This window comes from Centroberyx gerrardi, chromosome 18 (genome assembly GCF_048128805.1).
Source record: "Centroberyx gerrardi isolate f3 chromosome 18, fCenGer3.hap1.cur.20231027, whole genome shotgun sequence".
Taxonomy (NCBI): Eukaryota; Metazoa; Chordata; class Actinopteri; order Beryciformes; family Berycidae; genus Centroberyx; species Centroberyx gerrardi.
In genome coordinates, this window is record NC_136014.1 from 15,175,854 (window position 1) to 15,298,218 (window position 122,365).

General features: G+C 41.2%; 4 protein-coding genes across 8 annotated transcripts in view; 3 read left to right on the top strand and 1 right to left on the bottom strand.

Moving 5' to 3' along the window:
* Positions 1–9,646, bottom strand: part of nkain2 (sodium/potassium transporting ATPase interacting 2) — a 66,846-nt gene extending 57,200 nt beyond the window's left edge. For both annotated transcript variants that reach the window (XM_071905889.1, XM_071905810.1), the window contains exon 1: positions 9,593–9,646. In XM_071905889.1, coding sequence (XP_071761990.1) covers positions 9,593–9,646 — 54 coding nt within the window. The remainder of the gene's footprint in view (positions 1–9,592) is intronic.
* Positions 9,647–27,537: 17,891 nt separating this feature from the next.
* On the top strand, positions 27,538–40,608 carry trdn (triadin). Of its 3 annotated transcripts, none has more exons than XM_078290034.1 (5): positions 27,538–27,671; positions 32,293–32,494; positions 34,049–34,090; positions 38,971–39,132; positions 40,405–40,608. In XM_078290034.1, exons 2-5 carry the CDS (start codon positions 32,305–32,307, stop codon positions 40,425–40,427), a joined length of 417 nt encoding a protein of 138 aa, XP_078146160.1. In that variant the 5' UTR covers positions 27,538–27,671; positions 32,293–32,304; the 3' UTR covers positions 40,428–40,608. The 3 variants fall into 3 exon arrangements, with proteins under 3 accessions (XP_078146160.1, XP_078146159.1, XP_078146161.1); XM_078290033.1 differs by having other exon boundaries at positions 27,539–27,907; XM_078290035.1 differs by having other exon boundaries at positions 27,539–27,907; positions 38,971–39,102.
* Positions 40,609–59,309: 18,701 nt separating this feature from the next.
* On the top strand, positions 59,310–72,808 carry LOC139913750 (uncharacterized). The gene is made up of 12 exons (XM_078289850.1): positions 59,310–59,373; positions 59,914–60,035; positions 60,379–60,439; positions 60,665–60,814; positions 67,701–67,793; positions 67,972–68,028; positions 68,679–68,771; positions 68,949–69,005; positions 69,168–69,251; positions 69,874–69,927; positions 70,190–70,414; positions 71,098–72,808. Exons 1-12 carry the CDS (start codon positions 59,313–59,315, stop codon positions 71,754–71,756), a joined length of 1,716 nt encoding a protein of 571 aa, XP_078145976.1. The 5' UTR covers positions 59,310–59,312; the 3' UTR covers positions 71,757–72,808.
* Positions 72,809–74,653: 1,845 nt separating this feature from the next.
* akap7 (A kinase (PRKA) anchor protein 7) lies at positions 74,654–121,542 on the top strand. Of its 2 annotated transcripts, XM_071907300.2 has the most exons (11): positions 74,654–75,249; positions 75,377–75,620; positions 77,273–77,431; positions 78,314–78,468; positions 79,214–79,350; positions 80,409–80,569; positions 83,516–83,628; positions 84,841–84,887; positions 85,705–85,805; positions 112,455–112,490; positions 117,580–121,542. In XM_071907300.2, the coding sequence occupies exons 1-11, from the start codon at positions 75,076–75,078 to the stop codon at positions 117,831–117,833; spliced, it is 1,581 nt and encodes a 526-aa protein (XP_071763401.2). In that variant the 5' UTR covers positions 74,654–75,075; the 3' UTR covers positions 117,834–121,542. The 2 variants fall into 2 exon arrangements, with proteins under 2 accessions (XP_071763401.2, XP_071763477.2); XM_071907376.2 differs by lacking the exon at positions 112,455–112,490.
* Positions 121,543–122,365: the final 823 nt, after the last annotated feature.

The window sequence follows — 122,365 nt, forward strand, 5'->3', positions numbered from 1 at the left end:
TAAATAAATCCCTTAGCCTAAACAGAACCGATCCATTAGTCTAACCTGCGATAACATGCTTCACAGAACCACAAACACACTGCCCCTAAATAAACTGAAAGTCTCCTGGTGAGGCAGACAGTCAATAGCGCTGTAATTGTTTTGGGGGATTTCGAACACTGCAGACATAATTCACACAGCAGAAATATAACTTCTGCGCTGTGGTGAAAGACGCCGGCAAGTTAAAAGCTGTTTCCTGTTATTGGACGATTAGCCTGTTGGTTTCCAACCTTTTGCCTTAAGGCCCTGACACACCAGGCCGACGGTCGGCCGTCAGCCAATGTCGGGCCGTCGGTAAGCGTCTGTGTCCCTAGTTTTTGCGGTGTGTCCCGCACCGTTGGCACTAGTCGGACCCTGTCGGCGTCTTTTCGGCCGATTGAGCATGTTGAATCGGCGGCGGAGCCCGTCGGTGAGAGAGATCACTCTGATTGATAGTTCGTTGTTTTGCCTCTGGATGATTGGACTGATAAATTCCTTCAACATGTGGAACTGAACAGGAAAGAGCCGAGCAAAATATTTAAAATCGGAGGTTTCATTTATCTCCAGCTCTCGACACAGGTTCGGGAAAGCCCCTTGAGCCTGTCGCTGGAGTATCCATGATTTCACCCATTTAGTGCGGTTTCTCCTTATTTTTCGCCTCCGCCTCTTCCTTTCTTCTTCCACAACCAAAAGACCAAGGGCTGACAACGCCAGTGCCATTTGCAACTTCTTATCAGACATATGGTATGGAGAGTTATTTCCCCTCACGCAGGCGCAGAACGTACGTGCTAGTTGGCCGTCGGCTGTAGTCTTTGCGGTGTGTTCAAGTGCAACTTTCTGGACCAGACGCAGGCGACGTGAGGCGACGCAACAGTCGGCCTTCATCGCCGCTGGTTCTTTGATGTCAGTTTGGTGTGTCAGGGCCTTTACAAGCATCTACAGATAATGTGAACTAGCAAAGCTTGTCAAGGCTATTATGATTCTATTGTTGGTCTATTGGTTTCAACTGCATTGCTTCACTGTATGAAGACAAACAGACACGCGCAGAAACACACACTATTGTGTAATTTTAACGTAATTTTCAACTCATTCCTTTTTCAGGCTGTAGCCTAGATAGTGTCTGCTGGGACGAGAGCTCCAATCCAATCCAATTCAATACAACAAGCCTAAGGTAAACATAGTGTCCCCCATAAATGTTGCAGTGCCCCCTTTGGGCCAGCCAATGACAAGAATTAAAAATTCTGTTGTGTGAGTCACAAGGCGCACTGGGAGATGTACACAATTCAATAATGCAGCTTGAACACGGCAGGATATATAAAGTTTTCAGTGCCCAGTTCTACCAATCACTGTACATTTGTTTAAGCCACATCTCAACTGCCAGACCGCACAGTTCGCCCACGTTTCTTCAAGATCGGCCAGCGGTCTCCAAGGCATTGTGCTTGACTGACAACTGAATGCAAGGACGGAGCTAGATCCGCAGTCCCCCCCCGGTTAGATAAGAACACCAACACTACTTATTCAAAATGACCTCTGAACAATTTGATGTCAGACTGGAAAAACCAAAAGGTTCCAAGTCTAATCTAGGATTGATCTGGCACAATGAAACAGCTCAATAGGAGAGGTAGGTGAAAGCTTGTGTCAACCTTGTTTTGTACACAGACTCTATTGAGCTCACTGAATGAATTGCCAGTTAAGTCAATGGCCAAGGTGTGCCGGCTGCATTCCTTCAAGCAAAATGAAAGAAAGAAAGAGAGAGACAGAGGGGAGGGGAGGACAAAGAGACAAAGAGACAGATGGAGAAAAAGAAGAGAAAAATGAAATAAGCCAGAAAGAGAGAGAGAGAGAGAGAGAGAGAGAGTAGGCATATATAAAAAGACAGAGAACTGGAGAAAGAGAGACTGACAAATTGGAGACTACGAAAAAGAAAAGAGAGACAGAAAATCTATATAGTCAGAGTTGAGACTGTGTGGCCCTTGTAGAAAGTGATGTTGTACATAAAAGATAGCAAAGCCTTTTTATCTCACTGAGTTGTGACGATGAGGAGGTCTGAAGATTGTGTTTGTTGCCAGGAAGCAGGAACTCCATTCACTCTCAACTCAAACCGCTCAGCAAGTGGATTTTCTTCAAAACGCCAAGATTAAAAAATCTATGGCATGAGATAGATGTCACATTAAGAAATAGCTGAGAATGAACAAATAACAAATGATTTGAGACTTGAGACTGGAATGGATTTCCTTTCTGCAAAACTGCCTGATATGAATTTAAATGGACAATTTATTCCAATTTGCAGACTAATTCAATAGCAGCATGATACCATTACCAATAAATATGATTCTCCTTCATTTCAAATTGTGTAAAATTATGTTTTGTCACTAATATGAATGTCAAAATACCTTTTAATCAGGTTTCTGAGAAATCCAACAAGTAAACACGTATTTAAGATGCCAGTAAGATGAGTAGGCCTACCGACTTTACTGAGTTTCAGTGACTGCACAGTTTCCATTTTTGCAATCAGATCACTCTAATCCTGTTGCATGTAATCTGCTCCTCCCTCAATCCTGGTACAAACACACACACACATCACACGCGGCACAGATACCATATCTGTATTCGTGTCGTAGCTTCCAGCTACTAAATTATTCATTATGTCCCTCACTAGGGGAAATGTCACAGAAACGTACTGTCACAGACAGACACAAACACTGTCACAGATAGCCTATGGCCGCTGTACAAGTCCCACTTTTTATGCACTTTATGATCTTCATGGGCACTTGTACACATGAAACTCACTAAAGTATCCTTAGAGCGATGCAGATTAAGAGTGAAGATGTTTCCTCGGGAATTAGCATTTTACTAACGAAAATGACCAAAATGGCTTTGCCCTGCCAGCTAAGAGTTTGAACTGTCTGCTTGCTGCAAACTAATCTACCAGTTTCCAGCCACATCAAAATTCAAATTTATCATACACTAGTCCATAACATTCCATTCTTTGCTTCTTTCCTTTATATTCTTAAACAAACCATTCCATTCTAATCTATTTTTGGACAATCAATTCTATATTATTGACGGTGTATTAGGTGTAGGTGATGGTTTCAGAATTTCTGAGCTTAAAGTCAGAAATTTGTGAGAAAAAAACATTCTCAATCAAAACCTACCAACTTCATTAATTTCACTGTCTAGATAATGAACATGGCATTCATGTTGAGTGGTGTGGAGATGACTGAAGTGTTCCACTTGGCTGATCCTACCTTGCAAAATGAAGCAACGTGGTTCCTTGCCAAACATATGATTTTTCCAAGTCTTTTTTCTCGCAAATTTCTGACTTTAATCTCATAAATTCTGAGTTTTTTCTCGGAATATTACCCCCCTCTCCCCGGCTGCAGTAAAACAAAAATCACCTACAATGGCCCTAATAAGCAGTCATATATTCTACTCTATTATATCATGAATTATGATTTTACTCAACTGTAATTCTACAGCCAACCTTGCCTTGCAGGCCAGACAGTATCCACTCACAAGATAGTCTGGCTCACAAGGCTATAATCAAATATTCTATTCTATACACCTATTATTTTATTCTGCTCTACTCTGTTCAATTAAGTTTCAAACCAACAGCATAATTAACTTACCAACAACATAAACACCCACCACTACCATCTGCACCCAGCCCAATGATCCAGCCAATGAAGCGAGGCCATTGGTTGCCGTCCTGCTACCTATCATGCCATTGGTTGATTAGTCATCATCACTGCGACAGCAGCTGGTGGGTGTTTGGACTGATATAGCAACAAGAACCACAACCATTACCACAGAAAGTGAGTCACCAAAGGTATGTGCGTGTGTGTGTGTGTGTGTGTGTGTGTGTAGAAGTGTCGGTAAATACACACCGTCTGCTCTGCTATGATGTGTTTGCTGTGTTCTGTTTTGTTCCCTTCAACTCTGTTATCTTCTGCTCTGTTCTGTTCACAGTGCTGTGGTACAGCTCTCTACAGTTTCCTATGTCTTTTAAGTTTCTTCTGCCCTAATATCGCTGTTGTCATGTGAAAACCTCATAACTCTCTAATTTTGGTGATTCTCATGTTTTAGCGTCAGTTGAAGGATTACATGTTCCTCTATGGGTTGGGAGGCTCAAAGGGCTCTGTGACAAACACAAGAAAGAGAAGAGAGCGTCCTTTTTACTGAAGTGTCAGCACTTACGAAACCACAAAGGTTTTTCAGCGTGGCACATCTTCAAAATAAGCAAAATACTAAAGGCACAAAAGATGATATTGAATGCTCAAGGCACAAGAGTTAAGCGATGTGTTTCAACCGCTAAGGGTCTTCTTCAGGCTGTGCCAACAAATTGCTTAGGTGCGGCATATTCACTTGAGTTTTCAATGTTATCTATTGCACCTTTAGTATTTTGCTTTTGGGTGTGTTGATACTTCAGTAAAAAAAGACTCTCTTTGGATTATATGAGGACACTCTTCTCTTTTTTGTGTTTGTCGCACACCTCAGGGTGAGAATAGGTTGAGAAAATTCTACGATACTCGACCTTAGGAAACCGTCTCATAACTCAAAAAATTAAGTTAAAAGTTACGTTAAGTTAAATCAAGTTCAATTTTTATATTTTGGAGATGCAAGGTTTTCACCTGACAGCAGCGATACACTTTAATTATCTAGTGATTCTACGATAAATACAATGTGACAAGGTCAGTAATTAAAAGCTAAGTATAGTTTCATTACAGAAATTTAAAGAGACAGTGTTTCAGCTGAAGTACATAAGTCTCTTGTCTAATTATAACTTGCCCTCTTTAACCTGTTCTTGCCCTCTTTAACCTGTCATTCCATGAGTAAAACACAGTACAATAATATAGAACCTCTATTGAATGACTGGAAACTGAAAATCCAACATGAAAATGACAGCTTTATTAAGGTGCAGACTGGATTCATTTGATGTAGTCTGCGTTTTAGTGTTTCTTAAACCATGGATTGAGACCCAAAACGGGTCACGGGCCTGTCTCTGGTGGGTCCCCATAAGAGTAGTACTATGCTTTAAAGAGCCTGTTTCCCAAGTTTACACAAAATGTACACAAATTTGGATCACAAGCTGGAAAATTTGACCTGGTGTGACTGAACACTCTTGTTACACCATGACATCAGCTGTGTGGCAATGTGTAGTTGACCTATACCGCAGCCTGGATCATCTATCTCTCTGCTCAGCCAGCAGTGCTATCAGCTAGCTTCGCTATTAGCCTAGCTAATGGAGCAGGAAAAATATGTTAAGAGGAACATCAGACATCAGTTCCACTACATAAGACGCCCTGACCGTGATTGTTTTCTAGTCTGTGAGGTCAACTACAAAGTGGAAGCTGACATAGTAATAATGTTACCTCTGGCATGGGTCTTGTTGCCTAGCAGTGGCTGTTTCAACAAAGAGGAGGGTAGGTAGTGGGATTTCCACTGTAAATATTCAGCAGTGGTGGGTAACTACAGCAACAACACTACCACAACTGACGAAGACAGTGGGAAATATCTTTAAGTAAAAAAATATCATTGGCCCTTCCTCCCTCCAATGTTTAGAAGTGGCTCTTTTTATTAGGCCTGCACGATATGAGGAAAATCTGCGATGTGCGATAACATTGTTCAATATTGCGATGACGATATGACTGGCGATAAATAAACAAATATTGAAGTGTGCATATTAGCTATACAGTTCCTATGTCTTTCTGCTTTAATAGGTGCACTGCTAACATAGACCCCAAACATTGAATAGCCCTTGCCCACTGAATAAAGAAATGAAATAAATTATTTCAAACATGCTTTTATTGAACAAATGGCACTTGACCCAACCAAAAAAAAGAACATTCATTTAAATAAGACATTATAATTACAAGAAATTAAAGTTTAATTTCCCCTGCTCCCTTTAAAATATTTTCTTCTAAACTCAACAAAAACATTTCTTGAAATAAAAAAATTCATTAATTTAATTAAAATCTAATTAGGAAGATAATTTTGGGGTTAGCCTACATGATGGATCGTAGACCCTTGTGAGGAATTTTCTCCTTTAGCTTTGAGTGGGCTTAGTAAGTATTTTACATGGAAAATAGGAAAAGTGATAAAGTTTTTAGAAAGAAAAAAAAAAAACGTGTAAATAAGGATCATTAAATGTTAGTCTAGTGTCAAGTTTTTTGTTTTTTTTTGTTTATGGGGGGAGGAAATGTCACGGCACACCATCTCCCTATTGGCTGTCCTGCATGGCTGTCAGGCTAAGGGGGGGGAGGCGGGGGGGGGGGCTTACCTAATCACTTAGCCGGCGGAAGTTTGAAAGGGGGAGACACCGAACAGGTGTGGGGTTCGGGTTTTTTCTAAAGGCAATTTTGAGTGTCGTGACGGAGACGGAGGGTCCGTCAAGTTTTCCCCTCTCCTAACGGGGTTTTGTTTTCAAGTATTGTCCGCGTGTTACATGTCTACAAATGAACTGTCAAGTGAGCACCGAAGCTAAACGGTGTTGAACCACGGAGAGCGAGCTGGCGAGTGACGAGCACCGGATCAGTGCCGGGGCTGCGAGGCAACAGGTAAGCCCACATACCTTACCTTTAGCCTGGCAGCCGAACGCTCATCTCCGGGAATCACATGCACAGGCGACCGAGCCCTGGAAGCCCCAGACACGAGTGTTAATATCCTGAACAATAACAGTATGTTCCCGGGGTCCCAGGCTCCATCAAATGTTCGCATGCTGAGTGTGAATGCATGGCGCTTGTAAATAAAATGATTTTTCTTATTCATTGCGTTTCAGGCAGTCTTTTGCGATGTGTTTATCGCGCACGTTCATATTGCGATGACGATGAAAATACGATTTATCGGTCAGCACTACTTTTTATGAGGACATGGTTTCCACCATCAGGAGACACTCTGCCTAAATGGCTGCACCTATAACAAAGCTAACTGTGCATAGCCTCACTGTAGCATACAGTGGTGTCAGACTCTCAGCTCAGCCAGTGGTGCTTTCAGCTGGCTTAGCTATTACAACAGTTAACAGAGCACAACATGTTGTTGACTATGGCATAGCATTAGTTCCACTGCATTAGACACAATGACTATCACTGTGACAGCATCTCATTCAAAAGCACACACACACACACACACACACACACACACACACTCTCTCTCTTGTGCACTCTCTCTCACATACACAAATACGTAGTGGCATCCCCTTTCACAGCACAATAGTGTGTTTCTTATACAACTCAAGTGTCAAGCTCATTACGATTCTATTGTAGACGTGTTTACTTACATGGCTATCATTCTCCTTTTGAACGAACACACTCATAGCACTGTCCCATTTCACGGTACAATAGGCATTTTTACACACACACACACACACACACACACACACACACGCACACACACGCACACACACACACACACTCAAGGGTCAAAACCATTAATATCCTATAGTAAATGTGTTGATTTTCACATATCATTCTCTTTTGAAATGAATACACACACACACACACACACACACACACACACACACCATCATGGTGTTTGCAACAGTGTCCTATTCAACATGACAATAGGTCTTCAGTTTACACACATGCTTACCGTAAATGACTCCATAGGTTAAGACTGCTACAACACAAACACTTGCATTCCTGTTCATGCATACACACATGTATGTACACACACACACACACACATACAGTACACACAGTACAGCAGTGTTTGAAACAATGACCCACTCTACATCACAGTGGGACAGTTTATACTTCACACTTACTGTAAATGACTCATAGGTTAAGACAGATGAAGCACAAACACGTGTTAATACTCATGTACACACATGCATGGGCGCACACACACACACACACAAAGTGCACACACACTTAGTACACCCACGATTCACAGTGAGACCGGTAAAACCATTTGTGTTCACACTCACACACACACACACACACACACACACACGCCCCTTTCAATATCACAGTAGGTCTTCAGTTTACACACACACAGATATCCGCCCTCGGATATCTGTGATGTCCAAAGCATTCCAGGAGTTATTATGTGATGAAGTGTTGTAATTTGCCTTTTTGTTGTAGCCACTTTCCCTAAACCTGCCTGGTCTGCCTCTAGTGATTTCATACATTTCCCAGAATGACTTTCAACAACCCCCAGAGAACGGGCATGAACTTGTTCCATTCAGCTGTGGGTTATACATGTAGGTGGATGGAGAGAGCAATAATGACAGTGATAGCTTTAGTGATCCAATGGCAAGACGGCAACTTTTTCCAGTCAAGAACAAGAGAGAGTCGGGAGAGACTAGCCTACATCCTGAGAGCCGCGTCCCTTACTCAAAGTACAACATGTCTTGTGGCTGCATTGCATTCTGGTCTATTGAGGCTAATGTCAGTGGAGAAATTGGTATCTCTGCCTTTTCTACGATTTCTCCCTGTATGATTGTTGATTGTTGATGCAAAATTATGAATCTAGAAAGAGCATGAAGCCCTTGCTCTTCGATTCTGAGGGACTGACACCAAAACCTGACGTTTACGGTTGATGTTTTAGATCGTTGAGAAATTTCTCCTATTAAACTCCATTGTAGCTGCACTGGAAATATCTCTATTTGATGTCACGCCACCTATGTTTGGCTACTTATTCCCTGGAATAAGAAAAAAGCCAAATACCACCGAACAACAAAAATGCACCCAGGAACGCAAGGTACATCTCTAATAGCTGCTTTTTAACAGTGTTAGAGTGTTTTAAGGTGGATTTTTCCTTTGATGTAAATAACTTACGAGGCTGAAACTGATGAAAACATGTTCACTCACACGTCCTCATATGCACACACACACACACACACACACACACCCATCCCTCTCTGTTGTCTTGCCTGGCACCAGTTTCCATTGACACAGCTGGTGAGGAGAGAAAGCGAGAGAGACAGAGAGAGCGAGAGAGAGAGAGAGCGAGAGAGAGAGAGAGACAGAGAGAGGGATGGCAGCAGTTGTGGGTGTGTCTCTGTGATGTTAGCGATTCCATGACTAGATCAAATCCATCTCTCCTTCCCTCCATCCATCCATTTCCCATTACCACAGAATCAGTTTTACTTGCTCCACCCATCCCTCCCTTTCTCCCACTCTCTCCATCCATCTGTCCCTCCATCCATCCATCCACCCAAACTCAGTGTGGAGTCATAGTTCAACATCCACTCACTCATTCCTCCATCCAGCCTCCCATCCATCAATCTGTCCCCTAAACCAGATCCTACGTTGCATCATGACCTTTCTCACTCCTATTAATTCCTGAAGTGTGACCTTTCAGTCATCCATCCATCTTTTTTCTTCCTTCCTACCATCCATCCATTGCTTGCTCCACATTAACCTAGCAGTATAGAATAAAAACCTTTTAGTCATCCAAGTAAAGGCGACGTCTGCTCTGATTCCTTTTTTCGACTTTTGTTGAACTCTTTTTACAAGATTTTGACTTTGTGTAAAACCTTTCCTTTCTCTCCATCCGACTCTCCGTATCTCCATTCATCCATACTCCCATCCGTTCAGCCATCCACTTACAGGATCAATAATGTGAATCTTACCAGCTGCATGCCGCAGATGAAGGCCAAGGTGCACCTGCCGCTACAGCACCCCATGGTCTCCTGCTCCTCTCCAGCGGTCCACGTGGAGAAAACTCTCGGAAAACTCCCAATTCTCCACCTGGATCTCCAAATCCAAAACCCCCCGAGGGCTGGCTGGCTGGCTGGCAGCCCAGGCAGAGGCGCTCGCCGCTCGGCCTCAGAGAACAGAGCACAGCCCCTGTACTCTCCGGCGCTCAGGGGAATAATAGGCTACTACTTCATTCAAATGGGGGGTTGCTGACAAATAAACAGCCTGAAATGAAGCCACCTGGATCTGCAAAGCCCAGGGGTCAGGGCGCAGAGATGGAAGCAGGGCCGTGGGGACGATTCAATCTGCTCCGCAAATTATTCTTTTTGTTATCTGTATCCAAAGCGTGTGGCTATGTTGGCAAAAACCTTTCCAAGACCCTGCAATTCACGGTAGGGCTAAATTAAACACTGGAGGCTGGCAGTTTGGTAGCCTGATAAATTAGGCGTTGGTGCATTTTGCTTGATTAGTCAAACCTAAAGCCCACACACAATTAATTTAGGGGTTGCAGGGATACAATATATTTTTTTGATAATGTGGTTTTCCAGAGGAAAAAGTTTGAAAACAACCCTCGACTTGCCTTGACTAATTAAAACAAAAATATTCCTGCATTAAACTGCAAAAAAAAAAAGACTACACCCAGGTTTGCTTGTCCAGCCGTCACTAACTCGACTACAAAGTCCGGTCGACCATCACGTCGATTAGTCGTATCATTATCAACGCAAATATGTTAATAATAAGGCCCTATAACCACTGACACAAACACAGACAGGGCTTGAAAAGCAGAAAGAGCGGGTGAGATTAGCTGGATGTATTCCCCCAGATTAGACCCTCCCGTTTAATAATCTGATTAAACCCTACTTGGATTTGACGATAGAAATAGCCTAATTTGTCTCTGGGTGGAGAAACCAAGTGAAAGTGGCGGGGCCCCTCGCCTCCTTTCATAGACGAGCTGCTCTCCTCTCCTCCCCTCTCTTCTCAGGGGAAGTAACGGGCGTGTAGCAACATCCTTTCGGGTTCATTCACACCGTAAAAAAAAAAACACAAGGTTTATTATCCAGAATACAGCGTGTAGCCTATAATCCGGTGTCTTAAATGTCAGGATATCGCCGTTGGGTTCTCCAAATGTCTCCACTCAGAAAAGCGTGAGAGTGAAATTGTTGGCTATGATATTATGATCTGTCAATAGCCACTGGAAGCTGCTTTCGGTGCCTCGGTAATAAGTCCTCCTCCTCCCGTATACATCCTCCCATCACAGCCCCAGTTTCATAACACAACCGCCGTTTTGTCCGCCCGGTAGCCCGTTATCGGTTAATTCACTGCCGCTTTGGTTTCAACGGTTAAACCTCTATAACGGAAAAAAGAGAGAGAAAGGCATGTCCACAATTCGGATGGAGAGAAACAGAGTGAAATTTCAGGTCGGTTAAAAGAAAACGCCAAACGTGTAGGCTACGTTAAATGCGACTGACCCAATGTAACGTGCAAGTTAGTTTATCGTCTTGTCGGGGCTGTCTTCAAGACACGGAGTGAAAAGGGGAGACAAAAGGAACCGGGATGGACCGACGGACCGAGAGACAGCCGAGAGGAGCGTCTCTCGCCTGCCATCTGTCAAGTCAACCACCGTACAACAACAGTGCACTTCCGGTTGTAATTTTCAAAATAAAAGCGTCTATGATTAACAACGTTTTTTGTTTTTTTGTTTTTATACAAAGTAGGCTACCTCAAGTTGTCTGCAGGGGTGCAGTGGAAAGTAAACACACCTCAACTCAGTTTACACACTTTTTGATTTGCACAATAGCTCTTGACCATCCTTTTAATAGGCTGACATAAATCTTTATGGCATAAATTCATGGTAGGCTATACGTCATAATAAGTCAAGCAGATGTAGACTATGAGAACAGGGTCTTTACAGCAAAAAAACAAAAAAAAAACAACTTAATGTTTTGTTTTCTGAGCATGTTGTTGATATTTGTTTATATGAGTGGCTGTCTGTCTAATGATGATCACCAACGCCAACTGGAGGTCATAATTTACCCAGCTATTTTATTTGCCACTGCATCAGTGGTTGTCTGGTAGAGTTGTGTTTAAGTCAAATATTATTATCATTATTATTATTGTTATGGTAGTGGTGGTGGTGGTGTTAAAACTACCTGTCCATAAGGCATCGGGAAATATCAGGCACCATAACAGGCCCACAATTGTATGTAGATTTTAGTAGGCCAATCTACTTTAAAGCTTTTGTTTCACTTTGTATTTAATCTAATGATTCCACTGAACACTTTATCCTGTACACTCAGTACTTACATATTCTCTCTATTTTTTTTTTTAAGTGAACTGTTTAACACTTTTATTTTGAAGGCAAAAGCGCCGTACTTCCGGTCTTGTTCTTGCTTCCTCTGGCTGGCTTGATGCAGCTGATGTTCCGCTCGGCAGGGGAGCGGCGGGGCTCTATTCACTTGCTGAGGAGAGAGAGAGAGAGAGAAAAAGAGAGAAAGAGAGAGAGAGAGAGAAAGAGAGAGAGAGAGAGAAACGTAGCTTAGTTGGTCGGTGTGCAGCTGCTCAAGACCTTGGCCTTCAACCATTATTATAAATGAGATTAGCTCTCTCCCGCTCTCTCCCCCTCTCTCCCTCTCGGTGGGGAGTCGGGGCTGAATTGTGGCAGATAATTTTTTTGCTCATTTTTCATCCACTTAATTGAAGGATGAAGGGTCTCATAGTAACCTGGTATTAAGCGTAAATATTTAAAAAGATAACGATTATTTAAATTTCTACTCTAGTGTATTAAAAATAGCATATAGCTACTCATATAATCAATCATTAAGAGAGAGCCTGGGGTTAACACTTCAGATGGTGATTAGCTCGTTTTGGAATGACACTTCATTTAGTTCAATAGCTCTTTGTTGCCCCCACAGACTCTATAGAGCTCAGTGAAGGAACAGCATCAGCACTGTGCAGATTATAGCCAAACAGTACAACGCAATGCCATCTAAACTGTAAACATTTCAAAGAGTTTCTCCTAAATTAGAGGAGGGGAATCAGAGAGTGGGAGGGGGTGCAAATGTCACCACTGCCACGCCTATAAAATGGCCAGCAGTTGAAACAGACACAGAGGTGTAGAGGCTATCACTGGTCAGCTACAACATAATGGCCTGCTTTCTCCTCACCATCAATCTCTGTCACCGTCTACCCCTCCCACACACACACACACACACACACACACACACACACACAGGAAAACACACACTTTCTCTCTCACACACACACATACAAAGAAACACAGGCAGACTCGCATCCGCAAATACACACACACACACACAGCGGCAGGAGTGTAATTATGTTGCTAATCTTGAGTGACAATGGCATGTATAATGCCTGATTCCCTGGGGCCATGTGTCATGGCATCTGTTCATCCGTTCATCCGTTCATCCACCCATCCTTGCATTTATCCATCTCACCTACTTATTCATCCATCCATAGCCCCATCCACCCGTGTTGTTGCCTCTCAACTTCTCCTTTTTCCATTTGTCTTTCCCTCCACCTCTACTCTCTCTTTCCTCCCTTCTCTGTCATTTTTTTCCCCCTTTCTAATAGTCGCTGTAATATTCTGCCCTTCTTATTTTCCTTTAGTCCCACATCGTCTCCCCTTTCATGCTCTCATCGATCCATCCATCCATCCGTCCGTCCATCCATCTTTCAGTTGACTGTCACCTCACCAAAACAGCCAGAAATAGGTACGACTCAATACATGGCAATGAAGCTAATTTTGAATTCAATTGGGAAAAATGAGAGACAGACACAAATGGAAAAAAAAGGAGGCAGAGAGAGAGAGAGAGACGGAGAGAGCTTGATGTGAGGGGGAGAGAGACATTGGGAAGAAAAGGGAGAGAATGAGAGAGAGAGAGAGAGAGAGAGAGAGAGAGAGGTCAAACAGAGACAGACAGAAAAAAAGGGAGAGACTGACAAAAAGAGAGAGAGAGAGAGAGAGAGTGACAGAAAGAGAGACAGAGATACAGTTCCGTCCAGATAGTGAGATGGATAGTGAGTGTTTATTACTTTATCTGTCTGGACCAGATGTCACCAGATGTCTCCTGCTGCCTGCCTACCTCAACCACACACACACACACACACACGCACACGCACACGCACAAAGAAAACATACAGACTTTCTGCCACCCTGACATGCAATACCTTCTACACCTTGTCCTATCTGTGAATAATCTAACTGCAGAGCCAGGTAGTGGAAAATAGCCAATATGAGTGTGGAATCTCAGTTACAGCGGCTGAACCACTGAAGGCTCATATCCGCTGTTTACACCTCGTAAATTTACGATAGACACAATTTGGAGATAGACACAATTTGAGATGGAGAGAGAGAGAGAGAGAGAGAGAACGAGAGAGAAGCTGAGAGTGAGACAGAGGCAGAAATAGAAACAGAAATGGGGAGAGACAAAGAATTGAATGCTACCCTTTTTTTTTATTGCAAATTGAGGTGTTACCATTTCAATGCTCTGGCAATGGAAGAAATCTCTTATCGTGCCAATAAAGCTTATTTGAATTTGACAAAGAGACAGTGAGAGGAGGGAGAGAGGGGCTGGGGATGGACAGACTGAGGGTGAGGAAGGAAGAGAGAAGAAGAAGAAGAGAGAGAGAGAGAGAGAGAGAGAGAGAGAGAGATACAGTTAAAGCCATTAGCAAGAGTTGAACCGACCACATTGTGAGTCTCTCTCTCTCTCTCTCTCCCTCTCTCTCTTTCTCTCTCTAGATACACACATTATGCCACAGACCCCCATTTGAAATGACTTTGTCCCGGTTAACATTTTTGTTGATTTAGCACTGAATCATGTAAGTGTCTACAGTGTATGTGGGGATATAATAGTGGTGAAAGTGAAAGCTTTGATTAGACCAGTCACTCTAATTCATGCTCTGTTGCTAGTGAATTTAATTAGAGTCGAATTAAATGATTCCTCATTTTGCTGCAGTTAGGACCTCCTGGAGCCCCCTCAAGGACCCCTTTGGGTCCCTGGACCTCACTATGTGAACCACTGGTCTTCGCCCTTCAAAAACTAGTCTATGGAATTGTTAACTGTGTATAAGTTCAAAACAATGCACAGTGCATCAGAAGAGGAAAAGAACCCGCACACTGTTGTAAAAAGGGATAGACAGATAGACAGATAGATAGATAGATAGATAGATAGATTGATTTATGTTTGAGAATTAAACCCATTTCATATAATAAGGAAATGAGCTTATCCAGGTTAATTCAGATTCATAATCAGAATTGCTTTATTTCACAACGTGCAATGGCTGCACAAGGAATTTGACCGGGTTAATTGGTGCTGACACATCAATAAGCAGTTACATAATACAAGATACAGCAGTGGATAATAAGACGCTATTGTGTTTGTGGCCACCTGTTGCAGCAGCTCTCACATTTTTGCAGTAGTTTGATGGCTCTTCAATTGTGGGATGCATTCGTGAGGGTGAGGAGGCTCCGTACAGGAGCCTGGTGGAGAGCTTCACTGTGTGAGGACCATTTGCAGCTCAGCGTCAGTAAGATGAAGGAGCTGGGAATGGATTTCAAAAGCCAAATGTTGTCAGACAAGAAATATAATTCCGCTCAGTAAGTGGTGTTACGGCTAATATTGAAGTGCAATCGGAACCAGTGGAGATGTGAAATGGATTCCACATTCAACACAACTCACCACGTAAGAATACACCAGAAACAGTTATTCCTCGTCCTTATGCGCCGTTTGGGGTTGAATACGATTCTGTGCTGCCTAAAGATTCTATTCACTTTTTCTATTCAGAGCTATATTCACACTAAGTGAGATGTCTATTTCACAGAGGCCTTTTCCGTCTCGTCCATGGAACATTTTTACAGCACCAAGGCCACATGAAACCCTTGTAACATCAAAAACAAAACTTGTCAGGGGAACATTCTTGTTTTTCAGTACGACACCCATGCATTTTTGAAATTACACAATGGGACTTTAAACATCAGCTCTAGTGTGTGAAACATGCTTAACCCGTAAAGGGCCACATCAGCCTTCAATTGAAGGACAAAACATGACATCCACATTCACTGGAGTTACAAGGTTTTCATACAACAGCAGGGAAAACAGTAAGGGTGACAATATAATGAATGTCCTGTTTGAAATAGACTATTGTACTCTTGGGAACATGTAGTTCTGATCGCTACAATACCTAAAGGACTGAATACTCCTTTTGTGTGCAGCACAGAAAATACAGTCCCAACAGATAGTGTACACCAGCAGGGATGGATCTGCGCTATCGCTTCACCCAATATTATCCTGCTCAAAACCTGGCCTTTATGACTAATTGGTTGTTAAATAATTTGAGAACAACTGATTGTAGTGACACAGTTGATCGATCCCTGTGATTGGTTGATTCAACGAGTGGGCGTTCCAAACAGAAAAACATCATTCCTCACTCATTCCTGACTCTAAGTAGCCGTTTACAACAGAACAGCCTGCCAGACTGATTGGTAATATACTCTAGTTAGGAACAGGATAATTTCTTACAGGATTTCACGACGGTAATTCACTGTTATCGTAAATCGCTTTAAATACAAATAACCCATGAGAAAAAGCACACCTGTATGTATTCAGGGCTGGGGAAAAAAAACACCTATAAAATGTGGCTCATCATACATTCCCATGCTTAAAACTGTAATCAGTAAGAATCTATTGAATTACTCCATTTTAATGTTGTAATCTGATTATCTGTCAATTTAAAGACTGTTATTTGGACATCATTTTTAATCTACCACCATAGCTAACCTGTTTCAAGCTGCATAAAATGACATTATTCTCACAGTAAAATTTGCTTTCCGGAATACAACAGTCACCCTTTTTTTCAAAGTATCTATAGTGTAACTTTTATCCCCTATAATTGTTACAACTGTTCAATTGTAACCACATTACTGTAATCCCACTATGTTATCTGTCACCACCAACCCTGGTTACACTAGACCAGTGGTTCTCAGTGGGGTCCGGGGACCACCAGGGGTCCCTGAGGGGGTTCTAGGGGGTCCCCAGCAAATTGATGAATTGTTAAACTTCCCCATTATTTCATTTACATGAAGTTAACACAATTAGAGAATGTAGAAGAATGACTATTTTGATCATAGTTTCACTGTTATCTCTCTACCTACAATACAGATAGTCATGGAATTCTGGACAAAATCATATCGAACAATAAAAATGTTCTCAGACTTGGGTGCGAGAGAAAAAATCTCATCAAATAGGGGTCTGTGGCTCTAATGTGAACTAAATTAGGGTAAAAACACTGCACTAGACTACCTAACAGTGACCGGCTAACAGTAATTTTCCATTTTTCCAGGAATCCATGTTTTGTTTTGTTTTTTATTTGACTTTGTAAAATGCAGATTAACAGAATTTAGTCCACTAACCTACTAGCCTTCAGCATTTTATTCAATTTACCTTGCATTGCAAGGACATGAAAGTACCATTGCAAGACAACACAGCCAGCAGCATCAAACAAAATTAGAAGTGTCCTTTATGGACCCGTTTTAATCTTATCACAACCAAAATTTGGGTCCAGAGCAAGTATTCGATAAAGCATGGGTACATGCTTCTAGTGGGCTACCATGCAGAAAACAAAGACAGCCTGGGAGGGTTTTTACATTTTTTTCTCCATCTCCGTTGTGTGGAAATAGACATTTGTGCCATGAATCACACACTAATTTGGGTTTTATTTGTGCTCCCTGTCTGAGGAAGCGTTTCTCCTTCTCAATAGGCTGGCCTCAAGTGTGTACTGTGTGTGTGCAAACCTGTGTGTGTATTCACTTGAGTGTGTGTTCTTCTACAGTTATGAATCTATGTGTGTGTGTGTGTGTGTGTGTGTGTGTGTGTGTGTGTGTGTGTGTGTATGTGTGCATGTGTGTGTGTGAGGTGTGTGTGTATGAGAGTGCATGCATGGATTCATGTGTGTCTGCCTGGAGGCAGAACTATGAGTGCTATTAGCTCTGGATATTGCAACCAACAGTAGCTCACAGGAGCTCAATACAATTCAATGCTTTATAAAGATGAATGCATTTGCCTCTCTATACAGAGCCTAGTCTAAATGTAAAATGTATATCACAATAAGCCTTAAGTCCTAGTATTGAATCTAGGCCTTGGGTCAATTTCTTTTCAATACAGTCAGTTCTGCAGCAACAAAACTGTATTATTCTGATGATGAAACATTCATTCTTAATAATTTCTTAATAGGGTAGGATGGCCTTTTCGCTCTAACCCTTTCATGACTGCTATCTATCTCCACAAGGCAGAAATAACACAAGAAAATCTTTTGAAACTAGAAGGGCACTCGGAGAGCGCAGGCCTCCGCCAAGGTTCGTGCTATTATTGCTTGTTCGTGAGTCGGATCCGGATCCGCTCCAAAATTTAATGGGTTCTTCCTTGGCCCATGCTACACCCTTCCACGAAGTTTCATGAAAATCGGGCCAGTAGTTTTTCCGTAATCCTGCTAACAGACAAACAAACAGACAAACAAACGGCACCGAAAACATAACCTCCTTGGCGGAGGTAATAAAGAAACCTTCACCTGTGAGTTCCTGTGTAACTGCTATGTAACTACTAAATCACCCCAAAATGGATTTACTATTTAATTCCATGAATCACAGGCTAATTTATCCTTTATTAGAGTTCAATGTGTGTGTGCGCTCGCATGCGTACGTGTGTGTACTAGTGCATGTGTGTGTGCGCTTGTGTCTTTGTCCTGCCTTATATCTGCATACGTTTGTGTGTTTTTGCTTGTACATGCACACTTGTGTATGTGCTGTGTTTATACAAGCGTACGTGCATGTGTTTTAATTTTGTATGTTGTAAGAGCAGGTTTCAGTTTTTTTTAAATAGTGGATGTGTCATCATGGAACTAGACATTACATGTGTGTGTGTGTGTGTGTATGCGGCAACTCTGGGGTCTGTGCTGCAAAGTGCTGCGAGGCTCAGACGGGCTATGTGCTTATTCTAATTAAGACGGAGTAAACTGGGACAGAGTATTTCCAAACTTAGTCAAATGGGACAGAGCATTTACAACCCCAGCCTTTAATGATGTAATGAAGGAGATCAGACAGGGAGCGTGAAGAGAGAGACACACAGAGAGAAAAGGCGACAGAGAGTAAGGGAGAGAAGTGATCGGAGCAAGGAAGAGAGAGATGCAGAAAGAGAGCAGAACAGAGAGAGAGAGGAATACAGAATGAGATGAGAAAGATAGAGTGGGGAGAGATTGGACTGAGGGAAAATAACAGATAGAGCGGGATGAGAGAAAGAAGAAGAATGAATAAAGTGTGCAGCAGCGCAAGAGGGAAAAGGGACAGAGATAGAGAGGAAGAAGAGATAAATAGAGGGAGGAACAGTACAACAGGGTGACCAAGCATAGAGCAAAGAGAATGAAAGGCAGAGAGAGAGATGAACAGAGAGAAAAGGAGAGAAGAGATGAAAAGAGAAGGACATTGATCGGTTAAAAATGCATGAGTGTCTGGTGCACAGCTCTACATTTCTAATGCCGTCTGACCAGCCAGTCTTAACCAGAAACACCCTCTGTCTGTCTGGCTGCTTTTACATCATTTACTGTACTGAGGCAGTCAGTAAATAAGTCAGCAAATAAGTCAGTTAGTCTATCAGTCAGTCAGTCAGTCAGTCAGTTAGTCAGTCAGTCAGACAAACAGTAACTCAGTCTGTCAGTCAGTTAGTCAGTCAGTCGGTCAGACAAACAGTAAGTCAGTCAGTCAGCCAGCCAGTCAGTCAGCCAGTCAGTCAGTCAGTCAGTCAGTCAGTCAGTCAGTCAGTCAGTCAGACAAACAGTAACTCGGTCTGTCAGCCAGCCAGTCAGTCAGTCAGCCAGTCAGTCAGTCAGTCAGTCAGTTAGTCAGTCAGTCAGACAAACAGTAACTCAGTCTGTCAGTCAGTTAGTCAGTCAGTCGGTCAGACAAACAGTAAGTCAGTCAGTCAGTCAGCCAGCCAGTCAGTCAGTCAGTCAGTCAGTCAGTCAGCCAGTCAGTCAGCCAGTTAGTCAGTCAGTCAGTCAATCAGTCAGTCAGTCAGTCAGACAAACAGTAACTCAGTCAGTCAGTCAATCAGTCAGTCAGTCAGTCAGTCAGTCAGTCAGTCAGCCAGTTAGGCAGTCAGTCAGACAAACAGTAACTCAGTCTGTCAGTCATTCAGTCAGTCAGCCAGCCAGTCAGTCAGTCAGTCAGTCAGTCAGTCAGCCAGTTAGTTAGTCAGTCAGTCAATCAGTCAGTCAGTCAGTTAGTCAGTCAGACAAACAGTAACTCAGTCTGTCAGTCAGCCAGTCAGTCAGCCAGTTAGTTAGTCAGTCAGTCATTCAGTCAGACAAACAGTAACTCAGTCAGTCAGTCAATCAGTCAATCAGTCAGTCAGTCAGTTAGTCAGTCAGACAAACAGTAACTCAGTCTGTCAGTCAGCCAGTCAGTCAGCCAGTTAGTTAGTCAGTCAGTCATTCAGTCAGACAAACAGTAACTCAGTCAGTCAGTCAATCAGTCACTCAGTCAGCCAGTTAGTCAGTCAGTCAGTCAGTCAGTCAGTCAGTTAGTCAGTCAGTCAGTCAGTCAGCCAGTTAGTTAGTCAGTCAGTCAATCAGTCAGTCAGTCAGTCAGTTAGTCAGTCAGTCAGTCAGTCAGTCAGTCAGTCAGTCATTCAGTCAGACAAACAGTAACTCAGTCAGTCAGTCAATCAGTCACTCAGTCAGCCAGTTAGTCAGTCAGTCAGTCAGTCAGACAAACAGTAACTCAGTCAGTCAGTCAATCAGTCACTCAGTCAGCCAGTTAGTCAGTCAGTCAGTCAGTCAGACAAACAGTAACTCAGTCAGTCAGTCAATCAGTCAGTCAGTCAGTCAGTCAGTCAGACAAACAGTAACTCAGTCAGTCAGTCAATCAGTCAGTCAGTCAGTCAGTCAGTCAGTCAGCCAGTTAGTCAGTCAGTCAGTCAGTCAGTCAGTCAGTCAGACAAACAGTAACTCAGTCAGTCAGTCAATCAGTCAGTCAGTCAGTCAGTCAGTCAGTCAGCCAGTTAGGCAGTCAGTCAGACAAACAGTAACTCAGTCTGTCAGTCATTCAGTCAGTCAGTCAGTCATTCAGTCAGTCAGTCAGTCAGTCAGTCAGTCAGTCAGTCAGTTTAGAATAGAATAGAATAGAATAGAATAGAATAGAATAGAATAGAAGACCTAAATCTTCTTTTATAGAAAAACCTTTTTTACAATTGTTTTACTTCATTTTACTTCAATATCCTGTTGTGGTTTTTATTGCTCTTATTTTGGCTCTGCTTTCATTCAGCATTGTTCTATTGTTTTGATTTTTACTGACATTTATCGGCTTTGGTTGAATTGTTTTTCTGTCTTTTTTTATTTCTCTTTCCTGTGCTCTTGCCTGATTTTATTACCTCTGTTTTACTTCCTTGTCTCTGTAAAGCACTTTGGAACTTTGTTTTGAAAAGTGCTATATAAATAAAGTTATCATTATTACCTCCGCCAAGGAGGTTATGTTTTCGGTGCCGTTTGTTTGTCTGTTTGTTTGTCTGTTAGCAGGATTACGGAAAAACTACTGGCCCGATTTTCATGAAACTTCGTGGAATGGTGTAGCATGGGCCAAGCAATAACAGCACGAACCTTGGCGGAGGTCTGTGCTCTCCGAGTGCCCTTCTAGTTATTACTGCATTAGACTAGACTAGAATAGAATAGAATAGAATAGAATAGAATAATCAAATTCAGCAAAACGTGACATATATAATTTCAAGGATAACTCAAGCTGGCTTCACAGTTGATGTTGCAGTTATTTCCCCTGGTTAATATTCAGTCAGTCTATGTAACTGTCTAAGTGTTACTCCCTGAGCTCTAATTGTTATTCCTGACGGTGTGACTTTAATTTTCACTACCTCCCTCCTCTCTGCCTCGCCTCCATCTGTCTGGCCTGCCTCTGCCAATACTGCGTTTGTGTGAGTGTGTGTGTGAGTGTGAGTGTGTGTGTGTGTGTCCTGTATAATTACCATCAGGTTTCCAGGTCTGTGAGCTTGTATCAACATGCAGGGTGGTTTGGCTACTCTGATAGAGTGCCAGTATGACAGAAAGAACCACACACACGGTAGATTAGAGTCAAGATGAGAGGCTTTTCACTTCCTGGCCCAGCCACAAAGTCAAAAATTACTCCAGACACACGCGGGCCATCCAGGTACTTGTCAGGTACACCTGAACTGACCAGCACTCCTGTCGTCTCCTTTTAAGCCTGTTGTTGATTCTTACACAGCCAAATGTGTCTGTAAAAGCCAATGTGGATAACATCATGAAAGGCCAACACAAATTTAAAGTAGATGTTTAGATTTGGGTAACCGACAACCTGAAAATATGTTTCTTGGATGGGAATCTATGAGTGTGGTTGTTGTATTCCATGAACTTTGTTTCACATTGTAGAGCTAACAACATTTTTGTATATCTTATATACAATTATATATGTTAATTTGCAGTATCTAGGACAGTGAGTGTGTACCCTTGTGTTTCCTAGCTGGGTTGCATGTCACCCTTCCCTCTCTTTCTCACCTTTCCTGTCTCTATACACTGTTTACTGTCTGCTTCTTCTTACTGTAAAAAAATCAATGATCATTTTCCATCTCTGCTTTTTAAAAATCACTTGGATGTGACAAGCATGTGACAGACACAGATATAGTCATCAAATTTTGCGGCACAGTAGGGGAGAACATGGCAAAGAATGGAAGAACTAGTTTGCGTGTTGTTTTTACTGTGAAACAGTATAATTACTTTTAATAGTCTCTTGACATTACACTAATATTCATATTCTATTCTATTCCATTCTGGCTAATTATCACTTCAAGACAAGCAATAGGCTCATTGGCTTTAGTGGATTCCATGCTAATACACACATCAGCTCCACTGGAAGTGGCTGACATAATTATATGAAACAGCAAGTCATTTTTCCTGGCCAGCATGCTTGGTGTATGTACTGTATGTGCGTGTGTGTGTGTGTGTGTATCTGAATGCTTCTGCATGGATGCTTCTGTTTGTGTGTGTGTGTGTGTGTGTGTGTGTGTGTGTGTGTGTGTGTGTTATCCCATCAGTAGTATAGCTGTGGGCTGGTTTACATTTGCATAATGAAGTCAATAACACTGGCCTGGGAGGGAGCATGGTGACATTATTACTAATTTAATAAGAAGAGTTTGTGTGTATGTGTGTGTGTGCGTATGTGTGCGTGTGTGTGTGTGTGTGTGTGTGTGTGTGCGTGTGTGTGTGTGTGTGTGTGTGTGTTTGGGGAGGGAGATAAATGAAGACGGCGAGGGAGAGAGAGATCGAGAGAAGCTAGAAAGGGAAGGAAGGAGGGGGGGCAACAAGAGAGATGAAGATTGACAGAGGGGGATTGAGAGATACATGGAGACAGGAGGTGGAGAGACAGAAAGAGAGGGAGGGGGAGAGAGGGGAGGCGAGTAGTGGAACAAGAATGGGTGAGAGAGAGAAAAGGGAAGAAAAAATGGGAGACAAAGGAGGAGAAGGAGGGGGAAAGACAAGACAAGAGAAAGGGAGGAGCGGTGAGGGTGGGAGGGAGAGAGAGGGAGAGAAACAGATGAGATAGAGAGAGAAAGTAAGGATGAGAGAGAGGGGTTCAGTGAAGAGGGAGACAGGGAGGAGTGCAGAAGAGAGAAAGATAGAGAAAGAGAGAGAGGACAAGGAAAAGAGAGTGTGTGGGTGTGAGATATATATATATATATATATATATATATATAGAGAGAGAGAGAGAGAGAGAGAGAGAGAGATAGAGAGAGACTGAGAGAGAAACACAGAGTGCTAGGGAGAGAGAGAGAGACGAGTGTTGTGTTCTTCAGTTCTGTTTTAATCACACACCCTCTGTCCTCACTGTCCTCTGCTGGTAAAAGGCCTACAGTCATCAACACTCCAAGAGGAGGCTGCAGCCGCATGGCAGGATTACTAACAGGACATGCGGCCCACGGGCCCCGTGGCCCCTGACCCCCAAGGGCCCAAAATGAATTTGTAATTGAAAGCTACTACAGGGAACTTTTTGCCTTGAGGCAGCCAAGTGTACTGAAAGTCCTGACCTCGTCCGCCTCAGTTGGGCAAGTTCACGCCCCAAACACTTGTCACTCATCTTGATGAGCGGTCTGACAAACTCTGTGGGACAGTCTGGCACCGCTAGCTTGCTATGTAGAAAGCAAACCGGCTAACATCCTACCTGTCTAGCGGTATAGAAGCCAGCGCTGCGCCGCTTCTTTTCATCTCCTTCACATGCTGACAGCGTGGAAAAGCAACGCTGATGTTCACCCGTGTTTTTTAACAGGCCTCGTCTGCAGCATGTTTAGTTTTGCTGTACTTTCTTGCTTTACTGCTTTCCACCATTGCTGTTGTTGCTATGAATCCCCTGCACTGTGGCCGCTAGCCTCAACTGGATAGCTACAATCCAGATCACTGCATATTTCCTCAGCTATCTCCAGTAGACGTACAGTGATAATTCACAATAATCCAGATGTGTGTGGCTCCCCAGCAGGTACAGGTGGGTACTTGAGGTCTGGGTTAAGAAACACTGCAGTAGAAACACCAAAATATAGTTGGTTTTAAGGTTTTAAGTTTTAGTGCCGGCGGGGTAAAACCCACACAAGGACACAAAAACCCTCGCAGAGGTGCTTTATTGGTGAATAAGGAACACAGAAGAGCTTAATCAGGCTGGCTGAGCGTGGAGAAGTGAGTAGGAAGCCAGGGGATCCAGGGAGCGGGGGCAGGTAAGGCGGCCAAACCACAGTGAAGGTGCGTAGATGACGACAGGTAGGCGGCACAGTCATCCTGGCGGTCTTGGGCATCATAGTGTGGGAAGACAGAACAAGCAGGCGATATAAAGCGGTGCTAGCTGTGCAGCAGCTCACCTTGGACTGCCTTCCCCGTTCCTTTTGTAGGCCACCCGGGTGATTGCTGACGAGCTGCAGCTGTGTCCCCGGGCCCACAGGTGTGTGCAATTGTAAGGCCCTGCCCTGTTTTCCTGGGGAGCCGTGTGTGGCTGCTGTCGCTGTCCGGGGTGCTGAACCTCTGCAGCTGCTTGTGGAGCGGAGCCGGTCCTGCGTCCTGGCGGCACACAGGAAGACTAAATATAAGCTCTTTGTCTAACCTTGCATGATTCGGAGTAAAAAAAGAGCAAGAATTGTTCTCTCTGAAACTACACTAGTCAAAGGTTTGACACACCTGATTGAATGTACTATGTTTTTCATTATCTTAAAGCCATTTTGATCTAAAGGCTTAAAATATAAGATATTTTTGATTTGTTTAACACTTTTTTTGGCCACTGCATAATTCCATTTGTGTTATTTCATAGTTTTGATGTCTTTACTGTTATTCTAAAATGTGGAAAATAGTTAAAATAAAGACAAATGCGTGTGTCCAAACTTTTGACTGGGAGTGTACTTTCAGTTAAGATACACACTTGTGGAGGCAATGAAGACAAATAATCAAAAGGTCTGTTCTTCTCCCTCACAATCATTTTTCAATGTAAAATCCATATTACAATGTAGATGAGTAACACAAAAACACTGGCTTTAGTGCATTGTCCCAATTCCTGCACTTTTGAATGTATATTTTAGTGTAGTGTTGTGTAATATAGTGTGTAGTACTGTGTATTGCTCAGCACGGTCAAGTCTTATAAAACTTATAATAATAATAATGGATGTTTCTGCCTCTGATCTCTTCAATATTTTGAGTTACAGATGGGAGGAGGAATTATTTAGGATCTATCCATGTATATCTCTGTCAAACACACACACACACACACACACACACACACTGTAGTGTAGTGCAGGCACGAGGGGTTGTTCCTGCTGATTGCTGTTAGTTTCATCAGAACTACTTTGGTTGGTCGGTTTCATCAGAACCTCTCCCTTGCGTGTGTGCGTGTGTGTGTGTGTGTGCGTGTGTGCATGTGCGTGTGTGTTGTGTGTGTGCAAGTGTCTGTGTGTGTGTGTCTTATATGAAACCACTATCTGAAAAATCTAAATGAAAGGACGGATAAATAAATAAAAAATACCGTCAACTAAAACCGCTGTTTGATTGACTAACACAAGAGGCGTTTTTTTCATTTTGTCTGTCAAACAGTCAATCAGTCTGTCGGCCGGCAAGTTATTCAGCAAGTCAGACTGTTAGACAACCTGTCAGTGAGTGAAGAAATCTGCCTGTCTATCCATCTTTGTCTGTTAGTTTGTCTCTCTCTGCATGCCTGTCCATCTAAAGGGGCGATACTGGTTTTCAGCAGTGTCTAATTTAAATACTAACATCCAAATAGCAGCTCAGTGCCTTGTGGTGTTTATCAGGGAGCAGATTCATGACAGCAGTGTAGTTTTAATGCTTTCTTTGCATCATGGGATATATAGACAGAGAGCTGGGATGAGTACTGTTTCTTGTGCACATGGCCTCACAGAAGATAGGAACTGTGTGTGTGTGTGTGTGTGTGTCTATGTGTCTGTTTGCGTGTCTGTGTGTGTTTTTCAGTATGTTTATGTGCTTCCAAGTTTTTGAGTGTGTGTGTGTACTATGTGTCCATGCTTGTGAGTACCCTTTTGTTTGTAAGGGCACATATACGTATATGTGTGTGTGTGTATGTGTGTGTGCATGTGTGCGTGTGTTGTGTCCCCCACCCCTCACCCCCCGCTCTGTGCGCCCTACATATAAAGCAGTCCAGCCCAGCACTAACACACCAGCTGCTGTCTGTATCGCTAATTATAGCCTCTGCTGCGCAGGCTCCCAGGGCAAAGCTGGGGGTCAGGTTACTCCGTCCCACAGCTCACTCGCATAGATACACACCCCGTTTAAACTGGGCCTCAAAAACAGGCTCTGACAGGGCTTTAAAAGTCACATCGGGTCTTAGAACGTATAACTTGTAACTTATTTACTGTTTACTTTGACCTCTGTTTGGCAAGGCAGGAAGAAGAAATACTTTTCCACTGAAAGAATGGCTGGCAGATATAGATGATGTTTTTTTTTGTTTTGTTTTTGTTTTTCAATTTGTTTCAGTCTGGGATACAAACTGAATAAATTCTGCCTCTCATCTTTTGAGCAAGTCTTGTTAAAACATACTGGCCTCAACCCTTAGTTTAAGTTAATTCTATTACAGTATTACGTAAAATGCTGTTCAACAAAACAGTGACAAGGTGGAATTGTTGGATACAGCTTCAATATATGAAAAGTTTTTCAAGGAATTTTTCTTAAATATGAGGAATTTTACCCACCTTCCCCGCTATAACTGCTGAACAATTTGTATTATCGACCTATTTTAGCAGCAGAAGTGGCAGCGTGAACCGCCTGACTCTCCTCAACAAGGGTGCAGCGCTCTGAAACTGTTGGACACGATTTCAACAAAAAGGGTAATTTCCTCTCGAAAATTCATAATAATTCACGTCTCTAAAAACCAATTTCAGGACAGTTCCAACAGGACAGCGTAGGCGAGGCCACAGATGGAGCAGCAGGCTTATCAGCAAGGGGAAGTGCTGATGTACTGGCTGTCTCCATCATTATAGCATGATTGATAACTCTAACACCCGACAAGTTCTGTTAGTCTAAGGTCTGCGCTGCCCGACATACAGGGAGAGAGACTTTTACACCTTTACTTCCTTGTTCTCTCCATCCCTCATTCTTTCTCCCCCCCTCTCCACTCCTTCTTCATCCCCTCCCTCCTCCTCTAATGTCCCTCCCTCTCCCTTCCTCTCTTTTCCTCTCTATTTTGGACGCCCAGAGGGGGCAGGGTGACTCTGAATGGGTTCTCTCTCTCTCTCTCTCTCTCTCTCTCTCTCTCTCTCTCTCTCTCTCTCGCATTCAACTTCCTGGGAACTATGAAGCCTCTGAAACTTTGACTGGAGATTTTTCTTGGAAACAAACTGAAACTTATAAGAAGAACTTCAAAATCTACAAAAAGAATAGAAACCACAGAATTGTTCACTGGAGTTCCTTTCATTTTCTTCTGTGGGGAAAGGTTTCATTTTATTTTTAGACCCGGTGTGATCCAGCTTAACACAACTGACGTGTCTTTTGGCTGCTGGATTTGAGTATTGCCTCCATCCTGTTTTCTCACAATCAGCCAGGGCCAAAAGGGATTTAACACGGGAGTTACATGCTTGTTTCTATGGTAACATTGCATTTCCAGAGCCTTTGAGGGACTAAAGGTTATAACTGAAAATTCAGCAAACTCAAAGTCCAAGGTATTGTAAAAATCCATTTCACTCTATAGAACTTTATTGATCTGTTATGGGGACAATGAAATGTTTCTGAATGTTCCTGACTGCTGTGCTACACACCTACTATTTTATTATTATCATTTAACTAAGATATTTACCAAGATTGAACTGCAAATAACGATATACAACACAAATTTATAAGGTGTGGAAAAGAAAGTCTTACAGTATGTTATAGGTTGTTTGTGTCACAAATTAATACAGTGATCTTAAAACTTTGGCTGGGACAACTGTGGTGGTTAAGTGGTGGTGGATTTTTATTATTAACTATGATAATGAGCATTTGTGCTATAATCTATAGTACATGTGAGCTCCTATATGAGCTATGAGCTCCTAATAATATTCCATTATTTCCCCTCTTGGCTTCTGATGATGTGTAACTCAAACCCAAAGCACATAATTACCGTGTTATAAAACTTGGATTAGCCTTTATATGAACCTTTTGTTTATAGATGACATCCATGTTTTGGCTGGTTAATTGGTCCCGTTGTAGACACGCCCACTCACAGATGCTGGCTGTGCAGCAGTTGTAAATCTATGTAGGACACATGAATCTTGGCCACAGATACAAAACTCGTTTTGAGAAAGGTGGCTAGACTGAAGCATCTGTATTTTTGTGCATGTGGGAGGATTTGATTAAACTTCCCTGCCAATTAAACAAATAAATACATAAAAAACACAATATTATACAGGCAAAACATTTCATTATGATCACAAATATCTAGGATGCACTTGATTTATCTTTTACAGCCTCGAACTGGACACAGGAGCATAAAATTTAAGCAGGTCTTAAACTTTGTAATTTTTAAAACATTTTTTTATGCTCGTAAGTTAAAATGCCATCAGGTAATTTGCTGAAATCTAACCAGGGGAAATGATTGGCAGGTAAATCATTGTTTTCCCCATTTATATATACACCTAATAGTTAATAGAATACAGGAAAAGTAGTATTTTCACCCCTGTGTGCTTTTAAATTGATGCCGCCTGATCTCGTACCATCCATCAAATATACAACAGTATGCTTAAGCATTAGCATGCATATTTGGCAGAAAGTTGGTGTACCCCTGACAAGGGGAGATGCGTTTAATGTTGTCAAGAGAGTCACTGTCCTCTTCCGTTCCCCCTCAAATGACTATTAGTAGTCTGCACCCACATCATTCTAATTCTGTGTGCTCCTTTGCTGTGGAGGAAGTAGCGGCAGCAGTTGGTGTCCTTGTGTCGGCACCCATAGCGCTTGATGGTGACAACAGGTGGGTTAGGTCATCTGTTTCTGAATGTAGGACAGACACACACACATATAAAGGAAAAATGGCTTCAGGCAGAGGTTGTGATTCACACTGTGACAGAAGCGATAAGACATGGGCTATATATGAGAACTAAAATTACATGGTTTGGATGGGAATATTGGAGTGAAGGGCAACTGTGAATCCCGTTGTTGTTCCTGCTTAGCCAAGCTGGCAGTCACTGCTTGTTTTTCTATTTTAATGGCTGTAGAGCATTTACTCTCTGTTCCAACCTTCTGTCATTGTAACATTGTGACCGTTTTACCTGCTGTGGATCAATGTGTTGGCCTGACCAGCTGTTGTCAGGGCTTCGCTGGATCAATGGTCAGCTTTTTATATCAAATACACACACACACACACACACACACACACACACACACACACACATACACACAGACACATAAACACACATGCACACACATAAGCACACAGGCACTCACAGCTCCACTGCTGAAATGACACACAGGCCACTTGTTGTCATGGCTCTGCTAGATCAATGGCCAGCTTTCTTAAATCACACACACACACACACATGCACGCATAAGGACATGTGAGCAGAGTCATGTTGGATCGATTGTGAAGTTTGTTATATTGCAACACAGAAAGGTCAGCCTGAGACCAGCTACGGAATCAAAACATAGATAGATAGATAGATAGATAGATAGATAGATAGATAGATAGATAAAATCATTGAAATCAATTCTAAAACTGACAGGCAAGCAATGCAAACAGGTGTAATGTGGCTCTTTCTTTTTGTTCTGGTCAAAAACCTTGCTGGAGCATTTTCCTTAGTCAGAGACCGAACTGGCTTTTTGGACAATTGCTCAAGGTTTAAACTTGGACCAAAAGCGATGCCTCAATGCTTAGATACAGCCTGGACATTATCTGTTGAAGGACCAACAGACTGCTGAGTTTGAAATGCATTCAGGGCCAATAACAAGAACCTGAGTTTTGTCCAAGTTTAACTGCAGAAAGTTCAAAGATATCCAGTCCTCACCGTCAGCTAAACAGGGTTGTAATTACTTAATCGATTTTACTCACAGATACAGTTCAGTATCATCAGCGTAGCAGTAGAAGACAATGCCATGTCAGCGGATATGGTTGCCAAGTGGTAGCATATATATTGAAAATAACATTTGGCCTAGAATTGAGCCTTGAGGTACACTCAAGCGGCCAAAACCACGGGTGAATTTTGAAGCCAATACAGAAGTGGTGGCAGGTGGCAATTCCTCTACCATCCACTAGGGGCTGGCTCCAAAAAGACTCCAAACCCGGCCCAACTACATGCAAGTCAATGGGACCACAACCAAACTTCTCGCTAAAAATATGAAGTCAATAGAATGTCATGATCAGCGGTGTCAAATGCTGCACTAAGACCAAGCAGCACCAGCATAGAGCAGTTATCTACATCTGCATACATTAGGGCATCATTAATAACTTTGAGAAGGGTGTACTCCTTACAAAACAGTTAGTCCTATTTTAAATCAAATCTCTGCGACAGCATAACTATCACTTTTAATTTAGAGCAAAATTGTGGGAACAACAGGCAGAGAAATAGAAGAAAAAACAAATAATTTCAATCATCCGTGACAGCATGCCACATAATGCACAAAAACAACCTAACACAGGCACATAATCATGTTAGATATTGAGAGAAGTAATTTATCTTGTAGAATTGACTTTTTAAAGTGAGCCGGAATTTAATCTCCTCTCATCTCCTTGTGTAATCTCTCTCTCCTTCTCTCTCTCACTTGCTTTCATCTCCTCTCCTCTCCTCTCTCTCTCTCTCTCTGGACCCCCCTCTCCCCCATTCCTCTCTTCTCCTCTCTTCTCTTTCCAACTCGACAACTGTGCAGCCCCGTTCTTGGACACCCCTGCCAGTTTCGGGGTCCTCACATATTCAGTGACATAATCACATTATGATGCACAACACACAAAAACACTAATAGACACAAGTATGCAGCAGGATTCCCCAACACACTGAAGTGCATGTGTTTACGCTCACTCATCGCTTTGACTAAACGTGATCCATTGATGGTGTAATGGTGGGAGTGCAGTTGTCAGTATCGTGCTCCACACACACTTACAGCACCGTGCAATGTAACACTGTATCGTACTTATATGTGGTGCCAAAGGCCTTAAGGCAAAGTGAAGCTCAAGCAAGCAGACTTCTCGCCCCCACCACAGTCCCAGGAGGGGTTTCTTGTTTGTTTGTTTGTTTGTTGTAGTTTGGATTTTTGGCATAGAGATTTTTTTTTTTAAAGGCTGGTTCCAAGTGTTTCCACATGTCCCACATGGTACTGAAGTCTACCACTAGACCTGGGAAACCTGTTGCTGCAAAACATTGCACTGAAACTCAACAGAAAAATTGCACCCCAGATTTTCTTGTTGATCATACTTTTCTAAAGCAGGAACAAATTGCATGGCCAACTAATTTCTCTGGTAGATTTTTGTACAGATTGAATGGTGACGTCAGCAACTTTCTGTTCCAGCAAAAAAACACATATTATTCGATGTTTGAACATTAGGTCCTAGAAAATGTTGAAGTCAAAATTATAAGGGCATGTTGCCAAAAAACAAAGCTGATACCATGTACATCTTATCACACATATTCCAAAAACTGCAAGCACGCTGCTAAAAAAATGCTTACCAAGTGATTTTATCAACACTTACTAAAACTTGCTTGCTTAACTTGCTTCAAGTTATTTTGTGATAATTTTACTGGTTTCAAGAAATTCTGTTTTTAAAATTTTCATGATGAAACCTTTATCTAGCCTTGCAATTTTGTTTTCCGTACAGTCTTGTATAATTTCATTTTATTTTGAAAGTATAAAATTGTCCTCAGAGTGATGTCAACCAAATATTGAGTCTTCTACACTCTTCCTCCAAATGTCTTTCTCTCTCTCTCTTTCTTGCTTTCCTTCCCATCTTCCCCTCTTTTCACATTATGTTTCTCTCTATTCTCCTCTCCTCCTCCTCCTTCTCTCTCCACCTTCCTCCTCCTACCTGTTCTTTCTTCTCCCTCCTCCCTCTCTTTCTCCCCATCTTCTCTCCCCCTCTGCTTCATAGCTCTCTCTACCAATGAGCAGTCAGACCAGCGGCGGGGAGGCGGTCCCTCCATCTCCACGGCCCAATCAGAGGACTCTATTGGATGACATCATACTGACCTTTAGTTCGCCGATGGCCTGGCTGCTGGTTGTGGCTCTGGTCATCACATGGTCGGGGGTGGCCATCGTTCTCTTTGATCTGCTCGACTATAAGACTCTAGCAGGTAACAAACAATCGTAGAATCAATGTTTTTATTGTCATTTTGTTATAGATTATTTTTTGAAATGTAAGTCATGTTATTAAATAAAGCAGGTTCATTATTTTACTCATTCTACAATGATTATAATTCTCTCATAATGTGATTATAATGTGTTTGTGATGCCTCATAATACCTTATGAACAACACTTCAAATCAAGTGTTACCCATTTTTCACATTTCATTCAGACATCCGTCATCTAAGCATTTTTCGACACCCTGCCAGACATTTTTGAAGCAGACTTCAAAAGTGGGCGTGCTCTTACAAAGGCCGTCGTTTTCAACACATCCATGTGTCAAGTTAAGGAACACACCCCGTCTCATGTCGCTTTTCAACACATGTTAATAGCAGCATATGTTGTGTCAACATTTTTCTTGCTTTAACATTTGTTGTGTTTAAAGTAACACTGGGTGTGTTGTCCCTTACTAGACAGACAGATGTACTGAAAATGAAACTCCCTTTTTAAGAGTGGAGACCATGCATTTCCTCAAACAGTTACATTTTCACCTAGCCTCTAACATTAGTCCTCCAGCTGAAGGCTTATGTACCAGTGTAGTACTGCAGCTGTGTACATATGCACTGAGGTCGATCCACTCCTGTTCACTTTAACTTCAATCCCACATCCATAGACACAAATGTACTTTCCACTCATAGAATGAGAATGGATAGAAAGGGCACTTCCTGGTGTGTAATGGTAAACTTATAGTGCATTTAATAGAATATGCATAGAATATTAAGTATGTTATTATTAAGTATGTTGCTGTGGAAATTAGCATTGTTTCACGTGTGTGCAGTGAGACTCAGAAGGTTTGGATGTTCAACACAGCTGCCACTGGATTGCTCAGTGAAATTTACATCTGATCTGGAAACATCAGCTTTCTCAATCTCATGTACCAAACCAATGTTAATTTCAATGGCAACATTATCAAACATTGAATGGCTTACTGTTGTGTGACAAGATGGTAGGTTGTAGTTTAACGTCACGATTTGAAGCATTTAGTGTGCTACGGTGCATAATGCTAATTCTTTTGATATGATGCTAATCTAGCTTTGATTATCCAATAAACATGCATACATAAACATTCATAAACATGATCCTAAAGCATTAGCATGCACCATAGTGAACTAAATAAATACCTGATGCACAAAGGTGAAACTGCAATCTTCTGGCCACACAACTGGAAATCGATCAAAGAGATTATTTGCCACAAAGCTGCTGTATTCCAGTATTTCATGTTGATTTGAATGGTAACGACCTTTCTATCAATTCTAGTTCCTTTTATCTACTCCTGTTCACACCCACCACCACCACCACCACCATAAATCACCTTAAATTTGGTCTATCCTACAGTGAGAGGATAGGCGAACTTCACACATCCACACACTCATCTCTAACTCCTTTCCTCCCTCCTTCTCTCACTCCCATCCCTCCACCACCCATCCTCTTCTCCTTCACCCCACTCCTTCACCCTCACGCTGCCCATCACCTCGTTTTCATCCCGACGCCATCCCATCCAAAGAGTACACGTCATACTGTGACGACCCCGTGTGTTTATCTCCTGGTAAAAACAACAACAACAACAACAAAAACACCTAACAGTTTTCTGCACTGACTGCACTGCCTGCTTGCGCTGCTGCTTTGCCTGTGCCAGATCTGGGAAAATCAAGATAATCCCTATCCAATATATGTATCCAGTATTTAAAAACATGAGGCAAGTATTTGACCTATAAGCCATCTTTCCTTCTGTAAGGCACCTTGATTGTTAAATCAATCATTCCTCAAGTGATGCTGATATTTGAAACCATGTTCATACACTAGGCCTAGAGTGTAATCTTGGACAGGTCTGGCCCATGCCTGTGTACTAACATCAGTCCCAAACAGAGCCTATATTTATCAAGCCTCTCAGCTACAATCTCAACCCCAACACTTATGTACTTGACAACACAATATGAGTGTTGGCATTACCAAATGTGGAACTTCCAGTGTGTCTCTCCGGTTAGTTGCCCAGTGGCTTTGATTTTCTCTGGACCCTGTATTAGACCTCTATATATAAGTGACTGCATGATCCATAAAAATAGCCATCCAGGTACTTGTGGGGTAAAGATATCTCACTAGTAATGATACCAGTCTCTCTTTATGGCTATTGGCATTACAAAGTTAATAATTTGATGGCCAATTTTACTTACTGTTGACAGCAGAGACAGACAAATATGTTAAAGTTGATGTGACTAAGAAAACTGAAATATAGAAAATAGGATACAGAATCTCTGAATGAGGTTGATATCTTCTATGGCCCCTGTTTCACACTGCACGGTTATCAATATAATCGCAGATCTTTGCCTATATAGGGCTAAGGATATTCCTGGGCTAAGGAAATGCGCATCGAAAAGCAACTGTCTTCTGTAAAATGTAGTTATCCTCTGTTTTCTGAGGCGAATATTTGCAAGCTGACAATGACGAAATGCTGTGCTGCATTTTTAATCACAAGGCTTTTCTCCCACCATGACATTTCAATAAAGGCCAGTGTGTGTAAATGAAACAGCAAGGAGACATTTTGGGACAATAAAGATGAAATGCAATTCTCCCTGATGCAAAAAGTCCAGAGAGACAGGGAGAGAGAGAGAGAGAGAGAGAGAGAGAGAGAGGTGGGGGGAGGGAGAGACAGACAGACAGACAGATAGAAAGAGAGGGAAGGGACAGAGATACAGGGACAGAGAGAGAAAGCGAGAGAGAGCTAGACAGAGAGAGAGAGTGGAGGAGAGAGACAGAGGCAGTCGAGAGGAAGACAGGAAAATAAGAGAGAAATAAGAAAATCATAGGTACTGTCTGCAGTGAGAGCTTAATCAGTCACCTTATCACCCCTCGTTCTTTCTTTCCCCGAGAGGGACAGAGGCAGAAGCACAAATAGGGATATTCTTATTGTATTTCGACACTCTTTAAAGGGAAAACTGCTCAATTTAGATTTAGAGAAGTGGAAAATGTGACCGGCAGAGCATCCAGGGTGTTTTGGGAGGATAAGAGTTCATTTTCTGGTTCAGAAGTGATGAGTCTAGTCAGAGTTTTCTGGTCTCTGGTTATTGGAGAGTTGTTCATATTAACAAATATTATTATTATCATTATGGAACAAATTCTTATTTTAAGTGGTATATTAGGCTTGGAATGTGTCCGTTTGGGACACTAAAAAAGAAAGAAAGAAAGAAAGAAAGAAAGAAAAAGAAAAAGAAAGCTTTGTTGTTTGTTGAGGTTTGGTATCATTTAGTATGTCTTATCCAACTCTTTGCCAGCTATTTTTTTTTTCTTTTGAGATGTTTTGTGGAGCCCCTTGGGGTTTCGTTATCCCAGCTGCACAATTTGTATTTTTTCATCTCTCTTCTTTGTGTTTTATCGTTCTGATGTGCCACCAAAACTACACTAAACCCAAGAAACAGACAAAGACAAAGAGGTAGAGAAAAGGAGAGAAAAAAACAGACAGGGGATGAAAACATGAAAGTTGGACTGAGACAGAGAGAATAGATTGAAAGAAAGAGAGAAGAAGATTGACATGGAATGAATAGCTAAGAGAGAGAGAGAGAGAGAGAGAGAGAGAGAGAGAGAGAGAGAAAATGCTACCATTCTATTCCTGGTGTCGGTGACACTGTCTGGAGTGCCAATCAAATAAATGTCAGTGCATTAATCAGTTGTTTATGAGGATCTATTATAAAACTCCTTCACACTGGGCCACAAACAGGCAGACACACAAAGAGGAAAATTCAAATAAAGAGAAAATAGAGTAATTTCCATCCAGAAAGCATAAACAAACAATGCTTTTAGGAATTTAGAGGCCTCAATTATCATAATACACACACAGTGTAACTAAGAATTTGTTAATTATGTCTCTCTGAGACGCACATACATCTGCACATCATCATCATAATTATATTATCCTGAATTTTGTTTAGCTATTTCATGAAAACTAAACCATGTATTCCAGTTTCACCTGATTCTTACTGTGCTTTAACACTGCAAGCAATCTGAGAAAACAGTCGCTGGGAGCATTTTCTGTGACCTGAGAAACATGCATTGATGTTGACCATGGTTACCTTATTATCTTATGTGTTGATGCAGCAGAGTTGGCTGCAGTGTGGGCAGCACTGCCCATCAGCAGCCAGTCACACACTGCTGCTGCTGTATTTACTGCCTATATAATGCATCAAGGAAGGCCGAGAGGTTGTGATAAACAGGCAGATTTTGAAGCAAATGAAAAAAAAATTGTTTGAGATTCACTGAGATTAACAGCTGGGACAAAACCACTGTGAATAGCATGGTGGGGTCAATGTAGAAAAGTACTATACTCAAGTAGAAGTGTTGTTACTGATATTTTACTGAAGTATAAGTAAAAGTACTGGTCTAAAAATCTACTTAAGTAAAAGTAAAAATGTTAGATGTGATCTTTCCCATGCAATTCTAAAAGGACGAGAGGACAGAGCTTGGAAAATTTGGAAATTGCAAAATAAGGTGCACAAAGAAAGTAAAGCCAGGTTACTTTTCTTTTCTTTGCTGACTGGCTGTTCACTGAAAATGGCTCCACAATTTGTCAGTTTACTATCGCCCAGTTCCTGTTGCTTATGGAGAGCCACAAAATCTGTACTCTGTAATTAATGTGATTTAAAATGTAGTGTAATAAAAAGCAGGAGCACCATCCTTGCTTTGCGGCATATTTGCCTCTAGCTGCAGCGCTCAAAATGCCTCCTGTGTATCATTCGGCACAAAATTGACATTTTCCAGCATGTTTACCTGCTATGACTTCGTTAACCATTGAACCCTGACATCACCTGTCCCCTGCAGTGTGTATTCACCACCTACATTCAGGCTTAAATGTAAACAGCCGAGTACCATTTTCACACTACTGGAAGGAAACCAAAAAGTTAGTGACATCTCTAATGATTACTGGGACAGGCAATGTCAGTGGCTGACATTTTAGATACTTCTATGAGGATTTAAATGCTGTTTTCATACCCGAAACGGTGAAATGCTGCTTGAAAGCGGGTGCTGCTGTGTTATCGCTACATCCAGCTGTTTGTTGCTCTGTCCTCTTCATCCAGCATGTCTGCTGCATCATGTCGAGTAGAGATAAGTCCTAACATGTGCTGTGTGATGAAAAGTGTCTGCTGTGTGTGTGTGTGTGTGTGATGATTTTTCAACTTGTTAATCGCATTATAGTCATGCAAAGTGGTTCCACATTGTAATAAATGCTGTATGTGACTGTGAATGATTGAAAAGGTGCAACTACTTATCATTGGTCTATGGCTTTGTCTCTCTCTGCCTTTTTTCTCCCTTTATGTGTCTCTTTTTTCCCTTTGGTTGCCTCTCTCTTCTTTTCTGTTTGTCCTTGTCTCTCTCTCTCTCCTCTTGTTGCTTCTCTCTCACCCTCTCTCTCTCTCCATCCTGTATAATGCGGTGTCTGTTAATGCGATGTTCATGTGTCTCTCTCCTCCCGTCAGGTCTCCCCCCTCCTCCTGCCATCGCTAAGAGGGCTATGAGGGCTAGAGGCAAGCAGAACCTTCTAAATACTCAAACATATCCTATGTATCCCCTATAATCAAACCAATAGGTTTGCTGTCTCTGGCTCCATGCTAAGAACCCTGTGACCGAGCTGAGACTTAAACATGTGACGAGCCACAGCATTGTGTCAGAATGCTAACAGTGTTTGTTTTCACTTGTGCCTATTTGCATTCCCTTATTAGTGGGATTCAAAATAGTACATAATAATCTGGCCTTGCAAATATTATAAGCCCTAAATACTCCACTATAACCTTCTCTACTTTGCTTTGCTCTACTTTATTCTGTTCTGTTCTGTTCCACTCCAGTGTATTGCGCTGTACTCTGTTGTTGTCTATTCTATTCTATTCTATTCTATTCTATTCTGGTTGACTGTGCTCTACCCTATTGTTCTTGATTCTATTCTCTTCTATTTTGTTCTATTCTATTCTATTCTACTTTATTCCATTCTATTCTATTGTATTCTTCCACTTGACTGTATTATGCTCTACACTATAGGTTCTTGATTCTATTCTATTCTATTCTATTCTATTCTATTCTGCTCAACTGTATTGTGCTATACACTATTGTTCTTGATTCTGTTCTATTCTATTCTATTCTGTTCTATTCTATTCTATGCTATTATATTCTATGCTATTCTATTCTATTCTATTCCACTTGACTGTATCGTACTCAACACTATTGTTCTTGATTCTATTCTATTCTATTCAACTCCACTCTAATATAAAATAGATACTGCATATACAGTATATGCTGTACTGATCATTACACACAAGGATCTGCAATCAAACCACAAGAAAACACAGAGTTTCAGTGACTGACAGACAGAGACAGGAACACAAAGAGAGCGACTTCACCTCCCCCTCCCTGCTTCTCATCCAGCCTATCCCATAACTTCCTCAGGTGGTGTTCGCCCAATAAAGTCAAGCCCTGCTGCAGCCCCCGGTGAGGTCACAGCCCAGGAGAGCACCGATTGGTTGGAGCTGTTGTGGACGTTTGCGGCCGGTTTGGTAGCTCCTGATGAGGAGGAGGAAGGTATTCACCAGCTAACTGAAACCTTCACATGTAAGAAAACATCACCTCATACTAATTAACATAATAATGAGGGTGGCGATGATGAAGGTGAAGTCATTTTCAAAAGATCTCTTGTTCTAGTTTGGGGACAACATTTGCATTACTGTAACGATGCTAAAAGTAAATCAATATGTGTGTTGTCCCAAACTCTACTCATGTATGTGCTGAAAATTAGACATCGTTTTTCACTGCCAATGATCATCATGATAATGCGGACAATGAGGATAATAATAACGATAATGATGAAGACTTCACATGCAAGAACGAAATCATATTCACTGACTAACAGAGTTATGATGAAGATGGTGTGGATGATGATGGTGCTGGCTGTGAGTTTGATGATGATGATTATGATGATGATGATGATGATGATGATGATGATGATGATGTTGACAACGACGATAAAGAGGATGATTGTGAGGATTAAACTCTCCTTCACCATCTTCTTCTTCTATCCCAATTTTGACTATGTTGTGCTAACACACTGAACCTTCATACCATGGCAAACCCTTATTTCACCATTAACATTCACTGTGTGATGATGATGATGAAGATGGTGGTGGTGATGATGATGTTGATGATGATGATGGTCAAGTCAAGTAATCAAAATTCAAGCAAAAAGATCAAAATAAGCAGTCAAGTTGGTTGACACCCCTCTTGTTAGCACAAATTCTGAAATGCAGTCCTTGCCTGTTGAATTGAAGGAATATATTAGTAAAAAGAAACGGAAAAAAAACACCCCCTTTTCTCAGTCAGAACCAATCATCCATTGAAAATGTTGTCAATTAACTATGACCAAAACTTGAACTTTACCATACTTCCAAGGCACTTAGCAGATGCTGCTGTGTAACTTAGAATACAGTGAGTGTAGCAGTAAGATATATAAGTCAAAGTTCATGTATCATGAATATAACAAGCAGCCAGTATACAACATACAGAGTGAAAGGCCAAAATAACAGCACCAAGACAGAAGAATGAGCAAAAAGCATTCCTGTAACCTTGGAATATTCAACTAAGCATCAACAAAGCAGATAGTCTAATAATTAAGAAGTGCTAGGAATGGAAATGCGGGCCAAGCAGTTCCTTTTTTCCTACAAATAAAGAGCCATGTCATTGTGGGAAATTAGAACAATAAGGGTTTTTTGGAGGAACTCAAAATTGCTGCCACAAAATGGCACAAGATGGGAGCTGTGAAAGCAAAGGATTGATGAACTACAGTGTTTCTCTGGTATGAAAAGCATCATTTTCTCTTCTGTCTTTCAGCCTTCCACTCTGAGGAGCTCTGAAAAGGAGGAGAGAAGAGAGAAAATAAGAAAGTACATGGAGGAAGAGTTGGAGAGAGGTGTAGAGAAGAGGAGGAGGAGGAAGGTGTCTGTCTGACAAAAGTGGAAGAGAAGCTGTGGAGAGAGAAAGAAGGGGGAGGATGTAAATCTCAGCGCTGTTTCTTTCTGTCTGTCTGTCACTGGATTTTGACAAATAAAAACTGCCAATATGAATCCTTAGCCTCTGTTTCTGTTCTGTGTGTAACTGGGCCATTATTACAATCTGAGTGAAAACATTGAAAAGGGTTTAATGGCAGGATATTATTGTGTTTTCTGGATTTGATTGAGTAGATTCTGGAAAAAATACTAACAATAGATGCAGCATACTAAAATAATAATAGAGTAAAAAATGGCCCCAATAGTGTCAATCTTGTAAAGCAACAATGTGACAGCACATGTCAGCACGTTTGGGCTTCAACATGGTCAGAATGCAGCATGTCGAAACTGTCTGAATTGTAGCATCTTTATATTTCTCACAAGCTGCATACTACAATACACAGAACTTAGGGAAAGTACTATTCAAAATGTGTATGCAGTTTTCAGACAAAGCTATGTATAATTTTTCGCATACTGCATGCTACAATATAACAGTTTGCATAGATTGTACTAACTGAAGGGCTGTGCATGTATTAAACAGAATTTCCACACCCCACTTGACCCACCAATCATACAAACACACAAACACTCTCTCTCTCTCTCTCTCTCACACACACACACACACACACACACACATGCATGATTTGACCCACATAATATTCAAGTACCCCCATCCACTCATGAGGGCCTTTCGTGGCATAGAGAGCTTACACACAGTGGTAGCCAATGTGGACCTCATTACTCAATAAAATAACACATTACTCACTTGAAGGGGAACAAGTCACCTTCCACTTCTCTTCCCCCTCTCTCCATCTCTTTCTTTCTCTATCTATCTATTAATCTCCACTGCAGGTGGTGTGAGTTGGAGATGACCAATGACTAAGGAGCCCCCACAGTCAGCATCAACTGAGTTACGAGACGACAGTAACAATCCACCGGGCTGGGAGAACACCTGTGTGAGGAGGGGGCAGACATGGAGGAGATAAGGAGTGACTCGCCTGCAGCGTGTCCCTGGAGTCTTAGACTGGACGACGCCAACGGAGAGCCTGGGCATTTGAAGTATAGATGATGGCGGCAGGCAGAGAGAGGCACCAAACTGCAAGTTCATAATTCTTCTGGAGATAAGGAGGACAGTATAACCCACAGTTGAAAGAAAACAGGACTAAGCAAAGGAGGTGTGAAGATAAGAAGAATGGACTGTAAGCCTGAGCATGAGAGCAGCAGCTACGAGATACAGGGACACCTCATATAACCTTATAGCACTTCAGCATGCAACCAGAGCACTGCATAATGAGTATTAGAGGTATTATGGACGGGAGGGGATTGCATGCTGAGACATTAACTATGCCTGTTGGAATATTAGCCATCTCTGACCTGTTGTTTCACCTCCAAATGTGGCGGTTGCATCCTCTTTTACCTTCAAAATTTGGGATTACTCAACTACCTCTCCTGTGCGATTCTGTGTGAATTAGTGCAGACAAAAGCAAGAATTTATGTATCAAAATTTCCAATGAGTTTTACACACATCCACATACTTTTGCACACTGTTTTTATTCTATGTAGCCCATAATTGTTGGCTTCTTTCTGCTTGTCCTTTTAAATCCAACATGAAGGTTTTTGGTGTTGTGATGCTAGCAGGTGCTTCAGGAGACATTGTGCTATTTGTAGTATAAAGCTTTTGGAACTGCACACAGCTTACAACTGACAACAATGTTCTTGTCAACCTTTCGTTTGATAAAATCAAAGTAGAGGGCATACTTCCACCTGCGGAAAGTAAACTTTTCTGCCGTTTTGCAAGCTACTGCAGTGTCTGCCTGTGTCAACTGGGACGGCTATTTATGACAAAAATGAATCAGGGGATGGGATTTAGTTTTTGGATAATTCATCTTCATCTTATATTTTGAAGGGGTGTTAACAAAAGTAACTTGTTTTTTTATTACTGAAATTGAAATAGTACTACTAGGAAAAGTAATAAATTACTGTAATGCATTGTTTAGTAACCTATGTAAAAATTCTGGATAAGCTACTTTTTAAAATATACTTCTTCAATAATTCATCACCTGGATTCTGCTCAGCTCCCAAACAAACCAGAGTGTAAGTGGTGTTTATTTGCTGTTAGTTTACTTTAGGTGTGTGTGGAGAGCATGACGTGATCACTTTGATAATCAAAGGAACATCCTTTGAACATCATGAACATCTTCAAAAAATAAACTGCTGTCAGTAAGCAATTTTATCTTTGAATCAGAGTTACCCAAGCTTATTTTGAAATATTTCTCACGTTATCTGACTGATCTGGCAAATGATTTTGATGGTATCAAGTAATTTTGCTTTTAAGGATCATGTATTTCTTGAAATCAGTTCTTGAAATCAGCAAAATTATCTGCCAGTGCAGTAAGATAATTTCAAATAAAATGTATTAAAATGACCTTGGTAAGTCTGAGGGAACACTTTGCTTGCTTGTTTGCAGTATCAACTCTGCAAGGTCATTCAGGTTTGCTGCTTCACTGAAATATTGACTAGAATATGGTGATTAAATTCATTAGAGCTACAATGAAGTTATGATTTCATTATAATTTCATTATAATTTCATGATGATTTCATTATCATTTCATGATAATTTCATTACGCCACAAATGCATTCCCACGACACTGATTGCAAGCTGACTCATTTTAATTAAATATTAATGTGACTATTTACTGTTTGTTTTTTTCCAATTATACAAATGTTGCCATTTGAGGCTGCGGACAGGAATGAAGATTGTCACGAACGAAGGGGAGAAAGCGGATGTATCTGTCCAGACAGTGACAGAAAGGCAGGAAAGACAGAAAGTGGGGATGATGTTCATAATTCAGTTAATTAAACTGTGTTTTGTGTTTTGTGTTTTGATCGTACAAACACAAAGCTGAATCAAAGCGAACCAATGTAGGAAAAGGTAGTGCATTTCTATAATGGATATTATTCTATTATTTAATAATGCAGCTGGGGAAAACTATAAATATGAATATTTATGAACTATTAACTGTAGCAGTAATAGTAGTATGGAGGCCTGGTGGCTCAGTGCTTACAGTTTGCATGTTCTCTCTGTGTTTGTGTGGGTTTCCTCTGGGCGGAACAATCCAAAGACAGGTGAATTGAAGACTCTAAATTGCTCATAGGTGTGAATGTGAGTGTGAGTGTGTTTGTCTATGTGTGTTAGCCCTGTGATGGACTGGCCTTCTGCCCAATGCATGCTGGGATAGGCTTCAGCCCCCCGTGACCCTGAAGAGGAATAAACAGGTGTGGATTATGGATAAATGAATTATAGTGGTAGTATAGCAGTATTAGTAGTATTAGTAGTAACAGAAGTAGTAGCAGTAGTATTGTGGTTGTGTTAACTGAGTTAAAATCTGATTTATTTGTCTCTTGAGCACTTATTTTAAAACTAAATAAATATTGTTATTATTCCAATATTTGAACCACCAGAGTAGACTCAGAGTAGAATCACTGTTCCTCAGATTGAGAACAGCTAGCTGAGGTGGAGTGGTCATGTGTCAGGAGGCTCCCATTAGAGCTGTACTGACGGCACACTGGGCCGACCGGGACATGCTGGCAGGATTATGACTCAGCTGGTCTGGGAAGTACTGGGACTCCCCCATGTGGTGCTGGACTCTGTAGCAGCAGAACGCACAAGAGGGGCACAGAGGAGGCAAAAGGGGGCATTAACCCTTCATGCATGCTGACTCCTCCCCATATGCCGAATGGGGGCAGACGAGTTAGCAGCTGTTACCACAGTGACCAGTCTGGCACGGGCAACCAGAAGAAGTTGCTCTTCTCTAATTACACATCTTAAAAACATGATTTTAGCTCAGAATTCCAACAACACTTTTAATATGTGGAGAATTTTCCCCAAATTTGATATTTTTAACAGAAAATATCTGCATCAGTAGGTCATATCCCATGTCACAATGAAATTTAGATAAATCAAAGGCACTTACCATTTTCTCAAGCTTTCATAAATGTATTCAGCTAGAAATAACATATTTGAATTCTGAAATTTAGCATTATTTCCCATGTCCTGCTTACTGAAAGGTTGATTGTTGATTTCAGCATTCATGTGTGTTACTTCTTGCATGTGATTGCAATTTAATTCCAAAGGGCAATGACACTGAAGTTCAGCATTCAAATCCTCCGCTGTAGAACAGTTCGGTCTGTGTAATTCTGGCTTTTATTACAGGTATCAAAATGTTTAGCATATGTAAATGGTATTCTAATTGATCAACAAGACAATTTGATGGGAGAAGGGTGGCTAATCTGTACATAATTGATATACAAATACCTGCACAAAAACTCATTCACACACACACACACACACACACACACACACACTTGTCTCTAAATTCCCGGCAGTAAAAGCCATGAATAATGAATTGTAGTTTTCCCTGGCCTGAGGGAGAAGCTTTTAAACATAATTTGTTGCTTTAATTTATTTACACAACCTGGCACCTTTGGCCCTCAGGCTAGGTGCATTAAACCTTACAATGCTGGGAGGGGGACATGAGAACACACACACACACACACACACACACACACACACATGCATACACACAAACATGGGTGTGCACATACACATACCTGCACATATGCAAGCACATACACAGGTATGACATGTGGCCTATATGCAAACACACTCTCACAGACACACACTGTCTCTGTCTCACACACTCACACACACATTCACAAAGAAACATGTTTGTATTAAATATTCCATAATGCTGTCATGATAACAGATGTCACCATCACTCTGTCAGTGTCCTATAGAAACCGTGCATCTCCAACAAGTCAATTTTCAGAGGTTTGATTTTCACAGCTGATGCCATGCATTTTTGATATTTTCATTTTCATTTTTTTTTTTTTAATGGATCAAGTTGGCTATGGACACGTTCTTATTTGCAGCAACAGCCAGGGGAAGTAGGTACATGGAGCGGGAGGGTTACACACTCACATACACACATTCTCACCTTGCTCAAAGGCACCTCAACATTGGTTATGAAAGGAGAAGAGAGCATGCCTCATTCACTTCCCCTCAGGATCAGAACCAGCAACCCTCTGATCACCAGATCACACTAACTAGGATACAGTTAGAGGCCATTTTCCACTAGGCAATGGTCATGAGGCAGGCGCTGCACATTGGGGAAAATGCAAGTTGTCAACTGAAGAAAAACAAGGAAAAATTGTAAAAATGTGGCTTTTGCAGGATAGCTACTGCCATTTTTAAGCCTAATAATGTTAGTCACTTAAAGAGCCCCACCTCGCACTGCAACCTCGCTCTCTGCTGATTTATGGAGAAGAATCTATGAGAGAAAAGCTTGTCTCACTGTCTGATATACATACATAATTCATCTCTCCTTCATCAATGTTTCACTTTGTCTCTGTTCATTTGGCTCCTCACTGCGCCTCTCCTCCAATTCTCTCTCCTCTCTCCTCCTCTGCTCTTCTTCTGTGTGTGTGTGTGTGTGTGTGTGTGTGTGTGTGTGTGTGTGTGTGTGTGTGTGTGTGTGTGTGTGTGTGTGTGTGAGTTGATGTTTTCATGTCAGTCTCTTCAGTTTTTCATTGTATTTAATGGCTGCACAAAAATGTATCCACTTGTATGAAAATTACAACACATACGATGTTGACTTCAGCTCTCTATTGTCCTTCGAGGATAATAGAGATATTCTGAACATGAAAACATATGTGAATGCCAGGTTGGAGGCAAGAGGGCCCTAAGGCAAGATTCATGCTTCCTAGATAAGTCTGTCATCAAAGGGAAAAACACTTTTCATGAGGTGAGCTCGAAAGCAGTTTACAAAATGTGTGTATAAGGCAATCACACATTAGTCCAATCAGTGGGAATGAACAAGCTCACTTAGATGTGAATGAGAGTAATTATGGAAGCAATGAGCGTTACATTTGGCAGTTGGAGGGCGAACAAGTTATAAAAAAAGTTTATTCGCAGCACACCACAAAAACAGAGAAGAAGACAGACATTCTTTACTCGCACTTCTTTTGGGTTGCCAGGTTAAGGTCTTAACCCCCACCCCCCCCCACCACCATGCTGAGAAGATCAGACAACAGCAGCTGTTGAGGGTTTGGCTGGGTTGCCTGGTAGTGTAGCATGTGGTACAGGTTGCCAAGTTGGGAGGGGTGGTCAGAATCACTTTAATGTATGAAAAAATGAATACATTTGTGTGTGTGTGCGTGTGTGTGTGTGTGTGTGTGTGTGTGTGGCAGCGTCATCTCTGATGTGTGAACTCTCCACTCCAAATACCACAGCTGTCAAGTAAAGGACATTCAGCCCTGGCCCTGATAATATATATTTAATACGATATATTCTATAATTCTTCTTGTCTATTTATCTAAAATACACTCAAATATAGATTTTACATAGATGCAGTGTACATTCTGACTGTCTCTACAAAGCCCAGGCTCTGGTTACATGTGGTGAGTTGTGACAGAACTTTAAATTCAGACATCTTCTATCCCAAGCATCTTAATATAAAATCAAAAAAGATTTCAGAATCCACAGTATAAAAAAAACGTATAATCACACTCACCCCATGATCTGTTTCATATTGCCAAAAGCCGTGACCAAATACAGCCGAGGCAAGCACAGAGTGTGTTTACATGCACACAGTGTTCTGGATGCGAGCCCATGTCCCATTGAGTTCTTACTCAGGATAAGCCGTTTACATGCATCTTACATATCCCTATCACAAATGTCCCGGTATACAAAATAGACAGAATATTACAAAAACTACCATGGAAATCAAGCACTAATCGCAAAAACCATCATTTGACAAGATGAGGCGTTTACATGCATCTGTATTCTGGACAATATTAGCACAGGCTATACCAGCAACCATATTTGGGTTTCACATAATCAAGATATGGGCTTAACCAGGTTATTGTTGATGAAATATGCCGTTTTTATTTTCCAACCTGTACAATTTTAATGTTAATGTGCATGTAAACACATTCGGTTTAGCAATGGATAAGCAGTTTAATAGCATGTAGGGTGAATGAAGTTTAGATGTTTCAATTACAGCACCTTGATTACCCTAATTGCAATGTAACCAGACAGGGTATGTAGTAAGTTATGAGTGGTTGTCATAATGTTTGTACTCCATTAGCAATATTTTATCTTTCTCAAGGTGTGACCACATCCAACATCTGACCAATCTGTTGAGGTCAGATGGCTGACTGGTGGCAACAAAACCAGTTTTGTCAAATGTTGTTACATGTTGTTACTCACTAATTACTTTAATTATTGTAAAAGGTATCTGCAATATAAATCGCTACTGAATTTTCCAATCTATTAAAGGGGCATTTCATACATATAGGCAGTTGTGGAAGAGTCTTGATTTGTTCCATTGTTAAATAGATAGATGATAATAGATGGCGAACTCATACCTCTAAATCTTACTCAAATAAGCACTCAGAGATTTGTAGTTTTCTTAAATTGTGTGTGGGAACACTGTATTTAGAATCAGAAGTATCCAAACATGAACACAATGCAAGAGAGTTTCTGAATCCTCCAAGCATGATTTCCCACACAGCCATAGGGGCTACATCACATGACCATCTCACGCCTGTAAAATCTGAAGTCTTTTGGCATGTGGAAGGGAAAGTTGACCACCACTATTTGTCATCCTCTTTCACTTTATCAGCTGTTTCCACAAGTTCATAAAAAGAGTAAAGTTTGTAAATGATGACTGCAGTAATGTCCTGTTTACAGTTTTTTTTAAATATCACATTACTTTAAGGACTTCCTGGTTCTATAATTTCAATGGAAATTTCAGGATTCATAAAAACAATTGATATTGTAATAATCCTTGTTCAGTATGGCAGGGATGTGACAAGGTCCCCAACTGTGATTACAGGAAGCACTTTTATCAGTTATGTTCAAGCAAGTCCTTGTGTGTAAAAAGCCAGCGCAGAAGCAGGGGAGCCAGCTGATTCGCTTTCACACCAATGAAAGCTGTTGGCATGCATTGCATGCAATATCAAACATGACACTCGTTGTCATAGTAACTGCCATTTCAGGTGAGGTTATCCAATTAAAGAGCTTCCACACACCAGATTATACTGTACTGGATCCTGTGGCATTGATCATGGACCTGTGGCTTTTCTCTGTTCCCTCCATCTCCTTATGTTTACTTTTGTCTAAACATGATTTATGTGTATTACAATTACACCTAACAATAAAAACCATCTACTGTATACACACTGAAATTTGATTTCTCTTTCCCACACCAAAACTGCAGTTTGCCGCACATGTCACTTCGTCTCATAGTATTTACTTGCTGTAAAATTGACAGTAAAGACCTTGTCTCCATCGTTACCTATTCACTAGTATAAAGCCAATCTATTTTTGACAAGTATGTCACTATCTGAGCTGGTTAGATTGGTTTGTGGAATGGAGACACTTTCTGGGGGCCCCAAGCTGGAGGGGCGAGAGAGAGAGAGAGAGAGAGAGAGAGAGAGAGAGAGAGAGAGAGAGAGAGAGAGAGAGAGAGAGAGAGAGAAAGTTAAAGGGGGATATGGTCCCAGCAGCATATTTTCAAAGTCAGCACATCACACACCTTTCTAATATAGTAAAGCATAGTGAAGCACATCACAGCACAGCTTCAGACAGCACATAACTGAATACAAGCACAGGAGAGCACAGGGCAGCACAGCACACACTGTACATGCACAGAAGAAAAGCAAAATAAAGCAGTACGTATCAAACATTTTCTCCAGATCCACATTTTCAAAAGGATTTCAGGGTCAAAACTACTTTTGTGAGCTATTGTGAAACCTATGAAGAAGTGTGCTATTTTTTCTGTTAACCTTGTGGTGTACCATTTTGCTCAGCCTGTTACACTGCAGGCATCGGCAGCGCTATGGCAGCACAGTATAACCAGTATTTTAATGCTAAATTATGATTTTACAGCCAGAAATCCATCAGCTGTATCAATAATTTGGGAATCCATTTTAATCTTCTCACAACTGAATTTGAGGTTTGCTGCAACCTGTTTAAAAGCATAGCCGAGCAGCACAGCAGTGAATTTAATCTTTTCAAGAAATGAGATAACGAGACGTATATTGTCCCATTATGAGAATTGCTTTTACAAACAAATGCAATTCCACTCGCCGCATAACTTGGTGTGCCCCAGTGTTTGTTGGTGAAATGAGAAGGATATTAAATTTGCCGGTGAGGTTTGTCAACCTGAAAATGCCTTTCTGTCACCGCGGCACTGAAAGGTAATCTGTTTCTCCATGCTGCTGTTGAGATCAAAGGGATCACACTGCCTTGACTATCACACACAACAACCCACGCAGACACATGCAAAGACACAGTGAGGCGCACATATGAACTGACATATGCACCCAGACACATATACAAATATGTACTTTATATGTACACAAAGAGACACACATGCACTCCCATAGACTTTTACAGGAGCACAAACACTGTGACTTACATGCACACACACAAAGCAAATCTCAGTGCTGCTTGATGTTGTGTGTTTTCCTTAAGAAGCTTGGCTCCTGCTGTGAAGCTGACTGTGGGGGAATGGACATACACACACATACACACACACACACACACACACCCCCACACACACACACACATACAGACACGCACCAGTTTTCAAAGCAGTGGCACAGCAGAATCCAATAGTGTAATAAATGATCAGTAGAAGCTCCAAGAACTCTGAGACTGGAGAGAAAAAAACTACATTTCTGTTATTTTCTGACATTTCAGTTACCTTTTTAATCATTCCACACTGACTGATAAAACATTTCACCGCAGTCACATGAAAACCTGTAGCTCTAACATGGTGCTTTTCATTTGTTTTACTTCATGTGCCGAGTGAGTGTTGTGGCTCCCATATTGTTTCAAAACGTGCGCGGTTGCCGGTCTGAAATATTCTGAATTCCTAGAAAAACGCTGGCTTTTTAGAGATATAAGGATTCAACAGTAGCAATATGCCACAGCAAGGCATTTGAATGTTTTGAAGGTCGTAGCTAAGCCAAAAATGTAGGTACAAAATACATGAAAATAGGAGAAGAATACAAGAGGAATTGAAGTCCTATTTTTTCTTTCTATCTGTTCCAAGACTGATTTTTGTTCTTCCTTGTTGAAGATATAGGCTACCATGTTTATTGTTGATTTGTGGCTGCAGGATTGCAGTCTACACACCACTCACTCACTCACTCACTGTATCAGATCCTTCCTCACCAGGGACTCAACCCTCCTCTCCTTTCATGCTTTAGTCGTCCCGTCTGGACAGCTGCAACTCCCTCCTGGCCGGACTCCCTAAGCACTCTCTTTAGCCTCTACAACTCATCCAGGATGCCGCAGCTTGCCTTGTCTTCCACCTTCCCCAAATTCTTTCATGTCCCCACCAGCTACCCGAGGCTGCTTGTGTCGAATACAAAGCCCAGGTGCCGGCGTACAAGGCTGCGAACGAAACTGCACCCCCGGTCCTCCAGGCCATGATCCGGCCCCGGCACGCCAGCCTGTGATCTGCATTCTGCCGTTACCTGCCACTTAGCTCTCCCTTCCCCGCGGCGAGCCTGTTATCGCTCAATCCATCCTTGACTCTTCTCCCTCCTGGCTCCCCATTGGTGGAATGACTTTCCCACTCCACTCAGGACAGCCGAGTCACTCCCCATTTTCCATCATAACCTGAAAACTCATCTCTTCAATAAATACATCACGTCCTGCCTGACTCACATCTCCCTCTTCTGTATATATGCCTCCTCCTCTGATCCTTTCTGCCTCTCTCCTTAAATAACTTTTGCAGTGGAATAGTGGAAGTGATGTGTATATTAAAAAATGCGGTAACTTTACAATAAGGGTACATTAATTAAGGTTTAGTTAATGCTTAATAAGCATTAACTAACCCTTAATTAACAGTTAACTAATGTGTCTGGTAATCATTTACTAATGGTGTTCATGTTAATTAAGGTATTAATTTATACATTATTTAATAGTCATCTTTATAAACTATTAAATAATGTATAAATTAATACCTTAGTTAACATGAACACATTAGTAAATTACACATTAGTTAACTGTAATTAAGGGTTAGTTATAATGCTTATTAAGCATTAACTAACCCTTAACTTAGTGTACCCTTATTGTAAAGTGTTACCAAAAATGCATATTGGATTTTGGTGATATTTTACAGATTGTGTGCGACTTGTGTGTCATTTGGTTTTTGGGCCCGAGCTAAAGAGAGAAAACTGCAGTGGCAGGAAAGACTGAATCCATTCAAGTCTTCATCTTGAAATTCTACCTCTCTTTCCTGGTGACTAATCAGGAGAAAATGAGAGTGTTTCTCTCAACTTATCAAAGGTGAGAGAAAGAGAGAGAATGCAAAAGGGTGACAGAGAAGCAGAGAGAATGAGAGAAAGCATTACAGAGAGAAAGAGAGAATGTGAGAGTGCAAGAGAGATAATGAGAGAGAGATAAAAACAGAGAATGAGAGAGCAGTGGAAAAACAGAGTGCTGGAGAGTTTGAGAGAGAGAGAGTGAGATGAAAAGGTAGAACTAGAGACTGAGCAGTTTTACACTTTCTGATTTACTGACCAAGCAGAGGCGCATATTATAACCAACATAAAAGTTGTGAAAAACACAAGACAAACTTTTTAGTTACACCTATTTTCTGTCAGGAGGACCTTTATTTTGAAATTTCCACTTAATAAATTGCCAGTGTTCGACACTTTATGAAAGCTGACATAAGTATTGAATCAGTATTCACAAATGTTCCATCTAGCTGTTATGAAACTCTTGTTGAGACATTAAGGGTGTGTAATAAATTTGAGTTACAGTGGTGTACCAGAAAATCAATTAATCATGTTCAGATTTTACTTAGAAAAGGAAATAGCATGTGCAAATGTGATTTGAAAAACAATTTACTCTATTAGTCCACTTTATTCAGAATGAAATGTGCATTGATTCTTTTGAGAAATGTAGGGATAAAAAAAATATTGTATTACATGCTGTTGACTGGAATCCATAAGAATCAAAACAGAGAAAGAGGGAGTTCAAATCAAATCAGTTGTAGCCTGTATTTTTTTTTCCCTCTGTTGTTCCCTTATTCACCTCCCCCTTACTCCTCACCCTACCAAAGGGAGAAGGAAGGGGGGGGGGGGGGGGGGGGGGGTCCTATTTAATCAAAAAAGTGTCACATTAATTCAGACAAATTCAAGCAATCTAGTTTTCTAATAAAGCTGTCATATTTGCATCCGGTGACTTACACTCACCATCGTTTTAGATTAATTCCCGTCACAACCTTTTGATTTATGAATGCATAATAACTGAGGGCAATGTCTGTGACTGTGTGCAATGTGTATGTGTGTGTGTTAGTTTGTGTGTGTATATGTGTGCGTGTGTGTGTGTGTGTGTGTCTACGAAGCTTTGACTTTTAATTTAAGATGTTGCCTATGCACAGATGAGAGAAAATCACATTTTGTGTGATAATTGAGTGTGCTAAGAGGAAAAGATCATACTCCTGGTGTGAAGGAGCATGAAGTGCATCACTGATTTCCTGTTTTACAGGAGCTTCTCTTTCCTTGTCTTCATGCTAATCACATCAAAGCACCAAATGCATAAAAATCTCTTCCCCCACACTTGGACATTGTTAGTTTTCCCAAAACCATTCCCAGTGTAAAGCATCCAAAGGTCAACATCTGCTCTGGGCAGTTTACAGGGGAAGCAGATTTTGTTTTTCTGTTATTGTGGCAAAATGCTTGACTTTTTGGCAGCTTTACTTGGAAATTACAAGGCAATAAGGACACAATTTTGATGGTCTTTGCTTTGATTAGACTGTTACAGTAAAATTGCAATGTTTTTCCATTTTTTCCCATTATTAAAGGAGATGGGTTCTATGCAGTAAAAATGCTCACAACTTTTTTTTATGATTACAAAATCATAAATTCCTAGAACGACTGAAATGTTGTGAGCTAGAAGCTTTGTGCATCTTGTCCATTTTATCTTCTACTATGCCCTGCTTGTTTTAACTTAGTGCAACTTAGCTCCACCTCCCAGAAGGAATATCACTTTCATCAATGGTTGTTTGATGGGTTTTGGGCCCTCTTGTATTTTCCTCATTCTGCATTTTATTCCGTATCTATATTAATCAAAGCCTGCAGACCGATTGAAGTCTTAAACCCAATCCATACCACACAACATCTGCTTAGATATAAATGGACAGAACACAAACACTGACTAAATTTACGCTTCATAAATGGTCAAACTTATTAGTGACTGATTCTAATCTGTATTTTGATATATGAGGCTTATATCCAGATATTTTTATGATCGTCCAAACACAGATGGAACCTTGCCAGCAACTAGATACTGCAGGCTGAGTGACGTCGGAGTTTTATTAGGTCCTTGTTGAACTGCACATCTGAAATGCCTGTGGTAGTAAACTTTATAGGACAGCTCATGTCCCTAATGTAAGATGGCTTTTAAGTATTTATGACAAATACCATTACTAATACCAAAAAGACATAACACACCAATGGACAGTTCCTAATAATCATTCAAAATGATCACTCAATACATTAAAGAAACCAGCTTTATTGTTATTATCTTTTATTGTTTTTATTGTTTATTATCTTTATCATGAAAGCCTTAAAGATTTAGAAACAAAAATGCAATATCCTGTGTAATGCTGCACTATTATCACAAACTAATCAAACTTGTGACAACCTCATTAAATCTTCTCACCTAATATGCCCAATTAGTCATTAAAATACTTTATTTATAATGAAGATTGTCCTACACAACTCAAGCACACATTTTATTAAACATATTTACAGTAATCATTTCAATTCAATTACAAGATAATAAATGAGATTATCATTATGTGGTGCTGTTCTCTATGCCCAATTAATCTCATCGCTGTAGTTATGATGTTATCCAAAACTGTGAATAAATAAATGACTTAAAACACCTTTCTGCTCCAAATCATTTGTCATTTCAATAAGTGATGTTGCTAAACAATTAGAGGTGTTGTCTGTATCCATAACTATAGAAAAACACTTAGACTTGTTACATTATTTGCCAAGACACTCACAGCTGATGAGCATGTAGCACTAAGCCAGTTTTCACTTGTTCTCTTTTATAAACAGCTCAAATGCACAGAGACAGGAGGCCTCAAAATACACACAATCCTGTTATCAAGGCCCACTCAAAACTCAACAAGAATCTGGATAGCCAAGAATCATTGGGCTGAATAGTTGCAATAATCCTGAGATATCTCTGATCAAAATCTCATCACCAGACACTTCTGCCAAAGCCAACTTGCTTCATTAAAACCATTGTGTCTGAGCATCCAAATTAAAAAGACTGAGTAAAAAGACGATGAAGCAGGCTGTGGAGGCTGGTGGATATAAATTAAATTGAACAGTAGCCAGTGGTCTCAAAGGAAGGCGGTTTCATCAGTACAGCTCTCATCAGCTCTTCCAGATCTGGACTCTCAGATGTATGTCGCTGCTCATCTCACCCTCCAGGAGTCTTGGAGGCAGATTTGACCATATGTGAGGCTTGAAAATCAAACATGTTTGAGATCATCTCGATGGCCTTGAATGAGTTCAGCTGACAAGACTGTCTGTGCTGATTGTTGGCTCCAACCTCCTTACATCTGCTGAGTCAGTGCAGACTCAGCATGATCTAAAAAAAATTAGCTGGGACGGCCAAATCAGCCCTTAAAGTTGTGTATTGTGATCCCTGCATTATCTAACTTTGCTGAATCAAACAGTTGGACTTCTGATACCTGATTACCATCTTCTGGCCAAAGTTTGCCATTGCATTTAAAAATACTGAAGACCATTGAACCAGCTTGGTAGTGAATTGGTTTACTATATTTTTTTGTAGTTTATTTGGGTGGGTAAGCAGAAAAGAATGAAGGTATCAAAACATTTCAGCTGTACACGCTGTAACTGGAGCTTTAGTTCTTTTGTATTAATATATATATATTTTATGTTTGTGTTCTATTGCCTTATCTTTCTCAAAGATGCTTCAAAAAGAGGCTTCTAAGACTGAGCCTGAGTCTAATATCAAAAAGCGGCTCAGCTGCCCAGGCACACCGGTAAGCTGGTAAAGGAGCAGACACGCATTTTCACTGTCTGAGACAGACTTTGCATATCATTACACAGAGATCACTATGTTGCACAGTGAGATCCACACAAAACTGTCTATTTTTCCAAACATCGTACACGAAGCAGACTAGGCAGAGCTACCAGGAGCTATCTCGCCCCCAGCAGCAAGGCAAACAGCAGTCTGACACAGGGGAGAAAAACAATTCACCTATTGTCACTGTCTGTCACTCTGAAAGGGCAAACAAGGCTCCGAGAAGGAGCTCAGCTGCCAAAACCTGTAGAGAAACAGGTGAATGATATTGGACGTTACAGCAGACAAACACACAGACATCGGTGTTTCGTTGCAGGCTTATTATAGGCAGCTGGAAAATGAAAGATAGACTTCGAAACACAACAGCAGCAGTGTGTTGAGCCACAAAGGGAGAAAGTACAGCCTGTCTGAGGGGAGAACATCATCCCCGGCCAGACTGAGCTGCCTGTTGACGGGGTCACTCCTTCTGAGCGGACCAAGGCTTCTGGCAGGACCTCAGCTGCCCAAACCTGCAGACAAGCAAGTGAGAGAGAGATAGAGATAGTCTAAACACACACACACACACACACACACACACACACACACACACACCATAACGTGTCAGTCTGTGGATGAAGGCTATGCATGTAATTTCTTTCCACAGCTCCATACCAAAAGCCAAACCAACACTGAAACACCTTCAAACAGAATTTCCTATGGTTGTGTATTCATTCAACTTAAACAGGTAAACAATGACTGTGAAAAATAATGAATTTGGTCTTCTAAATCTTGACTTACGTTCTCAGAAGATAAGATGAAGACAGGACAGAATATTATAAATTTCATGTAATGACAGCAGATGTGCCACTGATTCACAATCAAATTCGAGCAGATTAAGATGTTGCAATCTAGTAATAAAACCTGCACAGTGCTGCTCCCTAGTGGTTTTGTTGCAGACACAAACTACAGCAATTTACTGTAATATGCTTTATCAACTGCCAGAGAGGCTGTGATGACTGGAGCCCCTTGTGTTTTGCTTCCCCATGTCGTGTTCTCATTACACTCACTGTGTCATTGAAACCTGCTGCCTTTTTCCCGGCGACGATGCACAGCTGTTTGAAAGAGTAGAGTGACAGAGGACTGCTGTAATTAGCAGTAGCCTAGAGGTTAGAGGAATGGGCTTGTGGCCAAAATGCCACCGGATCTGATCTACGGACTAATTGGGAAAATCTGGGTCAATCTGGCAGGGAAAGTGAATGAGAAATACTTTCCCAACAACTACTGTCAAGGTGCTCCTGTGCAAGGCATTTAACCCTCAAAGACATTAAGCAACAAGTAGTTTACTATACATCATGGCATTGTATCTTCATATTACATGGAATTTGAAATGTAGTGAGAATCTCATAGTAGGACAAACTACTATGGTACAGATGCCTACTGAGGTCAGATAAATGACTGAATCTTTTCCCACAAACGCTGCAGCTGTACAGATTTTCTCCCATGTGGATTCTCATGTGTGACTTCAAATGTCCCTTCTCACTAATTGTCTCACTCTGAACTCGGTAACTAAAAGGTTTTCTCACCAGTATGACCTCCCAGAGTGTCTATTCACATGTCCCTTCTGACTAAATTCTTCACCACAAACTGTGAAACTAAAAGATTTTCTCACATTGAGGATTTCTCTCCTTTCTAGATTTTTTCTTATATACAGATTTTCCACAGTCAGTCCAACTAAAGCGTTCCTCCACAGTCTAACATGTCTTTCAAGATTAGTTACAGAGGAGTTACAGGTCTTTCATCACAAACATTACATCTTATGAGCTTGAATGTGAAGTTTAAAGCTCTTTATAGGTTCTAAATGGTTCCCACACAAGCCATAATCGTTTAAAGGGATCCACGGGCCATTAAAGAAGTATTTATAAAAAAGGATTTGCCACACACATTACAAACAAAGCAGTTGTTGTAGATGGAATTTGGTTTGCAGTTTGTTTCAGAAATTAAAAAATTGATTCTACCTGTCAATTTTGACATTGACGTTTTGCTTCTTTAAACTTTTATGAAATAAACAAAACATGTATTGACAAAGTCTACAAAAAATGATTAAATACTAATAATTAGATACACTGTCAGTATATATGAAGCAAGAAATCTGCAGTAGCTACTTTTTAAAATGACATGCCAATAAGCAAGGCTAAATTAAACTGCCAGAATCATAATGGTGTTTGATGTGACGTTTTCTCCCACAGAAAGTGAAAATGGCCCATTCTATTAGAGATAACAATGAGGCAGAAACAAATTAGCTCTGCAAGTAGTAACAGTATGAAACACTCTGGCATGATGTACTGTAAAACTACAATTGAGCCAAATTGCAAGCCTCATTATCAACTCACTCCTCGTCATTTAATATCTGTAAAGTCAGTCAAAACGGTTAATAATGCGAGCTGCGCTTGCCAGGTAGCTGATGAAAGCAAACTTAATGTGAAAATGTGCGGGCAGGTTTAGCTGCCAGCTGACTGACATATGGAGACAAACGATTGCTTTCCTCCAAAAATAGGTGGGCTGTAACTGGATAATTGTACCAAAACAATTAGGATGTAATCTCCACAGCATACAGTGAGGATTGACTTTGACCAGATGGCTGTGAAAATGGTTCATGGTATTTGACTGGCTGTATTGCGCCCACCATGGATCTGTGTAGATAAATAAGTAATAGTTATCAGCAGTAGTTGTCATGATGGTAACAGTCGTGCTAGTAGTAGTAGCCTGGTAGTAGCAGGGGTACTGTAGTAGTAGTATAGCAACAGTGGTACTAGGCCTAGTAATGGAAGTACTAGTAGTAGTAGCAGTAGTAGGCTAGTAGTATTAGTAGTAGTAGCAGTAGTAGTAGTATTCATGATGAATCAACTATCAGTTTATTATGTTTAGTCTCCACTGAAGGCTTTTACTTTCCACCACTGAAAAGACGTTAGGTTTCGATACTAATGGGGCGGGACAACACTCAGTTGATAGGGCGGCAGGCCTGTCAATCACCCTGCCGGCGACCAATGGACGTTTGTAGAGTGACTTTCCATCACGACGTCCCATTCCTTAACTTTCACTTTCCTTTCCTTGCCAAGCGGTGAGTATGCAGTTACATTTCCCAACGTAAAGAGAAAATATAATTTCAGATGGGCCTATTCTAATTATATGGCTGGTATTCATGTTTTTTCGATGTAGAAGTAAATTGAGAACTTTACCAGCTACAAAACTTGACAGCAAACTGATTGGATTAGTTTTCATTTGGAACATAACATTGCAGTCGACTTCCCTTTAACTGCATAGGCCTACGTGTGTTTTTTCTGGGACAGTGCAATGATTTGTCTATGCATGACGATATATTGGTCTTGAGCTGTCTGTCTGTGATGTGATACGACCACTCTGCAATATGTTCTCTCTCTCTCTCTCTCTCTCTCTCTCTCTCTCTCTCTCTCTCTCTCTCTCTCTCTCTCTCTCTCAGGACAAAAATCCAACAACAGAGAACAAACAAATCACACTTTTAACATAGGAGGCCACAGTGTGTGTGTGAGAGAGAAGTGATCTAATCTCATTTTTTTCAATCTCCTCTCTCCCAGGTGAAACCATGTCGCTTTTGCTGAAGGAAATAAAGACCTTCAACTCAGCAGCAGCCCGTGAGCTTGAAAGTAAGTGGCATTTGGTAGAGAGGGTGAGGACACCTACCAAAGTACATACAAGATGAATAGGCTATATTATAGGTGGATAACACGTGCATTCATCACTATTGTGGCTTAACCAAAGGATTCAGGGAGAAAATAATCTGACCAAAAAGAAGCCACAAAAACAGTACCTACTGGTACCTTCCCCAAAAGAAAATAAGGAACAAAAGATACAAAAACTCAATAATAACAGAACACAAAAGAGCTGCTGCCAGGTTGGGGAGTCACTTTGCTTCAGGACACCTGGTAAGAGAGTCAGGGAAGAAGAGAAAACAGGAGAAAGGGGGAAGCGGATAAGACATAAACAATGTTGTAGTTATAATTTTAAGTTTTGGTGGTTCACTGGGGTTTGACATTATAGAAACATTTGAAATATGGTCGTCCTGGTGGCTCAGTTGGCTAAGGCACATTCCATGGACTGGCCACACCCTGATTGCTAGGAAATGAATTGTGGTTATGAAGTGAAATGTTCACAGTGCTTACCTTCTACCACACCTGTTTTCACAGGGGCAGATCTTCGCACTGACTCGGACCTCCAGTCGCTGACCAGAGAAGATCTTAATGAGCTGTTTCGTGGCAGTGAGAAATTCAAACTGAGAAAGAACATCAGTGACATCATACACAGACAGGTTAGCTAACATGCTCCAATGTGTCGGCCTGATTAGATCACACCTGAGAATAAATAAGACAAAAAAAGAGGGACTGAATGCATGCGCTCAGCTTTGTGTGTGTGTGTGTGTGTGTGTGTGTGTGTGCACATGTGTCCATAAACCATCAGTGATGTTGGCTAAACATGGCCACCCTGTGATGAAAGTGAAAATTGCATCTGGATTTACTGGCTGAGATAAAAAAAACAAAAAAACATGGGAAACAAGAGTTATGAGGAACTATATGATGCACAAATATAATGCCTTCTTAAATATCTGAGTGTTCTGTGTGTGTTCTTTGTGTTCCTCATGTTTTCTGTTTCAGAAGCCGATCAATGCGCTCTTAAAGGACCTGAAGCATTTCATCCCAGATGAATCTTTGAAGGGTATGTTGTTTTCACTTTCACATTTATCCACCATTTCTGTCTCCTTATATGAAGGTGGAGGCAGCATTTTCATTGAAATACTTTATGCAATAGTTGCATTTTAAACAGTTCCTCTCTCTCTCATTTTTTGGTGGTTTCAGTATAAAACCGCTGAACTGTGGTTCGTATTGTTATTCAGATTCTAAATCTCTCTCTCTCTCTCTCTCTCTCTCTCTCTCCCTCCAGCTGCTCTAACTGAGAATGGGGTGCTGAATGACTACCTGCTCATCCTGAGGGACTTGAAGACCCAGATGACTAATGTCCAGACATTCCTTGACGCTCATATTGATCTATTGGAGGAATACACCAAAAATCCAAATCAGAAATCGGACAAAGGTTATATGAGTCTCCTGACATAACTTTTAAGTCCTCCGCTAATGGCCTTTATCAAGAACGTGAAAACTTACACCCAAGCCTTGCAAGAAAATCCTTTGGTGTAGCTGTAAGAAATAAAATTAATATTGTGCTTTTTTATATGGATAATACACTCTGTTCTTGCTTTCCTTTGTCCTGGAAAGTGGAGTGTCTTTTGTCCTGCTTACTATAATGATGTAATCAGTGCTTGAATGCATGCATGATCACTATATATGGTTATGTGTGGTTTTGAGTGATTCTATAGGTGGACATGCAGTTAAAAGTCTGAACTAGTGGGTTGGTTTTGGGCCAAGTAGGTTTGGCTATGGGCCAAGATTTATAGTTTTGTTTACTTTAACCTATATAAGTGGATCCTGAACTCCGTTCTTGGTCACTTCTTTGTTGCTTGTTTGGAACACTGAACTGAACCATGCATGTCTGAATAAAGAATCCACAGAAGACTTTTGAACCTTGCTTAGTCATTTTGACCCACAACGGGTGAAGTAAAATTTTGCATTTACAGTTTGGCGACGAGGATGGGATGGACACAGCACTGAGCGACGCCTGGGGCTAGACTGAGGGTCAACTGCCGGCAGGAGACTCTAGGAGACTCAGGGATAGTTCCGCTCCAGCAAAGGAGGTCTGGATCCCGCCCAAAGTCAGGCACGGGTGGCGTTCAGTGGGTCGTCCATCTATTTTAAAGAGCAAGTGGTGAGTTTCTGTGAATTTTTTTTCTCTTCCTCAGGGAGGGAGTAAAACATTTTTCCTCAGGGAGGTATTCTCATAGTTGCAACAAGTAAGAGAAAAGAAAAAACCTAGGTAGTTAATGGGGGCGTAAAATGTTAGCTCAGGGAGCATAGTTAGGCCTCAGGGAGGTTGCCGTTATTAGATAAGGAAGATTGTCAGGGACAAAGCCCAGGGGGTAGAAAGAGAAATAGCCCAGGGGGTAGAAAGGGATCCTAAGTGAAAAAAGAAAAGAAAAAAAAGGAGGAAAAAAAAAGTTTTTAAGGGGAGATATTGTTTGTGATATACTGTGAGTGGATGGGAATGAAGCAGTGATATCAGTGTCCTGTGGGTATTTATCCACACAAAGGGTACGTTGCTCTGAACGAAAGTGTCGTACAAACTACCTGGCTGATATCATGGTTCATTTCATTGGCATTGTGTGAATGAAGTTGTGAAATGAGTGATGGGTGTGTAATAGAGTAGGGTGAAGTGGTTGTCAAGGTACCGAAATTAATAGTGTATGTTGGAATAATAATAATAATAATAATAATAATAATAATAGTAATAATAATAATGATATATGTTTATCATAGCGGGTATAGAGGAGGCATCGCCTATAAAATTTAGAAAATAGATACTTATTGTGATATTTAGTGTAAAAGACTTTTGACATAGTAATTTGTCCAGGGGGATTTTATTGTGTGGTCCGAGTGGAAAAAACAAAAAAACAAAAAAAAAAAAAAGGAAGTGAGTAAAGTTGCAGAGCAGAGAGAGCAAAGAGGGGAGAGGTAGCTTGTCGGTGCTGGACACCAGCATCATAAATTGTGTCTAGGGAAGAGGCCACACTGGCCTTCTAAAAACAAAAGAAAGCAACCACAACTGAGAGCGAGATGGAAAGCACACTAGGAAAAGTAGAACTACTTTCAGACCCACTTGCAGGTCCTGTAAAAGTGATAGAAGAAAAATGGGGAAAAAGCGTGGTTGAGGATGTTCCGTTTTGGCACTACGTTACTGAAGGTGTTTTTCCCATAAGAGGCACTCTGAGCGTAAACTGTTTAACTAGATGTAGGGTTATGCTAGAAGAAAAAGAAGAGCAGGAAAAGATGAAATTGAGTGAGGAGAGTAAAAAGAAGGTAAATTGGAATGCGTTCCAAAAGTGGGAGCGAGAAGCAGAAGCTAAAGCAGTAAAGTTCATAGCTAATGTGATGCTTTCAAAAGGGACAGAAGAGATGACTAAGAGAGAAGAAGAAAGGGTTAGCAGAAGGAAAAAGAAGAAGAAAAGTAGGGACAGAGAGAGGGACCTGCTTCCCCCCTATGCTCTTTCTCGCACAACTCCACCATCAGGAATGTGTGACGACGAGAGTGATGATGAGGAAGATGACAACAAGGGGGCGGTTCCAAAGATGGCAGTTTCAGCCCCTCCTACATCTCAGGCTCCACCTCAACCATCCAATGTTTATCCATCACTACAAACTGTGGGAGGGTCTGAGCTCAAGGAGAAGGAGGCTTCATTGGGGTTTTTAGCTCCTCCTTCAAATGTAGGTTTCGCCTCTGGTACTCCTGTTTCACACCGCCCACAGACTCGTAGCATGGCAGCGAACCTACAGACAGAGACAGTGAACCAGATGCCTATGATGATGTATCCAAATCCACAATTAGATAACAGTCAAGGCCTCTGGCAATCGCATGTCCTGGTCCACAGGCCATGGCAACCTGATGAGCTGAAGGAAGTTTCCAAAGATCTGCCGGATCCCCACAAAACCGGAGGTGAGAAAAGGGAGGTTGCAATGAAACAGTTGTTGATAATGTATAATCCTACGTTGGCAGAGGTGGAAGCAGTATGTCGCAGGTGTTTTCTGTTAAAATGGCCGAACATCAAGCCAGCCAGCTGGGACACAATCTATGATCCAGGCTACCAGGAATACAGAGACCAGGTGGATGAGCTCTACTTTGCTGTGAAAACCGCGCTTTCCCTGCGTACCAGTTGGCCTAAAATCTACAGGACCAAGCAGAATGATGGTGAGTCTGCTACTGATTATCGTGCTAGAATGGAATCTGTGTTTGCTGCCCATTCTGGTGTTGACCAGGATAATGATGCCTACAACAACCTGCTGAAGACTGCGTTGATACAAGGCCTCCATCCAACTCTGAAGAATCAGACCATGACTACGTGCATCGCCTGGGAAACCAAACCCCTCAGCGAAGTCTGGGCTCATGTCCTCCATGCGGAAAGGAACCAGACTGACATCAAGCAAAGACACAGTAAGAAGATCCAATCTGCACAGTTAATGTTTTATCAACAGACTGGAACTTGGGGCAATGAAATGCGCAGAGGACGAGGAAGAGGACGAGGACGTGGAGGAAGAGACTATGGAAGAGGGCCACCCACACAGTTTTACAGCCAGCAACGTCTAAGGTGTTTCAACTGTGGGGGGTATGGTCATATGGCTCGTGATTGTTCATCAGATCACAGGTCTGGCATACAAAGACGTGAGAATGCACCTGATGGATCCTGGCCACATGCAACCCTCAAGCCTGTCTGTGAATGCTCCAGGATTCCAGCCAGCTAACCCATAGGAGATAGCGGGGACAGGTCAGATAGGTGAACAGGATAGTTCAGATGGATAGGCAGACACTGACCCTATTATAACTCAAGGTCAGTACTCTAAATTAGACCCAAGGAAACAGAAAGCAGCTAAAGTAAGTTTGAAAGTAGGAAATGTAGTGGTGCCCTTTTTTTTTTTGGGTTGATTCTGGTGCTGATGTTTCCGTTGTGCAGTCCAAATTACTCCCAAATGCGCCCAAAATCAACAAAATTTCTTAAAACAGTTGGCTCATTAGGAGTCCCAGTGTTAGAACCGATTTCTGAACCATTTTCTGTCACTTATGGTGATTACTTAGGAGATCATCCTTTCTTGTTGACAGATTTTTGTCCAGTAAATTTGTTAGGGCGTGATCTCATGTGTGCTTTGGGAATAAATATGTACTGCAGTCCGGAAGGTATCATTCTCTCTTCTAAGATGCTAGGTATTTTTACTATGACAACATATGAGGGTTATTTTTAGGATCTCAAGAGCATGTAGATGAGGATGTTCTTCTTCACCAAGAACCAGACACCACCTCTTTTGTTCACATGCCTTTAACAACTGAAGAAGAAAATATGATTTCCATGATTCCGCCTATACTATGGGCTACTAGCGGTTTTGATTTTGGTTGTATGAAACTGCAACACCTGTAGTGGTAAAACCTAAATCCTCTTTCAGACCATGTAAGAGGCAATATCCCCTCAGCCTAGAGGCTGTGGAGGGAATTGCTCCTGATATTGAGTCACTGAAAAAACAAGGTGCCATCGTGGAGCGTCCTCATTCTCTTTGCAATACTCATCTTCTGCCCATTAGGAAGCCTAATGGTGGTTGGAGACCTGTTCAGAATTTGAGAGCTGTAAATGACGCTGTGCAACATCTAGCGCCCACAGTACCAAATGTGGTAACTTTAATGTCTCAGGTCCCATCTGATTCTTGTTGGTTTACTGCGATTGATTTGGCTAATGCTTTTTTCAGCATTCCTGTGCATCTTAACTTCCAGTTCTGGTTTGCTTTCACTTTCAATGGTAAGTGCTACACATGGACTCGTATGCCTCAGGGTTTCTCAAGCAGCCCCACTTTGTTTGCTTTGGCTGTAGCTGAGAACCTCTCAGGTTGGGAGGTTCCTTGTGGTAGTACATTGATACAGCATGTGGATGATTTGTTGTTGTGTTCCATTTCTGAGCAGGCCTGCAAAACAGACACTGTCTCCATTCTCTGTTACTTAGCAGAGAACGGACACAAGGTCTCAAAACCAAAATCCAGCTGGTTTTACAGTCCGTACGTTATCTAGGACATATAGTCACACCTGAAGGTCGTAAACTCGGTCCCGAATGCGTTACAGCAATTTTGGAGGTATCAAAACCTCAAATAAAACAGCAAATTATGTTGTTTTTGGGTCTTGTAGGCTACTGCCGCCCATGGATACGTGACTATGCAGAGATATCTCAACCACTGTATGACATTGTGCACAGTGGTAAACATTTGGCCATGACTGACTTCCTGACTTGGACTACTGAAGCTGACAAAGCATTTACTAACTTGAAATTAGCTCTTTCTAATTTTCCCTGTTTAGGACTCCCTGACCATAGTAAACCCTTTAATCTGTTTGTCTCTGAACGAGATGGGTTTATGTCAGCTGTTTTAACTTAGTCCCATGGTGACAAGCAACGCCTTGTTGGTTATTTTTCTAAACATCTGTCTACAACTGAGAGAGCAATGGTCTCGTGCCTAAGGTCTGTTGCTGCAGCTACTGAAGCTGTCCTTGCAACTGCTGACCTTGTTGCTATGTGTCCCTTAACTGTACATGTTCCATATGCTGTTCATTCTCTCATCCTTTAGGCTAAGACTGTTTACCTGACTCCTGCGAAGATGCTGCATTGGGAGAATGTTCTACTTATTATGTCTTATGTTACTTTGAAGTGTTGTACTGTCCTTAACCCTTCCATACTTCTTCCTACAGCAGAGGAAAGTGAACCCCACTGCTGTTTGCAAGTGATTGACATTGCTACCAAACTTTGTGATGCCTTGTTTGAAACACCACTGACTAACCCTGACTTTGTTTTCTTTGTAGAGGGTTCAACAGGACATCTTTCTGCGCAAGCAGCAGAACTCTTTGCCGTAACTCGTGCTTTTATTCTAGGTGCTGGAGAAGATATCATGGTCTATGCAGACTCTCACTATGCTTTCAATGTGTCATAATTTTCATGCTGTTTGTAATCGTCAGGCTCATACAAGTGGTGTTGATCCAGTTTTGTAGGGAAATGCTGTTGCTGATGCTGCAGCTAAAGCTGCTGTTCTTTTTCCCTGTCTTTCCCATTTTGCAAAATGCATCTGTCTTCTAGGATGATAGTGACAACGACGAAGCAGCTCTTAGATGAACGAGGGGAAACCACTCTGCATCGAATGTGCTAGTAAACCTCTCCAGAGTGGTAGCCCTCTACTGAGTGTAAAGCTCATGGGTTGAAGACGAGGGGTTTTTTTATTCCTTTTTTGTTTTCCTTTATTTCTGGTTTTTATTCGTGTTGATTGAAGCTTGTTTGTAACTCTTAGAAGTGATGTTTTCCTCACTGTTTAAGTGAAGTATACATAGAGTAGGATGTATCTGGTGTTATTTTATTTTAATCTTAGTTGTCACCTTGTGACAAAAGGGAGGAATGTAAGAAATAAAATTAATATTGTGCTTTTTTATATGGATAATACACTCTGTTCTTGCTTTCCTTTGTCCTGGAAAGTGGAGTGTCTTTTGTCCTGCTTACTATAATGATGTAATCAGTGCTTGAATGCATGCATGATCACTATATATGGTTATGTGTGGTTTTGAGTGATTCTATAGGTGGACATGCAGTTAAAAGTCTGAACTAGTGGGTTGGTTTTGGGCCAAGTAGGTTTGGCTATGGGCCAAGATTTATAGTTTTGTTTACTTTAACCTATATAAGTGGATCCTGAACTCCGTTCTTGGTCACTTCTTTGTTGCTTGTTTGGAACACTGAACTGAACCATGCATGTCTGAATAAAGAATCCACAGAAGACTTTTGAACCTTGCTTAGTCATTTTGACCCACAACGGGTGAAGTAAAATTTTGCATTTACATAGCCCAGCCCAGTCAGCCAATTTTAGAGTCAAACGCGTTAAAGTGGATAAATCAAAGCATAACCAAAGCCGGTAATGGAGCGACAGTGCCTCAACAGGGGGTAGCATACTCCAATTTACAGTGTAGGGATTTAGCTGATGCTGTTATCTAGAGCAAATTACAGTACAAAGAGTGTGCAGCGGGGTTGGGGTTCAGTATTTTTCTCAAGGACTCTTCGTTAGGACACTGCTGCTGATGGACACATGCTGTATAGATGATAGTCCAGACTGAAGCTGTGATGTTTTGGTTGCAGGACAATTTTTCTAACCACCTGTCCACTCTGCCACTATTCTGTCCCTTATTTGCTCAGGCATTTCCTTCACGTAGGCTGTAACCTTTATCAACTGCGTTTGAAAAATAGTACATTTTAATACGATTTTGTTTCATTTGAGTTACAGTAAGAGCATTGTGTTATTTTCTGTTGCAGGCTTTTTCTCAGACAAGACAAATACCTCAAGCACAAGTTCTGCTGTGGGACTCCACACCACCCAAACTAATGCCCATCTCTCAGGAACACAAGGTAAATCTTACTTACTTCCACTTCAAACTCTCATGGTATAAAAGAAAACTCCTACATATAGCATTTTACTTTTACTTTCTTTTTATTTTAAGGCACTTAGTAAATATAAATGCATCTGGTTCTGATTGAAAGATGGTTAAAAGATGCCGTGGATGGTGAATGCTGTCTTTCTCATTAGGAGAGGAGGGGAGAGTTTACTCCAGATACAACACATCTCCAGAGTCGTATCAGGGAGGTGAGTGTCAGTTTCAGGTGATCTGAAAAATGTTATTTTACAGGAGCATTGTAAGCATTCTTCATTCAAAGTAATGGGATTCGCTACAGCCAAAAGCTAAGTTTTTAGCTTGCAGCAATTGGTACCGATGGTTCAAAGAGAAATGTAAAAAATTCTAATAAGCGCTTTTCCTTTAACTTATGTGCCAGTCATCAGCAGAGAGGATGTAGGTACAGGGGTTTTCAACCGTGTGCCATAGAGGGCCGAGTGTACGCAGGTTTTTGTTCCAACCAAAGCCTACAGCAGGTGATTTCCCTGATTAGTTCCTCCTTTCTGGGTGAAGGTGTGCTCATCAGTGAAATCACCTGGTGCAGTCTTTGGTTGGAATGAAAACCTGCAGACACTCGGCCCTCCATGGCACACGGTGACACTCGGCTGATGATGGACACATGCTATATAGACGGTAATCAAGACTGAACCTGTGATGTTTTGGTTGCAGGACAATTTTTCTAACCACCTGTCCACCCTTCCACCTTATAGTCTGCCCCTTATTTGCTCAGGCGGTAACCTATATATCAACTGCGTTTTGAAAAATAGTAGATTTTAATATGATTTTGTTTTATTTGAGGAACTATGTTACAGTAAGAGCATTGTGCTATTTTCTGTTGCAGGTGTTTTGTCAGGCAAGACAAATACCTCAAGCACAAGTCCTGCTGTGGGACTCCACACCACCCAAACTAATGCCCATCTCTCAAGAACACAAGGTAAATCTTACTTACTTCCACTTCAAACTCTCATGATATAAGAGAAAATCGTACACATAGCATTTTACTTTTACTTTCTTTTTATTTTAAGGCACTTAGTAAATATAAACAAATCTGGTTCTGATTGAAAGATGGTTAAAAGATGCCATGGATGGTGAATGCTGTCTTTCTCATTAGGAGAGGAGGGGAGAGTTTACTCCAGATACAACACATCTCCAGAGTCGTATCAGAGAGGTGAGTGTCAGTTTCAGGTGATCTGAAAAATGTTATTTTACAGGAGCATTGTTAGCATTCTTCATTCAATGCAATGGGATTCGCTACAGCCAAAAGCTAAGTTTTTAGCTTGCAGCAAAGGAAGGAGGAACTGTAAGAGCATTGTGCTATTTTCTGTTGCAGGCGTTTTGTCAGGCAAGACAAACACCTCAAGCACAAATTCTGCTTCTGGGAACTACACCCGACCTCTTGCCCATCTTTCGCAAGGTAAATCTTACTTACTTCCACTTCAAACTCTTATGATATAAAAATTGCAGTGAAATTAAACTGCTATGTGTAGGATTTTCTATCAAGTACCAATAGTGAACAGTTAATGTTGGATTTATTGTATTTACCTTTTTCAAAATACTTGTTATACTTGTGTTGTAACCCCAATCTGGGTTTTTTAGTGTACAAATTATTTACTCACAGATTTGAAAAAAGTAGCATGTATACTGATGGACAATAATCTATTTGCCACTTTGAGGTTCCATCACAACTCAAAATAAAGGTCTGTTTTGCTCTAAGGTTTGAAAATGACACAAACATCCTCAAGCCAGAATGTTGAGCCACCATGTTTTGCCATTCCTTGTATCAACAAATTTAAAACACATCCTCATCTGTTGCTTAATGCATATTTCATATTGAAATATATTGAATCCAATAAATCAGAACATAAACAAAGCCACTAGTGAGTGTGTGTGTTGGGGAATGAAATTTGACACTGGGCCTTTGTACACCAATTATAGTTAATTTCTTTTACTTTTAAGGCACTTAGTAAATATCAATGAATCTGATTGAAAGATGGTTAAAAGATGCCATGGATGGTGAATGCTGTCTTTCTCATTAGGAGAGGAGATGTCAGGTTCCTTCACCACATCATCTCCAGAGGCGTATCAGGGAGGTGAGTGTCAGTTTCAGGTGATCTTATTTTTTTCTCGGTAGTTCACCATATTATTTTTAGGAACTGCCTACAAAGAATCATTTACTGCTATTGTCTGTCATTTTATCCTCTCAGCCCCTTTCATTAACTTCTTAGAAGCATGTAGGTTTAGAAATTGCCATTTTTCTTTGTATCCCCCGGAAGTCTCAACTTGTGTCAACAGGTTCAGTGAACTCTTGTAAATGTATAAATCTGTTTCAGTCTGAACATTGTTTCCCTACAGTACATGCTCCGGGTCTAGCCACAGTGACGGTCCAGGCAGTTGTATGTGGTCAAACCTTTGGCTCCCATAAAACCCTACTAGACCGCATCAAGGATCAGAGCGGCCTTAATCTGGTGGAGAGCAGTCACAGCGAGTATAGCCAGGATTGCCAGATTGTCATTGTCTTCTGTCCAATCAGTTCACGCCCTGTGCCAGATGTGGAGGCTGCCATGAGTGATATTCGAGGTAACGGCAAAGTTTGTTTTCATATTGAAGTACAAATTGCATTGAATTTGTTTGTGATTGCCATTTCATTTTCATTTGCCATTTTACGAGCTTGGAAGTATGAGGTTCTACCTGACATTCGGCAATTGACCACCATGAAAATATAAACTACAGAATGTAAACTACTCACCAAGATCAGTTGCAGCTGGACGAGTTTGTCGCGTTTGGATTTTTACTTCCCATTCATTTGAATGAGGCCACAAAAATAGGCTGAAAACATTAACACGTTTGTGAACAGATTCAACAACATATCAGGCTTTTAAGACAAACAAAGCATCCTGGGTCCGTCCTCCACATATTCTGGTTTTCATGGTGGTCAATTGCCGAATAACCCCCATGTTTTAAAACTAAGTGGAATATTGCTTTAAATCTTTAAAAAGACATAAAGTGCATAAAAGCTTTGCCAGATGGTCTGGGGTTGTTGCTCAATATCTCAGATCTGCACTCCACCCAGATAGAACCTTGTAATTCCAAGCTCACGCTTTTTCATCCTTTTGTGCTAAAACAAAAAAAGGACATTTACACCCCTATAATTGTTTTTGCCAATGACGATAATCTGCCACATCCTCCACCTAGCCCTATTCCAGGAACTCTACTACTAAATTCTATCTCATATTTCCTCTCCTCTCTTTTGGTGTCAACAGATGATAAACCTGTCATTCTGGTGATGATGAACCACACACACAATGCCAACTACGTAACTGCCCCCCGGACAACATGGTCTACTATCAAACAAGAGATCGTGTTGGATGTTAACGTTCTCTACCATGACATGCACGGATTACTGAGCTGTACAAAAAACGAGCGGGCAGTCTCTCAAATACGCTCAACATTACTGAACTACAGCAGTCAGAGTAGTAGTGGTGATGGTGGAAATGGCCAGGGCGCCGGTGCTGGTAGTGTTAGTAGTGGTAGTATTGGTCGTGGTGGTGGAAATGGTCTGGACAGCAGTGCTGGTAGTGTTAGTGGTAGTATTGGAAATAATTGGGGCAGTGGTGCTGGTAGTGTTAGTGGCAGTATTGGTCATGGTGGTGGAAATGGTCTGGACAGCGGTGCTGGTAGTGTTAGTGGTAGTATTGGAAATGGTTGGCGCAGTGGTGCTGGTAGTGGTGCTAGTAGTGGTGGTGGTGGTAGTATTGGTCATGGTGGTGGAAATGGTCGGGGCAACGTTGCTGGTAGTGGTGGCATTGGTCATAGTAGTGGTGGTAATGACACAGGTAGTGACAGTGGTAGTCGTGGCAGTGGCAGTACTGGCGGTGGTTTTGGTCTCGGTTATATCAAGGGCATATTTAGCAATAAGTAAAATGATCTGTGATGCTCTGTATCAATAGCAGTGATATAAGTAATGGTTAGGGTGCAGTTTGAGGAGAAATTAAAGCAGCAAAATTATTAAACTATAGAATCCAGGGAAAAATATGAGTGAAAACATTTATTTATTTGCCCCCCCCCCTCCTCCTTGGTAGAATTAAACAGATCACCCACACTGGGCGGAAAGCAAAATTTTTGGGCCTGTGAATGCCTGCGCAATTTAGCAGATTATCAGCAATTAACAGGAATTTGCAGTCTGCAAAGTCTCCATTTGAAGTTCTACAGAAGAGTTCTACTGAAAACAAGAAATAAAAGAAGCCAGCGCTGTAACGTTTGGTGCCCGGTTCACACACAGGCGTCACTGTTCTGCTGCTGTTTGATCTCTGTGACTTGATGATGAAGAATACTAAATAAACCAATGCACCAATATGATGTATTAAGTTGCTTTTAGAGACACTCCTGCCTAAAAAACACTCCTGGTGAGGCTTACAGTTAACTACGTTTTAACCCTTTTTTACTTGATGCAGTTTATATTCTAACTTGAATGTTAGTGAGTAAGGAGTGCAAGGGCCAGAGCCCGCAATGACAGTCAATGGATGAACAAAATATTTATTGTGTATTTAACTAGAGTAGTTACTAAAGAACACATTCTTGTTCAACTAGGCAAGTTGACCATGAATACAGTGGAAGTAGACAATACAATATTTTCGCTTGATATTCTAAATTTTAGCGTGGTAAGTTTCTTCCCATCACTCTTCATAATGCAAGGGAAGATTTTCTGTTTTGGCACTTCAGTTAACAGAACATTATCTTGTCAGCATCCCTCATTTAGCTCATTAGCATGTGAATAGCTGCACTCCTTGGTTTCAATAAAAGAAGAAAAATAACTAAACGTCAAAAAAAAAAGAACGCAAGTAAACGCTTCTTTGAGAGATGTTAAGATGAGATGTGAACTTCATGAACAACTTTTTTTTTGCCATAGCTGCTTATCAGATTTTACTGCTGTATCTTATAAAGCCATAGAATTCCAAGTGTGTTCTAATTAATTCCTAATTCCAATTCCTTCCAAGCTAAAGTATCTTATAAAGGATGTGATGGATTATAGGCATGATATTTTCAGTGTACTTCCAAGTATAAGCCTAATCATAGTGTCTGTGTTTCTTTAGATAATCATGTTCTTTGAATATCCTCATTTTTACTGAATGGTATCATATATGACCAAACACCATGAATCTGGGTCATTTAATGTTTTCAGTTTACAGAATTGGTTTGATCAAAATGCACTTTTTTGATTCTGTAAATACCAACAAAAAATTATCTGTGTCATGTAATACTGAATTTTAAATTAATGAATGCAAAGATCAAAACCCTGAAAATAAAAAAATAAAAAACATTCAACTGAGTCCCACAATGTGCACGTTCTTCCATGTTGGCTCACATGTTATTGTCATTGATGTCATTAGATGAACTTAAGCTTGTTTACCACTATAGCAACAATTATGGGTAAAGAGTTAAAGAGAAGGACTTCTTAGCTTGTATCAGATACTGTAGGTCTCAGGTACACTTAATTATGGAGTGTTTTTTACTTCACTTCCTGTGTGGTTACCATGACATATACTAAAGTTGAAGGTACTTTTGCACTGAGTTAGTCCCTATGAATCAGAACTACACTGAATATAGCGGAAATTATTTTTTCTTCCCTACTGTACCTCACCTCAGGAACTCAACCCAGGTCTTGTCAAGGCTTTATCCTCAGTTTGTCCCAGATTAGCTGCTGATTTTTACACAAATACAATTATTAGTCCTTCTTTTACTAGAGATCAGAACACTTGGTGAGGAAATTACTTGTGTATGAGTAAAATAGTTTTTTGTACATAAATTGTACATAAATGACAAATACTGGCTGCTGAAAACCTGAGTGCTATCACCTCACATAATATGCAAGAATAATTATGATTCTCATCATTTAATCATTAATTCTGCATACCCACTTACTCCTATTCACACCTATTTAGAGTCTCCAATTCACCTGACTCGCATGCCTTTGGAATGTGGATGGAAACCGGAGCACCCAGAGGACACCCACATAGAAAGGACCAGGGCTGAGATTTGAACCCAGGACCTTCTAATGATAAGAATAATCCTAATAATAATAATTTGCAAGTTTACAAGGAGTACCTGAATGTACCATGACCTGGGTGTACATGCCTCAGACGGAACGATTTAACCAGTATTTACGAGTTTGTTAGGAGTACTTGAATGCACCATGACCTAGGCGTAAGCAGAGCTGCAGATAGACACAGTTTGGCTGGTGCAGGTTTCAGCAAAGACACATCTACAATCCTTCTCCTTGACCTTTGCTAATGGTAATGGTTTTAATACCAGTTGTGTGGCGTTTAGCACACAACTGGACAAAGCAGATGCAAATGTTTTGTTGCGATATTATGGAGGGCATTGTTGCACATGTACTGAGTGACCATAGACCTTAAAAATAATATATATATATGTATATATATTACATAATAAATATTGATACCTAACGCCTCATAGAGAGCAGTTACTCTCTAGATGAAAGAATATCGTCACCTGGATGTATTTTCCCATATATTGTTTGTTGTTACTTAAATTGTTAATATTATTTATTTTAATGGAATATGTAGTTAACGTTTAAGGTTTAATCTTTATTTATACCGAATTTGTATGTTTTAATGTTATTAAATTTTCCGATTTACCCCTTGTTACCTTGGTAACAAGAAAATATCAGCGTACCCAACTCTAGTTATCCACGGCTCTGGGTTCGTGGTTGTTTACAAACGGAGGCTGTTTCCGGTACTCGAGGCAACAGCACATGCCGCTTGATGTAGCGTTACTTTCCGTTATTTGTTTTGTCTGTTCACTGTGGCAGCCGATAAGCTTTCTCCACCAACAACACATTGATACTAAATATGATATCCCATTTAGCCTCGCTAGCTAGCACCATAGCTACGTTAGAGCCGGTTAGCTAACAGCTAGTCAGCGGTGAGCTCCACATCTGACACATCTTTTCCAGCATGGCTGTTTGATTCATCTCAACAGGTGGCACTTATTGCAAGGCTTGGAAGTTGTAGCAACTACTAGCCCCGAGTTCACATTTCTCTGGCCACCAGTGACTGTGCTGAAGATACCTGTAAGCTAATGTTTTCTTTTTCTCAGGTAGGCTAGCTAACTGCAGCAGGTTTTTTTTTTTTTTTTAGCGAGCTAACTGTTTTAGGCTAAACATACAGTTATTTATAGTGTCGTTAACTTAATACATTTGTCACACTTATTGGTGTGTCATGCTCCTCGGCCGCGTCCTGTTCAGTCTCACATCGACTTGTATGAGAAGTGCTTGTGTACAGAGGGTTTTTGCTGTCAATCAACGGCCGATCCTGAGGCTGCATCATATTTGTATCAGTTACAGTTACAACGTCAGTCCAGTTAAGCTATCTACATACCGGACCGAAGTCAAGGTAATGAAATGAAAGAAGCCTTGAAATGAAAGAACACTCGCAGTCCTCAATCAGTGTACCAAAACGTTATATTAATACCTGTATTGATGATGGTGGTGATGTGTGTTATGAATCCTCTCTATTCCAGCCTGCAACACACTCCTTCCTTGACCAGCTGACAGAGTGTGGCATGCAGCTTGCCAGTGTCTCCTGTAACATGGAGACCGCGGCTGTTGCCTCTGACGACGATGGTGATGAAGGTGCAGTTGGACAGGAGAGTGGGATGGAAGACGAGGAGGTGAGGAGGACCATGATGAAAGCAGGCCAGATGGATCCAGTTAGCAGCGAGACCCAGCTCGGTGTGACTGAGACCGAACCCTCCGCAGTGCCTGGTGAGTAGAAATGACTGACTACCTGTTTTGGTTGTGTAGAAGAAGAGTTAAGTGTTTTTATTATTTAGACAGTGGGGAAGTAGAGAGGGAGACAGTATAGGGAAAGCTGGGGCAGTTTACAATCAATCAATTAAATTCAAAGAGCCTCATTTGCATGGTTTAACATCAGTAAACTTTGCCAAAGTATGAAACAAAACAAACGGCAATAAACATCAACAGCCAACGATGATAACAAGTAATAGTTGTAAAACAGAATAACATGTCAGTGGTTAGTCCTCTGCAGTTTCACTGGCTGTCCTCAGGTTGTGGCACAAGGTCATACATTTTGCTGCTTTTATGGCACATTTAGGCTGTGAAAGCACATTTACCAAGGAAATATGGTAATTTATCTGTATTTGATTTTGATTCAAATTCCTCATACACACTGGTTATTTTGGGAAAGTATGTATTTCTGATATACTCATATATTTGGGGCATGAGGTGAGGAAATGTGTTTGACTCTCTCTACCTCATTTAGTGAACAATGTTTACATATTCGTTCCTCTCTGGGGAGCTGGGTTGTGTTCAGAGTGTGTACATCTCTGCAATCTCTGCCCCCTTCATGCCTATTAAATTCATATGTGGCCCTCGCAGGTGTTTTTGTTCTGATCTTTTTAAAAGAAAATTTGAACCTCAAGGTGTCATACAAAATATTTTACGTTATCTTTTGTGTTATTTGAGGCTTAGTTAAATTATGTAGATTAAAGGAAAGCATGACCCAATATTCAGCAAGGAATAGCTTGGAAAAACATAATCTCCAAGTTGATAAGTTGTTTTGATACATTAAGTGCAGTAAATGGGACTTTGTTGGGAATCAAAGCAAAGTATTATCGAACCAACAAACTGAAAACCATAGGAAAAAATAGATATAGGGGGGATCAGTTACATTCAAGGCAGGAACAAAGAAGAGTTCAGATATAATATGGATGAAATAATCCTTTCAAAATCTATGCTTAACACGAGAGATGCCACCACTTTATGAAGTTAGATCTCCCGTAAATCTGTATAACCTAACTTCATGCGTCATGGGGAATTTAAGCCTGTAAAAGAAGTGTTTTGTTCGGTGGGGAAAAGAACATCTAATGTAATAGTTCTCTTTCAGCAGTTTGACATGCCCTTTTAATTGGTGTGCTGCACAGAGACCTTTTTAGTTGTTTAACATTTTGGTGAACACACCAACCATTGTTTTAATGGACTGGTCATGGGCCTGGCCATTCAGCTATGTGGAAGAAGGCGTACTTTGTTCTTGAATCATACCCATTTCCTAGTGATATATGAATGCACCCCTCTGTGGGATTTTGTGTTCATGTTCATATGTGTGTGCTTGTTTTGTTAATTGTGTGCATTTATTACCTCCGCCAAGGAGGTTATGTTTTCGGTGCCGTTTGTTTGTTTGTTTGTCTGTTAGCAGGATTACGGAAAAACTACTGGCCCGATTTTCATGAAACTTCGTGGAAGGGTGTAGCATGGGCCAAGGAAGAACCCATTAAATTTTCGAGTGGATCCGGATCCGACTCACGAGCAAGCAATAATAGCACAAACCTTGGCGGAGGTCTGCGCTCTCCAAGTGCCCTTCTAGTGTTTATATATGTTATGTTTGTTTTTGTATGCAGCTCCAGATAGATTGAAGGAGAGGCAGATGAAGAGGAGGATGAGGAGGGAGAGGAGGAAGATGATGAAGAAAACACTACCGTCAGCTGATAACTCAGACAGTTTAATGTCAGAGCTTCCATTTGCTTTGGCCAGCCCTGCTGCTTGGAAGGAGCTAGGATGTATGTACATTGGAAATATTCTTTTTTTTTTTCAATAGTCTTTGAATTACAATTCAGATTTTTTGATAGTTTACAGTAGAGGATTAAAGGAAAGCGGCAAGAGAAACTGGTTGACTGAGTGACCAATTAACACTGATTGGCTAGTAGGTCTTCTGTCTGAGGCTATGACTTAAACTAGTGGCTGACAGACTGGCTAACTGCCTTCCTGACTGACTACTGCTGATACCTAACAGACAGTTTAGAGTCAGAGCTGTTACTGCCTTGCCTAGTACCAATATGCAGAATGCATCATGATGTAAGTGGCAATACTGTAACACATATACATTTCACTTAACTAACTGGCTACCTATCAGACTGGCATACTGACTGACTATATAATTAGACTCATACACTATCTGAAACTGTGAAGTAGGTACTAGTAGAACTGAATTTATTGGACTGACTGACTGACTTTGTACTACTAAGACTGCTCAGATAGTGTTACATTAGAGCGTCTATTTTCCCCGACTAGCTCTAGTGCCTGTAAGGAAGTGGAATGTAAGTGTTCATACAACTGACTGACAGGCTATCTGTCTGGCTGTTTTGGTTCTCTTGCTTCTAGCTTTGGGAGGCTTGTTCAGGGTCACACATTTTAATTGAATTCTCCAAGATCTGGAAAATAACATTTGAATTATATTCAGAGAATCTGAGAAAATGGCAGACAAACATTTCAACTTTTTTCCACACAATGTGACAGGTGCCAGGTGAACACAACTAAACAACTAAAAACTAGACTAGACAACTAAAACTTCACTAATTCAAAATATCAAGGTAAATTCAATTGAGTTCTGTTATGCAGTGGGTTTGTCCTAAATGTGAAGTATCTTTGCCCTTTCTCTCCAGTCCCCAGCCCAGAGTCAACACAGAAGAAGAGAAAGAGGAAGAGAGGAGACTGCGGAGGGCGAGTGGACAGCGAGGAGGATGCAGAGAAGAAAAAAAAAAAGAAAGAGAGCCAGCGACCCAACTATTTTGTTTCCATCCCCATCACTAACACACAGGTCAGGAACTACTATTCAATAGTTGTGCCCATTAGCAAAAAAAGACAATTAGTGGCTAATTCCTGTTTTTTTTAACCTGATGGTCAGATTGATCATTGTTCTGAGAATAGTAGGTATTGCTAGCCTCACCTCACCTGACCTGAAAATCAATCTTTCTTTCTATTCTTTTCTTTGTGACCCAGAAACTGATGGCTATGATCCCTATTGCCTCTTCCTGCCTCCACAATAGTGGAGGAGATGAGAGAGGCTGCTTTTGGTGGAGAACACTTAACTCTATCCTCTCCAGTAAATTAATGAATTGGCTGTTTGGGACTTGGTCAGTGTAGCTCAATCAATACTTAGATGTCAGCTGATTGAAACAGTTGATTAGGAGGAAATCTATAGAGAAAAAATAACTTTCAAGATTCAATTACGTGAAGGTTGATGGCAACTTAAATCTTAATGCTTATTGACTAAAAAGCTCCTCTCAGAGTGGACATTGATTAACCTGAGGTCATCATCTATTGATGCCTCATCAGTGAAGTTATATTGCAGAAACTGGCCCAGTTTTCCCCTCCTCTCCTTTTTTTCCCCCTTTTCCCCCTCTTCTTCCACTTATCTACACCAAGCCACTTCTTGGAAGGAGACGGTTGGTAGTGAGGGACGAGAGGACATGAGCAGTTGTGGAAAGTTTTCTGACACTGTCTGTCTCCCCTACAGTAATTCAGCAGTGTTGGTGATTGAAAGTAAATTTGTCCAATGACAGATCAGTTCAGCTGTGATTGAGGTCCAGGAGGCGGTGCTTCAGCAGGAGCCCCGATTGGCCAAAGCCATGATCCCTGCCCCCACTCTCCACATCACGCTATTAGTTGCTCACCTCGCCAATCAGGAGCAAGTAGACCTGTGAGTGGATGCACACACACGCACGCACTCACACACACACACACACACACACACACACACACACACACACACACACACACACACACAGACCTGTACAGTTTACAGTGACTGATTATTTTGTCTGGAGTCTATGAGGAGACTTAGGATGTTGCATAGAACAAATCTCTCCTTCCTCCTGGTTTCCATCTCTTCCTTTTTGCTCTTCCTGGATTTTACACAAACACTACAATAGCTAAAATATTGAGCTTCAATTAAACAGAGTACCTCTCAAAATACATTTTTTACCATGCTGCCGTACAACATCACAGATTAGAAGGCCAAACAAACTCTAATCTCTTATTTGTGGTTTAGGGAGACAGTAGTGAATGTGAAGCTGGAATACAGACTGAACTGACCTTGAAGACAGGGATGCAGCTTTCTGCAGTGACTAATTATTAGGATGTTGCATTAGATACGACTTTTATCTTATCTCTTCCTCTCAGTACTTCCAGGAAAGCTGCTAGATAGGTCTATAAATTATTTCAGGTCTAGACCCCAACAATAATGCTTAACATCAATGCTTGAAGGAAGTGTGGAGAGGACGATCACAGAGACTGTAATTCTTTGTGGATCAAGCATTCCTCATTGAAACCCAAGCAGCATGACTGGCTGCCAGGTCACCTTGCTGTGACCCTTTGGTTTAATGAGGAAGGCGAGCCATCCTAACAAGCTGTTATAACTATTTTAGGTAAACTGAAGTGGCTAATTTGTGGTGAAAAATAAATGTAAAAGAAGTTATTACTCCAACATTTTATTGGGAAACATTGGGAACAAACAATGCTTTTGGGTTTCGGTGACACAGCTCATTGAGATATAGAGCTCTGGAATCTACAAGCCATGTTATGTGATGATAGTGATGCTTAATCTACATCAAGCAGAAGATTGTGTCATTAGTAATCACTAGATTCTCGCTTATGTAATATGAGAGGGAGGGAGAGAGGGGATTAAATAGTGCATTGGTGTGTGTCTGTCTCTGTGTGTGTTGTCGTGCTTATCGATGTGTGTATTTCCTTTTTTAGGGCGGCCACTGTGCTGGCCCAGGTCAAGCCGTCATTGGCTGAGCTGCTGGGTGGGCAGGACTTGGTGCTGCCCTTCTCGGGGATCGGTCAGTTCAGGAAGGAGGTGGTGTTTATCGGGCTGGCCCCAGGACAACACAAACACACTCTGGAGAGCCTGGCAGGTCAGTGGCATCATTTATCGCTTCACTCTCTCCTCTCCCGTCTTCTCCTCCTCCTCTCCTTCAACTCTTCTCCTCTCACTGTAAAGTGATATTGGATTATATTGTTACATGTATGGTGTGAATATTGAATTATATTGTTGGTATATTGTTTGTAGTTTTCAGTTACGATGCTGTTAAGGGCTTTTCACACTGTACTTAGCCAAGGATGAATTGCATTGTAAAACCTTTTGGTGATGCTGTACTGATCCCCGAAGGAGAAGTCCGTTGTTTCGCTTCCCTCCCTCCACAGGGAGGTCAGAGCTTGGGGTCAGCTACAGCAGCCCAGGTGCTGGTAGGGATTCAGTGTCTTGCTCAAGGACACTTCGGCAGGGCGGATGCTTGCTGTCATAGTGGCTTGTACTTGGGCCTTCCAGTTCAAGGACAGTCTGCTTAAATGCTATGCGACACCACAGATTACAAGGCTAAACAAACTCTTGTGGCTTTGGGAGACCGTAGTTTATCACACACAGGCATATTCAGAGGGGGTCTAACCCATACTTTAGTCCAGGACTAGCAGGGGGGTAAATGTGGGTAAACAAGGCCTGGGCCAAGTTTTAGTTTTGGGTTAAAGATAACCTGGGGTAAGAACATAGTTTGACAGCTCATGTGAGCCACTGGCTATTTTTTGTCTAAATTCTACTTCTTGATCCAGTTTAATGGATTGAGTCAAATTTTATATGTTTTTCCAGACGTAATTGATTCTCTCCTCTCATCCCTCTTGTGTTTGTTTCACTGATGTGAGAATAGTCATTCTCCTCCTGCCCCCCTTCTTGCACACATGTGTGTATGTGCGTCATGTGTACATTTGTGTTCTTGCATATATACTTTTATATGCATGCGTGAGGGTATATGCACAGTCATTTGCGTGTACTGTATGTGTGTTTTGTGTCTTTGGCACAACATTAAACTAACATTTCTAAGAGGATTCTCGCTCCATTGCTCTCGCGACACACACACACGCACACACACACAAAGTAAATGAGCTCCCATTTCCTTAATACTACCCATTTCCACTCATTATGCAACAAACATTATGCAATGATTTCTAATAGTAGACACACATCAGGAAATTACTCCTTTTAATTTATTAAGGTGTATTTGATGGCAAAATCCACCCCAGTTCACACACATGAGTGTTGGCTCTCTTGTTTCTAGGTTTGGGAGAGTTGCTCATGTTCACAAATCTAGATGAAATGGCCCAAAATCATAGGAATATCATCTTTGGTTTCTGTTTTAGTGTGGATTTCCTAGCTCATAATCCACAGCCAGTATATTACCATTAATCGCACAAACCCCCACAAATGATACATTTGGAATGTTAGTGTCGTCCAAGCTGAGACAGATCCTGAAAGACATTTCATCTATGGGCTTGGTATAAATGGGGAATGCAATAAATAATCTTTTTAGATACAGATCCACAAGGATCTACATGACTTATAATGATACTGTATAGATCATTTTTGAATCTTTTAGAAACATGTATTTTTCTAAGCATTGTAGTCTGTGAAAATCATATCAGACACAATGTTGACTCAAGCTCCTTGTCAATATCATGAGGCCTTGCCCCTTCCAGAACGTGGCCCATTCATTTAACTTTTCATTTCAACAAAGTCATTTCATAATGGCTGCTGCCAAGTGATTCCACACTTTCACTCGGTCTAAAAATGTGAAGGATTTCATGAACCAGTAAACATAAATGAATGGTGATAAGATGGCACTTTATTGATGCCCTTGGGGAAATTCAGGTGCCACAGCAGCAAATGGCGGACAATGCCAAGGAAGTCAAGTACAAGGTAATAAAAGAATATAGGAACTAAAATAAAAATAAAGGTAATTCACATAATATACAACAATAGAGACAACAGAGACAGTGCAAATAAATGCAAAAGACAGTGCAAATAATGCAAATAAATGCAAATGATGACTATGGGTCTGTATGGTTCATGCCACCAGTAATGCTGTATACGTCTCCCTACTGTTGAAAGAGAAACTTAAGAATAAGACGGGAAGTCAGACTCTCCTGTCCTCTCCTCTGCTTCCACTGACCTCTGCCCTCCATCCATCCTGCCCCCCCCTCCACTCCTGTCTGTCTCTGTCTCTCTCCCTCTTTTTTTTTTTTTTTTACCCCTCTCAGTATTGATTATATACTAACCTTTCTCTCCTTCTAGAGTTCCTCTTCCAAAAATACCTCTGTGGTTTCCCTCTAAATCCTCTTATCAGGTGGTGTGTGTGTTTATGTGTCTGTGTATCTCTTTGTTTGTCCTTGCAGGCTGTCTGTGTGTGTGTGTGTATGTCCTTGTTCATGCATCTGTCTGTCACTGTGTGTGTGTGTGTGTGTGTGTGTGTGTGAGTGTGTGTAAATGATATGTGTGCAAAAAGCTTTTTTTTCCCATCCATTGACACATTACCTTCAAGCTGCTCAGCCATCTGCACTATTTGTATCCTCCTGTATGCCTTTACAAAGGTCCATATAGGGGAGTCCAGGCATACCATGTGCTGCATAATATGTCATGGGTTTGAATCACACTAATGAACTCACATCACATGTCATCTCTTCTCTCACCAGTCTTTATTTATTTTTGCACTATGTCGACCTAGAGTCTCCCTGTTTGGTCTAATCAATGGATGATTGTTTGTATTGTATGCTTTGTGGCAATTTGTTTGTATTTTCATTGTGTTTTGATGTTATGTGCTTTACTTGGGTTTACAGTAGTTTTTTCATCATGTGTTTTTATTGTACGTTTCTACTATACACCCTGTCTGCAAATCTAAGTTTTGAATTTAATGTTACCTGTCACATTCTACTGTATACTGTTTAATAAAGCAGAAAATCCATAAAAATAAGGATTAAATATAATTACTGGATGGGTATATAAAGAATCTAAATTGTATGTGTGTGTGTTGCAGAGTTGTTGCGGAGCCGTTTTGAGGAGCAGGGTCTTCTGCAAGGAGACAGTCGTGGCTTTGAACCCCACCTCACTATTATGAAGCTGTCCAGAGCACCAAAACTACGCTCCCAGGTATGCACGCATGCGTGAATACACACACACATATTTTGGGTAGGGTTTGGGTGATTAAAAAAAAAAATGGATATCGTAATATTGTCTCCATATTTTACTGGGATATCAAATTTTCATCATAGTATTGGTATAATAATGTTCCTGGGTGATGGAAATGGGCTGGGCAAGTCTAAACATGCCCAAATATAAAAAAAATCAAATATAGTCTACTATGTAGTTTCTGGCCAAAGAGAAAATCTTGATGACTGTTTCCGGATTAAGCTGTGTGACAATTGGATCAGTACATTCCCAGCCGTATTGAATATCTACTCGATGTCAGCGCCTGTTGCCCAATTGTTTGTTTTTGTGACTGTGGACATCAATGAATCTGCTCTGCATTTTTTGTATTTCTACACTTTTCTTAAACATGTTTTATGCAAAGCTTGTATACATGTTCCAAATAAACTTGCTTTCTGCTGTCATCTGAGTTGAACCCAAAGAACTGCCAAACACCTGCAGCAGCGTTCCTCTTTGGTACCAGCCATCTTTTTCATTCTCCTCACCTTCCCCTCAGTGGGGGAGGCATCCCATAGTCGGTTGCCCAAGCTGATAATTGTGGGATTATTGCTCCAGCCAGAACCACTAGTGGCGCTGTTACACACAAGAGTTAAGGAATAGCAAGCATAATGTGGTATTTTAATAAAAAGCACTATGTAAATGATGTCATGGTATTGAATATACTGGGAGTAGGGAGAGGGATGAGGGATGGGAGGAAGGGGGGAGGGATTTACAGTAGAGACAAAGGAAGGGGTAGAGGGAATGAGGGGATGGGTGTGATATGGGACAGAGAAAGAAATAAGAAAGGGACGGGAAGGAGAGATAAGCAGTGATTAGGGAGAGAGGCGGGTTGGAGTGGAGAGACAGAGGAAGGACAGTGTCTTCAATCTTTTTCCTCTGACACCTGATGACATCTTATCCTGCCCGGCGCCTGCCAGACGGTGTACCACTGCTCTTCCAATCTGTGTGTGTGTGTGTGTGCATTTGTGTTTATATAAGTGTGTGTGTCTGTGTCAAGAATGAATGTGCATGCCCTAAACTGTGTGATGAGTGTTACATAAACAGTATTTTTAAAGCATCTAAATACAATACAGAAATACAATAAATCTTGCTCTCTCTCTCTCTCTCTCTCTCTCTCTGTCTCTGTCTCTGTCTCTGTCTCTGTCTCTGTCTCAGGGTATAAAACGTGTGGACCCAGCCCTTTACTCCAACTATACAAACAGGTAGGCGCTTTTCATATAGTGAGCCAAGTATTTGGACCACAGCATATTGACTTTATGTTTTTGTAGGCTCTGTACTCTGGTCTGTCTGTCTGCCTTTCTGTCTGCCTGTTCACAATGAGTTCAGTGGCAGGCTGTATAAGGTTTTGGCTCCACACTCCATGCTTGCTATTGATGTGAGAGGAGACGGTGCCAATGAGACAGTTTTCTGACTGTGCAGACTGTCACCTTTTAATTTGAGGGGATTTTCAGCCATATCTGATGAACAGTAAAGAACTATGGCTCCGTTTGTACTTGGTTTCCCTGCGGTAACAAATCCGATTCTAGTTATTAAGCAGAGATTTTACCATTACTGCTTAGCAACAAAATTAACATCTGACTCACTAGTGGCTTAAAATAGTTTCAGAGCCCATAATTCCCTAGCTTGCTTTTTATACATGCATTACTTTGCATACGGTATATAGTGTGTTCTGCTTGGACAGCGGCATATTGTTTGACGTTTTGGTTCCATTTTTGTAGTTCTTTGGATGAAAAATTACTCACAGGCCAAGTACACAGTGCAGTTAAATTTGGTTGTCACTTTTAATTTGAGTGCTTAATGCTGTCAAGTTGGTTATGGAGAGTGACAACTGCATTCACTACCTGCTGGAGGCATCAGCACCTCCCTTTATTTCTCTCCCTTTCTGTCTCTCTCACTGTTACTGTAACTGTCACTCTCTTTCTCAATCACGCTCTCTCTCTCTCTCTCTCTCTCTCTCGCTCACACTCTCCCTCTGTTACTGTCACTGTCACTCTCTGTCTCTCTCACTTTAACACTCAGGTTTTTTGGAGACCAGAGGGTTGAGCGGGTGGATCTTTGTTCCATGTTGAAGAAGAAGCAAGAAGACGGATATTACCACACTGAGAGTTCACTACAGCTAGGTTAGTGTACACACACACACACACACACAACCACATCACTACAGCCTAGTACACACACTCCTGTCTGAACAGCCTCATTTTCTTCTAAACCTTATTTTGTGTGCACGTATCAGGTTAGGTACCATGCCATTGCCATTAACCCCCCAAAATTAAAGTAGCTATAATTTGGTCACAGCACCCAATTGGCCCTCCAAAAATCCTGGTGATATAAACTTTAACACTCTAGTATAGCCAGAGTAAATATTCTATTCTCTCTCTCTCTGATTGGCATTATATTTTCTCTGGACTGAAGGCGGCACAGTAGCTCAAAACACCTGCTAAGTGGAAGCTGGGAGTGTCTGTGTGGAGACAGGAGAGCTTGTTCGCTGCTGGCCAGGCGATTCGGGAGTGAGATTTCTGGCTACAGATCCAAAGGATGGGTGCCACTGCTCAATGGTTGAGTTTTTTAGTGTACCAGCAGCACAGCAAACTGAAAAGGAAAATGCTCAAATGGTAACAAAGAAGGCGATGGCCAAATTGTGACAAGAGGGGAAACGCTACAGGGGAAACGACGGACCAAGCTAGTAAGAAAGTCAAGCACAATTTTCAAATGGATTGGCTGCTGAAGCATCCTACGTGGCTAACATATGGTCAAGAGTGAGACTTTAAACTCACGTACTGCAGAGTGTGTGTGTGAACAAGGGAAAACGGAACCCATTTACAACTGGATGCAACAATTTTCGAGCATCCACTCACATTAAATCAAAAGGCACTCATCAAAGCAATACAGACAATGTGGTACATGGTCATTGGGACACTTGAGGGGGTTGATGGGTAAAAACGCATGGTGTAGATCTCACACTAAATATGAGGAGATGCGAGACACACTTGCTCATGTGATGGAGGAAGACATCGCTCACAAAATCAAGGAATCGCAGTTTGTTTCCGTCCTTGTTGGTGAGAGTACGGATATCTCCACTACTTGGAAATTGTGCGTCTACATGAGAATAGTCTCAGAAGCCACAGCACAGCACAGCACTATCAAACAAATCCTGCAAGAGAAGGAAGTGGACCCTCAGAAGATGGTGGGATTTGGATCTGACAAAGCCTCGGTGAGTTGCTAATTTTTTCAATATTAAAGATAATTTTTTACCCTTACCATACTATATGGATTAACCTGACCAACTTGTTTGTTTTGGGGATTATTTATAATGTAGAATTTGGCTGGTTGAATGCTGAAGTGGCTATTAGTGTTTTTATTTATTAATTTATTCTATTTTAACAACCACGGTGTGCAATGCAGTGCAATACAGGAATAATTTAGTAATTGGCAACTAAATGTATTTTCTTGTTTCCATCTATAGGTTTTGACTGGCCAGAGATTTGGAGTGGCAGCAAGGATGAAGGAGGATTTTCCTTTTCATCCATTGCATCACCCATCGGTTGGCACTTGCTAATAATATCCCATGCATGAGAAAGTTTCAGGAGAGTATATATGGGCTGTACTACAAGCATACAACAGTTTGTGTGGCCAGCCTACAGGAAATGGAAAGAGTCCTGGATTCTCCTCAGATTAAGATGAAAGAGGTGCAAAGTGTGCAGTGGTTTTCCTTCTACTCTGCTACAGAGTCTGTGTGCAGGTTTTGGGAACCTCTGGCTGTGATGTTGGAGCAGCAAGATGAAGCTACAGGCAAGAGAATCTCAAAGAAAATTGCCACATGTGACTTTCAGGGAGTTTGGGCTATGCTCATGAATGTCATTCCCAGTTTGACTCGGCTAAACTTCATCTTTCAAAAGAGAGACTTGGATCATTCTATTATCAACCCGGCCCTGGAGACGGCAAAGCATCAGCTGAGAGCCTTGCTTAGTAAAGATGGTGCTTATTCAGAGAAGTTTAAGCAGGATTCTGGAGAGTTTATGACAACAAGGGACAGTACAAGGGAGTCTGTGTGACAGACTCGAATGCACAGAGAAGGAAAATCTCTGTGAGAAAAGCTCTGTGAAAACTGCCTTGATAGAATATATGCTGGAGCAGCTTGAGAGAAGATTTCTCCAACAGACTACTGATCTAATTTCAGCGTTCTCTGTGTTGACCCTTGCTAATGTTCACCACATATCAGAAGAAGAACGTGAGACCTATGGTAATGACCAGGTGGATTGCCTGATTGAAAGATAAGGGACTTCTGCAGCGCCTGGACCAGGTGGAGCGGTCATCAGGAAGCCAAAACTGAGTAGCTCTGTCTAAAAAGAATTGTGAAAGCAGAGAAGTACCTACAAGCCCACTTGCAAAGCTTTATACTATCAAATTCCAGCACCACAAAGAGGCTTCTACAAATTTCCTGAAGTTGGCCCCATTGCACTAGTGCTGCCAGTACACACAGCAGATATGGAGAGGGTTCAGTGCACAGAACGGTGTGAAAATATGCCTCTGAAGCTGCCTGAAGCCCGAGCAGCTTAACACACTTCTTGTGCTAAAACTTTCGGGGCTACACTGGAGTGCCTTCAACTAGGGCGGGACCTTAGATATATTCAGAAGACACTGGAAGAGGAGAATTTTCTCAGCATGAACTCACCCAAATTCACACATCTTCAACATATCATTTGGCCTTTTCATAAGCTATTTGAAGTGAATGTTTGAAGAATTTATGATTTTAAAGTTAGTTTTTCATTTTAGTGATTTAGCAGATGTCCTTATTAAGGGACCTAAATATTTGGATACTTAAGATAAATGATACATGCATACCACAGAGCTGCACTGTTGCTGTGCAATAAAATATTAGTGTTCAGTATCATGTTCATTGACCCCCTCAGATAGGGCAGTGTCCCCATAGAAAAGTAGAAAAGGGCCAGTTTGACCTCTTCCTAGACAATCCTGTCTCAAACAGGGATGTATGTATTTGGCCATGCTTCTGTGTTTGTATAAATTGGTGTATTTGTTTTGTAATAGTGGCGTTCTGAAAGAGGGGTGGTACTGTTCACTCTGTACTAGCCCACTGCTGACTGAATAGACAAAATACATGTATATGTGTGTGTCTGGCTTTCAGTAGCACTATTTTGCCACCAGAGGGGGCTGTATGCTCACATACTGGACAGTGGAATTCCCTCTAGCTAATTGGTGCCCATAGTTGGGCCACTGGGACAAATTTGGCTCTCCACAGCTTGGTGATACATTTTCCCTTTTTAAGCTGCTGTATTTATTTTAATTACATTTTTTATTACATTTTCTCTATCATTTTTTCAGTATTAGCCCACAACTGTTGAATAAATATGAAGAAAACACTCAGTACATCAGTATTTTGCAGAAATGGATAAACAGTTTTCTGTGCTGTTTCCATTGCAGCACAGATCAGTATGTTGCAGAAAGGGATAGACAGGTTTCTATCCTGTGTCTTCTGTGTCTCCAGCAGTGATTGGCATGTTGTTGAACTGGTTAGACAGGTTGCTTTGCCGTTTCTTGAGGCAGGTATGATGTGACATCAAATCAAACTGTTCCCTTCTCAAATATGACAATGAACTTTGGTGGAGCCGTGTGCCGTTCAGTCCATTCACATGTACAGAGTTCCTGCTTATATCACAGTTGAAGTCACAATCCGCAAACTCTTCATATGAATAAAAGTCTGTTTTGCTACTCTCTATCGTCGATCGATATCATACAGTAATGATCCAACCTATACCCAGTTCATGAAAGCTTTTACATTTGCTGGTTTAGATTCTCTCCTGCACAAATTCTCTTCTGCACAGCAAGTGATGCGTTTTACGTTTCTGGAAGCAGCAACAGTGGTTTGTTCGGAATAAACTGAAGAAGAACTCTGCAATTAGCATGAGCAGCAACAACCACCATGGCTGAAAAATACATGCAGAAAGTACCTTTCATCAACAGAATATCGAAGGAAAAAGAAACCGATTAATCGCTCAGAGGGAGATGCCTCCGAAGTGTCCGCCTCCGAAACAAAGTAGTGTGAATATCGTCATTGCCTTCCAAAGATGAAAAGCACTCGGGGGAGAAGGGATGATGAGGAGCGACATTGAGTGTCTTTATTATTATGTTGGGTTAGTGCCTACATATGAGTGCAAAACCTCAAAGCAATGACCGCTTGTCACCAAAGGTGTCTCCAAAATCAAGAAAAACAAGAATCGTGCGGATTACCCATTTAAGGTCTTTTTTTAGGATAACCAGTCTATATGCTCTTATGCGTCGTGATCACCATTATCCTTGTGCACATGAATAAATTGAATAATCCCATCATTACCATGGTAACAGAATTTACATGGACCGCAAAAAACAGCAGTAAACAGGATTAGTGTATATGCTTCAGTATCCGGGCTAATATTGCTCTGACATATACAGTACAGTAACTAAAAAATGGGATACTGGAGTAACCCAAATAATATTGCATTATTCATTTGCATATAACAATGTTTCCCATATAATTTTTTAGAACGGTGGAGGTTGGGGGAAGTAATTGTTTAAAATTGTTTCACGAAACGACCAAAAAATAGTTCGGGCATATCATTAAGCACATGCACACACCCACATATACATACTCCCTAACCACCACTGTCAAGTACACTAATTACTCCCTGTGTGTGTGTGTGTGTGTGTGTGTGTGTGTGTGTGTGTGTGTGTTGAGAGCTGTCAGCATGAGTGGAACTAGGCTGTCACAATGTTTTCTGGATCACTGGTTTGTCTGTGAGAGACAAAGAGTGACAGTGTGTGTGTGTGTGGGAGTGAGAGACAAGGGGGGGGGGGGGATGTTTAGCTCACACTTATCATCAAAAAGCTTGTGTTTTAGTCAAGTGTTTTTCACAGCGGTTCATATTCACAAGGTGTGAAAGCTACAGCTGAACAATATATCCAGTTCATCCTGATATTACAGTGCAATATCTACCTCAGAATGCCGCAGTGTGGAATTGTTAAATGCATTTTTACAATGCACAGTCAGTGAGAGAAGTAATGAGAAGTGTCTGGCACGCATGCCTCCCTCAAGCCCATAAATACTATATGAGATTTATTATCCCTAAGAAGTCCAGTGGGAGCTTTTCCAGCGTCTAGAAGTAGGATGCAACTTTTTCGCTGTCAATACCCATTCCATTTACTAAAGTGTAAGTATTCCTCAGTACTGATTACCAATCTGATCCATTACAAGAGAGTATACACCTAGACCATTAGTCAATAGAGAAAAATACTGACCCCACACCTAGACCATTAGTCAATAGAGAAAAATACTGACCCCACACCTAGACCATTAGTCAATAGAGAAAAATACTGAGCCCTTTTTGTATATACATCATTTTATGTATGGAAAATGGCAGAAATCATGTCACCTTTGGTGGTTTTGGCATGTTATAGTGGATATGACAGATTAGCCTTATAGCAATAGGTATCCCTATCTGGAAGTGTTACAGACCGCATCAAAAAGTAATGTAGACTTAATATGTCAAGCTAGACTTTAGAAAATTCTATTATGATCTATATTGCAGCTGCAATATCTGTCAAATAAATGCAGTAAAACATTTTGTCCATATTTTACAGCTTACCACAGTAAGAATTAATGAATTGATCTCAGCTGTTTTAGTTTCATCCATTCATTCATCCATTATTCATCCATCAACTGTCAGAATGTGTCTGGTAAAATTCCATGTGCACGCTAATACCCTCTTTGCTCATAGCGACGATTGCCCAAGTGACTCATACCCATTGTTCAATGCCAGCAAAATGGTAAATAATGAAATGTGGCGCCATTATCATCAAACTGTCACTGCTTTTAATTCTCTACAATCTTATTAAATCACTGTAATTTTGTACTTATTTTTCATCACACACACACACACACACACACACACACACACACACACACACACACAGAGTATGCCTTGATTCCAGATTGATGCAGGCTAAACTGGGGGGTTACAGGGGATGAGACGATGTATACAAACACACACACACACACACTCCTATAATGGAGAGCTTTGAGAGGTTTATAAGGGTGCATATCACAATCATGTTATATTGATGTGCAGTGGACACATTACCAGAGCATGACTTCATTGTCAAGAGATACACATCCATATGGAGAGGCAGGGCTAGGTGGAGAAAAACACACCGGCAGGATAGATGCTTCCACATCTCCCTCTCATAGATTCCCATCCAGACCGCATATTTTCAGATTATCTTTAACTGAACTAAAACATCTATTTTGTGTTTTTGGTGGGAAGGATGGTAGTCAGAGCTAACAGTCTGTGTCTGCAGACTATAAAATGCAAAGTGTTGACAACAATGTAATGCTAAGAACACTGGCCAAAGGGCTTAAAGAGAGACTGGTAGCAACACAAGATATAAATACTGAGCAAAGTACGCATATGAACTATGTGGATCTGTAAAACCTAATTGGACTGACTCTTGGGCAGTCACGTTGCGATTACAGCTGATAATTATTGATTACTTGCATGAACTTGTCATCAGTAACATAGTCCACTGCAATACACTGCAATTAGTGAAGCTTATTGAAAATTAACAATGTAATCACATTGTTAATTTTCAATAAGCTTCACTAATTGATTGAACAGCTAATTGTTGAATAAATACAACATTATATATTCATTGTATTCATTAATTTAGACTGTGTGTGTGTGTGTGTGTGTGTGTGAGAGAAGTCCTAATCTAAACCACAGAGTTTGATACTGCTTAATATAATGCATACTGCTTTACATCCTATAGATTTATATCCTCTTACCAAGGTAATTGTGTGTGTATATGTTAATCCCGTAATCCACAACACAACATAATCCACAACAGTCCCTCTGGTACACATCCTGAGAGGGTGTGTGTGTGTGTGTGTGTGTGTGTGTGTGGGGGTGGGGGGGTGTACAGACAGAGACAGAAGGGAGGGTGAAAGGAGAAGAAGGGGGTCAGTTGTTACACGTGTAGTCTTTGTAATCTCCAAGTCCCTGGTGACTCAGTGGGCTAAGGTGCAGTAGGTGTGACGCCATGGGTTTGGATCAGGATCACAACCTTTGTCGCATGTTATCCTCCCTCTCTGCCTCCCATCTTTCTTTTCTCTCTCTCCTGTTTACTCTCCTACTAAAGTAGAAATGGATTAAAAATAATCGTAAAGAAATGTTGCAGTTTTATGTTGCCTGTCCACTTCTGTCAAGACAAACAAGAGTGCAGAAGAACAGAACTCAGAACTAGGTCGCTGAAAAACACACAAGCAGTTGGTCTCCGTTTTTCACTTTCTCTCTCGCTCTCTCTTGCCGATTCACGGGGTGCTGCCACTGCTCTGTGTGTGTGTGTGTGTTGGAATGTGATGTTAATGTAAGCAAACGAATGGAGATGGCTGACGAATTTTGAGTGTGTATGCATGCAGTGTGTTTGTGTGTTTATGTGTGTGAGTCTCACATGACTCTTTTTCTGCTGGTCTCATGTTTAAACCAGGACAATAATGCCTTTTTTATACACACACACACACACACACACACTCACTCTCTCTCTCTCTCTCTCTCTCTCTCTCTCTCTCTCTCTCTCTCTCTCTCTCTCTCTCTCTCTCTCTCTCTCTCTCTCTCTCTCTCTCTCTCTCTCTCTCTCTCTCTCTCTCTCTCTCTCGACATTGACACTTTGAAATTTAGAATTTAGTGTTGTGTTGCTCTTCCTGTGGTTCTTGTGGGGAATGTTAAAAATATCTGTTTTTCCTTCAGATAACCTAAAAACCTCTTGTTCTATAAAGAGCTTGGAGCAAGTGGGTAGCTGAAAAGCAAAGGCTGAGACTTGCCCCCTTACTGTAACAAGTGGCTGAAGTAAAATCCCAAAATGTCACTGTATGTATGGCTTTAAACACACATACATGCATGCATACATACATACACAAACAGATGGTCAATGATGGCTAGGTTGTCTGTTTGACATTTAGTGTTGTTCTGCAAAGTGGAGATAACTATCTCTCGGGAGACAGGTAGGTAGCTTCTGTCCTGGCCTATTGGCATTTATAATATCCTCACGCACACACCCACACACTAATGCATGCAGACTTACACACATACAGGCACTCATGCATACAAAAGCCCACAGACACTAACACATGCCAACACACACACACACGCGCACACACACACACACGCACACACACACACACACAGAGGCAGGTAGTGGTAGTTTTGTGCTCTGTGACCTCTTGGTATTTTATTGAGATAAAGTCACTTCTTCTCCAGAGACTGTGTTGCTGGTTTTTCCTGGTTTAAAACGGGACTTTGGCCATGCCCCAGTGAAGAGGGCCAGATGACATCATATACTAATTTGCATAGAAGTGGGCTGATTTCTCTCCAGAAAAACAGTGAACCAAGAAACGGCAATATATGTAACACCTCTAAATCCTCCATTGAAGACTTAAAGGTTCTATTTAACAGTGCTCAAGGACTTTCGAGACTTCTTGAATGTAGGTAAAAAAAATTCAAGATATTTTTCGACTTTTTCATGACCTACAAATAAATAATGAATAAATAAGAGGGCTTCTAACAAGCAGCAGGTAGCTTACATTAGTTGACCAATAGTGAATGAAAGTTAGGCCTACAGCTGCATATCAAGTGTGCTGAAATTCTTTCCCGACAGTGATTAATGCAACAGACTGAACTCATATTCTATCACAGCCTTAGGCAACATGAGGCCGACTTTGTGCATATTAAATCTTTTCACAGCCTCAATGTGATGACACAATATTGTGTCAATGAGAAGAATGAAAACCGTGTCTTAATGAAAGGCAGTGTTAAGAATTTATGCATTTACACTATCTGCAATTTCCCTCCAGCAGTCCTCCCTAGCCTTGTCAGCAGCAACACTGTTCCTTACTTATACTCATATTTAGTCATTATAACAGTTTGTTTTTATTGAGAGATGTCTTTCCCATACCCACTTTTACAATCTACTTAATGTGTTGAAATTGTTGACAGTATGTTTATATAATCCCACAATTATTTATAGTCTATTGTTTTTGTTGTTTGATTATTTAATGATTGATTATTTCATTGCTTCTTTTTATTTCCTTTTCCCTGCTGAATCATATGACTTTTTCAACTTCAATGACCTGATTTTCCCCACGGGGATCAATAGTTTAATCTGTCCATGTTGCATATGATTGGCTATTTGTTCCCCGCCTCTTTCATGTGAAGGCGCTCACAGCTGGATTGGTAAATCCTGGGTTGATAGAGCCAGTTGATAACCAGCTGTGTGAGACCGGTTATCTGGGATTGTCTGGCAGTGTTTGGTTTTGTGAAGTCAGCTAATGCAAAGATAGCCTGACTATGTTGAACTGTTGTTGCTGTATAGCCTCACCCTCTGCAAGATTGGTGCCGCAGAACTGACTTTGTTTCTAGTGATTAATTGTATTGGATGGTCTCTAAATTTCATGAATTTCTCTCTTTGTTTGGTGATACCAGCATAGCATTTAAACATGCTTGAACCTCAAGTCAAAGTCAAATCTACAGTGATTGTAATGAACAATATGCATCTGAGAACTTTGTGCTCACAGTTGTGAATATTAAGAGGATAACACAGGGGAAGGAGTGAGATAAAACAGATGAGAGAACAGAGGACAGAGAAGGACAGAAGGGCGAGAGAAGCGGGGTAGGGAGGGAGAGAGCAGGGGAGAAATGAGAAAATGAAGAGACAAGTCGAGTGACTCTGAGCAGACAGAAAGGAGGATGGAAAGAGGAGGGAAAGACAGAAAGGGGGGGAGGGAGGGATAGAAAGATTGAAGAGGATAGAGCAGGGAAAGAGTGAGATTAAACACGCACGATAAATGATGATGGAAAGAGGAGGAGGGGGGGCAGAGAGGGAGAAGAGAGGAGGATAGAGTCGTAGAAGCAGTAGGATTAAAACCGGAGAGATGTGGAGGAAGAGAGGGACAGACAGAAAGACCAGACAGACCGTGAGAGAAAATTGAGAGTCCAGGGGAAGGTGACATTAAACAGAAGGAAGATTGATGTCGAAGGGAGGGAGGGGAAGGCAGGGATGGGTCGGGGAAGGCAGGGATGGGTCAGGTAAAGAGGGAGCGACACAGCGTGAGGGAATGAAAACCGAGGGGAAGAATAGGAGAGAGGGGGGACAGAGAGAGAGAAAGATAGGTTAGGGGTGGAGAGAGAGGGGAAATGGGGTAGTGTGTTTGACGTGGAGAGAAATGGAGAACTGTCCCTCAGGTTTTCCATGTCAGATGTGATGAGAATCAACTGCGACCAACTTGAAATGTTTTTTCTCTGTGGCTCTCTGTCTCTCTCCCTGTCTAAACATTGTCCAAACATTTCACACTAGCGTAAATCATTTTGTAAACTTGTTTAGATTAGGTTGGTCAAACATTTTTACCAGAAAATAATGATCCAGGCAACTTTGGTAGTGTGTGTGTTCTGTGGTGACGGACTTGTTTTGCTAGCAACGCAAGAAGGCTCTGTAACTGTGAATGGCATCCAGTAGTGTAATACTTTAGTGTCTCAGTTCCCTTCAGTTTGTGTATATCACTTAGTGAAGATGGATAGACATTTTTGGGAAGATGGCCTCCCTAGTGGGTGGTTTTGTTGCTGTACTGGATCACGACTGCTGAATAAATAACAGAAGTAGAAAGTGACGATACTGTAGATACTGTACTAAATATCTACACCTATATGAGTGAGTTTTCTTTTTAGACATAAGAGCAGTGAGCCCAGCACATGTTGATTTCCATGTGATTGTAACAAAGTAGTTGAATACATGCTTGTGAGCAACGCTTAAGTAATTTCCTAGAACAAGAAAATCTGCTCTTTTGAAAAGGGCAAAGAGGACGGGCATGTCATACAGAGTTAATACAATTCATGAGATTCACGCAGGTGCTTGTTTGTCTGTGTGTGCATGTGCATCAGGTCATGTGTGCATTATTTTTTTCCTGACTGTGCATGTGAGCACGTCTGTAGTTAATTATTCATACATCAGTATTGTGACAAACAATAGTCATATCACTAGAGAGGAGATTGAAGTCACTGTTATCTACACCATACAGTTCTCTCTCTCTCTCTCTCTCTCGCTTTCTCGCTTTCTCTCTCTCTCTCTCTCTCTCTCTCTCTCTCTCTCTCTCTCTCTCTCTCTCTCTCTCTCTCTCTCTCTCTCTCTCTCTCTCTCTCTCTCTCTCTCTCTCTCTCTCTCTCTCTCTCTCTCTCTGTGTAACCTGTCTTGTGACTAGTACTGAGGCACCATGATGAGGCGACCTTCATCTAAACAAAGTCAACACTGTGTTACAGCTCGCTTGCTCTCTCTTTCTCTTCTTTCTCTCTCTGTCTCTTTCTCTCTCTCGTCTCTCTTTTTTTTCTGTCCCACTATTTCAGTATTTCAGACCTAAACTAAGAGTGGGGAAAAATATATAGCTTAATATTGTATATCTTACTCTGCAATATTGTATGGATACATTGTAGCTCAGTATTGTGACACTTTATTTGCATAATATGGCTTTTAATGAAAGTGCACATAATGACGCTGTTGAAAATGGCTATTCATAGGCTTACAATATTTATTACATATACTGTTGATTTGCCCCTGAATGAGCACGTTTTGTAGTCGAGGATGCAGAAAAGTGGTCGAAGATGGTGGTGATTTAGATGATAAAGGTGGTGAGTTATAATAAACAGAATAAAATTGAACACATCAACATCTTCCTGAAAAAACTAAGGGGATGGAAAGGCAAATTTGTAAATGGAAGTTGAAATGTTTCCCTGTATGCTACCTTAAGATTTTGACATCTTAAGATCTGACATCAATAAACTGCTAATATCCACCAATTACTGGTTGTTTCTAAAAGTGCAAAGTGAATTAATTGGTTTTGAATGTTTGTTTATAACCTGATTCCTACCTACCATTAAAATATTTTTGTTGATCTTATTAGATTGTGTCTATGCTGGGGTGGTGTGTGTGCATGCATATATGTGTGTGTGTCATATAATTAATGCTCAATAGCAAGTGGGGCTTGTCAGTGAGAACACTTAAGCACCACAAATAACCCAGTCATCACAGCTGTATGTGTGTATGTATGTATGTGTGTGTGTGTGTGTGTGTGTGTGTGTGTAGGAATAAGCATTTTGTGTGTGTTTGGGTGTAAAGTAGCAGCTGTGAGCTGAGTGCTGCTGTTGGAGACAGCGGTCCACTGTCGACTCACACAGCTGAGCTTCAGTAATGCTTCACTATGTATGTATATTTATGTCTCTTTCTTGATTTCTTTTTACATCTTCCCTTCTCTCTTCATTTTACACCTCTTTTTTGTGATACTCCATTGATCCCGAAAGAGAAAATTGTCTTTTGTCTTGCCCGGTTCCATCTAAGGTGAATCTGCAGCTACTGAAAAGCAGGTAGGGTTCATTGTCTTACTCAAGGACAGATCAGCAAAGTGAATGCCTGCTGTTAAGGGGGCTTGAACCAAGGCCTTCTGATTCAAGAGCAGTATCTCTAATCTCATCTAATACCCTACCCTGCTGCCCAGTCATTTTATACAGTGGTGGATGTAGAATAAAAAACCGTAGGCTAGTAGTTTGGGAGAGGTATCAGTAGAGTTTTATTGGTACTATTCTGATTCTTACCAATTGTTTCATGTTTTTCAAATCTGTCTCTAAATGGATTTGGATATTTTTATTGTTGGATTTATATCATCAGTTGTTCCTGCATTTACTCTCATCAAGATCAATCTTTGGTGAATTATTCTGACATTGAGACACATTTAACTTTTTTGTGTTTTGATGTCTTTAATATGGTCATGCAGGACTTCTACGCAAAATGCCCTTGATAAACAGTTGGGTAGTTGAATAAGGTAAATCCCTAGCATACTGAACACTATTAATTCTGGTACATTTTACATTACATTTTAGGCTGTCACATACCTGACACATACAGGTGAGTTTTTAGGTTATGACAGTTGTGACTGTACTGCTCTGACTGGAATGGGAAGGTCATTCCACCATTTTCAGGCAAGGAGGGAGAAGAGTCTAGGCCTGGTAGAGCGATGACCAGCTTGCCTCAGGGAAGCGAGAGCTAAGTGGCTGGTAGCAGCAGAGCGCAGGCTGGCGTGCCGGGCGCAGTTTCCTTAGCAGCCTTCCTCAGCAGCCTTCCTCAGCACCATGGTTTTGAATTCAGTGTGAACTGCCACAGATAGCCAATAGAAGGACTGCAAGAGGGAGGTGTCAAAAGAAAATTTGGGGAGGTCAACATAAGGCTGGCTGTAGCTATGGGTGTGCAATGAACCGATAACGAAAATTATAAATGCCTTCTTTTTCAGCAAGCTAACAATTGACACACAAACAGCCACTTGTGTGGTTAGAATAGTGTCAATCATTATGCCAATTAGGTACACACCCACTACAGCACTGTTGCAAACTGGGCGACTGTGCCATTACATTTAGTGACTTTTCAGTGTTGTCCAGTGTTCGTATGACAATGAGTGTTTGTAACTACAGTTTCTAATCTATGCTGACAAAAAATATTTTTGCTAATGAATATTTTAGTTACAACTAGGTTGGGCTTAATGGTCAGCAATGGTTCGGCAGACAGGCTACTTTAAGACTGCTAGCCTACCAGAGTGTATCAATATAGGAGAGTGGATTTCTTCTTCTTGACAATACATTGGTGAATGATGTAGTACGATGTAGTAGCCTGATTATTCCAATACTGTAGCAACAGTTGATGCTGCACAACTAGCTAGACGCCAGGGGACTGTACAGCATCTGTACTTGTTTTTGTATTTGTTTGCCTATGAAAAAGTATAGTGAGGCAGTCATCTTCCTGTTTTGGTTGAGGCCCCTCCTTTGTGCCATAAGTCAATCCTGCACAATTAGCCAGGGGCACACAGAATAAACACATAAAAAGCACCACATTGAATAAACCAATTTTCATGCCGATGGTCTCACTTTTCTACAGCTATTATACCATGCTGTCACAATGAATTTTAGAATGATATATTGAGGTAAATATTCTACATGCAGAGGCTTTAAGCATAAATAAGGAAGGCAGTTGAGTAGAAAGATTTTTCAATTTTGATAGCGTTGAAATAATTTGGCTACTTAAAGTCTGACAACAGAAGCATGCGTTGCAAAATGTTTCATCATGTGAGACCGTATCATCCTTCAGAGCACACGGAATGTAAGCAAATCACAGCCACTCTCAACATCAGGGCTACGCGAGCATTGGACCCAGTAGATCATCTTGAGGACATTCTAAGTTCTAGTTCTAAGTTCTTTACCCACTCAATATCACTGAACTCCCTCAGGACCACCCATTCCCACCAATCCTTGCTCCGTATCCTCACACAAAGACACTCAGTTGCTGGTTGCATGTGCTGTCTCCTTTCCAGCAGGTTTCCCAAAAATAGAGCCTGAAGCATGACATTTTGTAATTGCAATAGAGAGAGGCATAAGACTGTGATGAACAACATGATGTGGTTCTGCAAAATCATGACTGGAATTTGTTTTTGGTAAAAATTTGATAGTGGTGGAACAGGAAACAAAAGGCAATTTTTTTTTTTGAAAAAAAATGAAATAAATACTTAAGTCATGTAAACAGGATTATTATGGGGAGTTGTCAGTTTATGCCATCATGTAAACGGCTTAAACGGACTATTGTCTTACTCACAGTATTGACAGTAGTCTCCTTATTGTGCACATGTAAACATAACCATTGTGTGTATGTATAACTGTATAACACAGTGGAAGAAGTTGGCTAAATACACTCCTATGGTAGAAATACTATCCTTCAGCTAATTCAAGAAGGCATTATTGAATTAGTGGGATTGGTAGCATAGCTGTCTATTATGCTGGCAAGCTGTCAGTGGCTGGAGTGAGTGACCTGGTGTTCGCAATCTGCCAGTCAAGTGCTCATGCCTGCCGGTTGAAAGTGGAATTATTTTGTGGAAATAAAAGAATGGGGAAAATATACAGCCTATTAGTTCACCAGTCACCCAATCACATAGGGACGGTCTACCCATTGAGCTACACTAGATGACTTAATTCATGTGTCATATATTATTTTGGATTTTATTTATTTTTTTCTCTTTACCATCACAGCCACAGTATGCATGATAAGTTACCTTACTTAAACAAAGGCTCATTTTCCTTCTCCTAAATTGATTTTGGTTCAGAGGTAACCTCTTTGAACTTGAGACACTGCACGCTAAACTGAGAAAGAGAATGAATCATGTTACAGTGTAATCAAACAAGTACTCACTTAACTATCTATAACTTTATCTGCAATCTCATTACTTGCAGTTACAATTACAGTTACCTTTTTCACTAATCAGATTAATGTAATCCCTTTTCATGTAATCCATTATTCTTCAGGCCTGACTATTATATGTAGTCAACTGCAGAGAGGAGAGAGAGAGAGAGAGAGAGAGAGAGAGAGAGAGAGAAGAACGGGGGAGACAAGAATAAGAGAAAGGGAAAGAGTGAGAAAGGAAAGATAAGAGAGGAGTGAGAGAAAGAAAATTGAGACGTGGAGAAAGAGGAGAGCTGGGCAAGTAGAGAGATGGATGCAGGCCGACAGAAAGAGAGTGTGAGACGGACAGTGGGAAAGTGGAAGAGGAACAGTGTGGTGAGTGGGGAAAGAAAATGGAAAAAGAGGGGACAGAAGGACAGAGAGAGAAACCAGATGTGTGGGTTCGCTGAGCTTAACACACACGCACACACACACACACACTCACACACATTTGTGTTGATGTACTTCTGAAAGGACTATTAACTATTAATTTAGATGCATTCCCCAACTCCTTATCCTAACCTTAAAAGAATACCGGGTCTTTTCTAATGACTGCAACATACAAGCTAGTTAATGTAATAAATACTGAACACAGAGGTGAAACTGCTGTTAATTTTCACATATTGTATTCTTATATTCCTTTACCCATCTTTAACCTTTACCTTCAACTAACCCGAAACCCAACTCTACTCTAAAATGTACGCATTTACAAAGGAGGCCTGAAGAATTGCCCCCACATGTAACACATTTTGTAGATTTTTGGACATTTGGACCCTACAAATGTGCAAATATAAATTTCACAAATAACACAGACGCACACAGTAGCAGCAGGCAGCTGCTGGCTATTCTACAACCATTATTCAAGCTACAGTGAGGGGTGGGTGGGGTGGAGCCTCTAGCCCCCCTTCCCCTCCCCCTCTACACACACACACACACGCTTTTGCTGTCGCCTTCATGCATATACCGCTCCCTTTTCCCCTTCCACACACTTGCCACACTCTTAAGCTCGCTCACTCTGTCTCTCTCTTGCATATACACATACTCAAGCTTGCTCACACACAAAGACACTCACCCCTCCTCTGCTTTCCCCTTCTACACACACAGTCTTGCCGCCACACACACACACACACACACACACCCCTCCTCCGCTTTCCCCACTTCATACACGCACACATAAAAACGTACACTTTCTCTCTCCCACACACACACACACACTCCAGCTCTCTTTCTCTCTCTCACACACACCCTCTCGCTCTCTCTCTCTCTCTCTCTCTCTCTCTCTCTCTCTCGCACACACACACCCCTCCTCCCTGTGTCAGTGCAAAGTAGAGCGAGAGCACAGAGCCACTCGTTCATTTTTTCGTTTGTTGTCTTGCTCAGTCTCTTCGGGCTGCACGGAGGGGAAGGGAGGATTTTTTTCTTTGCTTCCATCCACCCGTCCATCTGTCCTTCTAGGAGGAGAAAGACAGCAAGTGACACAGAAGGAGAGAGAGAGAGAGAGAGGAAGGGACAGAAGCCGGTCTCTCTCGCTCCATCTGCCTGTCTGAAAGAAAGGGAGAGAGAGATAAAATAGGGGTAACAGACAGGGGAGAGGAGAACAGGAGAGGAGAGGGAAGGAGTCGCCATGGGTCAACTGTGCTGCTTCCCGTTCTCCCAAGCAGAGGAGAAAATCAGTAAGTGTCTGTCTCCATGCGTGGGTGTGTATTGTTAAATGGGAGAAATCAATTGGATTCATATTCTGACTAATTGGCGAATGTCTATTGGGAGATGCTGTATGTGTGTATGAATATGCGTTGGGTGTGTGTCAACTGTCTGCGCACAGGTATCATTGTGTGCGTGTGTGTGATGGGGTTATACCATAAGATCCTTTTTTGTATCCAATCCAGTATTTTATGTCAGTGGTGATTATATATTTGTAGGGTGACACTGTGTCTCATTCGCTCATAATCCAACTGTTCAGCTCACATTGCTGGGTGGTTTTGCCTGGCTTTTTTGTCTATGTGTTTGTAACAAGACAAAATAGTTGTACTCTAATACTGATGTACTATTATCATCTTCTCAGTGCCAATACCAATTCTGAGTGCTAAACTTGAAGTATTGTCTGATACCTAGCACTGATTTGATCTGATTAATATGTCCGAACAATAAAGACTTGCACCATTAGTTTGTGGTCTTTGGCCAAAAACGATTTATGTGCAAAAAAGACACACAAAAAAAATGAAGTAACTTTATTTTTTTATTTCTGATACCTTAAATGCAGTTCATGGTATTGAATTTTCTTATTGGAGAAATTCTTCAGTGTTGATGCCTTATGTATGTATAGGGCTATAGTAGCTAGCTGGATGCCATTTCTAACCATTATTCCCATACATCATTCCCATATGTGTGTGTTTGTTTGGGGAGAAATTGTGGTAATTTATCATGGTTTTATTCTTTTTCCAATTTTCTTTATCAGTGGTGGTAGAGTTCTTGCTGTGGCACCTCACCGCTGCTTTGTGAATGTAGAGGAAACACCAGTGAGTGGGACAGCTACAGGACAGAAAGTTGAAAATGATTAGAAATGATTTGTCTTGATCTGTCATAGTAAGATGGTGGAGTTTAGTCAAATATCGTCTATTTCCTGCAGAAATCTCACAACTCTACAATGGCAACTTTTCAGGAATTGAGGAAAAATGAGTATTGTTGAGGTTGCCCCGTGCTCAGTCACATGGTTGACTTACCCCCGGGGTCAAAAAAAATTGCTACATGACATTGTGTTCAAAAACATTACAGTAAAAAAGCAGTAAGTTACAGTAAAAAAAGAAAAATAAGGGCCAACCTGGAGGTAGAAAGTTTTCGTAAGACAGCAGTGATTTACACTGGCAACTGTCTGACTTGCATCAGCTCATTGGAAATGAGCAGATCTCTGGTGGCTAGTTACTGGCACTACCTGTGGTTTGATTACAGCTTTAGCAGTGCTTTGTCAGTTAATTGTTTTGTAGCAGTGCTGTGTGGGGTAATTTAGATTTTGGTTGCATTTCCAACCCAGTTTTGGTGCTACTGCAGATTCTAGGACTAAAACTAGTCTTATGCAGATTATTATAAAACACATTTACTTGGGTCTATAATGGTTTGTGCTCGTTGAGGGAAATGAGCAAAATTAGTTTTTATTATTTTCACCGTTTTCTCTAGGAGTGGTGATTTTGCATTTTGGTACGTTGTGTTTCTTCACAACCTTTATATAAGACGTGCCATTTTCATTACATCTCCAAGTGTAGTTTGAGACAACACACATCTTGTTAGATTTCAGCACATGTTAAAGATGTACAGTTTTATTATCAACATACTAACATAACAGCCACTTATCATAGTGTGTAAACACATGATGTATTCAAAGGTAGTACAAGATGTATGCTGTCTCAAACTACACTCAGAGAGGAGTTGAAAATGTTAAGAGTGTAGCATAGACTAGCTATGGGGATGGGAAGGGTGCAGTCCATAGAGCCAGAATACAGTGTTTGCCTTGTAGTGTTTGGGGAGAGGCTAATTGGATTACAGCTTCTTGTTTGTCCCAGTTTTCATTCTAGTACAAGAAATTGAAATTGACCTTATTTAGATACTGTATACTGATAGAAAATCTCTGTCCCCATGCGACTGCTCCCACAAGCTGCTGTTGTAAATCATAGTCAAACAAGTCGACTACAGTAGTGTAGTTTTATAATCATTTGTTCTTGCTCGTCTAGTCTGTTAATTAAAGATGAAAAAATACAGTATGTTATGTATATTAACACTGCTACTAACCTATTTTTTGGATTATATATTAATTATTCAGCGGCGATACTAAGTAATAGATGATTTGTGGCCTGTAAAGTGTGTGTGTGTGTGTCAGTGTGTGTGTGCTGTATGTAATGACTTGGTCACACTGATCATCCTGTCATAAACGCAGACTTTGACACCGTTGAAATGGCTTTTATGGAAATAGGTGGGGTGTGTGTGTGCTTTTTCAGCACTGGTAAAGACAGAAGTATCAAGCTGTGCCGCCTGTACACAGCATTACTGTTTGCATTCTCTCTGCCTCTCCGCTTCTCTCTGTTTCTCCTCCTCTCCCTTGCTTTTTCCTCTCTATGTGTCCCTCTCTCCCTGTTTGCAGCTGCATTGCTATAAACAGTCAAGCCACTGTGCCCTACTTCTGACTGTAGAGGAGGAGAGGGGAGAGGGGAGATGGAGGGAGAAAAGGATCGAGGGAAGCAGGGAGAGAAGACTAATGAGGGGAGAGACTAGGAGCAAAGAGAAATGGTGATATTGACACAGAGGAAGAAAAAGACAGAGGGAGGGAGGGAGGAGTGTGCGTGTGTGTGTGTAGTAGTAGTAGGTCAGATGCTACCCCTGTGATGTGATGACGGTCACCCTTGTGAGCACAGCAAGAGGTGTGTGTGTGTGTGTGTGTGAATTCAACCAGAACAGATTTGACAAGGCTTCACACGGTGGTGTTAGCAGTCACTGCAGGTGAAAAACAAACACACACACTACCACTCACAACACACACATCACCAGACGTGCTCACACGAACACCCACACTTACTCATGCGCACATTAACACAAACAACCACAAATCAAATTTTGGTTTTTATCTATGAAATGCATTACGTGATATTTTGTCACGGATATGCATGCGTATTTACAATCGCAGGATTTACTGTACAGCCTTAGTAAAGCTGCGGGAGAGAAGTTCTTTCTTGTCACCACGTTTTTGAAACCGCACTGTTTTGTAATCGAACCATATCATTTGCGACATGGTAAGATGTTGGAATTAGTGATTGCTTCCGACCGCAGAGAGTTCACACAGAGTCCAGTCACTAAATTCTTCTGTAATGAACAGTTGCCTTGTCACTCCTTCACCGCTGCTCTTTGAGTAGGAATGCTTGTTTACCTCCGCCTGGCTTCTCCCGCTGCATACTCATACTCTAAATTGGTAGGCTCGCAGGTGGCTAAACAAATTGCAAACATTTTGCTTTGAAGTAGTCACCGCTTAGTGTCAATGCATATGGACAGCGTGCTGTTGCTCCATGTCATCTTTTTCAAAGCCAAAGTACAATCAAACAGCATCCCTTTTTGGATAGAGATTGTTCTGTTTGTATTACACTTTTATTCACACTCTTCTCATCGCTTATTTTCCCTTTTAACGGCAGATAGTCAGCCTTAGCCTTCTCAAAGTGAAGCAGCATCTTTAGAATAATTGGTTGAAGTGTGGCACAGCGTCTGATTGGCCATTGCATGAGCTATGCACCTAACCTGACTAACAATGCAAAAAAGCAATAGAAGTGACCTTGATAGGACAGGAAAAAATGTTTTCATTTTAGCAAAAACACAAACGCTTTCATGGCCTTGGTGTGACAAATGAAAATTGACACTTTCAGTTTAAAATTCAGTTATTGCCCAGCTCTAGCATGTGTGTATACGTGTGAGAGGGTCAGAGAAATAGAAGGGGAGAGATACAGCGAGAGACAGAGAGACATTTTTGTGTATTTGAATGTGTCTGAGGAAGAAATATAGAAAGGTAGGAGGAAGGAACAGAGGGGGAAAGAGGAAAGAAGAGGAGAAAGGGTCAGAGAGGAAGAGGGAAAGAGAAAGTGAGATGAGTAATGGCTGCACATGTCTAGTGAAGCATGCAGTGTACTGACCACATGTGAGGAGAGAGAGAGGAGGAGAGATGAGGGAGGGGAGGAGATGTATGCAGCACTCCTTTGTTCATCCCTCTCTCTCCCATTCTGTTCTCTCTCTGCTATGATTCTTTAACTTTTTCTTTCTTGTCTTTTGTTCATTCTGAGAAATACGCACATACACACACAAAGAAATGTCCACAGTCTTTGTTCGTGTTGCTGAATTCCAGAAGTGTGTGTCTATATGTGTGTGTGTGTTTGAGCATGAGCAAAGTCAGCGACAGCACAGTGAACTAGGTCACCATGGCGACAAAGCCATCCCAGAATACTGAGTGACTGACTGCTTTAGCCCCAAGTCAAGTCCTGACACAGAGGAGCAGACACAGCTGGGCCTAAATCACCGTACAGTTGACCTGAAACTTGCCCAGAAGGACTGAGAGGTTTTTCCTACAAAGTCATTAAATTTGTAATTGCCGTCATAGAATGGAAACATTTTAATCTACCTTTTTCGGGTGAAATCAATATAAGATGTGCACATATTTAATTCTTTGTCTCTCCTGGCCTGTCTGGCTCACAGCCGGCGTCTCCATTGTGTTTAAAACCTGGCCAAACCTGGCAGCACCCTGGCTGAGCTCGCCATGTTTCACAGCCAAGTGGGTCTGGGCCAAAGCTGGCTGTAAAGCTATCCAGCACAAAGGATTAATGTGTATTGATTGAGAGTGGAATATGTCCTGTATATTGCTGTAAAGTTTTGTACAGCATTTAGTTTTAGTGATGTCAAATTTATGTTTCTCATGTTAAGTGATCAGGAGATTAATGTCTTTAATTCAAAACCTGGTGTTTTCTGGCTGGCTGATCGCTGGAGACACAAACCAAACCAAACCATACTATACCACAGCTTGTCTCAGTGGGGCTGTGGTGAGCTAACGGAGGCAAGTCATGGCTTGTCACACGAATATTAAATATCAAACACTAGAGCAAACGTTAGCCAACAAACTAGGATGTGCTACATCATGCTGTGGGATGGAGAAAGAAGACCAAATGATGTCAAACCAAGGCATAGCCATTTTTGAACTCATTGCCCATTAACACTAGAAAGGCCAGGCTGTTTACTTGTTCTGCATCCAAGCGATGTTCAGAGACATCAGCCCTGCCCAGCTGTACAGCTTTGATATCTGCATCCACTGGAGCTTTGTAGGCTAAATATTATGAAGCCATATGCTGTATATTTTTTCTTGAAATGGATTTCAACATTTTTAAATGGAAAAAGTTGCAATAATTTGCACATATGACAGTCATGAAGACAAAATCGAGTGTGCAGAAGAGAGGGAAATGGACAGTGACTACTAAAATGTTTGAAATTATTAAGACACACCATTCATGGAATACTTGCAATGCACTTTTATTCATGCACTCTCCTTTCCTCTCTCACTATATTTCTCTGAACCAGACTCGGTACACAGGTTCAGAGGTTTGTGTGAACAAATCACACACACAAATAGTTTATATTTCACATTTCATCGCCTCGTTCCTTTCCTCCGGTCTGACACTGTGGCTTCTTCCCTGGAGTGACTGGTGCATGATGTGTATCACATGTCCATAGACAGAGAAAACTGTTTCTACCAGCAGTTTTCATTTCCGTATAGTCAGTTGACCCTCTTGTCTCTCTGTGACAGTATTATGTGAAGGCAGACTGTCTGGTTATATATCGCCTGCCTGTGCAATTTCCTATCTAACCTCAATTCCCCCAAAGTCTTCATCATCCTGATCATATTGTTTTGAAGGCATGAGTGCGAAAATAGTTTCACTAGAGTTCTGATGGAATTCACCGTCTCAGTGGATGAATTTAACAGCCATCTAATTGTTGAATAGCGCCCTGGAGGAGAGGAAGAGACGTTCACACCCTGTTGCCTATTGTTCTGGCATGAGGGATGGTATTTTGTTTAGAGAAAATTGTAAAAACTGTGATTATTTTCCACGTCAGTAGGAAAAGTTGTGGAAGGATGAGAGCATTACATTTACAGTGCTTCAGAAATGTGATTTCTTAATCTCAGCTCCTGGTAGTGTCCTTTGGTCCTTCTTGGAAGTCGTTTTTTGCATATCTCTCCTACTACACACAAATATTTAACAGAGTTCAGAGCGCAGTGCAGTGTTCCTGGTGCAGTTAGGGGTTCAGGGCCTTGCTCAAGGACTGTCCGGCAGTGACAGTGGGCACTGTAGATATGATATCAGTCATTCTCCATTCAGAGGCTCAAGTTTCAAGGATGGGACAACTCTCTGGTCACTGATCAGCTTTTCTACCTTCAACTAACTGGAGTAGTCTTCAGTAAGTGTGTTTCCAAGCACACCAGTATCCTGTTGGTGTTCGACATACGCGGGTATTTGTATTTTGTTTGTGTTTAAACATATCTTGAATGTGATTTCCTAGATAAGCTAATTTCTCGATTGTAACAAAAACCTGTATAACATACCTGGGATGTAGTGATACTAGCTGGGGTACTGAAATGTGTCTGCACCTTAAACTGTTTACTGTTGGCTTTCGTGGACTGCATGAGGTCAGTTTCCATGGTAATGTTTATTCATGTTTTCGTGAGTGAGTGAGTGAGTGAGTGAGTGGGATACAGAGACGCATATAAACAGCTTATCCTTAATAAGCCCATAACCAGGATATGAGCTATCTACAATGAAAATGTGTTGAGCCGTGCTGCAGTCAGTGTCCCGTGTCTGTGAGGGTCTCTGGTATTTCCTCAGGAAACCGCTCCACCATTAGGGCTCCCTGAATAACACCCCCCCCCCCCCCTCCTTATATACACCCACAGTCTCCTCCTCTTCTACTCCTCTTTCTCCAAGGTCTTCTCCTCCTTGCCTTCCTAATTTCTGATCCTCCACCCTCCCTCTCTGTCCTCACATGCACCCTTTCTCCCTTCTTTTTCCCTTCTTCTTTTCCTCCTAACCTGCATTAAGGAGGTCCTCATGTTGCAAAAATATGCTCACCCTCCAGTTCCTCACATACTGTACTGTACACCCTCCAAGTCTTTCTGCTCCTCCTACTTTCTCCTGCTTCTCCTCCTCCTCTGCCCATTCCTCTTCCCTATTCTTTATCCTCCTCCTATTACCAATGATGGTTGCATTAAGATTCTGCCTGAAAATCTGTTTGTAGGACTATTAAGAAGTCAGTTCATTTGGAATATGAGTAAATTAGGCATGTGAACAGATCATTAGGCTGCATGTAAACATGATCAGTTAGGCTACTGTACCCGGTTTAAGTGTTTCAGGTCAATTTGTTCAGTTCTTTACTGTGATTATAGGCCTTTTGATAATGCAAGTAGAGATGTGTTGTGTAAAGTACGGTTTGCATCACCAGAGTAGCTACTTGGCTGGAGTTGAACATTTCAGAAGTAGTCCTTCCATCACGGAAAGTACAAAGTATTAAAAACTGCTGACTTAAAATCCTGGCAGACTGCAGCAGAATGTCAACTCAGATCTAACCAGGAAGTGGACAGTCAGGTTTTCTACTTCACTTTTTGGAGGAAAGGTTTGCTGAAGAACGAGAGAGAGAGAGAGAGAGTGTGAGGGAGATTGAATGAGTATTCATCCAGACGTTCACGGTGTGTAAAAGGTTTTTCATGGCACAAAACACATCAGAGCAGAATAATACACAGGAGAAGGGAGTAGAGCAAAGTAAAGTACAGCAGAGAAGCTCAGAATGGAATATGGCAGAGCCGAGCAGATAGCGTTCATATTGAAACTGTACAGTCTGACAGCTCACTGACAATGTACAGTCTAATCCCAAACACAGCATCTACATACCAACAGCCTTGTCAGTCTGTCTGCCTGTCTGAATGAGTACAAAACTGAGACAGATTATAGACAGAGTAAGAGGCAGAGAGAGTGCGAAAGAGGAACAGACAGAATGAAAGGAGAGGGGAAGAAAGATTTAGACGGAGGCACGGAGAGAGGGATGAGAGCAGAACCTGAGTAGAGAATAACAAACTGGCATGCTATTACCTTTTGACACAGAACAGCATATCCTGAACTACCCTGGTTTCCACTAGGGTTTATATAAATTAACACATCACAGCAATGCAGGCAGAGAGGGAGTTGAATGAGAGAGGTACTGAGAGAGCAAGGCAGGCAAAGAGATGGAGGCAGAGAGAGAGAGAGAGAGAGAGACTTGGAAAGTCAAATAAGAAATACCACTGAATAAAAGAGTGAAAGACAAACTTGAGAGAGAGAGACAGTGGAGAGAGAGAGGGAGCGAGAGACCATACATTTGAGAGAGAGGGACAGATACAGAGACAGAGACAGACAGAAAAGAGAAAGGAAAAAATAGGTGAGAGAAGCAGACAGGCTTAAATAAAGAAAAGAGACTTGAGAGAGCACCTACGGTAAAGAGAGATGGAACAGAGAGTGAGTGCGATCGCCTGTGTTGTTAAAAGTTGAAGTGCCTGGTTCTCTTTCTGTCACCATGACAACACTGCCAGCAAAAAAAAAAAAGGAAGAGGGGAAAAAAGAGATTGAGATAAAGAGAGAGAGGTTAGGAAAAGTAAAGACAGAGAGAGACAGAGAAGGGGATGGAGGCAGACAGATGATGGAGGGAGATGGACTGTGAGGGGGCAGAATGATAAAGGGAGTCTGTGAAGGGAGAGTTAAAGGGCAAAAAAAGAAAGGAGATGGAGAAGAGAGTAAGCAAGGTGAAAGACAGTGAGGATAATTGAGAGAAACTGTGATGTTTGAGAGTATGCTGTGTGAGAAAGTGTGTGACAGATACTGTTCAATGTGGGTATTTGTGTGTGAGAAAGAAATCAGTTGCGTCTGTGTGAGAAAGAGATAACTTTGTGTCTTTCAGCCTTGGCACTGTGGAATCAATCTATCCACAGTGCTGAAGGCTGAAGGCTTATCTGTGTGTGTGTGTGTGTGTGTGTGTGTGTGTGTGTGTGTGTGTGTGTGTGTGCGCGTAACCAGGTACAGAGGGCGGCTTTACTGCCATTATAAAGGCCTTCATGTTGACAGGTCAAGATTAAAAGGACAGATAAAAAGTCTGTTTTTCACAAACGTGCCGCATGAAAGATATACACCCAACAGCTCTTTGACAAGGGCGTTATCGGGTAAAAGTCCATTTGATGGGTTTAAATTGCAAGCTCTTGCAATATTCACTGGATACTTTTGATGACAGCAGGAACAGATCAGTGTCTATTAATTAAGAGAGAAAGTATGCGAGAGAGAAAGAGGGAGAAGAAGAGATATTCAAATGTAATAAATCTCCCTCTTACAATCATCCAACCATTCAGTTTCTAAAGCACTGCCTCATCTGAAACGCTGACCAATTAGAAGATCATTCATGTCTGTATTTCCTACCTTAAAACAAAATGTTCTAATTTCACTTCGTAACCAAGTACAATAAAATATAATCTGCTTTCTGGCTACCTTGCACTGCAGGTAACAGAAAGTGCATGCCTACAGTATTTTATTAGCCCAACCTTTACACTGCAGGGTCTTGAATTTTTTAGCAACATAACACAGAGGCGTTGGATAACGATTTCTTCAGAATATTTGTGCATCCATTTTAGTCTTCATGTAGCCCAGGGGTCCCGACCCAGTCTTCAAAACCACAGCTGTATGGCACCAAAACAAATCTTCCCTGTGTTCAGGACTTCTTGTGACTGTATTGCTTTTTGAGTGTATGAAGTCAACACAAGACACCAAAATGTTGTTTTTATTTTTGTGTTTGTGTGTGTGTCTGTGTGTTTTATTAAATGTTTGATGTTTTTGTTTATGTTTGTGTTGCAGATTTGGTTCAGAGCCCACTCCATGCCAAACGCACAAGTATGTCTTTCTCAGATCATATTTCGACAATCAATGTTGGGAAGGTTACTTTAAAATGAATCCATATCTGATTACAGGCTAAAATCTGTACTCTAATCCACTTGAACACCCAAATTCAATCAACTAATATGATTAATTTAAGTAATTTTTGGATTACCATTAATTCAATTATTTAGAATATTTATATCAATGATTATAAAAATTATAAGAGAACATAATCCCACAATTTTTTCTGTTCTGTAATCTTAGTACTGTTGTTTTTTTCCCAGCAACTGTAAATGATCATGGTTACCATTTTTTTGCAATCAGATTGTGTAATCCCGTTACAGCTAATACAGCAACATTTTATGCAATAAATATGTTACAGTATCTACCATCTTTGGCTTTCAGTTGATGCCAAAATGGATCCAAAATGGTCTGAGCTAAAGTATCCCGTGTCTTTGTGGGTTTTGGGCAGCAGGGTGGGACAGTGAGTAGGGAGACTGGCCGTCAACTGGAGGACTTGGGTTCAAACCCCTGTGGTATCAAGCATCCCCCTCTGGTGTAGTGTCCTTGAACAAGATACTGAATCAATACCAGCTCGAGGGGTGCGGTTCATCAGCTGAACAGTAGCTACAGTAAATCAGGCCCAGGAAATATATTGATACAGCAACATTATAGGCTGATGCTGCTAACATGCTAACAGCTGCCTCCTCCAGACAGCGAGTTACGTGTGATTGAAGCATGAAGTTCAGTTACTGTTCTACTAAATGTAAGAATGGGCGAGACGCAGGATTTATGCGACTTTAGACATGGTATTTCCAGTAACTCAGAAATGGCCAACCTCCTAGTATTTTCACATACTACAGTGTCTAGAGTTCACAGAGCATAGGCGCAATAAACAAAAAATCTCCAGTCAGCTGCAGTCCTGTGGGAAAAATACCTCATTGATAACAAAGGTTAAAGGAAAATGGACTTTAACCAACTAACCAGCGGGCCACAATTATGCAAATAGCATCACAGTACAACAGTGGTGTGTAGAAAGACATCTCAACACACAACCCATCAAACCCTGACGCAGATGGGCCACAGCAGGACAAGACCATGCTGGGTTCCACTCCTGTCAGATAAGAACGAGAAGATGAAGCTTAAGTGAGCACATGGTCGCCAAAATTGGACAGTTGAAGGGTGGAAATCTGCCACCTGGTCCAACGAATCCTGGTTTCTGTTGTGACAGGCTGTTAGCAGTTTGAAAATTTGATGTAAACAATAGTAATCCATTAATCCATGAGGTGGCCATGAAGCGGCAAAAGTAATATGATTCAGTGGGGAAAAGGAAATATATCAGCATACAACTAGAAAAAAAAGAAACAATACAAATGATAGACGATAATAAAATAATCAAACAATAAAAACAATACACTGTAAATAATTGTGGGATTATGTAAACATGCTACTGACAATTTCAATATATTAAGTAGATTGTAAAAAGTGGGTATGGGAAAGAAATCTCTCAAGAAGAACAAAGTGTTATAATGAATAAACATGAGCAGTACAAAAAAATAACAGTGAAAAGTAGCAGTGTTGCAGCCGCCAAGCCTAGAGAGGATTTCTGGAAGAAAACTGCAAATAGTGTAAATGCATAAATTCTTATCACTGCCTGTCATAAAGACACAGTTTTCTTCTCATTGATACAATATTGTGTCATCACATTGAGGCTGTGAAAAGATTTAATATTCACAAAGTCGGCCTCATGTTGCCCAGGGCTGTGGTGCTGGAATATGAGTCCAGTCTGTTGCATTAATCACTGTTGGAAATCCTATGAAAGAATTTCAGTGCACTTGATATGCAGCAGTAGGCCTAACTTTCATTCACTATTGATAACTATGGTCAACTAATGTCAGACACCTGCTGCTTGCTAGAAGCCCTCTTTTATAGCCAGAGCGAGCCAATGGCCTTGAAATGCTACACATATTTTTATATCTGATGTAGCCTAATAAATATCATATCTCTGATATAATAAATCATCATGGAAAGCGAAGTGGCCTGTAGCCTAAACAGTCGCCCTGCTAACAGCTCTTCTTACTATCTGTTAATTCAGTAATTTCCCCCTGTTCAGTTCTGCTTAATACTTGTCACTTTCGTTTCAATGAAATGTTTCTGTTCATATCGGGATCCTGTAGGAATGGTGACTCCATGTTTCCAGAGAGCTGATTGGTGAGGAGTCGGGCCTTTTATACGTTTTGATCAGACAGCCTGAACTGAATCTGCTCCGGAGCAGGTTAGCTGTGCAGCACAGGTTACCATGGTGATCTACCCCGGGTAAAACCACCTTTGTGAGACCAAAAAGCCAAGGTTAAGCCCACAGTTAGCTCACTAACCACTAAGCTCACTTCATGACTCAGGCCCCTGGTGTCAACAGTACAGGCTGGTAATGGTGGCGTGATGGTGTGGGGAATGTTTTTTTGACTCACATTAGGCATCATGGCACCAATGGAGCATCATTAGTACACCACAGTGTACCTAAGCATTGTTGCTGACCAGGTGCAGCCCTTCATGGCTGCAGTCCCTTTGTCAATTGAATACTTTCAGCAGGATAATACACCAAGGCAAAAGGCACGCATCGTCTCAAGATGATTACAGGAACATGACAGTGACTTTAGTTTGACCCAATGGCCTGCACAGCCCAATAGAGACCCTCAGGATGGAAGATGGAGCGGGATGTTCGCAGCATTAATAATCTGCAGGAACTGAGTGACGCTATCAAGTCATGGACATCGATCTCTGTGGATCATTTGTGCACCTTGTAGAATCCATGCTTCGAAGAATTCAGGCTGCCTACCTGGTACTGGCTAGGTGTATCTAATAAAGCTGATATATGTAAAGTGGCCACCGAATGTATTTTGCCAGTAGTGCACTGTTTAAAGCACAACAAGTGAGCAATTTATCAAGATGAATTGTGCAATAATCTAGTATATGTCAGCACATTCTTATAGTATTTATTCAGATCACCATGGTGCATGCTCACATTTTAGCACAATGTGTACAAGCTAGCTTGGCACAATCTCAAAATCTTTGGAATATGCACTGTAACACTATAAATCCTGGATATACATAGGTGAAGCAGCTACTAGCCTTTTCATCAAACATTGGAAAGTTGAGTTTAATTGCCCTAAAGTCAATCTAGTCCTGTAAAACAAATTCTTCCAAGGATGGCCTGACTGGAGGGAATTTGTCTCTTGATGAGGAACGAGCAGGGATAAAAAAAGAAGTTCAGATAGATAAAATATTTAACACTTCTACATAATACAAGGCAGTGGCTTTGAATAAAATAGAGACACAGGAAAACATAATAAAACGGCAACAAAACAAAAAAGAAAACGGGCAGTAACAAAACGGTGTGTATGAAAAGCTATGCGGGAAAAAAGCACCGAAGAGTAAAATCACTCTGATTATTCTCGCTGCAGATTCGACTCTAACAACCTTTGTCATTCTCACTCACTCGTCTTTCCTATCTCTCTTCACTGTATCATACTATAAAGCAAGGAATCTCTGTCTGTATGTGTGTCCTTCGCATATCTCGAGAACCGTTCGTCCGATCTACTGCAATTTGGACACGCGACACGTTCAATATTAATAAACTTTGAATAAAGAAGCGAACAGCGCTCTGTGCAGCAGCGGGGCGGGGCGAACAGCGCTCTGTGCAGCAGCGGGGCGAACGGGCACTGCACTAGTACTGAATAATAAAGCAAAAATGTCTGTAAAACACATCAGAAATGCGTCTTTACAGCTCACAACATCACTAGAGAACCAAGCCGCTTTCAATTATAAACAAATTTATGGGCCCAGTGGCGCTGCCTGGTGTGGGAGATTAACATTGGGAATTTATGCTTCGCTTTGGTAATCAAATGTCAAGGTGGCTGTAGTGGTTTTTGAACCATTGCAATTATCTTTGTGTGTGTGTGACTAGATGGCTGAGTGACTTCCTATTTGTCTCTCTCTGAACGGCTTACTGGCTGGCTAGCTGTCCGTCTGCCTGCCTTTCTATCTGAATTATTGCCTTTCTGCCTGTCTTTCATTTTTTCCGGCTGATTGTATGCCAGCACAAGGAATAACAGCAGAGTAGTAAAGACGTTTCAATTCATATATTTCCAGGATTCAATTCCGTTCAGTCATTCGAGGAACTAAATTGAATTCGACATTCATATATTGAAAACCTGAGGGGCTGTTCACCTAATCCGCTATCCGTTATCACATATACTCTATATAACTGTCAGATCGTGTCTATTGTTGCTGGATCCAATCTACTGTTGTTGAATTCAGTCTACAGCTCCTTTGATCAGCTGATTAATAGCAATTTTCTTTCATTTAGAGCTAGATATTGGAGAGAGAATGAAATTGGCCCTGGTATGAAAAGACCACCCAAACACCATGAGAAGAGGCTTAGAGCTGCATTCAAACTCATCGTGCAGTTTATGGCATTAAATGCCACTCCAATATGTCATTCCGATAACATATTACAGACCACCCAGCACTCGGCAGATAGACTCCGATTTTCACTGAAGTTTTCCAAAGCAGAATGTGACACATCATCATGAGTTTTAAATCTGATTTGAAGTTTGTTTACATTTGTAATGTCTGCAAACACTCAATTAAAACAAACCTGTATTCTCAGTTATTGAGTTCCAAAAAGTTTTTGGATTTTCCATCTAAGTCATTTTTGACTTTTAGATGGAAAAAGTCATTCTAAATGGTCAAATAATTCAGGATTGGCTGTACTGTATCTGGCTCACATTGCATTTTCAAAATCCAGGGTGGAAATTAAATACCTTTACTGAAAGACTTGAATACTTTAACTTCAGTAACATATTGAATGTAGAATGAGTACTGTTCTGTGAGCCTTGGTTTACTTAAAGCTCCAGAGAATAGGATGGCAAAAAAGTGAAGGGAAAAAACTTCAATATTGTAATTTGAAAATGTTTCCCAAGTTATGGGTGTGTGTCTTTGTGGGTGTGTACATACATGTGTTGGTGTGTGTGGTAATGTATGCCTACAGAATGTGTGTGTTGGTGTTTGAATCTGACCATGTGTGTGTTTTCTCTCTCCCCAGGTGGGCGTCGCCGTTCTGAGCCTGATGAGGCGGAGCTACTGAGGGTTAGCAAGCGATTGGTCGAGGACGCTGTCAATCGCGCCTTGCAGCAGTACAAACAGGAAACACTTCAGAATGGGGGCGGGCCTAACGCTGCGGCAGTGCAGCCCCCTGACAACACTGAGGAAACTACAACTAAGATGGACACCCAGACAACTGGAACCACAACTAAGACGGACATTACGGCTAACTCCACCACAGACACCAGGAAGTGACATCATCAGACTGGGTCACAGAGACTGAAAAACCAGCCGGCCCGAAAAAGTCAGTCAGGCCTGGCTAATCAGGAAAACACTCTGTAAGGCGTGGACATGAAGCCTGAACTAGCCAGCCAACCAGTCAGCCCAGTTTGCTGACTAGCTAACCCAGCTAGCCAACCATGTTAGCTAGCCAGCTACAGTAGTTAGCCAGTCATGCTAGCTATCTATCCCACTCAACCTAGCGAGACGACCATGCTAGCTGACTAGATAAAGTAGCTAGGGATCTATGCTAGCTGACTGTCCCAGCAGGTCAGCTAGCTGTCCCTGCTAGTTAACTCACTAACTCTGGTATCCAACATCTAACAATGAGGATATCATCCCTCCTCATATCAGCTATGGCTCTGTGTTTGCACATACAACCTAGATAACATGTGATACGGTCCTGTAGAGAGATACATGTACAGATGGGGTTCAAAGGAGGCTTTAGCCCTCACTGTTTTACCCTGTCACTCACAAACTGCCCTTGTAGAATGATACATCATGTCATTTTTGTAGAAAATTTGGTTTACCATCATCTGCACTTAAAACAGGACACAATATCCACAAAAAAGAGATTGCCTTGTGAAATGTTTCTCCTTTCCCCTCCACTAAATCGCTTTAGGTGCTGCAAATATTTTCTTTTACTTGAGCATCCATCCCCTGGAAACATCAGTGCAGTCTTCATAGATAAAAGATGTCTCATACTGCACACAGGATTCAGGCTGGTGATCTTTGTGGCTGAAGAGGATGTTAAGCTGGTTTGACTGACTGAGTCTGAGTTGTGACTGGTTGATTCCTTCCAGTTAAGTTTCAAATATGTTGGACATGGTCTGTGTGAGGTTTTTTTTGTTGTATTATGCAGCACGACTGGGTTCAATGCACTTTCAGTTCTTTAAAATTCCAATATTTTACTTTACTTTTGTCCTGATCTGCTCCACCTTTATGGTATAAATTGCACTTTGTCTATATTTGCAGTTGACTCTATAGAAAGTGACTTGGCCCCAGCCCTGCTATAAGTATGTCGCTGTCGTACTCTGTTGACCAACTGTCTCCAGGCGAGGCAGCACTGAGACAATCAGTTAAGACACTAAATGCTGAATTCAGTTTTTCGACCAGACAATTTCTAATTTCAGTGTACCTGCCAGCTTTTCAAAACCCTCTCTGGAGTCCTCTGTGGGGTCCGCAGACCCTCTGGGAGTATCTGCGCAGACAGATTGTGCATAAATTTGGTATCGCTCTATTCTATTAATGTTCACTCTAACACTAAAACATGCAAGCACTAACTTTACAAAAGACATGCAAGCCAGGTGGATTGGAGACACTAAATTGCTCATAGGTATGAATGTTTGTGGATGCCAGAAAGACTTTCAGCCGCTGAGGCATTGTGGGAATCCTAATAAAAAATAATATACTTCACCGTCACTGCTGCTTTTTGACTGAGAACAGAGTTTGCCAAGAACACATTCTTACTCTCTTAAAACTTCCATTAATGTGTTTGTTTCAACAATGGAAACCACCCAGCATTTATGAGACCGCCTACTATTGGACACAGGCATTTGTTTCATAAAAGCAGTTGATTTTCTTGTCACTTACAGCATAAATTCTGTCAAAGTTTCAGAGGGCCGTGCGTCTGGCATTTCTGTGAACTGAGTTTGCAGCAGCAGGGATTCCTCTGCTGTGTCAGTCAGATAGGCTGCTCACGTTAGACGGGCTACCGAGCGATGATTTGATCTCCTATTTGTTCGTGAAATCCATTCATGAAGTGGATTTCTTTTGAACAGTCTCTCAAACAATTGTCCCTCGATGAAGCCCGGCTATTTGAGACTCTGTTTATTGGAAGGTTTACAGTATTTATCCAAACAAACTGATCTGAGGAGCTTTCTGAGGCTTTCATTCTGTAGTACTGAAGTAGTAAAAGCAGTTACAGCCAAGCAAACATTGGACACAGTAATTCTGATGATGGTGATGATGATGATGTTGAGGAGGATGATGCAGATGTCGCCTGAAAACCTTGCAGCTCTTAATTTCAGTGTCTTCCATCCATTTTTTTTACTTGAAAGATAGAATGGCCCGTTATGTGCTGAGTAAGTTTCTTCACCCTGCGCTTCATGAAATCCATTTAAAAGCCATTCAAAAGTGTATGGGCGTCCATGTGAAATTAAGGGAGATTTTCTCAATTTCTCAGAAGTTGACTTTTTGGAGATGAGGTTTTCAACTGCCAGCAACATGATGATGATGATGATGATGATGATGATGGCGATGATGATGATAATGGCGATGGTAAGGGTGACTGGTTGACTGTCTGACCCAGACAATGTTATTTTATTATTTTTTTTAAGCATATTTTATTTGTTTATTTGCTTTAATGTTGATGCAGCTTAATAACCGGCATCCCTATAAGCTTTGTATTACACAAATCATAATATTGAATTTACTATAAAAAAAAGAAGAAGAAGAATATTTGATTTTGAAATGAGAAGAAGATAAAGAGCACTTAGTTTGCACGTGCTGGTGAAAAAAATGCACAAAATGATGAATTTCTGTTTTTTAATTGTCTTTGGTTTCAATTTTCAGAAAGGAGTTTGATCACATTACCACTGTTCAAAGTGGCCTTAATTCATTAAAACTAATTGATATGATTTAATGCTCCTGTATGTACTTAAGATGACAATACATAGGTAACATAGTGGGCTATGGGGAACGGTGCAATGAGAAAATACACATGGTCGTAACTGTCGGCCACATTGTCCACATTGCCTCAGAATGTTACCTGTGTATGAAGACCACACACTTCAGTGATGTAATGGTGAATTTTATGAAACACGGCGTCCTACTGTGAGGTTTGCCAAACTCTCTCAAATCTAGGAATTACCACCACGATTTCAGAGAGTTGCATCTGGAATGTTGTCGAGTTTAACTTGAAAATCCACCCCGAAACAGAATTCACCATATTCCTCCTGATGTTAGAACGCTGGATCTATTTCTGCTTACATGGAACTCCTCTCTCCCAACGCTAGAAAAGAGAGATAATCTGGATCCGATCCATTGGCAGTGAAATGGAGACTCACTTTGCCAACTCAATTCTGCAGCTAAATGAGGTTTTATTTCATTGTAGTGCGAACAGGTGTGAGCTAGAAGATGTGCTCATATTCCCATAAAATCCTCCTAAGTACTATCGCACAAATTAATTGTCAGTGGTTTTATATCCATATTTCATTGTAGTGTGAGTAACAGGTGAATTCTGTCTTAAGGTGGACTTTCTCAACACATTTCTGTTGATGTTTTGATCTTTTATTGTCACCAGATCCTTAATCTCTCCTTAAAATCCCCTTTAATACACATGTTGTTCGACTATACTGTATGGTTAGTCTCCTTGTCTTTGTGTGTGTGTGTGTATGAGATTGTGCGAGTTCATGCTGCGTCTGTAAGATGTTTGATCAGTGGTTCCCTGGAGAAAGTCTTGTCTCTATCAATCATGACAACTAGGAGCTGTGTGCGTCCGTCTGTACGCATGTATTTCTCCTGTCTGTGCGTTTGTCTTCCCGTTTGTCCATCTGTGTGTGTGTGTGTGTGTGTGTGTGTGTGTGTGTGTGTGTGTGCGTGTGTCTGCTGTTGTTTGTACTGTGTCGTATATCTTGTCCTGCCATATTTGAACAATAAAACAGGATATGAGATTTGAAACCAATATCCTCCGTTTTGTCTCCATATTTCAGTCTGGGTGTGTAAGTACTCAGTTGTTTGAGGGAGAGAGAGAGAGGGTGTGTGTGTGTGTGTGTGTGTGTGTGTACCCACGAGCATGTGCACTCTAGCTAAGAAATTCTTTTAAGGTTGTCACACATCGCAAAGGATTGTTAACCCCACAGGACTTATAGAAGAGTCTAACGATCCTATAGGACTGTACTTCTATATATTCATTCTATTTATGCTATATATTCAAAAAATGCTTAACTGAAGTCTATCATTCAAAATGTCTAAAACTATATCTAGCCTGTAAAATTAAATTACCTACTATTCCTTAAAAAGTTCCAAAAAGTTGTTCTGATATTGAGCATTTTGTAAGAGAAGGCATGATGGATCCGATGTATATTTATAGTTTAAACCAACATTCACCATCAGGCAGTCCATGTTATTTAATGTAGTTATGTGATTACTGGTTTACATATGTCGTGATGGACAGATGTGAAGGACTTGATTTTCAAGTTCAAGTGTAAACTGTATTTGTCCCTATGGGCAATTGGTTTGCAAGCAAGTATACAACATTTACATAAAACATAAGAATGACAGGCACAAAAACAAGTCGACAGTCGGCGTTGCAGGGAGTCGATGCAGAGTTTCAGGCAAGCGTGACAAATCATTATCATTGTCATCGACATCAGCATAATGACATGCTTGACAAACAATCGTGTCCCTCCTCCCTCTATTGACATTTAGGTCTAAAGCAGTAGTGATAAAGGAGTCCATATCTCTGTTTTTCTTGGCTGTAGTGAGTCTGAACAGATGGCCAGAGA

Excerpts from the sequence above, each read along its gene's own strand:
- trdn (XM_078290034.1), top strand. The coding sequence starts at position 32,305 with ATGAGCAGTCAGACCAGCGGCGGGGAGGCGGTCCCTCCATCTCCACGG. Across the intron at positions 32,495-34,048 it reads CGACTATAAGACTCTAGCAG|AGTACACGTCATACTGTGAC; the intron begins GTAACAAACAAT and ends TCCCATCCAAAG. Across the intron at positions 39,133-40,404 it reads GCTAACTGAAACCTTCACAT|CCTTCCACTCTGAGGAGCTC; the intron begins GTAAGAAAACAT and ends TCTGTCTTTCAG.
- LOC139913750 (XM_078289850.1), top strand. The coding sequence starts at position 59,313 with ATGTCGCTTTTGCTGAAGGAAATAAAGACCTTCAACTCAGCAGCAGCC. Across the intron at positions 67,794-67,971 it reads CCATCTCTCAGGAACACAAG|GAGAGGAGGGGAGAGTTTAC; the intron begins GTAAATCTTACT and ends CTTTCTCATTAG. Across the intron at positions 68,772-68,948 it reads CCATCTCTCAAGAACACAAG|GAGAGGAGGGGAGAGTTTAC; the intron begins GTAAATCTTACT and ends CTTTCTCATTAG.
- akap7 (XM_071907300.2), top strand. The coding sequence starts at position 75,076 with ATGCTCCTCGGCCGCGTCCTGTTCAGTCTCACATCGACTTGTATGAGA. Across the intron at positions 77,432-78,313 it reads TGCTTGGAAGGAGCTAGGAT|TCCCCAGCCCAGAGTCAACA; the intron begins GTATGTACATTG and ends CTTTCTCTCCAG. Across the intron at positions 84,888-85,704 it reads TACTCCAACTATACAAACAG|GTTTTTTGGAGACCAGAGGG; the intron begins GTAGGCGCTTTT and ends TTTAACACTCAG.